Raw genomic sequence first — 144,179 nt, 5'->3', positions numbered from 1 at the left:
TAAAAATGCGGTATACTTTCACGTATGTAAATAAATTAAATTATGTTTTATTTAGTATTTAACCATTAGCATTTTGTATAAAGTTACACTTCTTATCGAAAAAAAAACACAGATATTATACAAATCTTACATATATATGTACTTATATGTATTTATATAGGTATGTACAACGACAATGATGTCATATGCCGTTCCTCTCGTTGGTCTGCCACCTTCCTTTTCCACTTTCATCTTTCTCATCCACTCACAAGCAGCCGAAGGGGAGACCGCGATATGATGAGACGTACAATCCAATTTATTTATGACCCACATTTACGGCGGGATTAATATATATGAAAAGCTTTGCGAAATAAGAAAAAGGGAGTATGTATGAAAAACTTATCCGGTTCAATCTCCTTCGATATGCCTATTCATTTTCGTTTGATGTTTTGATTACGGATGGTTACGGAACGCTTAAACTTGATCATACGAATTTTCTATTCAATATGCAATAATTGAGCGTAAAAGTTTTCAAATAAAGATGACTGATCAATCGATGAAATTCTCTAATGATAAGTTTGTACCGGTGGCGTAGCTGCGAGGGCGTAGACTTCGTAAGCTTTGTACACAACCGAGTAACCATAATTCCATTCCGAACAAGTGGATCTCGGGAATTTCGCAAAGTGCCGAACTATTCGGAATTATTCGCCGGTTTGTTTCCCGACGAGTGCATTCACCACCCCCTGCGCATTTCCAACTGTAAATTTCAACGCTGTTAGGATATTCGTTTATATGTATTACACCTAGAGTAAAATTTATGAAAGTTAAATTAAATATGCATAGTATACGGGGCATTTAACGCGTCATTTCATTGCGTCTCGACCAGACATTTCCGTTCCAGGACGGGGCCTATGTATGTATCTGGAAGGCGGTTGAGGGATGCGTGGTCTAGGATGAGGTCGTTTGGAGTGAGGTACCAAGGGATGAAACTAACCCCATAGCCCCTGGATATTGATGATTGGGTGGATACATCTTATTTCCCCATGCGCACTAGAAAAAGGAAACATTTGATGGCGCAAATCGACAACCATTGATCAACTACATACATATGTACATAATTTATATATAATACCTACTTAAATTTTTCATTGAATCACAATGTAAAAAAAAACATAGACTATCAATTACTATGATATTATGCAATAAACAGACACTTTATTTTCGCTATCTCCATGAAATTGTAATTATATCCATTTAAAAAAAAGTGATTTTAGTGGATAATGAATACTGGAATCAGTTTTTGCAAATACAGTTGAATAATATATATAAAAACGGACGCGATGTATGTATGTACATATATATGTTTGTGAATATGTGGCGGACGCGTCGATCAGTCGTGTCGAGAAGATGCGGGGTAGCGGGGAAGTCGGGGAAATGTGCTCCTGATATTGAGCGATAGGTGACGTCAGATGCGCCTAAGCATGCACTGGAGCGTACACACATATAGACATCCACAAAGACACACGTACCCATTCATCATTTCGAACGCGCGAATGGGTTGGATCGGTAAGCGTGTAATGTGCGCACTCAACTTTTCTATTAATACGTGCGCGCACACGCTTATAAATTACCTTACATTATATTTATATGTAATATATAACTATCGTGTATATATGCGAAATAAACCAGCAGAGGAAGCGAGAAGGAACGAGACTCTACATAATGAGGATGTAGTCGCTGATGACAGAGGCGCAAAGCGTACGTGCGGTCGAACGTGTTTTGTGTACAGCTACAAAGGCTTAATGTAATTCATTCAATTTAACCTCGACACATTTTACGATGAAATTTTAATATTTTTTCATGAATATTCTCATAAAATAATTGAAATATCTAAACAAGTAGGTACATTTACTAGATTTTTTAATTTATTTTTTTTATTTGCGTGTTGCGTATCTTAGTAAAATCTCTTCCATTTCTTGCTCCATATATCCAAATTATCGCATTTAAAAACAATTTTACTAAAGGGTTATTTGTCGGGTTAATGTGAGCGCCCCTGTAAAAGGGACGCGTCCGAAACTCGGTTTCGCGGTACGAGAGAGCTCAGCTTCGGCCGAAAAGGCACGATCAGGGTCAGACTGGGCGGAAAATAAGAAAAAAATGGTCGGTCAGCTGTAACAGAATATGTCCGGTACAAATCGGCTGGAAAGCAATGATGGTCATCATTTATATAAATTGGAGCGAACCGTGGATTGTAGTTTTCTTCTTCGCCCTTTCCATGGGCAAAAAGACGCCGCATAGACCCAATCGCTATTTACGGTACAAACACAAGTATACATCGTAATTTGCAACGCTAACATAACATACATAGTATATTCCGCAAGCTAATAACTATCGTTCAAACATTTCCTTCGGCACATCTATTAGACTTTGACTTGAACGAAATTCCGGCTGTGCTGCATCTAATCAGACCGTCCCGTATATCCAGTGCATTTACTAGGTTAAAGGAAATACATACATATATAATTACGAAGACTTTGGGCGTCGTCTACTAGCAGGTAGTGGAATGAATCTGATTTTCAATTTCAAATTTATATAAATGAGCTTACTTTTTAAAGTTTTAACATTTTTAGTGAAGGAAGTAACTCAAGACTGGATGTGAAACGAAACCATTAAGCCGTAATGGTGTCGTAATGGTGACATCGATTGCTTGGGAAAATTCAATAAGTTCCGCTCAGCTTTTGACATCTTGAAACGTATTCGTTATTCATATGTGGCTCAAACGTGTAATTTAATATATGTACATATGTAAAACATGTTGAATTCCTTTATTTTTCTACATTTACAACTTTAAGCTAAATCTCTTGCGTAGCTTTCCACATTTATGTATGTACATGTTTTCTGTAGATCATAAATTCTTAATTAGTACCTACTCTTTGGCGTTCTTTCACATATAAGCTTCTGCTTAGCGTCGAGAGGCGCCGGGGTTCGATACCTGGCCCGGGCCTCGAATGAAAATGTATTTTTCAGAGTATGCTGTTGGTCAGACCTGGATTTGTGACTCCAGGTTGATCGTTTCCTATCAGAGTTTGCCAATTTTCTCTGATTTCATTGTTGAAACGGTTCCCGGAAAAAAAATTGGCTAAAAATCCTTCCTACATACTATGTCACCACTATTTGATGTATGATTAATGTACAATAAAATTTATGTACAATTCATAGATGTCTCGTTAATTTGCGAGTTTTTCAGTGTCTCGTAATTCAACGACTTGTAATAAAAATGCTGCATTTGTAATTTGTAATTGGCCAGGAAGGCGCATTGGGATTTACCTGTAAGGCCTTCCTGGTATATATGTAAAATAAAAAAAATAAAATATTAGTCACAGCGTAGCTCACTAGCTAAACCATTGCTAACCAGTAGGGAGGTTGTGGATTCAAATCCCGGCCGGTACGCTGCTGGCAAGATCTAAATGGTTATTAACTAGGGTGACCAAACGTCCCCTTTTCCCCCGGGACAGTCTCGATTTTAACGTGCTTTGCGTTCGTCCTATCGTTTTCGTAAAATTGTTTAATTTGCCCAGTTTTGTGCGTCCACTAATAACACTTTTTTTTTGTAAAATGAAAAATATCAAAATGAGTGTATTAAAGATGCTAGTAACATTGCTGCTTTCTTGAGGGGTGTTAATGGATACCTCTGTGGAAGATGACGTAATTATATATGTAAGTTTAATAAAATGCTTTGTTTGGAATTATATTATATTATTTTAGAGTTAATAATTATAGTTTTGTTAATTTTGTTAACTATGTTATATTATAGTTGTTAGTTTTAGTATAAAATTGTTAATTGTGAAATAATTTATTGGCAATTTGCTATTTAATAATAAGTATTATATTACAGCAAGATTTTAATTAAATTTTTTTTTCCATATGTAATAGTGACGTGTGGACGAGTGAATTCAAGTTTACTTGTCAAATGGTTATAAAAATAAATATATACATATGTACATATATACATATATACTATTTTTATGTTCCATTACACACAAACATATGTATGTAGGCATGTAATAGCAAAAGCTGTAAAAATAGTAAAGTGCGCCGAAGCGCAGCCGGAACCGGAAACGCACTCGGCAAACTACGTAGACGGTGAATCCCCACGAAACTGAATTGTACGAGAGCGTAATTGTTTATACGGTCGTGTTTGTATGTACATGGAATTCTTTTACGTGCACTAAATACGTGGAAGCCATCAAACTGGCCACTGGTCGGGGGAATTGGCCGCTACCCTCTCGACGCTTATAAAAACACGACGATGGGCCCCCATAAAACGCGAAAAGCAATTATTAGACCTCGAGACGGGATCCGCCACTAAAACCGGGAGGGAGGCCATTTACATGACCCAAACTAGTATCTGACATGACGCGCACAATAAACCTATCCTCTCCCCCACCCAACAGGCTCTTCCACACTGGGATTAGATGCTGATCTAAATGAAAAATATTATTTTATATTTTTTTTCAAAGTCATTAGTATTATTTATGTACATATGTATGTATATACATACTACGTTAGGTGTCGCCTGTTGGTAATATGTGTTGGTAATTAGAGAATGTTAAATATTCAATAATATTTCGGACAGGCTATAAAAGTACTAAGCAAATATATACGTATGTACATACATATATCTTATACATATGTACATTTTGTATTTATCTATTTAAAATTCTTGAGAGAGGTGGTTTAGACAATCAAATAAGAAAATACAAAGCAATAAATAAAACATATGTACATATGTAGGATATTGTATAAAATACAAAAAAAAAGAAAAAATTAAAATGCAAATATAAATAATAATAATAAATACAATGAAAATAGCAGTAAATTAAAAAGAAGAATCGACAAAAATCATTAATTTTAAAGAAACCATCAAGATTTTTTTAAATGGTTTAGATTATTAGAAGTTACCAATTATAAATCATTAAATTATTACAAATTATAAATTATAAAATTTGTATAATGTATTTTTTTTATAACCAGCAACATATGTAGATCAGTGGTTAACGTGTAATCCTTTCATCAAAGTGGTCACGGGTTCATTCCCTGGCCCGGTGCAGCTGACCAGACCATCCAGTTCGATCGTTTACTATTAGTCAATTTATCTGAATTTATCATTGAAACGGTTCAAAAAAATTGGCAACCTTGTCCTATTTCTTGCAAATTTTGAGTTTTCAGCAATGCTGCAATTTCAAGAAATGCAATGCTGCAATTTCAATTTCAGCAATTTCAAATACTGCAAATAAATATATTTCTCAAATTTATCCATAGATGCCTCTATTGATTCTCCGTAAAATTGCTCTATAAATTGTTTATCGATTTATAATTGACCAGCATTAGGACTACTTGCGCCTTCTACTGTATACATACATATATGTATATATCATCATCATCATCTATAGCCATTCACGATCCATTGCTGGATAAGGCCTCTCCAACACGCTTCTACATACTCGTCTCTGTTTTGCGCAACTCTCATCCATCTCATCCCACACATTTTCTTGTGGGATTAGATGGTACAGAATTCATACATGAAATTCGCCTTCATGAGATACAGCTTATTTAAAATATTTTTTTGTATTCCGTACAAATTACAATATATACATATATTTTTATTTGTTATTTTTTACTAGCCTCTTATTAGTTTGCTTTCAATTTTTACATCTGATTTTTTCATTTTAGCATAAGAATGTAAAATATTACTCCGACGATAATTTCCGACCCGTTTGTTTTTGTTTTTTTATTTCAAATTCATCAATAAATAGTGACTAATTCAATGCATATACTAAGTGCAAAAGCACTAGAAAGGAATACTAATTCACGTACAATATATGTAGTTTAAAAAAATTATAAATAAATAAAATAAAATTGACAAAAGGAAAATAATTTTGTGGATAGGATAAATTATTGCGCGGTTCCATATCGAATAATTTGTTTGTGTATTTTATATGTGTATTTGTACATATATGTTTATAGATATATTCAAAATTGATATACATACTTGTTGAAAGAGTTGCATATTTTATTTTAAAAATTATGTTATCTTATAGTAAAAAAATATTTACTTTGTGAATTCCGTGATGTCCCATTGCGCATTGGGCTCATTTCGGTCTGACTTAATTCGACGGTGAATTTAAGCGCTCGCTCCACTTTTGTGAGTTACTGTGCAATTCCCGAAACGCCCCGAAAAAAAACTAAATTAATAACGAAAAGGAAAAACGCAAGCTTGTATTTTATACGAGTGTAGATGCGTTCTATTCACGCACGCGTCGGCACGAAAAATGCGTTTTCATTAAAAATAGACGGTTAAGTGAAACTTTTTATTTCCCTTTATGTGTGTACACGGTCCTTTACGTTCTAACTAGTCCACTAATTTTCGTGTACTATTTCCATCGTATGCGATAAAATTGTCTAACGCGACCATAGCATCGCATCGTCGTCATAATGTACGAGCCAGAGGCTTAACGACAAATCCACACGGATGGAACAATACAACCTCCCCCCTCATTCAGATGTCCTCAAACTTTTTCAAATCATCCAACTTTTAATTGAAAAAGTTCGTATGGGCAATTTTAAAATGTTCACCAATTTAAACTTGCGTATTGGTGATACGCCTTCGTTCGAACGCGAAGTATAACATTACGTACATATGTACATTTGTACAGATGTATCAGTCTTAACCTTTTTCTTAGTTGCATGTTCGCGAATTAGAATCCTGATTACAAATAATTTGTCTCGAATTGTTTATGGACTCGCCAGAACGAAAAAATACCTATGGTAGAACGAAATGCTCGACTCAATTCAATGTAATTTGTCTTCGGCGTTGGACAGCTGATAATACATGGTTGACAATAGTGTACCATTTTTTGTGTCAAAAGCATCGTCCCAACGCTGATCTTTGGTAACTTATTTATTTACATATATATATATATATATATATATATATATATATATATATATATATATATATATATATATATATATATATATATATATATATATATATATATATATATATACATATGTATATATCAGGAAGGCCAAACAGGTAAACTCCAATTCCACAATATGCCTTCCTGGCCAATTAAAAACAATACGGCATTTTTATTACATAAGTTTCGAAATTAACGAAACATCTACAAATTTTAAACTTGTACATACATACATACATTTTATTTTACATAAATCATACTCAAATAATGGTGATAGGAATAGATAAATCATACTCAAATAGAGTAAGTAGGATGGTTTTTAGCCAATTTAATGAAAGAACCGTTTTAACAATGAAATCAGAAAAATTGGCAAAGTCTGATAGGAAAAGATTGACTTGGAGTCACAAATATCCAAGTCTGACCAGCAGCATTACAGATAATATACTCAGAATAAATTCTTTTCAATCGAACTCAACTCACGGGATCGAACCCGGCGAAATCTCGGTGCTAAGCAAAAACCCAACCAGCAGAGCCATGCTGCTGCTGGTTATGACTCTGTGCGTCTTCCTCTTGTTCATTTCATACTACAAATAGATTTTTTTAGTATCAATTTCTTAATATCCTAAGAGGTGAGTGTCATATTCCAAAGGTTCTAAGTTGGTCTCAAGCTTTATGTACCTAAGAGGCTGAAAGAATTTCGATCCAGAAATCTGTTTCTGCCAATTCTGGCCAAAACTAATGTGCCCGTGGCCTTACCCTTTACAAAGTCCATCTGACTGCTAAACGTCTGAACATCTTTTAAATAGCTCTTAGTTTCAAACACTTTCATTCTGGTATAATTTTACTAAATAAATTAAAAAAATTTGGAAAAGATAGGTGTATTGGTGGTAAATGAAGGTTTTTCATTCCCAAGACACGGGACGAAGCTCGGGATCATTCTCGGGATTCCCGCGATACCGAGACACATAATATAAAAAAAATATGTTTTAAATTTAATTTATTTTCTATTTATATATAATTTATTGATTTATAAAAATAAACAATATATCTATATAATGAAAAAAATGTTATTATAAAAATAACTTTATTTGAAATATCTTCTTGATAACACTAAAATATTTAAATGAGAATCCTAAAGCCTATTTCTAGATTTGGTACCAATATTTCCAGCAATGGAAAAAACTATAAATTTCGGTCGAAGTTGGTTATATCGAAAATATATTTTTTAATTATTTGATGTTTCTCCTGTCGTCATGAATATTTTCATTTCCAATTTTCTTTACGTTATTTTGTAGTTTTGTCTTTGATAACTCCTTATTTAATTCTTCATTTCATAATATTGTCTCATCTTTATCAGAATCTAAAAGAGTGTCTTCCATTGTGGACGAAACGCAATACAAGAAAGTTACACTCGCTTCATAATAGTTTCATCATAGAGTTCACATTCACCTTTATTGAATCATTTAAACAACGTTTTGAATGCATTATTTTTCCCGGGATTCGTGATAAGAATTCCCAGGACACAGAATATCAAAAATTCTGTAATTCCATAAAGTCGACCAAGGCAGAAACCCTAGTGGCAATACGACAGAAGAATGGTTAGAGAAAAGTAAGCCGGATGAAAATTTTAGTGATAAATAATTTTGGTTGATTATGAAATAAAAATTAAATTAGTAGTAGATGTAATAAAATCATAATTTTACTAGCAATATACAGACTTTACCATAATTTTACACCTTTGTTAAAGTTAAATTATAAAAAAATATATCGATATCATGTGTGAATCATATTAATACTATCGATAACATATAATAAATTTCGTACACAGGATGAGCTGTCGTTGTATGTAGCTGTCTGCAAAAATTGTAAAAGCTCAAATGAAATAAAAATAAAAACCTTTAATTAATTACGATGCAATGTTAAAGTTTCACTATGCCGGAGTTGCAACAGCAACGATCCAAAAATGGCCACGTGGTTTTTGCACGCACAGCATCAGATAAATCTACTCTCTACTCCCCCAATCCCTTCTCCCTACCCTCATAGCTTGTAATTACATTACATTTTCTTTAATGCCCTTTATATTACGGTCGTCAGCCTTCTTCTTTACGGCAAGAGAATTAAACAAGTCGCGCGTGCACGCATCACATGTACGTGTACGTGTACGTAACGCTCAATATCGTAAAATGTCGCAACATTCGCAAAGACTCCTTTACGACCGCAAAATGTGAAACACGCCCACTTCTAAATCAATTAAATCGTGGAAAAAATCCAACGTTTATTATCACGAACGTTTCATTTAATTCTCGCAAAGCATTGCCATGTCAAAAATGTATAATATGTATATTATAATATTTATGTACATGCGTGGGGTAAGTCATAACGTATTGATCGGGCACGGTCGCTAAGTCAAAATCATAAATACGTCGAACAAGGCAAAGGGCGACAACTTAAGGCCGCCCGTCCGGCTAACGAGGGTTTTAAGTAATTAATTATTTGAGACTGGAAAGGTATTTTGTTGCTGTGTCCTCTATTTCTCCGCTTCGCCTGCCCTCATCTTCCTCATCCCTCCCTACCTTCCTCTCCGACAGGGTGATCCTTCGACAATGTCGAGTCATTTTGATGTCAATTACCCGTCCGAATATCCCGGGCCCCTCCACATCGCACACCAAATTAATATAACAATAGGGCATCTGTCCTATTTTCTTGAACACGTTGGCCGTCGATCCTTATGCGGGAGTAATCCAAACATGTACATATAATAGAAATACAATATCTGATTAATTAGTGGCATTTTGAAATTATTATACAAATACACACATATGCATACGTTTCAATGCGTGTATTCTAATTTTAGAACCAGGAAATCTCGATTTTCACTGTAAGGGCGAAATCACACACGGCAGGACGTGGTACATGATTTTTTTTAGATACTTTTAAACATCCCTGCATGCGATACCCAGTACAATCATGCGATGCCCGGTGCACAGCGTCAAAAAAAGACCCCCTGAGTGCTTAGTAAAATTGTATTCTTGTATTTATCCTTGCTTGACAGTGATCGGTAACGGTTTTAAGAAATATAGGACGTACTTGTCGACGTACCACATACCACATCCCGCGCTGTGTGATTTCGCGCTATGAAAAATTTTCAAAACCTGTAATACCTACATATGTACATACATATAAATGAGGTGTTTGGGAGAAAAATATTACTCTGTTTCTATATATTTTTTTCTATATATGAGCCGTTATATTTGAAAGTGGCATGAGTGAAATATTTCGCAAAACAATATATTAGATGTTTTGGGCTTAACAATATTTAAAAATACTAGTGGCCTGTAAAAATACGTTTATTCTGCTTTTCCGAAATTCTGGACATCGAATTAAAATAAGTGATAACAATTTGTGAATTAAGTCTAACAGAAATATTGTTTTTGGAACTGAAAATGACTTCCACCACTTTCAAATATAACGTCTCATGTAATACATAATTTTAATCTGACAAAGAACAAAAATTATTATCTTAAAATTGGACTTATTTTAATACGTGAAAATCATATGTTATTAAATTTGTAATAACATTTTTCCAAACATATGTTTTACAGTACATTCATCAGTACATTCAACCATCAACATAGACCAGTGGTTAGCGTTTAATGCATTCGATTATGTACATAGTCAGGGGTTCTATCCCTGACTTTATTGCTGGATATGTGACCCCAACTTTCTTTCAGAGTTCGCGAATTTATCTAATTTCATTGGAAAGGGTTCCACTAAATTGGCAATCCTGCCCTAGTTCTCGCAAAATTTGAGTTGAAAATTGATGCAAAAATTGTCCATAGATGTATCTATGGTGATTTTAATGTTTGATGATTCATATTTGTATTTGGTCTTGAATAATACTTATGTACAATGTTGCTAAAAAATGTCGTTTTTATAAAAATGGGTGTATACCTGTTAAAAATAAAAATAAAATATGTTTCATTTAAAAAAAATCATTTAATAGTTTTATTCATGCACCTATTCTCCATTATGAAATAGTTAACAAATCATAATTTTTATTAAGAGTCAATATGTTTCTGGATATTTGTACATATGTTTGTATGTATGTATATATCTAAATATGTGCACAAATAAGACCTTTCAAGTATCGTAACGTATAAATGTATATACATACATGCACATATGTATGTACATACATACATACGTACATGCATATACATACAAAAATACATACGTACGTATGATTTTAAACGACGAACAATATGTAGGGATGCGGCGCATCCGCTCTAAAATCGCCAGACAAATTGAACGACAGATTAACAGACGGCTGCTTTAAATGCAATTCTCATCTTCTCGAATGATAGATTGCACATCAGATGACGGGTAACCTTTGGATGTGCACAGATGCAATTATTAAAATGGTAATTATTAAAATTGAGTTGGATCTTTCAGGCGAGTTTAATAAGGCAAGATTCGATAAGTTCCGAATTTTGCCTTATTTAACTCGCCAGAAAGATCCAACTCAATTTTAATAATTGCATCTGTGCACATCGAAAGGTTATTCGTCATCTGATGTGCAATCTATCATTCGAGAAAACGAGAATTACGTTTAAAGCTGCCGTTCTGTTAATCTGGCGATTTTAGAGCGGATGCACCAAACCCATATGTAGATACTAGTGTTGTGCTAAATATACATCCTTACAACGCGTCCGTTTTTATGTATAGTATTATCTTGGAACAACTTGGACGAACATATTTATATGCATGTACAAATTCACTTTAATATACATATGTATGTAGATGCGAAAATATTGTTAGATTAAATTTTAAATTTGTGTTTTAAAATCTGGTTAGTTAATACATATGTATGTATGTATGTATGTATGTATGTAGTTATATCTACGAATTTTCATAAAAGTCATATCTCGTCTCTGAACCATTTTTCGAGTCGAACAGTGTAATTAGAAATTTTAGTATTAAGTATTATAAATTTAGAAATTAAGTATTAGAAATCTTATGCGACCAAGGGTAATAATATTCTCATTTTATTCAGGAAAAGCTCATTAATATTAAACATTTTCATAATCAAAACCATTATTGAATGCTTCTCCGTTTTTTTAGCGAACAGAAAAGCCGTTTGATCCTTTATTAAATTTGAATTTGAGGAATTTTCCTTTCTCGCGCTCGTTATATTTCGTCACTTGGCAAGCACAATGCGACAATCTTTTGTGTACGCGTTCGCCTATTACTTTTAATTGCTTTCCATTTTCACTTTTTAATTTCGCACAATGAACATAATAACACTGCTTTATTTGGCTTTTTGATGTCAAAGGACGATTTTTGATTCTCCTTTTGTAGCGCTTTCACAATGAGAAGATTGCAATCCCCGGCTTCCTTCCATTTCATTTCGCGCCAAATTGCGTCATCGTCGGTCGTCACAAAAACGCAAACTTGTGAAATATTTATCGATAAATTTTGACGATCCCACCGCTAATGTTCCATGGCCGAGCCGGCTTAAAATCTAAAATACGCACCGAAGACAAAACAAATCGCAATCGTAGAATGCAAAGAAGGCGACTCACAATCCCCCAAAGAGATTTCGTAAAAAATGCACTTTATATAATGACTTTCAACATGACAACAAAGCTGCGACTGGAAAGATCCGAATATCCCCCAGAGGATGTCTTCGTTCATACTTGTCAATTCCATCGTATCCCGAAAGCAGTTTACAAATGCAATTTATTACTCATCGATAAAAGGTACAGAAAAAATACATATTCGTATAAATACATATCTATTCTTACATATACCTAATCGAATGATGTTAAACACATTTAATACATAAGATATGCACTGCCTTTTTTACAAAATAAATAGCAGAATAAATTCATTTTAAAAATAAAATATGATTTTCAACCATAGCTATATAATATCGATAAATAATTATTCAACTGTCATACTTTGAAATCAGCTTAACTTAATTTTAAATAGCATAATTAATTGATGCAAAATATAACATCAAAAATAACGAATAGAGTTTTCTGACTGCTTCTACATATGTATGTATGTATGTATATTTAATGTTATACATATATGTAGGTAAAATAATATCAAAATATTTTTCACATATGTATGTAATATTCATACCAATATACATATGTACACATGTATGTATGTATGTTCATATGTATTGATTTTCTACAGTTTTCGAACAAATTGAACTAAATAAAATTTAATTGACCAATATATAACAGTTTAGGGCGTTATTACACTCTTGATAACATGATATTATACATACTGAATTTTTTGAAATTTTCTATTCAAATCCCTATCTGAATATTCAACATAAAATAATTGTTGAATGGCTTTGAGATTTTGATAGGCCACAATTAGATTAACATCGCCATACTCCATCGCTCATTCCCTTTGATTTATTCGGTATACGTTGAATTTGCGATGATGGCCTTGTGGGGATGTTCATCCCGATACAACCCAAATAAAATTTTAATCCGTAATAATATTATGGCGAAGAATTTCCAAAAGGAAATCATGCCGGCTTTGCGGGAATACGGCGAACGGCCGTAAACAGAATAAGGAAAACACTTGTTCGTGATTTATAGCCTCGGGGTCTTCAACGGGTGCACCGACTCAAAATCCGAAAGTCGTAGGAGCCAACCGTCTTCTTGTCCCGGGAATTTAAGCCTTCGGCAACACTGTAATAGGATCTGGAATCGTCTACGGGCTCGGCGTAATCGTCAAATCCCGTTAAGTGTGGCTTTAGTTGCATTTTGCACACGTATAAGATTCGGTCCGTTCGTTTTTCCGCGAGGCCGTGTTCGGCGGATCAGCGAGGATTTTCCGCTGGAAAATTGGTATTTGCCATGCGGAAATAATGCTCAGACCATGAAGAGAGAGCCTTTTCTTGCCGGCTCGCAGTTTTGTGGTGAAAATAACAATTACCCGAATTCAAACAATAATTACGAGAAAACGAGGATGAAAAGATAACGGCATATCGTCGGGGTTGCTCCGCTGAGGGTTGTCGAGGTGCTCGGCCTAATTAAAATTACTCATTATAAATGCATGTCAACAATTGTAATGACAATGTTAAACAAAACCCCTTTTTATTTTTGTTTGTCTCTGAAAATCATGACATGACAAAATAAAATAAAATATTTTTAATTTTACAAAGTGTACAAGTATGTTTAAACAATCAAACAACACAATTATATTATGCTAGAACCGTCAATATTATACTAATTGGTTTTATCTATATTCGAAATTAATAATTACTTCTAACGCTATTCTATTTTCCAATTAATTTCATTTAGATCAAAATATAAACGCTGTTTTACATCGAAAAATCCACTTTGTCTGAAGAAAGAGATCTTCGATTCAATATGCTTTGCCAGTGATAACGTACACATATATATGTATGTAAAACTTGGACATTGAACGCCAATTTGTTACACAAAGTGCAATGCACTCAAATAAGTATGGAACGCTGTATGCTCGACATATCGAGAAGAGATAGGAAACGAAATATGTGGGTGAGAACTTCTCACTGAGAAGTATGACAAGGTTAGTGGATATAGTGGATAGAGTTTGAAATGGCGATGAACGAAAGGTCGACAAAATAAGTGCTACATAGAATGAAACTCAAGAGGATTTAAAAGGGGAAAAGGAAGACCACAAGGAAAATATGTAGACGAAATTAGAAAAATGTGAGATTGATAAGAGTAAGCCAGAGACGAATGGAAGCGTGTTGGAAAATTTTTCATCCAGAAGTGGTGAAATACCGTAAATGATATGATGATGATGATAGATAAGTTGAAACATATTTGTAATAGTTAAACAAAAGCATGGGAGCTACTTAAGTATAACATTTAATTTTTAATAACTTATTTTATAATGATATAATAAATAGTAATGATATAAGAAATAATGATATAATAAAATGATGGCCATAATGATAGAATAAAATGATTATAAATAAAATTTGGTCTTTAAATGCTCTTGATAAATAGTAGCATTTATTCCATACAAAATATTAAGAAACAACACAATGTAAAAAATTTCCCTTTCAGTTTTATCTCGGATCATCAAAAGATTTTAAAATATAAAATAAAATTCATAAATTTATTTATGATTTAAAAAAGTATACTTTAGAATAGAGTCCTCATATATATTTGCAAGCGCTATCGAAAATCATGAATTGGGGCAATGCAATTTTTTTTTGTATTTTAATTCGGAGCGTTTGACTTGGGTAGAGTCCCACAGGAAATTAATTGTGTCATCCAAGTACTAAAATATTAAACGAACGAAAAAGTATGAAATGGCTTGAACGAAAGCTGAAAAATCACCCAAAACGCTCGTAAACGTTTCAACTTGATATACGACACAAAGGATTGCCAAACAATACCCAAGTCGGCATAAAAACCTAAAGTAAAAAAGTTTGAAAAATATATAAATATGTATATTTACATAAGACGGAATCACATCGATAGCATCACACTAATTCAAATTAGTGTGGCATCTTTGACGCTAATTTTAATGTAGCTTCCGACATTTTGAGAAACTTTCAGAACATATGAGAGTCACAGCTTCGCGATGCATTTCACGCTGCACCGCAAATGTGCAAATGCGAAATTGCCGGATGCATCGCGGCGACGTGCACTAATTAATTTATTACGTCGTCGACTCAAAAATGAATGTTAACGCAGGTGTCGGCAACCTTTTGGCTAATTACATTTCGCAACAGCGACATGTTCCAATGTGGATGGCGTTACGTGGACTTTTGATGAGATCTCGCATACGGGGTTTATACACATATGTACATATGTAGGTACCTATGTACGTAGACGGACACGTATTATAGGGGTATTTTTGCGAGGGTCGAGCTGATGAGCCGGCGGGGCGGATGTCGGGAGGCTGATAAGCGGACCGGATGTTAGATCGGAAATTGGATAAACCGGAAGCTTCATTCGCACTAAAAGTTTTCCAGCGGCGGGCGGCGAATCGGGCAGTGTTCTTCCATTAGCAGCAACCCAGTTATCGCCATGAGATGTCGTCCAACAAATAACAAACAGAATAAAGAAACTATTAAAAGCCCATATGTTGACCCATCGCGTTGTTTACCTCTTATCTGAAATTTTTTGGTATATAAATAAATGCATAATTTGCATCGAAATAAAATTCCTGTCATCTTTTTACTTGACTTATGTATGTACATACATACATATGTATGTATGTACACGTACTTAATCATATTACATATAAATATAGTTAAATACTAATGCTAATATCATATTGTTAAAATAATATTAAAGTATTTACATACTTGAATACATCCAAAACATTATTTTATTTCGAAAAAAGTCTATCATACTATTTGGCTGAAGAAAAATATTACAATTTTCCTTAAAATTTACTACTGCCATCTATCGAACTCATATAATACTTTTGAGAAAATTTGCTGAAAAATTACAAATAATATTCATCGTTTTTGAGCTATTTAACTTTACTTTACATTAATATTTCAATTTAATTTAAATTGAGTCGAATTTAACGAATACAAAATGAACAAACACTAGCAGATTCAAAATTTAATTAAATGATGTTTTTTTTCATCAAGCCCTTCGTTAAAATTAAATTAAATTATTTTAATTGGAAAATGTATCAGGTTCAATTTTAATTTGTTTCGTGAGCTTTCATTTAAAAATTTTCCTTCATTCATTTTACATATGTTTCAATCCAAGTTCTCGTTCATTCATGAACATACTAATTTGTTCATACAGGTACCAATCTAACCAGTTATACTTAACACAAAAGAAAAAATTGACAAACTATGTAGTTTGTTCACGCACAAACTATTAGGCGTAAGTTTAAGCATTCTCAACCATTTGCTCCATCTTCCATATGCTGGCTTGAAACATTGCAAAAATTAGCAAAAATGAAAATCATAGCAAGGTAGTAAATACGGTAGTAATACGGTTTCCACAGGATTTCCCATTTTACATATTTGGAGCTCTGACATATCAAAAATTTTGACAGTTAAAAGTTTCATCGGCACCTAATGAGAATCTATCTTAAGATGGCTTTTGATTAGCTCTCAAACTAACACATATATATTTCATATACGAACAAACTAGTATGTTCATAAACGAACCGGATTAAACACTTGAACTGTAGCACATGTAGGTATATGTTCATTGCTTAAATGCCGACCAAATACAATATCATAATGCATTTTGCATAAATCGAAACATTCCAACATGTATAAATACTTTTTCATTTGAAGTTTGAAAACTAGTGGATAAACTTAACATAAAAATCATGTTTGAAATCACTATAAAATAAAAATTCCTACATTATTCAACGAAACAATACGTAATAAAAACACATGAACTATGCTTCGATACATTTTTAAATAATCGTCCGTTTATTTAATGAATAAAATAATTTGAAAATTGACTATGCATTATATAACTGGTGTACATATGTAATTTGGCACAACTTAAAATATTGGACTCTTCTATACACGAGAGCCCATCAGTTGTTATCGCATCAGTGAAATCCCGGTGACGCTTTGTGTAAATTTATCCTTGGGATTTTGCGGTAGTACGATACGCTAGCTTGCATCAACATCGGCGATACTCAACATTGGATATCCAGAGTAATATAACTTTTAAATGAAAACGTGTGTAAAATATCGCTTAGCACACTATTGAATTATTGAAACGGAGATGAAAACTCGTTGACCGCCACTGTTCGTGTCCAAATGAAAATATAGCAGCAATAAATGATAAAAGGAAAAGCTGGACGTTGGTGCATGCAAAAGAGAGGACCCTCCCAGGAATGCGCAATAGGTTGACTAATGTAAACAAAGTTCTTTGTCAGCTCCTACCACACCAGCTCACAGCAATTACAGCGAAATGCAGCTCCAGCCGCTTGACATTTATTGGTCGTTTTGATCAAACGTGTTCTTATACAAAACACCCTGAAATTATTCCGGCAATATAAGAAACGAGAAGCTCGCTGGTCATTCGCCTTGTGTACTGAAAATGAAGAGTCGTATGTGTCATATGGGACATATCGAATAAGTACACAGAATAAATTTAAAACATACATGTTTCATTCACTCTTCAATTTTACTCCAACATTTGTATAATTTTTCATAACAATGAAATTTTTAAACATTTTGCATATTACAAGAATTTATTTGAGCTATTCAACGTTTCATTCAATAATGAAACCAGGAGCGACTTGTGACTTTAAAAACAGGTTGGGCACGAGGAGGCTAAATCCCCCTGAACTTAATATTTTTTGACATTTTATGCAAGACATTTTTAAATTATCAATTTCGTTCATTGTGTGTTCTAAAAAAGCAAAAATGTGATTAATAAAAAAATATTTAATGATAAAAATGAATGAATCGATTGACAATGTAAGCATACTTTGCAAAATATAGTTGAAATGTTGAAAAACGTTGACTGTCGTATATTTTTCGAATTTTATACAGAATATAGATGACCGGGGCTGACTTATTCTGCCCCAAAGAGACCTTTACACAACCGACTAAAAGCGACCTTATGTATACGGAACTACAGATCTTTTTTCTTTGCCTCGAATGACTGTCTACACTCCAAATACAGTAATACAATGAATGCGTGAACTGGGCGACGTGCTTGCACTTTTCACGCATTCGGCAATTCTCTTGCCGAATGCGTGTAATAGGCAATTTCACAGAGTCGGCATAACATATTGATATATGTACATAAAAGCCGTTATATTTGAAAGTGGCGGAAGTCCAATTTTCAGTTACAAAAACACTATTTCTGTTAGACTTAATTCACAAATATCCAGAATCTCGGAAAAGCAGAATAAACGTATTACAAGCAACCAGTATTTTTAAATATTGTTAAACGCAAAAAAAATAATATAATGTTTTGCGAAATATTTCTTGAAATTAAGAAAAGACACTTTCAAATATAACGGATCATCCATATGTACATATGTAAATACATGGATCTAGGTTACTACATCGAAAGTGACTTGAATGAATGTCGAAAAACCGAAAAGAAAGTATGCATGGTAAACGGTACTACATATGCTCTTCATATGTATGCATGGTAAACGGACTATTTCACACATCGTCATAAAAATCGCGAAAAAATATCGATGTTTCGCTTTCGTTCAAGTCACTTTCGATGCAGTGACGGCCACCGCTAATTTATGTATGTATGTATGGTAAATATAAATATCATTAATTAATATTATAATACATATATTATATGTATGTGTTTCTCAAACATGCATTGTAATAAATAATAATATTGAAAATAATATGAAGAAACCTTCTACCTATATATTTAAGGCAACTTTTTTCATAGTATTATATTATATTTCAAGATTCGAATATAATATCAAACACATAATACATATTTTCGAAAGCACTGTTATCGTGCTTTTTTTGGTGTAATGTGATTCGCTTTTTATTTAATTTAAAATATTAAATGAAATTCAATATGAATTTAAGAATGATAAAAATAAAATGCTTATTTTCGTGAGTAGACTGCTTATTGTAGAAAATATTTAAAAATTGCCTGCCTTCGCATTGTCGATATTTCAGCCATCGTCTGGTATTCCCGGCATCTCGAATGTTTTGCATTCCACTAGAAAATTGCTCGCAGAAAATTTGGCAACATTCTTCACTATAACCAGGTGCGTCGCTCCATAACCGAATATCACAAAAATCGCTCTCAATATTCACACACACACACACGAGCAAAATAGCATTTCATCATTCAAGAGGGGCGATAATTCATCACTCTTCTATCCATCCATCCACATTATGCATGTGTGAATTTATCCGACTTGGTTTCGTCTCTCAAAAATTAGGTCAAATTGCACAAGACGTAGTAGCCGACGAAACGATCGCGAGTATTACCACATACTAGCGCATGAGTCATTAAAAACTTCAGTGAGTTTTGTTGCAGCGTTCAGCCGGTTAAGATACTCCCCAAGTCAACTCCTGGACAAAGACCTCACGATCGACAACATTCGCTGAGTCATCACCCTTTATTTAGCCAGACAACTCATGTGATAAACCGACGAGATCTCGTAATTACGACGAACTTGCGAACCGTCGATCTGGCACGTTTAATCTCGCAAGGAGTCTCGTATAAGCCGCGTTTATCCACAAACTAACCGTTTCATATCAACTGCTCATCGTTATTAATGTTTGATTAATGTATACTCAATTCCAGAACGTATAAAACGTCACAAAATTTTCTGTACATTCGTATTTTACTTCAATTGCTTGACATAACAGCCACCGTCAAGCAAAGTAACCATAGATATGTCACATTAAGCAAATCTATGGACGTGTTTGACATATGTACATATATATGTATCTTCTTCTTTTTCTTAGTTGCATACTCAAAAAATTATTATGAACGCAATCATTTATCATACCAAATGTTTACATACATATATCACCATTAGGGATCGCAAATCTGAAATAGTCTTAGATATAAATACAATATTTTGATTTTAACTTTATCTTTGATTTTAAATTTATGATACACTTAGCGGCTGCTTTGAATAGCAGGTCAAAAGGGATGTTGTATGTTGACTTATTCTTCGACTAATTCATACAAACTAACCGATAAAACGTTTTCTTTTAAATTTAAAACTATTCAGCTGACATAAAGTTCAAATTATTATATTTCAGTACTACCGGTTGTCTATTTTGTACTACCGGTAGTACCGAATCTCACAATTATGTCTAAAGCCGGTCACCATTCGCCATATAAACCATGTCTTTATAAGTAAAGGTTTTTTCCAATATTTCACCGTTGACTTATAAAGGGAATAGACTATAAACTAGGAAAGAATTCTGATTTTGTATGAGTTATTCAATAGTGCCGAAAATTTGCAATCTAAAATATCATCTTTCGTCACAAGCTGACAATTATTCGATCTCATAAATCCCGACTCTGTAGTCTGTATGCTATCAGTATGACTGACAATTTTTAAAACTTTTTTTTTACTTTTATTTAAAATTTCAAAACTTAAGTTTCTGGATTTCGTTGATAAATTAGTTAGATATTTATATTAAAATATATGGTGAGAATTTGGAGTAATTAGCATTTGAAATTCAAGATATCTTTTTTGATCACCACTTTTGGTGATCAAAAAAGCTATGTACATATGTATGTAGCTGTAGCGAAAAACTCGAATGGATTTTGATCGATGGAAACTTTCGTCGTATCAAGGGAACGTTAAAAAAAATAAAATATCGTTAAATAAAAATAAAATATATAATATAAAATAATAATGTCCTATGCCTCCAACCAATCGATTTTTCTCGACATATTTTTCGAAAAAGTTTGTTTTTTTTTTTTCAAATATCCCTTTATTGAGAATAGCTTCGAGATTATTAATTATACTATTTTTTTTAAATATATACACTCAATTTTCACCTAATGAAGTTTATATGGGTCGATTATGATAAGTTTTGACTGATAAAACGAGAATTCCAAGTCGCCATTTCGCTCAGAAGTCCCCATACAAAGCGCGCCGTGCTCGCAATCGTTGTTTGTATTTGGGAAGCGTTATTTTCAGAAAATCATCAATTTTTTCATGTTGCTTTACATACATACATATGTACCTCTACTGCTCACTATGCAATATATGTAAATAACTAGTTTACAAATGAATTTCAGAAGCTAAAGCTTGAATATTTTAAATAATTCGTTGAATGCTACGGTTTCCTTACTAAAGATAAAAGAAAACAAATCAAAAATCACAAAATATGATGACGCACTGGGAAATTTTTGACTTCCCGAATAGTCAAGACCTGATTGAATCGAATTGCGCAAAAGCACTATAAAACAGTCAACCACTAAAGTATTCTTAAAATAAAACGACCAATAGAATAGCAATCATTCAACGCTGACCTAAATTCGGCAAATCTATGTGTGAGACATATCTAATTCCATAATTCGATCACGTTCAAAATGGTCAACAACAACTCTACGTCCATACTTTTTACCCAGTTTCATTAAAGAATACAAGCGAAACGAGTTGACAAATGTTTTCCAATTCGGTTTAATTTAATTAAGGCGAACTTTGGTCTACTATCTGCGTCGACCGACCCGACGATTTGAATTATGGCCGTGCCCAAAGTTGATAAACACTGTCCACCACTGACTAAATTAATAAACGCCTCAAGTGCCAACCAGGGGGAGGCCAAACGGGGATGGGCAGGAAGAGGGTAGAATGTTAAAAATACGACTCGCCCCAGAAAAAGAAGTCCCGAAAGGGTGAATATTTAATCAGCCGACACTTCTTTGTTTGCTATCACTGCGAAGGGTCAACTGGGGAGAAGCAAGAGGCATAAAAAACTGACTGGAGAGTTGCCGCTCAGTGGACCGACTTTGATTACACAAATGCGCTGAAAAAAATCGCCTGTCGCTTCGATCATTCGAGATCATACGTTTCTTTGACTGTTGTTGTTTCGCCAACATGGTTTTGAAGAATGGCTCAATGAAACAAATTTGTATATATAATATTATATAATATTTTTTTAGTACTTCTGTGCAACTTAAGCAACGAAAAAGTAAATCGCTTTTTACATATATACATACATATATGTATGTATATTGTATTGACCAGTCAACTGAAACTAGAATATCGATACTTTTATGAGTACAGTTAGCGCTCGTTTAACCGATAAGAAAATATAGTAGAAAATGTGAATTTTTCCGTCCAAAAATTTACTCGAGATTTTCCAGGTGATCAAACATAGTGGAAAACTAAAACGATGGACATCTCAAAATTCCTATCTAGCACGAATATTTCTTAATAAATTGACAAACTATTGACCGCAATTTTAAAGGACTTAATTATACATTAAATTCATCAATGCAAATTTATAAATATATTATAAACCTTTTCACGTTTAACAAATTTCATAAGCATACGTATATATTGTTGTCAATTTTATCAACCATTACATAAGTTTTTATTAATAGTTATTACCAGGGCTGTGCAGTCAGATCAAAATTTACCGACATAGACTTTTTGTTATAATTCAACTCGAATGAACAATTTTGTAAGATCGACTTTTCTTGCCAACGTATAAAATTATTAGTAATGAAAAGTCTCCCCCTCTGGATCCGCACTTAATGAAAATAATAGCGATACTCAAAATATAAAAGATTAAAAAATCACTAAAAATGATATGTAACCCAATTAATTTAAATATTGGTAATCAAATAGGTATAAATAAAAAGTACATTCATAGTGTATGTGTATGAATTCGATGACCGTCACCGCATCAAAAGGTCGAAAAAACCGAAAATGTTCGTTTACCATGAATACATGTGAAAAGCAGGTATAATGTATACATATATCAGTGGCGTGCGGTAAAACTCTCTCTCCCCCCGTCGTACTGCCTCACTTAATTTGCGCGATTAGGATACAACAGGAACAAGAGGAACAGGCTTTTCCTCTCGTATCCTGCCCGCGCACATTAAGCAACGCACATTAAGAGAGATAATTTCACCACATGCCACTGATATATATTATATATATGTACATAATACCATTTACCATGCATACATTATTTTTGATTTTTCGATTTTCGATCTTTGCATTCCGATATTTGCTTTTTCGATCTTTCGACCTTCCGATCCGTATGAATTTTATACACAACAAATCAATTTAATAAAAAAATGAGAGTAAAACTTAAAATAAATAAAAATGACCACTGACACGAAAGCCATGTGAAACGTAAAGGAGGTAAGTAAAAATATCATAAGACGAAGCAAACAATCGGTTTCGGGCACAACACATCAAAATACGTGCAATTCGACGATTTTATTTGTAATGCAGTTTAAAGTTATGATTTTATAAAGAAATTATTAAATTTCAATTTATTAGTGGATTTACTTCGATAAAATTGACTAATAAAACTAGTTGACACATACCGTAATAAAGAAAATAATAAAACGGAGTCGGAGTCAGTTAATTTTTAACTCCGACTCTGCTTGAAATGCTCCGATCCCATAGCCCTAGTTATTACTTACATATCAGTTGTTTCCATCAGGCAAAACTAAATCCAATTTATTATTGTACTTGTTTCATACAAAAAGTCGGCAATTTGCAAACCAAATAATTATGAATAAATTATTTTAATTTCAATACATTTGTCTATCTATATATATAAAAAATGAATATATGTGTATGTGTCTCGAATAGGCTCCTAATCCACTGAACCGATTACGATGGAACTTTCAGGATTTGTTGTATGCATAACCGGGAAGATTACTGTGAAAAAAAAACGGGAACGGAAACGGGAAAAACGGGAATGAGCGTCATTGCAACGCTATCATTTCAAATGTTTCGGAACGGGAATTGCATGCGATATTGTGGCATTGCAACGCATGCCGGGTTCAGCTAGTTATTAACATTCCAGGGGGCGCGCTGTCATAAAATTTACGACAAATGCGCTTTATCGCATTTCCTACTTTTACCACTAAGTGATAAGCATCGAGCTTCGAGCTATTCGAAGGTCAGTGTTTCCCGAAACTGCAGGCGAATCAGGTGTGCTTAGAAGTTTTTGTGAGTCATCGATATTTGGTAATTTCCGTTGAGCGTTACGTTGAAACCTTTACATGCCAGAAGCATTCTGTAGTTGAGGTGGTTTGTAATAATTGTAAGGATGAAAATATTAATTCTGACTAATAGGTAATATTGATTCTGATTAATAATTCTGACTAATGATCGAATAGGTCGATAAAATATTTTGTTTTGAAATGTTAGCATATTTAGAGTGTTGTTTTGGTTTTTTGTTTAGAAAGAAAAATATATATTTTTTAAAGTATTGTCATTTATTATTTTTCATAACCTTACAATATTTCCTTAACATTTACATAAATAAAATAGCATTTACATGGAGAAAACTTGATGGCGTAAAATTTACGACAAGCGCCTGCTCAAAGGAAATAACTCGGATAAAGGATAAAATTTATAAATGATTTTAGAATAAATTAATTTAAAACTCAATACCAAAAGTCTACAAATATATATAATACAATACTGTCATACTGTTGATGCAAAAAATTCCACTTAGAAGCAAGTAACACTCCCCTACTGTTATATGAATCCGTTAAGAAGAGGTTTTATTATACACTGAAACAGGATGCAGACGCGAAAGCGTCGAAATTAAAAACAGTCTTTTTCATCGGGTTGGGGGGGTTGATACTGTAGGGGTTAGTTTGTAGGGGGTGTAGGGGATGTGGGGTGTCAGAGCGTCGTGGCAATATATCTGGTCGGTCGAGGGCGATAATTTGTGGCGTCGGTAGCAGATTTGTTGCCGCGCGGCCGAAGATCCACATAAATCAGGTGCGATGTGACGGGGCAGCCGAAGCCCGCATCGGTCACGTCACCCTCTTCCGGTTGACCCGCTATTCATAATGGACCTTATCAATGGCCCGAACTCATCACACCACCGCCGCATTAACAACGGCTCGTCTGATTCTTTGTCCTGAAGTCGGCGAGTATCCGTTACAACTACTGAACACCCCGACCAGCCTTAGTGAATACTGAAATGTGAATTTATTATAATGAGTTACTGGCTATAAACATTCTTTTATCATATGCTTTGCTTCTGTTAACAACTCGATGGTAGTACAACAACTCAAAGGTACATCAATAATAAAAACAATTTCGGTGTAACAATTTAGTACGAATTCCAAAAAAATACAATAGTGTTGTGGCGGCTCGCTTATACGACATGGTCGAGTTTGGTTGCCTTCCTGTGAGTGGGAACCAACTCGGCTGGGTTCGGACAGCCACTACTCACTCTGCCTTTAGCTGTCATATAATAAACACGTGCATTAACATGCCAGTCGTCTCATTCGTTCATCCTCCATACTGGTGACCCCCGACATCGAGCCACGCAGCCTCGATCAATTTCAACATGCCGCTCATCCCTGCCTCGCCGAGCCAGGCGGGAAAAGCTACCCGCCGCGCCCCCATCGCCATCAACACAGCACGTCGCGGCCCGCGGGTGACAATAAACGAGCAGACACGGCTACCTACCTACCGACTGGAGTCCAGCCACAACGTCGATGACAGGTGCTTAAAAAAATGGGGGAGCGAATGAGACGACGATCTTGACAGCTGGATGTGGAGTCATGCGCGATCCACTACACATAGAACGGTCATCCAGCACCACAAGACATACACCACCTCAGCACCATCATCATCATCATCATCAAGGCCCCGTCCGTCCCCACGAGCGTCGTCACGCCGAGACGGGCGGTAGCGCTACAACACCTCCACGAGCCACAACGACTCACGGTCCAGCTCGGAGTATCATCAACCACATCGATGCCCCTGCCGCCCCCGCCGCCCCACCAACCGACATCAGCCTCGGAAAAGCGGCGCCGGCGCAGCATCGCATCGGCGCGACCATCGGACCAGCCACCGTCCTGCTCGCGACGTCACCGCCCTCGAATCTACCGACCATTCAGGGCGGTACACCTATGTACACAGCGGATGACCCACGTCAACAATTTTTTTTCTCCCCACGTAATATTTTTTTCTCTTTGTGTAACAATAATTTTTTTTCTATTGTAAAATTTGTTTCTTTGTAATTTTGGTATCGCTGATGCTGGGGGGGGGAGTGATGTGGTGGCTCGCTTATACGACATGGTCGAGTTTGGTTGCCTTCCTGCGAGTGGGAACCAACTCGGCTGGGTTCGGAGAGCCACTACTCACTCTGCCTTTAGCTGTCATATAATAAACACGTGCATTAACATGCCAGTCGTCTCATTCGTCCATCCTCCATAGTGTGTTACGGGGACGAGTAAGAGATGGTGTAAAAATGTTATAGTCACAGATTTTATTAGATTGTTATATTCTTTAAATAGCAGTAAGTATTCACGAGATTAATGTACAAGTTTGTATTACAAGTTACTAGTCTCAAAGTGCCACCACAAGTTACTAGTTACGCTGTTTAATCGCAAGTGGTCTTCAAAATGTTTAACATGAGCATATATTCAATAAGGGTAACAATTTCGACCAATCACAGTTTGGTAAAACAACTGGTGATTAAGAGGGCTGTACACCCGAAGCCTTAATTTTGTTGCCGTTCCTTTCTTCGATATATATGTATATATTGAGTGAATGCGAAAGTTGCGGTTCGACCAGATAAAACGTATTTTAAATTGACAAAATCAAGGTTTCGTATTATCCTATTTTCTCCTCCGAAACTGTACCAATTTTTAAAAAAATTTCATCATCGGTATGAGAAAGATATTTTCTGTGCAACTATGCGCGTATTTTTTTTTAAATCGACCGTTAAATAAGCACGCTGGATTATTTTCGTGGGTGTAAAAAAGAGGCGATTTTATTGATGTTTGGCGGCTCCTAGCTCCTATAAAAATTAACTAATCAAAAAAATAAAACGTTAGATGCAACCCAATGGTGTATATCCATAGCATATTAAAAAATAATTTCTCTAGTGACATAATTGAGGAAGGGAGAAGTGTAATACGTTTGTATGGACAAGGCGCTGGTGTCCAGCCCTCTTAACAGTGCCATGCATGTGTAAGATAGTTTTAGTATTTGACATATGTATCCCTTGAGTGTATCGAGTAGAGGCCGGAATCTGAAGGGGCCGGAATCGCGCCGCCTATTGTTCCATTGTTGTAAATCCTTTGTAAAAAAGGTTCGGCAAACCTTTAACAATACATTTACAATCTTTGAACAATAAACAGCCCCTTCAGATTCCGGTCTCTAGTATCGAGAAATGGTTTCGTAGATACACACAATTAGTCATGCAGATTTAAGAGGGATAATAATATTTGAGGGAAACACAATTCGTGAGAAAAATGTAGCAAAGCCATAAAATTAATTAAAAACAATATTTTAAGATTTAGTGTTTGCATATGTATCCCTTGAGTGTATCGAGAAATGGTTGGGTAGATACACACAATTCGTTGTGCAGATTAAGAGGAATGATGATATTTGAGGGAAGCACAATTCGTGAGAAAAATTTAGCTAAAGCAATAAAGATTTTGAAAGTCTCATAAATAACTTTAAAAGAAAATATCAATTAAGCGTGCGCTCAAGGAATCAAGATCAAACAATAAGCGGGAATAAAGAGTAATATAAGTACATACATAGGTTGTAAGATATTCACTACATTACAAGTGTTATCAAATTTTGATACTGTGAATTGAATTAAAATTATATAATGATGTTAGCTTCATGTGGAGAAATGTTTATAAAAAAAAAGAAAAGTTTAATGAATGGCTAGAAAGGTTTTAAATTTTCAGAAAAAATGTGATGGATAAATACTATTCAAGCCAACTAGTGCAATATGAAGCAATGCACAAGTTCACTTTGAACAATCGAATGTTCTTCATAGAAGCGATTAGAAATCTACATTTGTATCATACATACATATATGAATAATATTTGAAGTAGCAAAACTAAACTGAAAGATAATGCTAAAATTCTTGAATATATACATATGTAAATACATCTGTGACATGTCAATCATAACAGTTCTAATAAAATCTATCTTTTAAAATTATGTTTTTAATTCATTTTAATGGATTAAAAATATTACAATCTTCTTCATTTCCTACTACCATGGGCAAGCATTATTGTTGAGATTCTGTCCTATTTTAAGCAAACTGATACAAGAGTCAGTATCCCATCCATGATCTGATGTTCCGAGTTTTCCGTTTTCCCTCTACTTTTCTTTCCACTATTGTCTGTAGAAGGCGATATCAAGCTATCAAGCTGTCTCTTTTTGTGAAGCAGCAGGTCAGTTTCGTTCTCCACATATTCCTTCCATGAGATATTTTACATCCTCCGGTAACCAGGGCTGCCGAGAGGGGGAGGGGAGCCGGGGTTAAGTTCCAGCGCCCGGACTACTAAAGGGGTCCCGTGTCGGGACATCCGACTGACCGATATTGATATTTTATATTATTCTACATAAAAATACATGTTTTTATTTAATTCTACATAAATGTTTATTATTTTTTGATCCATGCATTCTTGTGGCCACGTGAAATCGTACCTGTTATACATACATATCATACTTTCTTATTCAATTATTTTTAAAAATAACAACTGACATACAAGGTATTTTTCTTATAGTTTCAATAGATTTTTCATATATAAAAAATATATTTATAAGATCTATTTTTTTAGTTTGTCATAGGCCCTGGAATTATTTTTTCCCAGACCCTGGGATTCCTCTCGGCAGCCCTGCCGGTAACACTCTGTCTTATTCAAGCTTCCCACTAACAGTGTCCATGTTTCGTATTCATAAAGCAACACTGACCATACATAGCAACGCAGAAATCATAAATGTAATTTAATAGACACCCTTCAGAAACACAAAACACTTTTCATGCTACTGAAGGAATTTCTTGCCAATTCTATCCTTCTATTTCCATTTCCGAATGTTGTCTATATTAATCAATGCTCCTGGGTAATTATTCAACCATATATCTGCGCAATCGGTGAAAATTAACGGTAAATAATTATTATGCCAATGGCAAAACATGCCAAACTTATTCCAACATGTTGAATTACAAATTTGAGCCATGCATACCCAAGTCAAAATGTCTCGTTGTGGTTTGAAATATACATATGTACATACATAATTTTTCTCATTCAATTTTTTTTTATATAATGCACTTTCAGATTTAATTATAGTCTGCAGTAGCTTGCTCATGTTGTGCTTTGCCTCGTGCTGTGGCAATCCATTGAAGAATCAACTGAAAGAATGTTTCCATAGCATTCTAAACTTCTTAGTATTATAAATAGGTATTTAACAACAATCAAAATTACAGTAACTTGAATCTTATTAAAATTTTGGAGTTAATTAAAAAAAGTCAATATTGAAAAATATCATTTTAATAAAGACAAATTATAAAATATGTAGTTTTTACAAATCAGAGTATAAAATAAAACTTCGTAAAACTCCTTCAATGCCAAGGAACCTGATTCGAATTTGTTATACTTCCAAGTTTATAATATCGGGCATTCGTCGACGGTACATGAGGCAAAGAGGGTAGACCACCAATAACCTGTGACGCTCCGATACTGTCACCACGCAAAACGCTTACGCAAACCCACTGACGTTGATATTGCACTGTGCGAAAACAAATTGTAAAATTAAAAACAAACATGAAACTAAAAAAAAAGTGTATAGACGTTGAAACCTACTCTTCCATAGTCGTATTGTGGCATCGTCTCCAGATGATGCAAGCAGTGTACCGGTTACATTCCAACAAACTCGCCAGGCGGGTGCTCCGTGTTGATCCATATTAGCAACCACTTCAACTGTATACCGGCCGCCTCCTTCACTAAAGATTATAAGCACTTACATTTGAATATTTCCACTTTTAATTAAAATGTACATACGTACTTTGACATTGTATATTTTACTTACGGTAAAGGTCTTAATGATAAAATTCGCACTTGATTAGATGCAACCGCTAATAAATGATACGAACGTCCAAGATTAGGCGCAAAAGCTATATCATGTATGGGATCGCTCGAAACGGGCCAAGCTCCTGTTGGCTCAATTCGTGCCCACCTTCGAGCGGCTTCACTATATTCCAGTAAAATTACACGGCCTCCATCATCACTACCAGCCGCCACCATAGGTGGGTGAGCCCTTTAATTAAAATTAGAATTAACAAATACAATTGCAATAATTATTTTTACAATATTAATATTTTTCCAAACCTCGATAGAGATGGATTCCATGAAAGGCAACTAAGGGTCACTTTAGTTGGGATTTCATGCTGCAGAGTCCATTGAGCGAGATTCATAACATCCGGTGCTTCGTATATCCTATAAATACATCGAAATGTAAAGGTTCCATTCAAGTTTATAATGTTTTTAAAAACGAATGTATTACCTTATTATTCCATCAGCAGAGCAAGTTGCTAGATATAGGCCAAGAGTTTTAGGGCCAAACTTAATATCGGTAACGGAAGTACGAGAATCTACAAGACTTACACGTCTCAACCACTGTTTTCCACCTTTTTCCCCAGTTCCTCCGATGTCTCCTAAATTTTTTTCAACCAATAGTTAATTTATACTTTAGAATATCATTAATATGACTGGAAAACTTTAGTATGCAAAACAACAAACCGGCTTCTTCCCAAACAGCAGCTGTTCTGTCAAACGAACAAGTGGCTAAAACTTGACCAAACTCTGGATGAGCCCACGTTACTTTCCAAACGGAACCACTGTGAGCTTTCCAACTGGCTGATGGACGCCATTTTCCTTCTAACTCCTTATCCCATACCTACACAAAATACAGAGTTATTAATAATTATTGTGCAAAATTTGTTAAATGAAAAATATAATCATCTAAACTTGGAAAAATGAAAATTGTACAAATTAATCAAATATGGACCTTCACAAACTGATCGCTGGAGCATGTAGCCATGCGTTCTCCATAGAAATCATACGCCACATCGTGCACAAGATCTCGGTGCTCCGCTGCTAACGAGAGAGCCTCCATATCCTTGCGAGGGAGCCCTGAAGGCCCCACACTAAAGGAAACTAGATTACTCACTCACTAAATGAAATAAAGCAATTGCCGCGCTCCTCTTTTACAACCGTAAACCGACCTAACCTATTTGACGTATGTGGCCTAAACAACTTCGGAATCGTCGCGTCATTCGCTGCTGCCAACCTACTTATTTTATATTCATAAGGTGCGTGTCAAAAGGTAAACGACTACTAGTCATATAATTCGACTGATTTTTAACTTTTGGGTGTGACCAGTTTTAGGGTGTGACCAGTTTTCTCGTGACCAGTTATAGTGTGACGGGTGATCACGTGTGACCGATCTAGAGCGACCGGTTGTCCTGTGACCGGTTCATATTTGACTAGTAATCACCGAACCGTTTCAAAATACAGATGTTCAAAATTGGAATATTCTGCATTTTTACAATTCTAAATATTAATATTAATATAACATAACACTTAAATGAAATATAAACTCACGTTTTTAAAACCGAAATAGATGGAAAAAACGCCAAGTTGGCCAGTGTACTTTGCAGTTTATTAATTGCCTAAAAGCAATTGAATTTCAAAAAGACTTATTGTTTTCGTACCACGTTATTATTTACGAATTTTGAACACATTGTGGCGGCTCGCTTATACGACATGGTCGAGTTTGGTTGCCTTCCTGCGAGTGGGAACCAACTCGGCTGGGTTCGGAGAGCCACTACTCACTCTGTCTTCAGCTGTCATATAATAAACACGTGCATTAACATGCCAGTCGTCTCATTCGTTCATCCTCCATACTGGTGACCCCCGACATCGAGCCACGCAGCCTCGATCAATTTCAACATGCCGCTCATCCCTGCCTCGCCGAGCCAGGCGGGAAAAGCTACCCGCCGCGCCCCCATCGCCATCAACACAGCACGTCGCGGCCCGCGGGTGACAATAAACGAGCAGACACGGCTACCTACCTACCGACTGGAGTCCAGCCACAACGTCGATGACAGGTGCTTAAAAAAATGGGGGAGCGAATGAGACGACGATCTTGACAGCTGGATGTGGAGTCATGCGCGATCCACTACACATAGAACGGTCATCCAGCACCACAAGACATACACCACCTCAGCACCATCATCATCATCATCATCAAGGCCCCGTCCGTCCCCACGAGCGTCGTCACGCCGAGACGGGCGGTAGCGCTACAACACCTCCACGAGCCACAACGACTCACGGTCCAGCTCGGAGTATCATCAACCACATCGATGCCCCTGCCGCCCCCGCCGCCCCACCAACCGACATCAGCCTCGGAAAAGCGGCGCCGGCGCAGCATCGCATCGGCGCGACCATCGGACCAGCCACCGTCCTGCTCGCGACGTCACCGCCCTCGAATCTACCGACCATTCAGGGCGGTACACCTATGTACACAGCGGATGACCCACGTCAACAATTTTTTTTCTCCCCACGTAATATTTTTTTCTCTTTGTGTAACAATAATTTTTTTTCTATTGTAAAATTTGTTTCTTTGTAATTTTGGTATCGCTGATGCTGGGGGGGGAGTGATGTGGCGGCTCGCTTATACGACATGGTCGAGTTTGGTTGCCTTCCTGCGAGTGGGAACCAACTCGGCTGGGTTCGGAGAGCCACTACTCACTCTGTCTTCAGCTGTCATATAATAAACACGTGCATTAACATGCCAGTCGTCTCATTCGTTCATCCTCCATAACATTATCATTTATTCCATTGTACAGGTACTGCAACAGACTTGGGCTGTAATCATGAATGTTAGAATAGGTTCAATCATGTTCCGACGGTTTCCTACACCTTTGGATAACATACAAATACCCCTTGATGTTTTTTGATGGAATTCTATTTCGTAAGTTCATCTTGAGCACCTTTGAAAATTAGGATGTCTCGAGAGCACGGCTCTCTTGGGTGCATTTATTTGATCACCATTCTCACAACATTTCCTTCCCGCTCTTCAAATAAATCAGTCTTGCATTAAACCTCCCGTAATTTTACTGTCGTACCCTACATCATTATCTCGCCGATTCAGAATTGAACATGTTTAAACCTTGCGGTACTTAATAATCGCAGTTCATTGCAAATAATATTAGCTAAATCGGCAATACATCACATGTATATTGATATTTCAGTGTATTTGCAATATCAGCAACTTCAAACCTCTTTAATCAACATAAACATTAACTACATTTTTTTGCTAATTCATCAAGATTTTTGCTTTAAATAAAATCCGCACACTTAACTTTGTGCTGTATATATTTTGATATATGTGTATTTCAGTTATTGTTGTAAAAAAATGGCAAAGTTTGAGAACGATCGGTAGAATGTAGGATATCAAACCCAAAATGTTGTCAGACGAAAGAGCTGTAAGAATATAGCACATCGCGTACTATCCCTTATCGTTATCAATACACTCGCATACTCCATACCATACCCCTCTGGAATGCACTTCTATTCAAGCGGAAAATAATCTTAACACACCACGATCACATGTCCAACTGAAACAGATGCACCGGTGGATCAGCAACTAACGCCAGTGAACTTTGGGAGCTTGACCATAGTTCACTCCGACGAAACAACTTCGTTACATATACTTCTACTTCGTTACATATAATGTAATATTGATGAGCCAATAAAGATCACCTTCCAAACAAACACAATCGCGTGTTCCTATAGGCGGTGGGACACGGTCAACATACCACTTATTCCCGCACTGCCTAAAGATCCAAGTGAAGTATAGAAAAGGCTTATAAAAAAACACGTTTAACATCTTATCATCATCCTCTGCTGGATGAAGGCCTCTCCAACACGTCTCTGTTTAGCGCAGCTCTCATCCATCTCACCCAGGGCCGCTCTAAGGGTAGTTGGCGCTCGGGTGCAAATCCAAAATTTGCGCCCCCCCCCCCTTCCTCCAAAAAAAAAAAAAAAACAAACATTGTTGTTCACCCCGCGTATCATCAGATATAAATTTATATGCATATATATATATATATATATATATATATATATATATATATATATATATATATATATATATATTTTAATCGGGATATTTTGTGCGCCTCCTATACGATCTATTTCGAACATTTTACCTTATTATTCAAAATTGAAGCCTTTCGTAGTTATATTCAGGGCTTTTTTTCCCATCTAACGCGTTGGAACGGCGTTCCGGCACCCTTTTGTCTTAGCATTTTTTATGTTTCAAACGAATATTGAACATAATCTTTTTCAATAAAAAACTTGACAAGTGAGTTTCGGCACCTTTTTCTCAAAAAAAAAAGCCCTGGTTTAACCAGGCTGGTTATATTTATATTATATCTTAAAGTAATATACTGTGGCGGCTCGCTTATACGACATGGTCGAGTTTGGTTGCCTTCCTGCGAGTGGGGACCAACCCGGCTGGGTTCGGAGAGCTGCTACTCACTCTGTCTTCAGCTGTCATATAATAAACACGTGCATTAACATGCCAGTCGTCTCATTCGTTCATCCTCCATACTGGTGACCCCCGACATCGAGCCACGCAGCCTCGATCAATTTCAACATGCCGCTCATCCCTGCCTCGCCGAGCCAGGCGGGAAGCTACCCGCCGCGCCCCCATCGCCATCAACAGAGCGCGTCGCGGCCCGCGGGTGACAATAAACGAGCAGACACGGCTACCTACCTACCTACCTACCTACCGACGTCCAGCCAACGTCGATGACAGGTGCTTTAAAAAATGGGGGAGCGAATGAGACGACGATCTTGACAGCTGGATGTGGAGTCATGCGCGATCCACTACACATAGAACGGTCATCCAGCACCACAAGACATACACCACCTCAGCACCATCATCATCATCAAGGCCCCGTCCGTCCCCACGAGCGTCGTCACGCCGAGACGGGCGGTAGCGCTACAACACCTCCACGAGCCACAACGACTCACAGTCCAGCTCGGAGTATCATCAACCACATCGATGCCCCTGCCGCCCCCGCCGCCCCACCAACCGACATCAGCCTCGGAAGAGCGGCACCGCCGCAGCATCGCATCGCGCGACCATCGGACCAGCCACCGTCCTGCTCGCGACGTCACCGCCCTCGAATCTACCGACCATTCAGGGCGGTACACCTATGTACACCGCGGATGACCCACGTCAACAATTTTTTTTCTCCCCACGTAATAATTTTTCTCTTTGTGTAACAATAATTTTTTTCTTTTGTAAAATTTGTTTCTTTGTAATTTTGGTATCGCTGATGCTGGGGGGGGAGTGATGTGGCGGCTCGCTTATACGACATGGTCGAGTTTGGTTGCCTTCCTGCGAGTGGGGACCAACCCGGCTGGGTTCGGAGAGCTGCTACTCACTCTGTCTTCAGCTGTCATATAATAAACACGTGCATTAACATGCCAGTCGTCTCATTCGTTCATCCTCCATAATACCTATTAACTGATGTAACTCAATAGACTTAAATTATTGACAATTTAATTTTACTTTTAATTGTTATCTAATATTAGTTATTGAACGTGTATACAATGTGCATAAAATTTCTGCCATCGCTGCTTTTTTTTCCACACGAAACGTACTTTTGCGACGTTTTTGTTTAACAGAAGCTGTCGATATATTTTTTTTCCTTTAATCACTGTTAGTTTTCTCAAATCACCCCTTAGAGCAGCCCCGATCTCACCCCATACATTTTCCTAATTTCATCTACCGATTTTCCTTGCGGCCTTCTTTTCACCCTTTTACAATTTCTTGGGCATAATTCTAGAACTAATTTCGTCTATTTTTCTAGCTACGTGACCCAACCATTGCAGTTTCAATTTCTTCCTTTTCTCCACAATATCCACTTCCCTCGTCATATTTCTCACCCACGTATTCCGTTCTCTATTTCTCCTCGCTATGCCATGATCACAGTGTTCCATACTTTAAGCGCATTGGACTTGTAGCATCTTGGTATTCAATATCTATGTAGTTTCACATCCATATGCACTATAAAAATGTGTAGTCCATGAAAATTACATTTTAACTTTAATATTTATAAACAATTTATTTAAATAACTTTTATAGTTTAAGAATTTGTAACAGAGTAGAATTCATCCGCATAAAATACATTTTTTTATACACATTCATGTATACTGTCACGAATGCACACTTAGCGGCGACCATGACGTGACCAGTCGCCAGATCATGGTTAAAATAATATTTCCTACGGCCGTAGAAGCCAAGCCGACGTCAAAACTGACAGCTTTTCCCCTTATAGCGGGGGGGGGGGGACTGTCGTCATTTACCTGAAGCACACACCCACGAATCCTATCCGAGAATACGAATAATATCCAACTAGAAAACTGACTTTGTAACTGAAAATACTTACCTCATTCTCAGATTATACTTATCAATTGAAAACAAATTAAATAAGTGATTAAAAAAAAACCAGAAACAGTAATTTTTGATCATTTATTGATTAATTTAAAACTCAAAACTAAATCAATATAAGCCATATGCGGTACCCGAGAAACCTGGAAAAGAATACCTTCCAAGTTGAAAATACACAAACACAGCCTATCCATCAGATTGTATTTCTCAAAGGACAAACCTAGAAATTAAAAAGAAAAACAAAAGAATATACCAAGCAGTATATTATATAATACACCTATGATAAACACAGATAAATCGAAAATACTTGTCATTAGAGGCGTTTGAACTTCAGACAAAAGATAATAAATATCTCTATATTTCTAATTGATTGCAAATTGAATAAAAATTCAAAGATACTGTCTCGAAACTTTTTGCTTCAATGTGACGGTGAAGAGTATACAAATTCTTTTTTAAAGAGGATACATTTTTAAATTTAGATAATGTTAAATTTAAGGCGTGCATTTTCATTTTGAAAACCATAAAAAGCCTTGTAAAAACGATTTTCCACTCTCTCCTTACCAAATAGCCAAATACACAACCTCCCAATCCTGAGAAAGTTATCAAATGGTTAAGTCTACTTTGAAGTATCAAAAATCTTAATTTTGTTGTATAAAAACCAAAAACAAGAATATAGAAATTGAAATAACATTCCAAAAAGAGAAAAGGAATTTCAATACCATCTGGATTATTTAAATTTTAATGCAACATTACCGAAAATTAAGATTTCAGAGGTAATTTGTTTCATATAATGTTAACAGATGCAAGAAACTCTCATCTCCCCATTAAAAAAAATATGATTTCTAAAAATATAATTTGCATTGTCATGCTATTAAATTATTTGATTAAAGTTTTTCAAACATCAAATAAAAAATATTATATCTTCAACCTTTTTTTTGAACGGAAGAAAATCTTTTTTTACCACAAAACGTCCATTTCCAGCAGTATTAATTATTTATAAACATTTAAGAGTGTTAATAGTGTTAAGTGAAAAAAAGGTTGAGAAGAAATGTTACAGAAAATATTTTCTCAAAGCGTAAATCAAATCACTCAATTCTCAATGAACACTTACTCTGATATACTTACGCATAAAGCTAACGAAGACGGAACCAGCACCACTCCAATTACGGGACGATCGACACCTCTTCCTCCTATTCCTTTTCAAGGACTTACCGATCAAACTGTGACTATATTCAAACCACAAGAGCGCCATATATACTTACTGATCACATCACGAACACTTAAAACTTTAAATTCGGCAGACACCGAGATCACAATTCCTTAAGAATGATACATATGTCGGAGAGCACCTCAATGGGAGACTCGAATAACCAGAATTATTATTGACAGCATCAATGAATCACTATAATATTCAACACTGACGTACAATCATTATAGGAAGCGAATCTTAGCACCCCAAAAAAAAACACAAACAAAAACTGATCACTATGATCTAATCACAACCATATTTAATGGACGTTTCATTCGAATTCAAGTACTCGAAGGCATAACTCTGCTGGTATTACTGTTGTCACAGCACGAACACAATGCAATAACTTTGGCAATAAATACACATAAGTTTGAATCTTAAATGTCAACTAATACACAGAGGGGTACATGTTGTCGGAGAACGTCGGGATGTTGAAGGGAAAACAATCGGGTTGGTGCGGACCACTCGGGATCTTAAATAAGAACAAAGTTATTGCATATATAACAACTCTATTTGAGTCACATCAACACTAACACTACACCTCACCTAACCAAAATTACACTAAAGTTACACATTACATATCGAATAGCCACTGTGCACATCTATAATCGGCAAAATAGACACAAACTGATTCGTCACACCGAATTCGAGTCAAGTTCAGCGAAACTTGGCACGGTCAGCATACATGATAGCAGAAGGTGGCCTTTCGACAAATGCCACAGTCAACTTCCAATGAGGAAATTTGCAGCAAAACATATATGCTTCGAATATAGAGTAACACAAGAAAACTTTAAATATTGCACGGGCCATTCCCCACAATGTACATATTGTAAATTTATATGTTATATATATATTAATTTAAATAACATTTTTTTTTTTGTTATATATGAAACTTTCACACGTGGAATCTAAAAAGGAAAAATTAAAATTAGAACCATTCATCACATTGTAAACTTGATTATATAAAAAGCATACTTTAAAAAATGCATATATCGGGATACTTTTAAAACTAGAGAATTAAACTGTTAAAAACCTACAAGTAAAACCACAAAACCATGTTATTATTAATACTCGTAGAGGTGGGGCTTTTTAAGCGGCTCCACCCCTGACGACGACGATCACGAGATGATCGTCTTTGAGGCTCTCTTCGGTCAAATTGTGACACGTCCTTTTCAACAGTTCAGTTGAGAAATCGCACGGAGGGAACGAATACAAAACGCCAGTTGCTTCGGTCTCTTTGTTCAACAGAGATATCACTCCGGCGGCTTCCTTCTGCTTCAGATAAGAGACGAGGTTACGCAGAGGTCTAGTTTGAATGCCCGAGTCGTCTCCCGCTACGGAAGCCGTAGATCCGGCCAGTCCCAAGAAAATAGCGTGAGAGCTACACGTCGAAATGCGTTTTTGCACGTCGTCCAATTTGGGCTGATCCAGCCGCAGCCTTTGCGTGATCCGCAGTTGATGTTTGCCGTCTTCGTCTCGCATCAACCCGTCGACTATATCCGGATCGCCGTCCGTGAGATGGAACTTGGCCGGGAACAGTGAATTCTTTAGAATCAAAGCGCCACACCAACTCGTGTCCGACTTGCGCGCTACTTCGGGAAGAGTGCGAGCGGCGGCCAGAGCGGCTACGCCGGCGGGTGCACCCCCCCGGCGTCCTTCGGCTTCGTCCGAATCGGAGTCGGATCGGCGAGGAGATCCTCCGGACCCGGAGCGTCTCTCTCCACGGCGCCACTCTTCGTCGGGGCCGCGGGGTCTCACACCGCGGGGTCGGGTTCGCCGCAAAGACACGGCATACCCTTCGTCCCACGGCGGCGGATCGTAATCTCGCTCGGGCTCGCCCCCGCCCCTCGGACGGCTGTAAGGATGCGGAGGAGGCGCCCCGGGCCCACCGGGAGCAGCGTCCGCAAAATCGATACGCAATCTCTTATCGGCACCGCCCAAAGGAAATCCCCTCATTTCCTTGACGGCAGCTTGAGCCGCGTCTATAGAATCGTACAGAATATAACCGCTAGTGTCTCCCTTGACGTATTCGATCTTTTTAATGGCCCCGAATCGATCGAACTCCCGTTCCAACTGGGGAACCGAGGTCCACGGCCCGAGTCCGCCGACCCAAATCCGAGTCGTGGGAGTTACCTTTCCGTACCCGATCTTGCACTGAAACTTGCCAATGTATTGGCCGGACAGCTCCACCTTGGCCCGATGGGCCATGTCTAACGTCTGATAGCGCACGAAGGCGAAAGCGTTTCCGGTGCCGGGCGGAGGCCGCTTTATGTCCACGTCTTCGACGACCCCGAAGCGGCCGAAGATGCGTCGCAGTTCCTCGTCGGAAATGTTGATCTCCAGATTGCCGGCGAAGAGCGTGCGCGTGGCCAGAGGGTCGTCTTCCGGCTGCACGTGGTGCAGGTAGTTGGGGAACTTGTCTTTCTTGTTCTCGGGAGTGGGGTGCGGGTGGTGGGGGCGAGGAGCATAGGCGCCCCGGGGAGCCAGGTAGTGCGGGTGCGGGTGGTGGGGATGCGCATGCGGGTGCAGGATCGGGCGGTGGAGGGGGGGGTGCGGGTGCGGAGGCGCGTGCGGGTGCGGCGGCGGCAGCGCGTAGTCGCGCAGCTCGCGGTGGGTGTGGGTGTGCGGGTGCGGGTGCGGGTGCGGGTGGGTGTGAGTGTGCGTGTGGGTGTGGGGGGGAGCGGGGCCGGAGGAGGCGGCGTGCAGGGCGAAGAGCACCTCCTCGGGCGGCAGGCGGCGGCGCTCGGCGGGGGGCGACCACGCGTACCGCTCGTACTCGGGAGTGATGCTGCGAGCGCGGCGATAGTCGGTGCGGGCGCTCTCGTAGACGGGCTCGACGAGGGCCAGCTTGTCGTAGAGCACGACGCGCGGCTTGGCGTGCTTGGCGTCGCGCGCGTCCTCCGAGCTGCGGAAGCAGACGTAGGCGACGCGCTCGTCCAGCTCGTGCGAGACCTTGACGCTGAGCTCGCCGAACTTCTTGTACTCGCGGTAGAGCGCGTCCTTGATGGCGTCGTCGGAGACCTTGGGGTGCAGCGCGCTGACGCAGAGCACCTTGTAGACGTAGTGGCGGTCGGGGGGGTCGCGGGTGCGCAGGCGCTCGGGGGCGTAGTCGTCGCGGCGGGGCGAATAGCGGCGCGGTTGCGGGGGGGGGGATGGCGAACCGCCGCCGCGGCGGGCTCGGCGGGCGCGCTCGGCCGACAGCCGCTCGCCGTCGGAGCTGTCGTCGTAGCGCGGGGCGCTGCTGCGCGCCCTCTTGACGCGCACGACGCTGTCGCGCGACCCGCTGCGCTTCATGTTGCGGATCTTGACGGTGATGCGGTCGCGGTCGCGGTCGCGCTCCCGCTCGCGCTCGCGGTCTCGGTCTCGCTCCCGGTCGCGGTCGCGTTCCCGTTCCCGCTCGCGCTCTCGCTCCCGCTCTCGGTCCCGGTCGGCTCGCCCCAAACTCAGCATGGGGTCGACGACAGCTCCGTCGACGGCCGCTCCTCTCGCCGGAAGCCACGCACTGGCCGCTCCGACGCTCGACCACTCGTGCGGCGGACACTGCGCCTCGAACGCGAGTCTCCGAAGGCCCAAACGCCGCGCAATGCGACCACTGTCCGACGTCCCGTGTGACCACACCCCGACGCCGCAAGCGTTCCATCAACTTGCAATATCTCAAGACTCGTTTTACCAACTATTTCGGTGTATTTTGTCGCCGAGTTTGAATATATTTATTTATTTGGAAAATTTACAGTTTATAAAGTTACATAGATTGATAGTAAAAAAACATAATTATGTTAACCCTTTGACTGCTACAACAACGATAAATCGTTGTTTTGAAATCGGCGAAGATTGCTACGACGATCGTTGTTGACGTCATTAATTGTCGTATTTCGATACTTTCTTTGAGCCACCAGCGCATCAGTGGCACGAAACATTTTTTTTATATACGTATTTATATTTATTTTTCAATCAAGCTTTATAAATATTTATCAATTTTTTAAATAAAAGCTCTTCAATTTCGGGTTCATCATCAAAGTAAATTTCGGGTTCGTTGTCAATGTCATATAAGGAGTTATTACTTGGGAATTGATTATTATCGATAAATTCATTTTCAGAATCAGTAGAGCTGCTGATTTGTCGAGTTCCTCGGCGAGGAGCTATTATTTCGCTTTCATCACTTTCACTGTCCGATATCATTTTGCAGAGTTAAAATAAATGGCAAAAAACAATCAATCAAATGCAACTGAAATGCATACAAAATGTTTATGATACATGTTGAAAAATTATTTGATTATTAGAAACTTCGCATCCTTGTGTGTCTCGCTCATACGTACACAATTAAAACCAAGAAAGAAAGAGAGAGAGACCGCTAACTGTTTCGAATATATCGCATGTTGTAAGGATACATCGATATCTAAAAATAGATTATTGAAAAGAATAAAGCCTCGGAAAACAATCGTCAAAACTTATTTAGTGTATATATGTAGGTATCTCTTTCGCACGCACGCATGTAAAAGCAAGACAGAAAGAGAGAGCACGAGTCCACGACTGCTTCTTAAAAATGTATATAAAGTATTATAAAAATTACGAGTGTTCGGCGAAGTAAGTATGTAAAAAAAAATATTATATTAATTTTTTTCAAAATAATTACAAATGTTAGCATTTTTCGCTTGGACATTGAAAAACCTCGTAGCAGCCAAAGGGTTAAGTAAACCATTAATAATTTTCACATATAGGTAAAAAAAAAGAAAAGCTCAAACATTTAAAATAAGAAACAAAAATGATAATAGAGTAAGATAGTTAGAGAAAACAAAAAGAAAAAAATAGAAATAACAGTATAATAAAAATATATTCAAAACTAAGGTGACCATTTGTGCTACTTTTACCAGTAAAGTACTTGTTTTTTGAGTATTTGTCCTGGTAAGTCAGGAAATAAAATCAGAATATTTTTTTTTATCAAATGGATGAATTTAAATATATAAAGCCTTCGGCGAAAGTGATGTCTCCTACAGAAATATTTGCAAATTATGTAGTCAAATATTGTCTTCGTTTTTCAGGAACGGTTCGGTGATCATTGGTCGCAAAGCGCTCCCCCAAAAGTCACTAAAATCTCTATAACGGAACATCTGGCAGCCAATAAATCCATCATACTAACGAAAACTCGAGTTCAAAATATTCCGCATTTGCGGTTTTCATAGCAAAAATTGTCTTTATAACCATCAATGTAACTAATAATCTATGGAGGATGAACGAATGAGACGACTGGCATGTTAATGCACGTGTTTATTATATGACAGCTGAAGACAGAGTGAGTAGTGGCTCTCCGAACCCAGCCGGGTTGGTCCCCACTCGCAGGAAGGCAACCAAACTCAACCATGTCGTATAAGCGAGCCGCCACAAATCCAATTACCACCAGAAACATATGCATCTTCCAATGAACAATATGTGGTCCGGTGATAAAATGCAATATTAAATTTAAAACTTTAAAATCTTTGCTAGTCGATAAGAATAATTTTAAGCAGTTCTGAGTAGAATTTTATAAGAGCATTAAAGAAAATTATTTTTTTAGTATTAGAAAAAATAATTAAGTATTAAGAAGAAAAAAAATTTTTTTTAGTAAAATCTCCTGGTTTTCAATTTGGAAACTATGGACACCTTATTCAAAACAGAAATACAAAAATGTTTTACATACTGAAATACTTATTTTACAAGATAAACATTGACTATTAAAAAAAATTGTTGAATTGATTTTTAAACTTTTTTATATTTTATAGTTATATATACGTTAATAGCTTAAAAATCTATGAATTATCAAAATATGTATCGTTTATTAAAGATGGTTCGGTGGTTATTCCGCAAAAAGCGATTTCACACACATCACTAAAATCTCGATCACGAAACATTTGGCACCCAAAATTATTGTATTAACGAGAACTCAACAAAATGTATTTAGTATAGGTTTAAACAAACACACCTAGGTATTTAGGTGTGTTTGTTTAAATGTGTTTATTAAATAATTGTGACTGTTTTTACCTAAATAAATAAATAAATAAATAATAACTCGAGTACCAGATATTCCGTGATCGAGATTTTAGTGACGTGCGCGAAATCGCTTTTTGCGGAATAATCCGTTTACCACTATAGATATTACATACATGCTTCTTCACCTTTAGATATTACATACATTGTCATTCATTGTTTTTTTTTAATTTTGATATATTTTTGTTATTTTTTCCTTTTTTGTTTTCTCTTATTACCATGTGGTGCTCATTGTACATGGAATATTATATTTTTATTTGTATTTATAATTTTTTTGTCTCACTATACTGCTTTATTTTTTATATTATATGTTATTCTGTATGTGTGCCAATTTAAATAAATACATGCATAACAAAAAACATTAAAATTAGCTTGATAGCTAAGATAATATATAAATAAATAACAATATACAAATTCCTATTTAGCGAATGGGGCCGTCCACACACAAGATATCAACTAACGATATTTACTGAATCTAGTAAATACTGTGCGTTCGAACGCAATGCTCTCATACTTTCGATTCACGGTATTAACTAGACCTAGTAATATCGTTAGTTGATATCTTGTGTGTGGACGGCGCCAATGAAAAGCTGAAAAACGCGTCTTGAGATATTGCAAGTTGGTAGAACAGAGCGCACTGACCGCAAGCTGCACTCGGTCACAGTTCGGATCGAACAATATCAGACTTCTGCAGGTGGGGGCCCGATTTGGACCTGAAAATGTCCGAATAATATAACGGATTGTAAAAAACCATGACTGCAATTTTAATTCTTACGTACCTACATATATTGTGTAATTCTCTCTAATCACCGTCAGAAATACTCCACAAATATTGCGCAAAATATAATCGCGCAACATAATCGTTGCAACAAAAATCGCAAATACGGAATATCTAGCACTCGAGTTCTCGTTATGTAGCTTTTGTTTGATGAAGATCGAGGAGTTCCAAATATTCCGTATTCGCAATTTTCTAAATAATATATTTGCAAAGCCGGAGCCGAAATCAAAATATAAGGCTCGGAGATTAAATCTACATTACCCATTTGAAAATAAAGTAATCTAGATTCCACTTTTCAAGATTTCAATAAAACGTTTCATCGACATTTTGATCTCACCAGCGAAGTACGATTGCCATAGAAGTAGAATGCATAGAATCGCTCTCAGCCTCCAAAATTGTACTCGAGTTCTCGTTATGTAGCTTTTGATTGATGAAGATCGAGGAGTTCCAAATATTCCGTATTCGCAATTTTCTAAATAATATATTTGCAAAGCCGGAGCCGAAATCAAAATATAAGGCACGGAGATTAAATTTACATTACCCATTTGAAAATAAAGTAACGTAAATCTAGATTCCACTTTTCAAGATTTCAATAAAATGTTTCATCGACATTTTGAACTCGCCAACGAAGTACGATTACCATAGAAGTAGAATGCATAGAATCGCTCTCAGCCTCCAAAAATGTTGCTACAAAAACTCTGCACGGCAGAGTTTGTTCATTGTTTGCCAAACTTCGTCTCTCTCTTCGATGGCTCACTTTCAGACGGTACTTTGGTTAACAATGACCATTCTATGCATTCTACTTCTATGACGATTACATTTCAAATGCTAACGATGACTACGATGACTAGCGTGTTTCGGTGAGAGAGCATGGCCGGCATATACGGTGCTAGGCCGTCGCCAGTTGACGTTTGTCAGCAACCGGCTCCGCTCTCGTCGCTGCCAAGATGCTGGGTGTGATTCCTCAACAGCAAGAGCATGTGGATTTGGCCGCGCAACGGGGCTTCAGCCCGTACGCGGACAACGGCGGAAGCGTGGTGGCCGTGTCGGGGGAAGACTTCGCCATCCTGGCGGCAGACACGCGCCTCAGCCAGTCCGGCAGCTACCTGGTGATGACGCGCACGCAAGACCGGCTGGTGCGGCTGACGTCATGCTCGGTGCTGGCCACCGCCGGCTGCTGGTGCGACGCGCTCACTCTGCAGCGCCTGGTGGGAGCGAGGCTCACGCACTATCGCCACGAGCACCGCAAGCCCATGCCCACCACTGCAGCCGCGCAGATGCTCTCCACGATGCTCTACCACAAGCGCTTCTTCCCCTACTACGTGTCGCCGGTGCTCGCCGGCCTGGACGCCGACGGCCGGGGCTGCGTCTTCAGTTACGACCCCGTCGGCAACTTCGAGCGCTCTTCGTTCCGGGCCGCCGGCTCGGCCGGGGCTTTGCTTCAGCCGCTGCTCGACAATCAACTGGAATTCAAGAACGCCGCCACTATTCGCCGCACCGTTACTTGCGACGAGGCTCTGGCCATTGTCAAAGATGCGTTTATCTCGGCGGCTGAGCGCGATATTTACACCGGCGACAGCATTTGCATCAACATCATAACCAAGGATGGAGTTCGGGTAGAATCCTTCGACCTGAGAAGGGATTAATCATTACATTTAAATAAATTGCCTTCTATGTGCTGAATTGTAAGTTAGTTTTTAAGGGCATCTCAAGTGAAAATTATTTTTTACAATTCCATCTCGTGCTGATTTTTTTTCCATTTATGTATTCTATGTTAATCTTGCAAAAAATTTTCAATAAAATTTAATACAAATTCAACCCTGTTTTAATGTGACAAGAAAAAAAGAAAAGTATCTCAATTAATAAAAATAATATTTTACATATTTATTTATTGATAATTCAAAAATAATACAGTAGATTCATTAAACGTATGTACATCTGTGACAAGAATTAATCGAGCTAGAAAAATTTACTGGATTTATTTAATTCAAATAATTACATTTACTTCACATACTAGGTTGAAACGTCAATTTAAGGCACAATTATTTTTTGGGCATCTTAAAATATGTACTTATTGTCGAATGGAATAAAAAATGTCATCTATTTATGGAATAATTACAATACAAAAATCTTAATCTAAACAGATTGCTTCATTAAAAATTGCAACTATGTTTTGGAATAAAAATCGATGTTAAATATACAAATACCATTGTGTAATACAAAAATATAAATAATAAAACTTATTACAAATACCGCATGTGGCATAACAAATAAAACAATAATGTATGCAAAACTTAAGCAGGAGTTAGTTTGGCTATCGGTTTCAGCAAAGCTATCAGGGCAGCTATTGAAGAAATTGTTCCCAAAAGACCCACAGCTGACGGCCGCAGTTTGACTTTCTGCAAACCTGCTAGGGGTATCCAAAAGTCACAAAAATTTTTGAGTGTATCGATGAAAACATCCTGACGCATTTGAATCACGTCTATTATCTTCTTAATAGTTATTAAATATAACTGAATATTCAGGGGCTTCCGCAGAAATTCAGTTTTAAAATAAGCAATCACTTTTTCGTTCGACAATATATTCTTGATTTCGTAAAAATCTCTGACAAGATTCATGACAACATTCAGCAACCAATATTTGTTTGAAATTTGAACCCACTTAGTGGAGTCCACATTCTTTAACAAACCGGTGCGGCTCAACCATACAACATGATCGGCAAATAAGAATAAGGAATTTGATATTTTTCCTAGAGTTAATGTAATTCTTATAACCAAATCTGGGTAGTTCAAATGTGCGAGCGCTGAATGCAAAGAATCTGCACACCTTCCAAACCGGAGTACTGTAACAATTTAAAAAAAATTAAAGATAATCATCAAAACAAAAAAACGAACAAGTTTAATAACTTACGCTTTCTAAATGAGCTGCACGTAGACTCTAAAATTTGAAGCTTCTCGATCAACAGATTATTGGATTGCTTATTTTGAAGTTGGTTCCACAAAAATTTGCTAGCGTACTGTACAGTTCTAAAAAAATAATAGGTAAAAGATAAGAACAGGATTATAGATAAATTTAGTATTAGATACAAAACGAAATTTGTAGCAAAAATAATGTATGAAAAATTATATCAAAATCACCTAGCTATTTTATCCCGACCTCCTGTTTGCCCATTAAGTCGCACTAATTGATCCATAGTTTAATAATTTAGCAAGATGAATCCACTGGTTACTAATTTGCAAGATAATGTATAGGAACAAATGTGTATGAATGCGACAGTTTGCAAATCGGCCACCAAATGCTAAAATTAATCTACCAATTCAGCAGTTAATTAACGGACTAATTGATCGTCTTGAGCACGGTTCCAATTGACACAGACTCGACGATGTACTATGGAGTGTGAACTGAACCGAAAATTCACCACTGCTGCCAATCAATTCTTCTGTCATATCAATAGCTGTTGCTGATGATCAAAATATTTCGAATCAACCAAAGCTTAAAAATACACCTCTGCTTCCTAATAAATAATTAAAACTTTTAGAATAAATTCCTTTATCAAAAATCCTAATTTAATCCAAAAGTTATAAAATTTATTTATTGTCAATGGCAACATTATCCGCATATGTCAAACTGAATGTGTGAGCTGAATTTTTCCGGCGATGACTTCGTTTCGTCGAGTTCAGGTATTGTTTTCAACAGTATCGTTAGTTTTTGTTCATAATCCCTAAAGCTATCTATGCAATGTTTCAAAATCCACGTACTTTCCCCATGCAAATAAATAAATGAATCTAATAATATACATAACCTCTACTTGGTAGGTACATATATGAACTATGTATTAGCTCAAATTCATTGAATGAATGAATTTTAAAATTAATTACAGAAATAGACTAAACTTTAGAAACACCCCGCACTAAAACGACATCTATCAAAAATTCATATTGGCGTTGTGGAACCAGGATTTTTTTTAAATCGGTTTCGTTCTGTCATGTGGACCCTTTTTTTACACACCGATACTCCAAATACTGTCAATCGCTTCGGATGCGAAGTCGCATTTCTTCGTTACATATTAGACAAGTTGAAATATCACCGGCTAATCTTTTTTAGATCAGCCCCGATATCATGTCTTCGCGATTATCTAATATTATTAAAGTTGAGAATGTAATGAATATGAGATGCTTGCGAAAAAAATAACCAGAAATATACATCCGATTGTTTTATTTGTGAAACGTAGATTAATTTCACTTACTATTAGAGCTTGTATTGTACACACACTCGGCGTTTTGAACTGAGGGGCTTAGAACCGCTCGGTAATAAAAATAAACTTTAACCGTTTGCCCGCGGCCGTCTTCTATGGAAGCTTTGGGCGACAGTTCTGTAGCGCGGCTGCCTTCCATAGAATTTCTGAACTTTGCACGGGTTTTTGAGCCTTATATGCGCCTATTTCAACTGTTTTAAGGTTCAAAATTGGTTGAATATATTACTGAGAGTTGAATGCCATCTATTCAATTTGCTTAAAATGAATATATACCAGTCAAAATAGGTTTTTTGTGGTACCATACTGAAACCTCGTTTATGTGACGTCACGTCTGATGAAGAATGGCGACGATATGTACGTCTCAATTGTATGAAGAATGATTATTTGACAATTAAGCCAAAACTACGAGATATATTATGTATTTTATTGTTTAAAATAATACTTTTGTGTTAATTAACAAATCTGTGAAAAAGGTGCTGCGTACAGGGCTTGTTCGCTATATTTATTGCCGCGAACAAAGGGTTAATGAACGTTGAGCAGTTTTTTTTGTTAACAGAACAATTCCGGTAATTTTCTTATAAGTTCAAAAAACAGGATGTGTGATCAATCTGTTAAACGGATTATTGCGCAAATTGCGATCACGCGCACAAGCGTTGCCACAAAAATCTGGAATACGGAATATCTGGCACTCGAGTTTTCGTTAGATTGATGAAGTTTTAGGGTGCCAGATGTTCCGCGATCGAGATTTCGGTGACGTATTTTGCGGAATAATCACCGAACCGATCAATCTATCTGCAGCCTGTTCATAAATAATATCGATGGAACGTAATAGCTCCACATATGCATTACTATCATGCTGTTTGGTAATCATATCTATAATATTCTTAGAAGATCAGTGATATAAAACTTTAAATAGAAACTAAAACTTGGATTATTTTACACATTCCTAAAAAAACTGAAAAAATCTTGAACAAGAGAAACTTTGGACTTCGATTTTTTTTCATTTCTGTTTTATATTTTCATTTAATCTGTGTTTTATTAAATTTTAGCAATGTGCTACATTTGCTCGTGTTTGGCATCTATTTGACTGTAAATGGCAAGATCCTTACCTCTCTGCTGAAAGAATCATATCATATTTAAAAGGAATTTATAAGCCTATTTATCATCCCATGGCTGACTGTGGAGATGTCGTAGTAGCTATCAATACTAAGAAAATCGCCTTAAGAGGAGATGATTGGCGCAAAAAAGCATACTTTCATCACACGGGTTACCCTGGTGGGGCATCTTGGACACTAGCTTGGGAACTTCATGACAAAGATCCGACTTTGGTGAGTGATTCTCAGATATATGTAGGTATTGTACATGTTATAATATAAGACACGTTAATATCAATTTTTTTTTTATTCCAGATTGTAAAAAAGGCGGTTTATCGACAAATGCGAGGAAATTTACAAAGACGTCACGTAATGCAAAGACTGCTCCTTTATTCAAATGATAAGGTTCCATTAGATATAATGGGAAATATTACACATACTATTCCAACTTTAAAACCAGTTCCAGAACGATTAGATCATATACCCCAAGAGGTAATTGATAGTTTCCCAAAAGTTATGGAATATCCAGAAAATTATATTCTAAAATAAACAAATTTGAAAGCATGATGTTTTATTTAATAACAGTAGATTATAAAAATTGTAATATTAGGTAAAATAAAAATTTGATCATTTATGTATTTTTAATTATCAATTGTCCAAATGCAAATCTTTCTTTATCGTATGTGACGTCAAATACATCATAAAACTTTTATGGTTATTAAAGTTGTCCAACGTTTCACTGCGTGCTTCATCCCATGCATACAAGTCCCGATAGATGGGACGGACGAACTTCATACGTCCTTGTTCATTTGCAAATTGCAAGGCATCTTTGATTTTATCTGACCACCGGGCTTTAATGCACAAACGCAGCCATCTGAACTTAATTTCGGAATTGTTTGAAGAATTTATCTTGTACACATCTTGCAAAGCCTTAACCATATCTAAAGAAACATTTTCTTTTAACAGCTCTGATAAAAATTGCCTCTGCTGCATACTTGTCAACGTTTGATAATCTGATAAATTGAAAGTTGTGTAATTGGCATCGGGCGACAGCCAGCGCTTGGCCAATTCTGTACAAGCTTCAACCATTGTAGTATCATATCTGTGAAATGCAAAAAATTTCAATGATTATTTAAAAAATTCTATGGATATCATCGTTATTTACATGATATAGATTATGTTATATAGTATTATAATCATTAAAACAATAATTACTTTGGAATAATAAGTGGCATTCCAGGCGTTTTCAGCCATTCGTCCCATTGAATTTCATCCAAAGCTTTATTATCCTTGAAATATTCCAAGAGTAAATTCTTGAAATCGTCTGTATCAATAGATTTTTTTGCAAACGTCTTTAAATAATGACGCAGAAATGGTTCAAATTTTTCTGAAAGTATTTTAAATTTACATGTAATTGAATGATAGTTAAAATATATATATATATATATATATATATATATATATATATATATATATATATTCGATATTACATATGTAAATATGTACCTGGGCCGCCCAAAAGGTTTTCCAAATATCTCAAAAATGTTGAACCTTTTTCATATGGCACCGTAGAGAAAGCATCATCAGGACTCAAACCTTTCAAATCAACAATGAGATTTGTAAGTGGGTTTTCTGTTCCCAAATGACCGAATATCTGCAATTTAAATTTAAGGAGTAAATTTTATTCATATGTAAATATTTCAATGTAACAATATTATTATATAACATGTATTTCATCATTACCGCATCTCGTAGTTCTTCCAAACCTAATATTGTTGAAAAATCTCTGAATCTCGTGTCGTTTAAAGCTTCTCCATAAAGTCTAGAAGATATTTTTCGCTCGATAAAAACTGTAAATCCTTCATTTAACCAAAAGTGCTCGAAATTTCGATTTGTAACCAAATTTCCAGTCCAACTATGGGTAATTTCGTGAACTACAACATCAGCTAAAGAACGATCACCTGCCTGTAAAAATATGTTTATTTAAGAAACAAACAAAAAATGTTTCATAGACCACCAGTGAAAATGATTCTACAATTTATATTATTCATTGATAATACCAAAACATGTCTCACTGAACATATATTGCTTAGTTACATTTTCAGAAATAAGAAAATACAAACCAATACTGTCGGTGTTACAAATGTTAAGCAAGGATTCTCCATGCCTCCATATGGAAAAGATGGTGGCAGAACTAGAAGGTCGTAGATACCCCAAACATATGGTCCACAAACTTCTTCTGCAATTTTCAACATCTTATCAGTCTCTGCAAATTCCCACGCACTTTTATCGATAATTTCTTTTTCTGCCCAGATAGTCGATCTGTTAAAAACATTATATCTTAATATTCAGTACAAACACAACATGCATTTACAATATATTACGCTTTTATTGACCTAGGTCCCAACTCTCTCGATTCGAGGGCACCTATGGCAATAGCGATAAGATATGCAGGTATTGGAACAGGTTGATTGAAGCTAAAAACATTATGTGTGTCATCTACGCTTTTCTTTTTTCCAGTACGTAAAGCGCTCATCAATACGGTAAATTCGTTGGATGCTGTAACTTCAGCACTGTATGTGAATTTAACAGCAGGTGTGTCCTGACACGGAACGATAGATCTCGCATGTATTGGCTATAAATAACAAACCAATTCGATTAATACACATCAATACAGTGATATATGTGAAGGTTTGACATATGTAATTACTTGAAATTGCGAAAACATGTAAGGGTGTTTCCGCCCAGCTGTTTGCAAAGGATCTAACCATTGTAAACCAGTAGCATCTGGCGAAGATTCATATTGGATAATAATGTCCAAGCTGAAATAAGTTTCAATGAATCAAGACTTGCAAAGATAATCACTAACAAATCAAATTGTACAGTTTTATATCAATATATCAACGATTTTATATCTAAAATCATTGTACATATATCTAATTGTACAATCTTTATTAAACTCAAACAAAGACTTATCGCAACAGAGCAAATGAATTTATCAATTTTGATTACCATCCATGATCACTTTCAGACAGGTCAATTGTCAACTTGGATCCAATATTTTTCACTTCACTATCTACTTTAAAATTGAGCACCTCTCCATTTATGAGACTTATGTTCAAAATTGTAAGCAAGCTAACGTCGAGAACCTAAAAAATGTAAATCAAAAATAATATAATATATCGAATTTTTATGTAGTTTTAAATTTATATAGAAGTAATAAAAAAAATACCAGTTGTTTGTTGGTGTCGTTTAATTTTTCCACTTTCAATTGAGCTTTTCCACTGATGATTTTACGTGAAAAATCCACATTCCACACCAGATGAATATGCTTAATAACATGTTGATCTAAAAACAAAATAAAAAAGTCAATCAGTTAAATTATTCAAATCTACCTATCGATCTATTAAAGTGCACAGATTATGATCAACATCAATTTAGTTGCTATGTGAGTTTACGGTTTATTATTGAAATAATCTTATCTAACAACTTGTAAATTGTATACGAATGCTAAATTAGATCTTTGGCACACAAATGAAGAAACGCAGAGAAAGTGAACGGAAGAGTTTCCAATTTTAGAAGCACAATAAAACCAAACCTGGCAATGAAAAAGAAGTTGGATCAGCAGGTGAGAGTGCCATGGCGATGATGAACCGGCAACGGCAACAAACAACAGACAACTGAACAGTGAACTGACAACTCACGGCTCAGTGCTCAGTGCTCGGTGCTAAACCACCACCAGCGCTTTTCCTCAATTTCACTCGAAATATTAAATATATTACGACCATGTCTATTTTGACATTTTTAGTTTCCTAAAAGTTTTTTTCAACCAATATTAAATTCGATACCGTTCTCACTGCAAATCTTTATATTGTTGAGTTTTGCAAAAATAAAATAAACAATAATGTGTAATGACGAAGTGTAATGACGAAATAATGAATAATGTGTAATGATGCACATTTAATTGGATTAAATATGTACAGACGGTAACGAGAGCAAAAGAATTGCCCTGGTTTATAATATTTTCTTAGGTAAAGAATGTGACCAGTTTTCTCGTGACCAGTTTTCTCGTGACCAGTTTTAGTGTGACGGGTGATCACGTGTGACCGATCTAGAGCGACCGGTTGTCCTGTGACCGGTTCACATTTGACTAGTAATCACCGAACCATTTTATTAAACCTGGTTTATAATATTTTTTTAAACCTAGTTTATAATATTTTTTTATATTTATAATATATAATTTAAAAGAATTTTAATTGATCATTTGAATTTAAAAGTTAAAACTCAGTATTAATTATTTATTTATTATTTAATTTTTAATATGGTGCTATTAGCCCATCACAGGTTGTCCTATAGAACAGAGTCACGCAACCTCTTGATATTCGTGGAAAGCGTTGTTTACGACTCGTAAAGTTTGTCACCTACGTAAATACATACATATGTACTGTATTGGCAGTCTTACCAGGTCTTACCAGTCTGCAGTTTATATATCAGGTAATTTGTTGTGATATTAGAGTGTAAATTCGTGCATTATATCAAAAATATAGAAACAGCTTGACGTGACAAATGACGTATTTGTTTCGTTGACTTTATTATATTTAAGTGACCATGATATTTTTCTGACTTATTGGATTATAATTGGTAGACTGATTGAATGATACTATTTGACGAATAATATCATTCAATGGCTACGTCCGCACTACCGATATCTACACCCGATATTTACGAATTTTTCCATAACCAGTTCCTAAATAGCAACCACAGGTTGCAATATGGGAACTGGATATGGAAATTCGAAAATATCGGGTGTAGATATCGGTAGTGTGGACGTAGCCAATCACATCTACAATTTGAAGAAAAACGCTCTCCAAAAATTATTATATTACCCAATTATAACTCTCGTGTTTTATAAAAGTACATATTTAAATTCATTATAATACATTGTAGGCGGGGTACGATGTGTTGACCGTATCCCGGCCTAACGAAACACTGTTGTGTGGTTCAAAGATGGGGTCACCAATGTAGGCGGGGTAGCGATGTGTTGACAGCGCTGTTGGATGATCAGAAGGTTGCGTAGATCACGTCGGAGTAGTACCAATGTAGGCGGGTTACATGTGTGTTGACCGTATCCCGGCCTAACGAAACACTGTTGTGCTAGTTTTATAAAGTTTTATTGTTTGCCTATGGTTGTACAAAGGTATGGTATTTGTGGGCAAAAGTATGTCGTTCAGCGGTCTCTGGATATGGTAGAGTGTCGCTGGCTCGGCATTCAGCTATGTTCAGAAGGTCTCTGGATGCGGCAGTGTGTTGCTGGCTCGTTGTTCGGCTATGTTCGGAAGGTCTCTGGATACGGCAGTGTGTTGCTGGCTCGTCCAGCTGGTTGATCTTCCAAGTCCGCGTAGTGTAGTGGTGGCTGGTCAGGAGCTGTATGTTGACTGGTCTGCTGTTGTGTGTCGACGCTTGCTGCTGTGGGTCGACTGGTCTGGTGCTGTGTGTCGACGCTTGCTGTTGTGGGTCGACTGGTCTGGTGCTGTGTGTCGACGCTTGCTGTTGTGGGTCGACTGGTCTGGTGCTGTGTGTCAACGCTTGCTGTTGTGGGTCGACTGATCTGGTGCTGTGTGTCGACGCTTGCTGTTGTGGGTCGACTGGTCTGGTGCTGTGTGTCGGCGCTTGCTGTTGTGGGTCGACTGGCGTTGTTTGCGTTGTACCTCCTTTTATATGGTTTCTGGAATGCTTGGTGGAAGTGGTTATTGACGCGTACGAAAGGAATTTTGTTTTCGTCGAGGCGTCGAATTTTCTGGAATGCTTGATGGAAGTGGTTATTGACGCGTACGAGAGGAATTTTGTTTTCGTCGAGGCGTCGAATTTTCTGGAATGCTTGGCGCCTTTCCGCTCGATGTATTTTAATGGTGGCGGCGTGTTTCGACCGTTTTGGTTCCACTCGACTGGTAGGGGCGTTCCGCTTGAGTTTAATATAACGACTGCAGGTGCATGTCGTCTGGGTTTCGGGAATGTAGTTTGTTGTTGCGGAATATTCTCGAATGTTTCGATGACGATGACGACGACGAGATTCCTACAACATATTAATCTGCATCCAATCAGTTGGTATTTTTATTATTAAGCTTCCTGAACGAACATCTAAAATAATTTCATCCGATTAATAGATGACTCAATGTAAATAATATATATATAACAGCTTATTAATATAAATTTAGCGGTATTAATAAGAGTAAAGTAATATTTGTACAGCATAAAATCTATAATACGATATAAAGCAATCGTAGGCGTGACAGTTATGTGACAGAGTAGGTTGCAGAGTAGGCAGATGAGAAACGAGCGTGAAGAGTGCAGGTGCGACCGTGTAGTCGTAGTGTGTGGTGCACTAGACGTGGTTGCGGCTCAAGTTTAGCGAGTTTTTCGTTGTCGGGTGTCAGCGATGGAGCACTACGACGTGCTGATCAATCAGCCGGTCGTCATCGACAACGTGAGTCACCTTTCTATGCCAAATCAGTTCGCCGGTCGGCCGACCTGTTGACTGACTTTTCGACGATGACTCACATTGCCCAAACCTCACTTTCCCAAATGTCAAAACACTTGTAACTGAAAACTCCCGTTTCAAACGCTTTCAACCATAGTGAATGTTGTCACTTTTACGGTATTCGATCACTGACTAGTGTTTTGTTTCCATACAGGGATCTGGAGTCATCAAAGCTGGTTTTGCTGGTGATCAAATTCCGAAATGTCGATTTCCCAACTAGTGAGTGTTGCGCAATTTTTAAAGAATTTAATTGATTTTACCACTTGGCTATTTGAAAAATGTTTTAAGTTTTATCGTGCAGTAATGCATCGCTTAGCACATTGATTATTTTATTATATTTATACGTCATTATTGAAAATGTTCGTATAAATAAAATATCGTGAATATAGTGTTTATGTAATTTCCAGATATTGCACAAAAGTTACGTACATCATATAGGCCGTATATTTGAGTCCGAATTTTAGAATGATTCCATTCAAGTCAGGCTTATTATACCTTTATAATTTTTTATATGAATGCCATGCAGTTTTTCAAATTTAATGGAAACTTTGTTTTTCTAAATGAATGCATTTTATTCACACATTCAATTTTACAATCAAATCGTCTTAAAATTATCACATTTAGTAAGGGGGCGATTTCGTTTTCAACACGTTGATTTCTTTTTTCAGTCAATATTCATCAATTTAATATGATTTTTTATCATTATTTTCTTTTTGTATGATATTGTTGCGTAGGGGTGGGTGGAAGATCCAAGTAAAAGGCCAAAGTCGTGTCACAGCATTTATTGGTGATTAAGGAGATACACGTACTGGCAGTGCTCCGTCCAGAATGTCTTGATATCGCCTAAGTACCGCCTTATAAGGGGCAGGTCTCTCAGGGCATCTTCGACGTCCGATTTGTTTACCTATTGTTATGGTCACGTACTAGATGTGCCACGGAAGTGTCCCACGCTACCGCTGTGGTTTCTGAGAACTCTAAGGGAATGCGACCGAGTTACCGCTACCCCCGCTAAGTGCATTCGGGGGAGATAATCCTCGAAACCAATTATAATGGTCACACAGTCAATGGGATGCTACTCGGCCTAATCCGATTGCACTTACTCGGCCTAATCCGAGTGTTCGTAACAATATTTATTATATTCTTTAGTATTGGTCGACCGAAGCATGTTCGTGTGATGGCCGGTGCTTTAGAAGGCGACGTTTTTGTCGGTCCTAGAGCTGAAGAACATCGTGGTCTTCTTGCATTGAGGTATCCTATGGAACATGGAATAGTTACCGATTGGAATGACATGGAACGGATTTGGAACTACATATATAACAAAGTCAGTTTTACTCTTACATTAGTAAATTGTAAAATATTCCATTACATTGGACACATTGATAATCTCATTTTAGGATCAACTTTCAATGTTTTCTGAAGAACATCCTGTACTGTTGACCGAAGCTCCGTTGAATCCCCGAAGGAATCGAGAGAAATCTGCTGAAATTTTCTTCGAAACCTTCAATGTTCCCGCATTATTTGTTTCGATGCAGGCAGTGCTTAGTTTGTTAGTTATTTTTTTATATTTATTTTCAACATCCTTGAGTTTATTGTTACTTATGTGTATTTTTGTAATAGATATGCCACTGGAAGAACTACTGGTGTAGTTCTGGATTCAGGGGATGGCGTAACTCATGCTGTACCTATTTACGAAGGTTTTGCTATGCCACATTCCATTATGCGGGTGGATATTGCTGGACGAGATGTCACAAGATATTTAAGGTTTATAAATACACATAATATGTCTATAAATTATTTTATTTGTTTCTTGTCTGATGATTATTTTTGAAAAAAATTCTATATTGGATTATAAAAGGGCTAAGATTTTGATTTTATATTTTAGATTACTTTTAAGAAAAGAGGGCGTCTTATTAAGAACTTCGGCAGAATTAGAGGTAGCTAGGGCAATCAAAGAAAAGGCTTGTTATCTTGCAGCTAGTCCTTTGAAAGAAGAAGCATTAGATGCTGAACGTCTTCAATATACTTTACCAGATGGAAATGTTTTAGAGGTATTAATATCAATTCATACAGATTATAAGGCTCATTTTATAATTGCAATCAATATATCAAATGTTTTACTTTAAGATTGGTCCGGCAAGATTCCGTGCTCCTGAAGTGCTTTTTAGGCCAGATTTATTAGGAGAGGAATGTGAAGGTAACCCTCAATATACATATGCTGAATTTTCGATTAGTTGGTTGTATTTTTACGTTTTAAATTTATTCATCAAGGTATTCACGAGGTTCTCATGTTTGCAATACAAAAGTCCGATATGGACTTACGGAAAGTTTTACATCAAAATATTGTTTTATCTGGTGGATCAACCCTATTTCGTGGATTTGGTGATAGACTTCTTGCAGAAATCAAACGTCTTGCGCCTAAAGATATGAAAATCAGAGTGAGCACTATTTTATTAAATGGATGAAATCAACTAATAACTAAATTTAATTTACTTCTCTTCTATGTATTTTTGTTAAACCTTTTCTTTTAGATATCCGCACCCCAAGAGCGGCTTTATTCTACTTGGATCGGTGGGTCTATTTTGGCATCTCTTGATGCTTTCCGTAAAATGTGGGTTTCTAAGAAAGAATATGACGAAGAAGGTCAAAGAGCAGTACATCGTAAAACATTTTAAGCATAAAGACCAAAAATATATATATATTTCTTATTTATAACATTGAAACCTTGAATTATCCTTTGTGAGAGGACTGGTTATATATCAAACAATGAATCTAAGGAAAATTATTTCTAATAAAAGTTTTTAACTTGAAGATACATGTATGCAAAAACATTGATTGAAGTTTCATTGTATATCATATTCCAGTTATTGAAATACAGCTCTAAGTATCTCGTATAGCATTAAAATATAAATAATTTATTCTTTAAATTATTATTTTATAATACAATTTTAAATATTAAGAATTAATTATGAGTTAATTTTATTGTTTAAATGTTATTTGCGCTCACATAATATATAAAAAAGCTTTTAAATATCATTTGGGAATAAATACTAAAATGTATCGGTAAACGCGAAATAAAATTAGAAATTGCTTACATAAATACATATAAATATATAATTTAGATATTTCAAAATAATTATGCTTCAAATAACCGGCTTATGCACCATATTGATCATAATGGTGTTGGAACTCTAATTTAAAGCTTTATATTGGATAATAAATTATAAAACATTTAAGCATTATTATATTTTGTTCTATTCATTATTTTGTTCCCTGACTTTCACAATTCAATTATTTGAGAAAATCTTTAATAATACGTGAACGAGAATAGACAAATTTAAATGGGATCACAATATGTGTCGATTTGTGCTCAATGTGATGCTTTTTATTATGAAGTTAACGCACAAATATTAAATATGTATATTGACAACTCCAGTCTGACATTTTGTATTGCAGTCATTCGAAAATATATTTTCCTCTAAGACGTCTATTTATGAGAACTCTATTTATTCGCTTGAGATACACCTCGATTAATTCTTTACTTCTTTAGCAGCTGCTTAATTTATTATGTGCTTCAAATATTATATGTGTGTATATTATTTTTGAAATTAACTTATAGGTCGGCTAATACATACGCAAAATTATCGTTTTGTTTGAACTTAAAATTTTCTTAAAACTTCTAATCATATGCAAATAATGCCTTAGTTTATACTTTTTTATGTGATATTTTTATGTAATTTACACAAAATAGCTTTTTATAATAAACTTTTTAAAAACAGTTCTTTTTATTTAACCAATCATTGTCGGATATTAAATTTCCTCGTGCTTATTGATTAGAAATTTGAAAAATTGAAATATTAGGACTAGGTTACCTTGAAAACTTGGTTATACTGAAATAATAAAAAAAAAAACTACAATAAATATCAACATCTCATATTATGTATCTACTTGCATACTATATTGAATGATTAAATTTTCATAACGAATTCTCAATTTATTTAATGTAGAACTACATATATAACCATATTAATATACTTGTCCGATATAAAATGATTGAATATCTGTTTATAGCAGTAGCGTGCGGTGAAATTATCCCTATTTTATCGCACAGCCTTACTTACGTGTGTGCGAGTAGGATGCAAGGGGACTCGGAATGATTATTTATTCACCTACATAGTCTCAGGTGCGTAACTACTATGCCTCATGGGCATACGATGCATGCGGGATTTTAGGTTTTTAAATAAAAATACTAGACATTTTCTAAATGAAAGTCCTGGAAGTCAAGTTATAACTTTGTCTTAATGCAATAATGTCTAGTAAACAGTTTTCAGATTTGTTGATTTCAAAATATAATTCTATGAAAAGTGAATTCTTTTTGTTATTTTTCACTTTGCGATCACTCGCTAGTGAACAAACTTTTAGTAAATAAAAATTAATTAAAGACTAAAACGAATTCGAAGAATCAACTCAGGCTCAGTAAATTAGCAATATTTTCGAAACAACATGAAGAAACTTCTAAATTGTCTGAAAGATGTAATTGCAGAATTTGCGACTTCGAAAGTGAGGAAAAAGAACATCAAAAGAATCAATTTAATTTTAAGAAAAAAACAACTACTAAAGGGAGGGCCTTTTGCTAACATTTGCATGCCGGCCCAATTTTTCTGGTTACGCCCCTGCCTAGTCCCCTTGTATCCTGATCACACGTTCACGTAAGTAATACTGCGACACAAACAGGGAGAATTTCACGGCACGCCACTGGTTTATAGCTAGACAAAGTTATGAGGAAATATCCGTTTATAGGAAAAACATATTTGTAGGAAGTTTTCGCCTCGCTCTTGGTAATTTTGTTCGTGAAATTTCAGAGAGGTACATAATACAGAACACAAAAATTTACAAGTATTTCATAGTTCCCACATACTTTTTTGTAGTTTCACAAGAAATACTTCCATTTACATAGTGGAATCAAAGTGGCGGTCATATTTTAGAAGATTGCCATTAAAATCAATCGGGCTATAATTTTCACTTTGCTGATTACTTAAACTTTACAATACATTAACCATGTCGATGGAATAAATATGTTCAAAAACTTTTATTTTACATTCCATTGAAACCATAATGAATAGTGTACGCAGATACTATTTAAAACATAAATCGTGAGACTTATGTCCTAATTGGGTCGTCGGTCACTTGAATTTCGATCGATCTGATTTGATCAATTGGTGTTAATGCATTATTTAATCCGAATGGTGTGTGATTGTAGTGTCTATCTACTACTTACTAGCCGAAACATAAAATTTTTAGAGATGAAATTAAAAAATGAGGAATGGTAAATGGTCGAATTTAGAGGTGTTGAGAGTGAGCCGGGTACAAGGTGGTAGTTGGCAGTCCGCTGTCACATTTTGTTGATGTGTCAAGATGTCCGCGTGGGAGGTGTTGCGCGCTCTATCGGTGTCCCTGGGGGCGCAAGCGACGGGCGGGGAAGTAGTGCCCGAGGGCGCAGCCGCCAGCCCTGAGCCTCCGCCCCCCACCAATGCCACGGAGCGTGCGCCCTCCACGCCCGAGGGAATGGCCGTGGCGTACGGAAGCCTCGTGCTCATGGCTCTGCTGCCCATATTCTTCGGCTCGTTCCGCTCCGTCGTGCGACACCGAGAACAAAAGGTTAGCCCTCCGTGCTTCGAAAAACCCATTTTTTCTCCTCTGACGTGGCCATTTTGGCCGATTTTGTTTTGGCCACGTCAGATCAATATGTTTACGGTAAAATCTAGGTGTTCGACTTTTCTCGGGAAATTTTACTTTAAATGATTGGTGTATCGTTGGAAACTTCCAATTGGTCATTTATTTTGATATTTTTACTAAATTTTCGCTCGCCGAAATTTGCGCGGGGTAGGTTATGTTCAGTACGGTCGTTTTATATTGTTACTTTATCTATGTTTAATGAGGGGTCATAATCAATGTTTTGCAATTGTTTAATTGTATTAAAAAGTGCAATACACTAAATCGAAAATGATGGCAAATTTTAGGGCAAAAGGAATTTGAAGCAGTCCTACTTTCATAAGGGCATAAAGAAATCTTTACCGAGGTTTTTCTTCGAATTTACGTATGTTATGCATAATAATAAATTGATGTTTTTCTTACTAAAAGAAAAATATTGAGATAAAAAACCAATCCTTGTAAACGTGGTGAAATAAAAAATTTGCCAAATAAATGAAAAATAGCACGGGGAAAAAAATCCGTAAAAAATATATATTTTTGACTTAAAATTCGCTAGACAATAATTAATAATTATGAGTATTTTAAAGCAATGAAATATCACAATAAATAGGAAAAACATCCGTCTATTGATTCTAATACTCACTTTGAGCACAGCAATACTAGATTTTGAGTTAAAGACCGCAAAAGCCAAAAAACTGTAAAAATCGCGCATTTTTTTAAACGCTTATATCTCGTAAACGATCACCAACCAACAAAAATCATTATCATATCTGAATTCAGTGGGTCAAAGTTAGTAAAGATTGGTTAGTCTCCGCTCTGGTAACTCAAAAACGTGATTTTTTTGTTGCTCAGTGTTATTTATATAAATAATCTCTTTAATTCATAAAAGATTTTTTTGACGAAGAAAAAAGAGTAATGCTGCCATTTTAATTGCTCCGTCATGATATGCTTCGGAGAAAATGTCAAGAAATAAATATGAAGAATGCTTCATTCTAAAATTCTTTAATTTTAAGACCATTATAGACTTCATTCATTTATATTTTACATTGTAAAATGCTTATTTAGATTTTAAAAATCGCTTGCAGCAGATCATAGAGCGATATACTCATATGAATAATATATTGTAAAAATTCACTTGCATTGTATTTACATATCGATAAACGACTGTTTCAAATCTTGAACTCTTATGATAAAATTTCTGAATTTGATTAGATGTAAAAGTCTTTAGAAATTAAAAGTGAGAAGAACCGCTTTATATAATTGACCCGGTAGTAAATTCATAGACGCCATATATTTTTATGTGAACTAATGCCAAAATTATTTTTCAGGAATCTGGTGAGAAGCCAGAAATAATGACAAATAAAGATGCAATGTTATTTCCACTAATTGCATCCAGTGCTCTCATCGGCTTGTATGTATTCTTCCAAGTGTTTTCAAAGGAGTATATCAATCTTCTATTGACTGGATATTTCTTCTTTTTGGGAGTTTTAGCTCTTAGTCACCTGTTGAGGTAAATTTTCTTTAATTAATTCATAATCTCCATTTTTTTTTGACACCCATTATTGGCATTTATAATAAGACTAAAATAACTTCAATTTATGTAGCCCTGTAGTCAGTGGTGCCGTTAGAGCTAGCGGTTGGATTGCTCAGACACCATTCCATCTCGAATTTAAACGAGGCAATGAAGAATTACTCAGTTATCATTTCCAAACACATGATCTGATTTGTTTAATCACGGCATCGTTTGTAGGAATATGGTATATCTTTGATAAGGTTATTATTTTTAAAATACTTTCTCATTCAGTATTCTTTTTATGTCGAATACCTCAACTTTAACTATAATGAGGTATAATTTGTTTTTGTCCACAGCATTGGATTGCGAATAATTTGTTTGGAATGGCATTCGCCATCAATGGAGTAGAACTACTTCATTTAAACAATGTGGTTACAGGTTGCATCTTACTTTGTGGACTTTTTGTTTATGACATATTTTGGGTATTTGGTACCAATGTAATGGTGACGGTTGCGAAGACTTTTGAAGCTCCTATTAAATGTAAAAAAATCTCTTACACATACTTCTTAATGATATGTTTCTATGAGCGAAAACTTAATATAATGATACATTTTTATTACAGTGGTATTTCCCCAAGATTTATTGACGAATGGACTGAGTGGAACTAACTTTGCAATGCTGGGTCTTGGAGATATAGTCGTTCCTGGAATTTTCATTGCGTTGTTGTTGCGTTTTGATACTAGTCTGAAGCGAGGTACGAATACGTACTTCTATGCAACTCTTGGAGCGTACTTATTAGGATTACTAGCGACAATTTGCGTGATGCACATCTTCAGGCATGCACAACCAGCTCTACTCTATTTGGTACCGGCTTGTATCATAACACCACTTTTGTTAGCATTACTTAAAGGAGACATTAATGCACTATTCAAGTGAGTGTATTCTTATTTTTATGGCGTATCATAAAAGTGTTCAAAAATTAATCTCTTTTTACATACCTCCTTTACGTTTCACATGGCTTTCGTGTCAGTGGTCATTTTTATCTCTTATCCGATCGTTTTTTTGTTTTTTTATTTGCAGTTACGAAGATAATCCAAAATCGGAAACAGAAAATGCTGAAAGTACCGCAACTGAAAGTTCTAAAAAGAAGTAGCTCTTTAATATACACAAATATCATTAAAATGTCTCCCATTTGGCGAAATATCCCTAGTTCCGTTTACATCTACAGTGGATTATGCTACGCTCAAGTATTATATTTTCGTTGGTGACTGGTGGATATCGCTTATGTGTTCCATTGAAGTTTTGTTGTTTCAATGATTGTTTTAACCGCACAACTTTTTATTCAACCTGACATTGTGAAGTATTTATGTTAGGGAGGAAATACTTTAGGTATAATTGCATTCCATATAAACAACTTCATATATCAATTGTCTTCTTTATAATAATAGATGCATTTACATGTGATCACTTAAAATATTTTATTGAAATTATTTTTTTTTGTAAATATACCAAGTAATATATATACAGTTTTTTTAAAAATTTGTAATATCCTTAATAAATGTACTTTTTTTTACATGATTTTGATTAAAAGCTACCAATCTTTAATTTATTTTTATAATTTAAGATCTAGTTATAAAATAAGAAAACTAATATGTATTGACACATTATCTGTATTTGGTATTTAAGATAGGAAAAATATATATTGCATTTGTTCCCTTAAATATTAAATAAATGAACTTCTATGAAATTATCAATATTTTAAATCGAGAGAAGAACGTATACACAAATCATTTATGCAAAAGAAGTCAATGGCTTAAAACTATAAAATAATAAATGTTCCACCTATACATATATAATATATCATGCAAATAAAAAATAAATGTTTCTTAACATACACATATTTGGTATAAATTATAATCATTAATTTTGACTTAACGATCTCATTTGCTTTTTCCCCAACACCGGACTGCCACCCATTTGCCGAATCAGTCCACGTAAACCTTTCGCTTCTCGTATTGCACCCTCGGTGTTCTCCGTTGGAATTATATAGAAATCGTCTATCAGTGGCGTGGGAGCATTCGATTTTTCGGTGTGTTGTGTCAATCGAGATTGATGACCTTGATTATTACTGCTTTCTAAAGTAACTATCCTCTCTTTTAATTTGAAATTCTCCTCTTGCAATTTCTTTACTAAAACAGCTTCTGTTTCATAACTCGAAAGCGTTGGTTGAGGTATACATTGAAAAATTGTCGCTAAGAAGTTATGCAACGACACTAGGTAAGTATCTTGCCACTGTCGAGTGAAGTAGACGCTGTATATTGGATTTTCATCGGGTTTGCAAACATAAGGCAACACTGGAAAAAATGTCGATTTATTTATAATAATAATAACAGTATAATATTAAAATATCGATATAATATTACTCACTGAACCAATCGCGCCATTCTGATTGAAGTTGCAATTCTGGAGCCATTTTTGTCAGGAATTCGCTTACTTTTTCCATTTTGCCAGCGTTGACTGCAGTCACAAGGTAGTATTTCAATAGACCATTTTCAAATTTCTTTATAACTGCGAATTGAATGAAAGACATTTACATACATTTTTAAACAGATGCGTGTATTTATTTCGAATGTAGAAATGAAAAAGATTTTTAACGAATTTGTAGCTTACAATAAAAAGAAAATTATTCAGTTATTTCATACATACATGGATAACTTATGTCTTATTTTAAAATAGTCTTTTTAATTTTTTTTTTAGAAAAATATGTAACAAGAATATACACATTCTCATGATAGGTGATTTAATTAAAAATTTCATGATTTACTTCATCAAAAGGGATATCAACGATGATATTATTTCCATAATAATAATTGGAATACAGAAAAGAAATACTATCCGGTTTTTTACGAGATTACATCTGTCAAACAATCATGAGATATTTTAAATTGGAAATCTATTATTTCCCCATAGTATAAGGTGACCATTCATACTGATTTTATAGATATCTGTTAAGTAAGTCGTGAGATAAAACCAGTACATATTTTTCATCTTTATCAAATAGATGGATTGAAGCATTCAAAGCCATTAGCGAAAATGATGCCTTTTTCAAAAATATTGAAAAATAAGTCGAATATTGTTTCTGTTTACAAAGAACGAATGCACATACTGAATGAATTCTTTATTTGATTAACAATATGTGGTCCCGTGATAAAACGCAGTTGAATGTTTAAACTTTAGGATGTTTGCTTATTATAAATGTAACCAGTGTTGCGTAGAATGTTCAAGAAAATATTTCATAAATGTGTATCGATTATTCTCTTATAATCATAGAAGTAGAATGCATAGAAACCAGTACATTTTTTTCATCTTTATCTAATAGATGGATTGAAGCATTCAAAGCCATTAGCAAAAATGATGCCTTTTACAAAAATATTGACAAATAAGTCGAATATTGTTTCTGTTTACAAAGAACAAATGCACGTACTGAATGACTTCTTTCTTTGATCAACAAAATGTGGTCCAGTGATAAAACGCAGTTGAATGTGGAAACTTTAGGATGTTTGCTTAGTATAAATGTAACCAGTATTGCGTAGAATGTTCAAGAAAATATATTCAATATTTCATAAATGTGTTTATTATTCTCATAGAATCGCTATCAGCCTCCAAAAATGTTGCTACAAAAACTCTGCGCGGCAGATTTTGTTCATTGTTTGCTAAACTTCGTCTCTCTTCGATGGCTCGCTTTTAGGCGATACCTTTGTTAACAATGACCATTCTATGCATTCTATTTCTATGATTATTCTCTTATATGTTTGTTGACGTTTCTAATGTTATAAGTAATTACAAATATTTTTTGAATAAAATGTTTTTGAATTTGAAAAAATGGTCATCTTATCATAATGATTCCACTAATATTTAAAAAAGTGAAATATGTTATCAGAATTCAATATTCAGTTTTGAGGTTAGGTTGTAATTTGACAGATGGATAGATAGATGTATACTGACCAGGCGCGAAGTGGTTCTCCAATTTGTTGAAGATATAAGAGTCGAGGTGCGACCAGAGATCTCGCAGGCCCGCCAGGTCGTGGGCCGCCACCGTGGCGTTGAGCTGCTCCAGGAGACGATCCACTCGCAATCCACGGTCTCTGTCCATCCGCAGCTCCGTCTCCAGCGAGCGGGCGGTCGTCGAGAGGCCTCGGAACATCAGGAATTCGCGCACCAGCTCTTCCACAGCCTGGGTGTGAGCCATGGCTTCGGTGTTGCTCTTGGCCGAGGAGGAGACCGCTCGAAGATACGCCGACAAACTGGAGCCTATGCAGTTGAGAGTGGAATCGGCGCGTCCGCTGCAGATTCGGCAAATACCGGAAGCCGTACAGCAGTTGGCGGGAGATTTGAATTCGAGCCGATTCGCGGGATTGATCGTAACGAGCGCTCGCGCTGCCGCTGCGGTTAAAAAGGCTGTCGACCAACTGAAAGCTCGCGTACCGGAAATCGTATACGCAGTCGGCGTCAGCAGCGCCAAGTCCCTACCGGAAGTGGCTCGGTCGAGATGTGTAGGCTTCGAGGCGGGCAACGCAAACGCTCTGGCCAATTTGATAATGGCGGAAGCTCCTGGGCCTCTCCTCTTTCCGTGCGGCAATCTCGCCTCTGATACTCTCCCTCGTAAATTGGAGGAGGTCGGATGTAGTGTGAAGTGCCTCACAGTCTACACTACCGGTCCTAACCCTGACCTGAGTGATGATTTACTCCGGCTACAACAGACCTGTGGGATTCCCCCGACGGTGGTCTTCTTTAGTCCATCCGGTGTCGAGTATTCTATTCCTATATTGAAAACGTTGGGTTTTGATTTTGATTGTGCTAAATTGCTAGCGATCGGTCCATCGACTGAAGAGCAGATTAAAAAATTTGGGCTGAAATGCTGGGCTACAGCTTGCGAACCCACTCCTCAAGGGGTGGCTACTTTATTTGAAAATAAGTCATAGAATTCCAAAAAATAAATGTATCTTAAAAAAAATGTGATCAAATCGAAATTCCTAATGAAAAATGTATTTATATTTGTCTGTCAACGAGGCACTAAATTACAAAACTCAATATGCTTAATTACATCTATTGGTTGAGTTCTAAAATTTAGTTGTACTCGCCTAATGAATTGGCCCGATGTAGGTTATATGTATTAATATAAATATTAATACATATGTACGAACAATACAAACTTCATTGCTCTCATTTTTATTGTTATTTACTTAAGGTCTTTATCCATTGCTAATTTTGTAAATTGTTATTGTTTTATATTTATTATATCATCAATTATACCTTATAGAAAAATTTATCATTCTTTTATTTCTCATTTGTACTTAAATCAAATTATGAATTTAGAACAGGCTTGAATTATTAATTATGCATGTTCCATGTGAATTTTAAGTCCAAAGTAGAATGAAGTAAATTAATATTAGGGACATATTTGTTCATCAAAATGTATATTTAGCACTAATATATATGGTTGGTCATGTGAGGGTTAATTTCGTTTTGAATGGCAACAATAATATGTGAAGGAAAATAAAATATTTTGATTTTGTAACATTTCTATGTTTATATGTACAAATTTAAAAACGAATTACACGAAATACGTTAATATAACATTTGATGAAATATTTTAGGAACCGAAAAATATAATGATCAAGGTCTCTCCAAATGAGCAGAGCTGAAGCTTTTGAAGAGATGAGCTCTTTCTTGTGTAATGAATTGTGTTACAAGATTTATGATGGGCTCATTGCATCTGGCAACCTGCGCCCGCATAGCATGCTTTATATCTTCTTTAACGCCTTTGTCTGCTCCACGAGTTCCAATTCTCCGTTGTCCTAAATGTTGTTGGGTATTCGGCAGAATGTCCAGAACTATGCTTCCTGCCTGTTCACTCGACAAGTACATCAATTCTTCCAAAATATCAATATTAATAATGTATGATTGAAACAACGAATAACGAAACACTCCATGTTGTCGAATAGCATCTAAAAGTCTAACGAAAAGAGTTTGTTCCTGAGGCCAATCTAGTTGTAAAAGCACTATCATATTACCGGCTGCTAGATCAGTTATGTTCCCAACTGCTTTCATCGAATGTAGAATAAGTTTCGTACAATAGTGTACGGCGGCTGATTTTGTCAATGGCAAAAAATGCACATGTCTGTGCGACCCTCCGACTATTAGAGAAGTTTCCAACTGTCCTTCGACCATTGGTAATTGTGAAAATGCAGTCAACGCCCTTTCTAAGCAAATCGAATACTGAGCTCTGAAGAAACTAATTGAAGCTCTCATGAGTCGGGCTGCGAGCGTAGAATCGCCTTGGGGAGGCATTGCTTCCTCAAAATTTCCTTTATACAAAGATATTTCTTCTAGAAATGTTCCAATCCATGGTTTACTGTGTAATATAATTGCCAGTTTAGTAAATTCCCTTTTCAAAATTTCATTTGAATGCAACAACTCCCAACAGTTGGCAGCTACCAGAAACACGTTGGCAGCAGCACCAGTAATTTCAATGTCTCCTTTATGCCTCTTCGAAACAGGTTTATCGGGATCAGTAAATGCTTCCAGTAATATTTGATTCCCCCTTTTAGCATTATGCTCGTGTAATGCACGAAGTAAGTGTATCGCTCCACAATATATAAGTTGTCTACAATCTTCAGCGTTTCGAAGCGATAACAACTTTTGAAAGTATGTATCTTTATTTAAGCTGTTAGAATATGTTATCAAATAGCTATCCCATCCTAATTGTCGTCCGGTGAGTTCCAATACACTGAAAAGTCTCTGCCACGGGTCTGATATATCGTTTTCATTTTTTTCACACAAATACGTATTGTAGAAGTCAATGGCCCTTATAAGTAATCGGATTAATAATCGAGGCGACTGTGGAAGTTCCAACAAAGGCAACGTTTCTACAACTAATAAACGAGCATAGCAGTCTTCAGAACTGTGTTTTTCTGCGCTTAACAACGTTTCTACGAGGGGACCACCGTGTGTGGCGACAGCTTTAGGAAATCTTTGCAAAAGCAGCAGTAGAAGACGACAGTGTTCCATTGTATCGTCACTGTGTTCGGCACTGGAGAGTAACATTTTATGCTGAACGTCGGCTGGTATCCTCTCGAACATTTCTGACAGAAAGTTGGAATTGGAGTCTTTGAGTGATGTAGTAATGGCTTCAATTTCTGGCCATAGTTGGTTGGGTATTTGAGGTGAATTAATCAGCACGCTAAAGCAGTCTGCAGCCTCTTGAACGTGTCCAGCCGCTTTCTCCATGAGATATGCCTCGAACTGCACGGTAAAGTTAGTAGGATAAAGTGTCTTCGCGGTTAACATCCATGCTTTTGCGGTATACGGATCGCCAGCTTGAGCTTCTTTGGCCTTCATTATTATATACTCCTCATCGCAGAGATCTTGACTATTAAGAGACGGCATGCCGAAGAATTGTTTATGACCGGCCGGTTAACGTCAAATGCTTAGTTTGACAGTCAGTTTTTCCAACTGAATATATTTATTCTCAGTTTGACCAACATAATCATAATTGATATGTGTAAATGGGGTTCGGTGATTACTAGTCAAATGTGAACCGGTCGCTCTAGATCGGTCACACGTGATCACCCGTCACACTAAAACTGGTCACACCCTAAAATTGGTCACGAAAAAACGGGTCACACCTAAAAATTCGACCAATTTTAAATTTTTGGGTGTGACCAGTTTTCTCGTGACGGGTGACGAGTGACCAGTTTTAGTGTGACGGGTGATCACATGTGACCGATCTAGAGTGACCGGTTGTCCTGTGACTGGTTTACATATGACTAATAATCACCGAACCCCATTTACACATATCAATTATGATTATGTTGGTCAAGCTAGTTGGATATAATACATTATGTACGTGTGAATATTGCTTCACCTAATTGCTTTTGAAACATTAAAATACCGTGAAAAAAGGTGCCGGTACATGACAAAAACCCCCAAGTTTAAGTGGAGAATCAAGTTTTTTACACCTTTACCAAGTAGTAAATAATGAAACGACGGATATTGCTAATTTATTATTTATAGCTTCATGTTGGATAACTTTTTATTGATCGTTTTTGAGGCCATGCCCCCACACCTATCTATCGACGAGTTAGGTTTGATCTTGTTCGCGATGTTGAGATGGTTCATGTTGTTTAAGTTTATTGCACGCTGAATAATCCTGTAATTTTCACTAGCGTGCTATACTTTTAATTCCTTCCTATATATTCTTCGAAAGCAGTTCCTTTGGCAATGACCACTCCTCTATTATTCTCAATATATAAAAACGGACGGGATGTATGTGAGTATGTTTGTGACGGACCGTGAAGACACAGCCAATCACAGAGGAGACGCGGGGAAATGGGGGGGGGGGGGTGGAGCATTATGTGACGTCAGGCCAAGCGACGACAGGTATTTGCGACGACAGGCCTAGTGACGGGTGACACATACACATGTCCACGAAGACACACACATTCATTCATCATTTCGAACGGGTTGGATCGGCGAGCGTGTAATGCGCGCACTCAACTTTATAAGCGGGCTCTACACTCGCGCGCGAAAAACGGCGTGAACTCGCGCCGCGAACGCACAAACTCACATTTCGACTCATACGCACAGTGTTCGCGACCGTTTACATTAATATTACGTGCGCGCGCGCGTCTATAAATTACCATCCATTATATTTATATATAACATGTAGGAATCTAGCATGACTTGTGCTATTACGAATAAAAATCAGTGATCTCATCATCGATCCTGTACAAGCATGCACAACTCAAGGGCAACGACCCCTTCGACCATTCCAAAAGAAAGAGTTCATCGCTCGATCGTATAACGAACGAAACCCAACAGTGATGTCATCAGGCAACCGCGACACATGTCCTGAAAAGTCGTTTACGCGTGGCACGCTGACCCCACAGCTATAAAGCACGCGCCTCGAAAATAGGTCAACACGTGTCCCCAACACACGTGTCCTGGAAACGAAGACAAAGCGTGTGAACACGGCACGCTACATGCCAGAAAGTATATAAAGCGACGCAGCAGCTCCCAACACCAGAGTGAACTTCTGGAGTTCAACCAGATCACTTCTCCGAAGCTCAACCTCTTCGTACAGACAATAACCATTGTAACAATTGAACAAAAATGAACGATCCTCTTACAAACACAAACGGTGTTTTCTTAAACCGGGACACGGTCAACACATCTGTCCCGCGTACTAAAAACATATAACTTTGTAGGAATCTCGTCACCGCAATCGAAACATCTATTGCGACGGAGGATACATTTCTCACGCTCAACCATTGACGTTATGGAGGATGAACGAATGAGACGACTGGCATGTTGATGCACGTGTTTATTATATGACAGCTGAAGACGGAGTGAGTAGCGGCTCTCCGAACCCAGCCGGGTTGGTCCCCACTCGCAGGAAGGCAACCAAACTCGACCATGTCGTATAAGCGAGCCGCCACATCGTCATCTCGAGTCGAGAAACTTCCACCCCAACAAATCAAGCGGAACGACGCGAAGTCGAAGAGCACCTGCATCCATTAAAGTGCAGCTGTACAAACAACAACAATATTGTAACCCATTGAACAAACATCCAGACTCACTGGAACAAAGGGCGATAAAAACTAAATCGAGTGGAACGACGCCACATATTCGAGAATATTCCACCCTAACAAATCAAACGGAACGAACCACATTCCTCGCATCTCTTGCACACGAACCGCATACAGCGGACTACTATATAAACCCGCACAGCGGGCTCAATAGTCAGTCAACAGCCAGCAGCAGACCATGCTATACCAACAACCAGTCAGCTAGAAGCAGCCGACCAGCAACAGAGCCAGACACTCAACCTGCAACAACAACATGGAAGAACCGCTCCAGAACTCAGCCGATTCCAGTCACTTAGAGAACTTTCAGAACATACCCGCTTCAACAACATATTTATACACTTGTATACCCAAACTAAATAATAAAAATAAATTATTCAAACAAATACAACAGTGTTTCGTTAGGCTGGGATATGGTCAACACTTCCTACAACTTTATTTTAATTCGTGTATCAATTCATTTCCGAAACCAATGGTCACAACACTAGTTCTCAATATTGGACAAATAACTAAATTTGCATAGTGCAACTATCGCTTTGTGCTCCACTTTGGGGTGAGTTTTTTTTTTAATTTTTCGAAAGTCCGTAATAGAATAATCGTAAGTGAAAGTTCTAAGAAGAGGTATGTAAAAAGTGGTCGGATGTCAGATCGAAGCTTATCAAATATTTACCACCCGTCATAAACACGGCGTGAAGATCGGAAAGGTGAATGTAGAAAGCGGCGTGTTTAATTTGAGTGGTAATCATAATAAATTTAGGGGATCGATTATTGGCGACGTCAGAGTGTGTGGTGGGGGGGCGGTGGCCGCAAACGCAAAGTGGATTAGTAAGTTGCGGGCCGTCGCGCGTGCGGTCGTGTGTCGGTCGCGGCTCGAGTGGCACTCCTGTTCCCGGTTCCTTTCGGTGCTCGGTCTCTGTCGGTGTCTCGGTTTCTCGGTTTCTCGGTTTCTCGGTCTCTCGGTCTCTCGGTCTCCCGGTTTCCCGGTCTCTCGGTCGTCCCGAACCGATGCGGCCCTGACGACTCCTCACTCTGACGGCCTCTTCGCCAGCCGCCTCCACCCTTCCAGGATATTATTACGCATTTTTTTCAGCGCTTTTCCTCCTTTCAGGTTAGACGTCAAGTGACCCTTTTCCCAAATGGTTTCATAATACCCTTACTCAGATTTGCGATTCTATTCACATGCCTGTTTGCTGTTGATGAATCCTTTCCGATCCAGATATCTATTTATTATTTTTTTATGATTGGAAATATATATTTGTAGGTTTTGCGAGGCAAGGCCGTATTTTTTTATTCGCTTTTGTAGGCCTTCATAATATATTTATTTGGTAGCTTTGTATACAAATTTTAAAAATTAGTGTATTCTAAAGGTTTTGCTCATCAAACTAAAGTTGATTGCCAATTCTAAGAAAATATGTAATCAGAAATTATTGAGCAATTATGTTGTATCCATTTAACGGTTAATTGTTGAATGACTGTGAAATGTGGAATATAGATAGGGTTTCACTCATTGTGTCAAAAAAATTCAGTAAGTATATTTTTGGAAAATGAATAATTTATGTTTTAAAAATTAAATATTTGTTCTTTGATTGGAATATTTTTTATAAAGAATAATTAATAGTGAAAAAAAAAATTATAATATTTATTAATATAAATACGTAATCATCACCAACAAATAAATTAAAATCAACTTGGACTAATTTGCTTGGACTGATTATTTATTCTTAAGTTGTACAATTTTTTTCAAATTACATTTTTATCTGATAGGTGTCAAAGGTTTGACACATTACTTTGCTATAAACATTGATATGCTATAAAAAGTAGAAAAAAAGTCATTTCAATTCCATATACTTATTTAAAAATGTATTTTGTATAAAATCGTGTCATTTTTATAGAACAATTTATTTGTCTGTTCAATTTAGTTATAATGTCTACTTTAGAATCTACAAGTAGATCCCAAATGAGAACTGCAATCACAACAAGATAACAAACCATTATTCAATCTCCAATCTTAAGAATGTCTCCTAATAATAAAAGAACGGCGATTTTTAATATGAAACACGTTCTATACAGATTTTTTTTCTACCAACCCGTGTTCTAATCTTCTTTATCTTAACTTTTCTCATATTGCGTTTTTGTTTTTCTTTTATTCTCATAGTAGTGTCGACCAGGATTATGCATATCGTTAAAAAATAACGTATTCCATTGTTTTTGCAAGACTTGCTAACGCAACAATGAATTATTCATTGGTTATACATAGTTCTACTTATTTTAAGCATGATAAATAATGCAAATCGTTATTCTGTAATGACCAGAAGGTATGGCACTTTCAGCTTACAGTCAACTTGAATTTAGCAGAATAAACACTAGCTCTCTAACCGTGTTAGATTTAATCGACTTAAGAAATAGCACTCCAATTTAGATTCCTTTTCTGCTTAACAGTTTCAAATTGAAACTGGTATATTCTACTTTGACATTTTATTTATTTTTCAGATCCATCGCAATGTTTGAATGGGCGTATGGTGGGGTCAATAGATCAGTTCCTCGGAACGTAGGACCAGAATGTGCATATTTTTTGACTCCAACACGTCAAATAACAGAAACCATAATTGTAGTCAGTATATGCCTCGCCTTGGCTGTAAGATCAATATTTAATTAAGATCAATTACGTTCGAGTAATTTATTTTGTATATAATAATTTATATATTTTATATTTTTAGATAAAATCGTACAAATATTTACGTATACCAGAAGTTCAACCCTTCGTTCGTAAAGATCGAGTCGGAAAGCGGTTATTATTGGTGATAATGACTTTACTATGGGGGATGGAAATTGGTTTCAAATTTTCATCTCGGACTGTTATTTATGTGTTGAATCCTTGCCATGTTACTACAGCAATCCAAGTAATGTATATTTTAATTTTTCAATTGATTATACATTTAATATTTAATTTGCACAATTTTATATATTTTAATATCATATGAAATTATGAATTATTATTTATTTTCAAAAGATTTATTACATGTTTCTTGATTTTTATTTTCAGATATTTCTTTTAGCTGCTCCTCCGAGTAAACTCGCTACTGCTTTATTTCGTGTACATATAAATTTGTTCAATGGACCTCTTTTAGCCTTTATGTTTCCAGAGACTGATTCTAGATTGGTAAATTATCACAACATTTTTACTGTTTATGAATTGAAATATGCTTACATACATATCATGATACCATTTTCATAAAATCTTGTTTTACGTATTATTAGATAGGTGCGGAAGCGGCTTTATACTGGATTCAACATGGTATGATGTTAGTTATACCGTATTACTTACTTCGTCTTGGTGGTAATTTTTTTTAATTATTTCTATTTAACGTTTTAATGTTTTCAAATATGTTTACGATTTTTGTTTTTTTGTTTTCAGGAGTTTATAATGTAGCTCCACTTACTGATTTTTCGTGGGAGATTTTTAGCTACAGTATCAATTTGTTATATCATTTTATTGTTCTTCAAGGATTTGCTATTGTAAGGGATAGTTTAATTATTTTTGTATATTATACATGGGTCTCCGTCACGGGCCCGAATGTGAAACGCCCGAAAACGCAAATATCGGAAGGCAAAGATCTTAAGTCGAAAGATAAAAAAAAGGGTGCATGGTAAACGGTATATACTCACTTAATTTGCGCGAGCAGGAACAGGCTTTTCCTCCCGTATTCTACGCGCGCACATTAATACGGGAGGAAAAGCCTGTTCCTCTTGTTCCTGTTGTATCCTGCTCGCGCAAATTAAGTGAGTATGTACCGTTTACCATGCACCCTTTTTTTTTTGATCTTTCGACTTAAGATCTTTCGATTTTCGATCTTTGCCTTCCGATATTTGCGTTTTCGGGCGTTTCACATTCGGGCCCGTGACGGAGACCGATTATACATATATAAATGTATTGTATTATAAAAGTATTCGTTTGATTTCAGCCCGCTCAGGTGAATCTCAACCATATGTTATGCCCCGCTATCAAAGATCCATTCGATGGACAGTGGTATAGAGTGGCTTCATGCTTTCATCAAGGAATACTTTGCCCTCTGCTTTGCAAAATATTTTGTGTTCTAGCTACTTTCTTTTTGACTAAATTTAGTCTTACCAAAGTGAAGCATTCACTAGAAGCTGATATGTCTCTCATAAAGAATCCTATATTGGGAGACGAGAGCATTTGCCTATCATGTAAAAAATCAATTGGAATACATTCTAATGATAATAATTTATCTTCGAAAAAACTTGAGCATGCGGAATAGTTATGCAGATATTTGAAACGTCTTTGCACTTACAAAATCACATTTTTCGAAATTGACATTGTTAATGTACATTTAGTGTTAAGAAAAAAGTTTATTCAATGAAATTGTTAACGATTTTTTAATGTATAAAAAGAAAAATAGCACTGAGACCAAGTATTTTAGTGTAAAAAATTGTTTACGTGTAATAAGATTACTTTAAAACTTAAAATTGTGGCCATTTGTAAATTTTATTCCACGTTTACATGTAATAAAATTACTTTAAATCTTTTATATGTGACTATTTGTAAATTTTATTCTAGCAAAGCGACCAAATTTATTTTATATACTACATGTATATTCATATAAATGTGTGTATAAAAATTCATTATGTTTTCAGATTTATAATCCTAATTTTTTTTTATTTATTTACAGTTAGCTAGTTATTTTAATGTTTGATGCTATACGATATTATATCAAACTAAAGTGCATGATAAATAAACTTTAACATAAAGTGTATTATATAGTCTCACTGCTTAACGATTAAATTAATAATTCATGAATAATTGTTGACCTTCGATTGAGTGTTAGTCTGAGTGTACATATGTTCTGAGGGAAAACATTTATTTTATGTCGTTGCATGTGTAATTTTTTTCAATATACACTTTTTTATACGTTATTCTATTTAATCAAGCCATTTAAAACTCAGTTAAATGAGAATCACCTAATTCACAATAATCGTAATAAATATTGTTTTTGTATATTATTATAATTTAAATATATTTAAATGAGAATCACCTAGTTCACAATAATCGTAATAAATATTGTTTTTGTATATTATTATAATTAAAATATATTTATCATGTAGTTTAATAGTCAAATGACTTTGAGAGCACTTTCTATTACCATTAGAGTAGTAATGTTATTAAATCAATTGATTGTGTAATTTTTTTTCGTGAAATAGCACTCATTGTACTTACCATCTTTACAGTCTAGAAATAGTGGTTTTTGTGTGGTTTTGTTTAATCACGTTTACTAAATTAGATTTATAATGATTCTGCAGTGATAAGCAGAAAGTTTAATATTGAAATTGTGATAATAATATCTTGAGATATCTATGTACGTATATTAGGATTTTCATTCACATTGTATTATAATCAGTTTAATACGTGTATTTATAGAGTCTGTTTCAAACATAAATTGCCCAACATACTCTGAGATTTGGCTTCAAATGATGAAAAGCTATTGATTAATGTGTATGGAACCGCTAAGATGTCTCATTACAGTTTATCTTTTGATCTGAAATTGCAATCGCCTCGGAAGAACCAGTTGACAAGGCATTAAACAGTTTATATATGTATATGTACGTAATATGTTTACATCTTATCTTTTATTCAATATGAATAATGACAGTAGTGATTTTGGACATATAAACTGAAATGATTTCATTAATATTATATTTATCTATCTCGTCCTATAACTATAATGGAGGTTGTGTTTTTGATGACATTGAATTTTACTTGTAAAACTTTATTGGCAGCTCTGCCATCAGCGAAATATCATTGTCAAATACATATGCGTGTTAAATATAAAAAAATATTTTGGTATAAATTCAGAGGTGTTTTGCTCTTAAATATATGTATATATATAATTTAATAGCAGTATTCAATTAAAAATTGTCAATTAAGTTAATTTTTGAGCATAATTAATATCTATATCTGTATAAAAGTTATGTAATATATCATTGAATTCATTTAGAAATATGATTATACATATGTAGATGCTGCATAAATTTTTATTTTAAATTATCAAGAAAAAATTTATGCCGAGAAGTTAAGTTGCGAGACATTTGAATATGTATGAAATTAATTTTAATGATTTTTAATTTAAAACTCCATATTAATTTAATTATATAAACCTGAGCAACGATGAAAGCACTAGTCGAGAAAAGTTAGAATATCTCTATTAAGACTATGTATGTATTATTTTTAATTAAAACAATAGTTAATTCAAAAATATAAACCGGATATGATAAATCCTTATTTCTATCCTTATATTTTTGGTAAATTATGGGTAGGTATATCATTAAAAATATACTAACCTCGTTTTTCTACATTTTTAAGATTTGCTGAAATTAATTATAAATTAATACAGACTAATTACTAACTATATTTTCTGGAAGTCAACAAATTCATTTTTGTCTCATTGATTTACTCCTGTTGTTTGTAATCAAAGTCGGCGGGTAGCATGTGCAAAGTTTGAAGACAACTAGATTTTCAAGAAAAAAATAAAATTGGTTGAGGGGAGGCGGGGTAAACATTCATCGAACACACTAGCAAAACAAAAAAAGGTCGTGTTTATTGTGGACAATGGTTTATTTATGATCCTTTCTGATTTTTTATAACAGCCAATATTTTAATTTATATATTAAATGAGATTAATTTATTTCTGAAAGTATAGATTAAGTAAAATGACATTCCTCGTTGGTTATTCAAGCTGTTATACAATATGTCTATAGAATAATCGATAAGAATCATATTAGAAAAGGATAATTAAAAATTTAGTAGATTGAAAATAATGCAGCTTGAAAGATCATTAAAAGTATAGCATTCCAGCATATATTTTATAATGATAAATAGCAAAAGTTCAACATACATACATATAAACAATACACTTAATAATTTTAACATTTCGATATATCTTAAAATTTTAACTATGCTACATATGTATGTACATATATCATGATTGCATTGTATGAAGTAAACAACACCAAGCACCATTGTATAATATATATATATAACATAAATTATTTGCAACTGATATTGTTTAATGCTCTTGCCACATGGGGTAATCTCACATAATAGTGAAAAATATTTGTATTTATTGGGTTCAATTATTATTTTTTGATGCATCAATATTGCTCATGACACTATATTAAAATATTGTTTAATTTTAAATTTGTAATTAGTTCAAGCCCATATTCTATCCAAAGAATGTCTTTATAGAGTATTTTATAAATAAATTCTTTGTATTTATTCCTTCAAATTACAATGATTAATCATAGGAAACTGTCATTGAGGTGATACAATGTTTGATCCTTCGCTTTAGTGGTATTTAACCACGTTTGTATAAATGATTTCAATAGGTTGATGTTTCAACCGCTAAATTAAATCGTCATTTATTATAAATTCAAATTTAACTATTTAATAAATATATAGTAGTAATAAGCCCGATCTGTGGGCATAATGATTGAAAATAAATTGCAAAACTCAAACAAAAAAAAAATAGGCAAATGTAGTTTGAATATACAATAATGTAGCCTTATGCTGTTTTTCACTTATTGAGAATAATTTAAAAAAATTAAATAAAAGAAATTCACTTAATTTATTTACGTGCTTTGTAAGTTATAATGATCGTCATTAGTTAAGATCAAGGATTGATAACAAAAGCGACATTATGTCTTTTTGTTATCAATTCCTAATGACAGATCACTTTATTAATCTTGTAAATCATATCAACAGCTGTTAATGATTGTTATCCATATGGTAGTAATGACATGATATTAATATTTACCTGAATCAATTTTCACTAAACATATAAGATTGTTTTTTTATATGAAAAAAAATTAAACGGTTGAAAATCTATTTTGTTTTTGTATATATTTTACTACTCCCAATACAATATAACGTCACTTTCAATTTTAGAAATTTGGCCTTACCATACTTTTATTTTATTATTATATCTTATAAGCCATTGCGTAATTCAATTCAGCACCAGTTAGGAGGTTTGTGTACAAATCCTGACCTAATTCTAAATTATTTTTCATACAAAAATTTACACCACCAAAAATGTATCCTACTTCAATTTTACATTCTGTCCTTTTCACAAAACGGTGAGAAACCATTGGAGAAAAACGTGAATATATGGCATATATGTATGTAGTAAAAAAATTCGGATGTGACTTTATCCATGTATTTGAGGAATATAAGGTCACAAAACAAAATTCGATATTGAACCGTACAGACACATTCACACATACCGGTAGCTTTATGAAATACTAATAGCTATGACAGCATTTTCGATACAAATTGAGCGCAAATGGATGGAAACTTGCACAAAACAAAATTTCTACTTTCGGTTGTCGGATTTTGTTCAATTTTTTTTTTATTACTTAAAATCACTATCAGTATTATACACAATAAATATCAAACAGATTAAAATAATTTAAAAGGTAAAAATAAAATAATGAAACATTGTTTTAAAAAAAAATACTACTTCCGGTTAACGAATCCAGACCAAAACCTTAACCAGCTCTAAGTTATATTTATTTTATTTATTTATTTATTTATTTATTTATATATATTTTAGCTATCAAGCTAATTTAAAAATACATCTTAATTATTATACTTCACTCTAAAATTTATAATTAACTTATATGTACTGTCCCTCACAGAGGTGTCTCTTCGCACCTCGCAGGAATGCATCCATGTTTTTAGCAGACCTGACGCACTCAGGGAGGGCATTATACATGAGCACACCCCTGTGAAAAACACCCCCAGCCGTCTTATTCTTTCTTACTCTACTTACAACTAGTTTGTCCTTATTTCTAGTATAAAAACTATGTTTATCTCTATTCCTTATTATATAATCATCAAAATACTTAGGTAATAACTTATGATCTAACTTATAAACAAAAGACAATGTACTAATATTTAGACTAATTCTAATACTCATCCATCCTAATTCATCTAACATACTTCCAATACTCTTAAATCTACTCACATTCAAAATAGCTCTCATAGCTTTATTCTGTATTTTTTGCATTTTTTCTAAATCTTGGCCACTAAACAAATTAAGCACAGTGGCACAATAAACCACATGTGGCAAGACAATTGAATTAAACACTAAAATTTTACTTTTTTTACTTAAAATATTTCTTAATCTACATAATACACCAACTTTTCTAGCCATTTTTTTTATTATAAAGTCAGCGTGCATTTTAAAATTTAGTCCTGAATCTATGTATACACATAAGTATTTTATATTTTCAACTTTTTCAATTAACTTATCATCAATTCTAATTTCATTCAATATATTTTTATTTTTACCATTCAACCACATCATTTTTGTTTTATTCACATTCAACTTTAATTTATTTTCACACAACCAGTCATTCACATAATTTAATTCTATATTTAAAATCTCAGACATTACATCAACATTCTTTCCAATTATATATATCAATGTATCATCTGCAAACAAATGTATTTTACACATCTTAATTACCTTAACAATATCGTTTATATATAATATAAATAATAAGGGTCCCAATTTGGACCCTTGCGGCACTCCATGAGGTGTCACAAATTCAGAGGATAACACCTTATCAATTTTTACTCTTTGCCTTCTATTATTTAAGTATGATTGAAGCCACTTTAATACTATACCATTTATTCCTAACTTATATAATTTTTGTAATAAAATATTCCTATCTACTGTCTCGAACGCTCGCTTAAAATCTAGAAAAACTGCTCCAACAACCATGCTAGATTCATCCATCGTCTCCATCCAATCAGAAACCACCAATTGGATAGCGGTTTCTGTTGAATGTTTCACTCTAAATCCAGACTGTTCCACAACCAAACAATCATTTATACTAATGAACTCTTTCAATTGAATCATAACGATTTCCTCCAGCATCTTCTCAACAATTGGTAACATATTGATGGGCCTCATTTCACTGGCTTTATGTGTGCCAGTAACCTTTGGTACCGGTACAATAGTAGACACCTTCCATGCATCCGGGACGGATCCCACTTCTAACGATTCATTTATTAATTTCAGTAACTGAGGTCCAACCATGTCCCAAGTGTTGATTAAAATATCTAGAGTCAATCCATCCATACTAGAAACTGATTTCATGCCCTTCAATACACCATTTAATCCCCCCATTTCCACTAATTTAAACCTTTCAAACTTATTTAAACCCAAATTAATATCATCATTCACACTATTATGCCTTGTTTGTATTGAATTAACTATATCATTCACACTATTGATGTAAAACTCATTCAATCTTTCAACCATATCCTCTTTATCATTATATACTACTCCCTCGACTTCTAATTCATTCAAAGAAACATTTTTTCCCCCGGAAATCAAAGTTTTAATTATTCGCCACATTTTTGTGGGATCTTTTTTTGCACCATCAATATTTCTTTCATGCCAATCCCTCTTCGCATTACGTAAAACATTCACACATTTATTCCTCTTTCTTTTATACTCTAACCAAGCCTTTTCTAATTGGATTCCATCCATAGCCTTAATAATTTTATATCTTTTATAACTAACATTCTTATCAACTAAGCTTTCCTTTACTTCCTTGGTAAACCAAGGTTTCAGCTTATGCTTATGCATGATTCTTGTGGTTTTTACGCATTTACTTTTAGAATATGTTATATTACGATACATTATCTCCCACATTTCATTCACACTATCACCATCCTTTCCCCATACACACTCCTTTAACAATTCATTCATCAATTGATAATCAATGTTTTCTCTTTCAGTCACCTGCATATTTTTAAGTCCTCCGTTACTAAACCGCTGTCCCAAAAACATGTTGACAATAGAATGGTCTCCTATTTTCGGTACATCTTTCACCTCACACCGCAAATCCATTATATTTGTTATAACCAAATCAATGAGAGAGCTTGATAAATTATTCACTCTCGTTGCTTCCGTCACTTTTTGTTTAAAACCCAATTCATTTACCCAATTTCTCAACTTTTTTACATAAAATTCTTCTGTCTGTAACCAATTAAAATTCCAGTCCCCAAACATAATTATATTTTTACTCACATCTATACTTCTTTCACTCAATTCTTCTAAAAATTTAAGAAATCTTCCACTGCTACCATTCGGAGAGCGGTAAATTACTAGCAAAAACACAGTAACTCCATTCACAAGCAGATCCACACCAATTGTCCAAAACTCACCATCAACTTTATTAACTATTACATTACCGTAACTTAAATCATCCCTTAAATACAATAGTACCCCACCCGTATGTCTAGAATTAGAGTCACATCTCAAAACACAATATCCATCTATATTCAGCTCAAAATCTTCAAAATCACTAGTTACATGCGTTTCACTTAAACCTATAAATAATGGTTTTTGATTTACAATTAAACTCCAAACCTCATCCTTGTGAGCAAAAAAACTTTGTACATTTATACCGATACCTTTTGGTGGTTGCTATATATTATTATACTTAATTCTATTTCTCATTAATTCTATATTTCTTTTATATACACTGCACTTAGTGTCCAACGGTCCGTGATTCGTGTTAAAATTTAATTTTAATTTATTATTACTCTTAAAGCAATTAATACATTTTATTATTTTATTGTTACATCCCTCGCTTTTGTGCCCTTCTTCTCCACATTTCGCACATGTCACCTTGTTTCTACAATCCACCGCTTTGTGATTAAATCCGTAACAATTTAGACATCTTAGAATATTAATTTCTTCAAAAACCCTACATCTATCCCAATTTATATTTACTTTTCCATCTTCAATTAATCTTTTAAATGTATTGCAATCTACTTCCACTATCGCATTATATTTATTATTTTTTCTACTTTTCCATATTTTTAACACCTTCAATTCACCATCATTTATAGCTTCTTGATTTTGATTCATCAAACACTCAGCCAACTGTTCACTTGTAAGTTCCTCCGACATATCTACAATTTTAATTTTGGGATTTTTTAATCCCCCTCTTTTAACATTGTAATTCTCCCCTAATTTATTTTCTACTTCTTTTATTAATTTAATACTATCCTGTGCACTGTTACACGTTACAACGATACCCCCTTTACCGATTTTTTTAATCCCTTGTATTCCTATTTTTAGTTCCTTGGGTTTTATTACATTTTTGCACTCTTCTTTTGTTTTGTCCGTTTCTTGAATTTTTTTTGGAACTATTATTGTTACATCTTTATTATTATTTTTAAGTGCATTTGCATAACTTAAATTATTTTCATTCTTATTTACACCCCTTTTTAAAATGTTTAATTCACTGTTGCTTTTTAATATATTTATGTCTTTTTGTATATTGTTTTTCAAATTTTTAAATTCACTTCTTAATTCACATATTACATCCAAAAATTGTTCCTTATCATTATTTTCATTTTCACAAATATATTCAACTAATTTTTTTACTGATGTAATTAAAAATGTTTTATTGTCATTTGATATACTGTTAGTTTTTGTGGTCAAAATGTCCATAATTTTTTTTTCAATTGTTATTACTTCACTTATGCGTTCTGATGCCATTATTATACACTTAGAACGTACACATAATTATATATTACAAATTTATTTTTATTTTTTAATTGTTACAATTTCGTTGCCCAAATCGCCACACACGTAATCAACATCTGTACACGATCACGACAAGAACACAACTTATATATTTTTAACTTATTATATTTATATTTGTATTTTTTATATACAACAAAGTTAGTCTATAAAAAATACAAATATAAATTTTCAGCTTGGTATGTTCATTTGTGTGGACAGAATAGTGACCACAACATTTTTGACCTTTCTAAGAGGATAAAATCGCACTTCCGTTTTATTAAATTTAGTGATTTATTTTTATTTTCATCACATTGATACAAGAATTATACTTGAATTTTTTTGTGAAGAGCACACATGTTTAAGGGGTCGAATTACGATTTACGTTGTGTCGATAAGAATTTCAGTAACCGATACTAAGTTTCAGTTCGATAGGACTAACGATGTTCAAAAAATCCCCAAAATACACAGACACACATTTTTTCTACATCATGAAAACGTATTCAGTGATCGATTCCGAGTTCGAATCAGTCAAAATCTCGAATTCGAATTTTCACAAAACTTCATCTATTGTTACTACGTACATAGATAAAGTAAAAATTTGAAATGTAAATAAATACAACGAAATATTGGTGTATAAATATTTATTATTATTCACCAGCCCTTCAATGGCTACAAAGTCAAAAAACATTTTCAGTCAATTGGTAAATAAAAATGAGATCAATAAATTAATGTATGAGTAAATACATTTTTTTTTTTTTTGTATTTTATGTAACCTAGAAGTAAAAATAATATCTAAAAAGTATTGGAATAAATAATATTAAAATGAACACATACACGGAATGCACATTGTTTACATAATGACTAGATTATAATATTTGGTTCTAATCTAATTAATATCATGTGAAAAAAACGACTGATTGTTTGTTTTACACACTATTATATGAATTGAGTATACAGATAGAGAAAAGTTACGACAAAAAGCTTATATAATAATGTATATGCATCGACACGCAATATATAAATTCTAGAGAGCCATTGTGATTTAAATAAACACAATATCAGTTGTATAGTGTGATTGAAAATCTTAATTTATCCTTATCCATCCATAGGAGGTCCTATATATACCATTGATACTTCTGTATTCCCATAAACTGCAGATACAGATGGATAAAATTTCTTATTCGGGAGACCTGTAAAATAATTTCCAACAAATTAGCTACGGAAATGAACATTAGGCAATTTTAACAAATTAAATATGAGCATACCTTTAAATGCAATGCCAAGAAATTCGTATCCCCTTTCAAAAGAAAGAGTTTTATTTTCACAGTCAAGGATTACTCTGATTGTTTCCCCGACCTAACGGAAAAAAAAGTACAAATATGTAAAATTGTAAAATTAAATTTTGGGTGTGCTTTCTAAAATTTACCTGATAACTTTTTGAATTGTGTAAAGTGGGATAGTTTCCCCGTACTTCGCCATTGTGAAGCAGGTGGTTTTCGACTAGATTCCAGCCCCAACTGTGTTGGTTTGAACCTAACAGAGCCACATATCCGGGGCATTGAAGAGAAGCGTCCTTTGTAGTGATACCGACAACTGCTACTGTACCCAATGGACCTTCCCACATTACTTCCCATGCATGTCTACCCCTTCTATATCCAAGTTTTCCTCTACAAGCATCAGTGCTCTGAGCGACAGGATTTCTATTAAGATAAGTCGGCAACTTAGTATCTTACATCAATAAAATTTTATTTTCACCACTGAGAAGTTCAATGAAATATAAATTACCTATGTAGAGTGAAACCGTTAGATTTTATGTAAACATTTCTGGAACAATCGTTGGGGTTCCAAGAATTGTAATAAGCTCTCAATTTAGCTTTATGTGATGTTGCAGCTTTAAGGAGGTTTGAATTGAGAGCTTCTGGTGCTAAAGTACGTAGACACAATAGTCTCCATACTTCAGAGCCACCGTCACGCAAACAATGGCACCATGGTCGACACACTAAGGCGCAACTTCTCAGGTCTGCTAGGTCGAGGAATGTAAATATCAGCTCCAGAATACGTTCATCCAAAAACGCGGGCAGCGGCCCTCTACGGCGCCGCTGCCCCATTGATAGTGCATGACCCCACACTGTGTTGGAATTTCTTCCGACAGTGTAAAATCTGAAATTAAACAAGATTTTAATGAATGCACACTGTTTATTTGTCGACAGTTATAGTCGTAGACTTGGAATAAATTCCTAAATGATCGGGTATCAATTATCTGGGTCTACCTCACGGGCCGGAATGTGAAATGCCGGAAAACGCAAATATCGGAAGGCAAAGATCGAAAATCGAAAGATCAAAAAAAAAGGGTACATGGTAAACGGTACATACTCACTTAATTTGTGCGAGCAGGATACAACAGGAACAAGAGGAACAGGCTTTTCCTCCCATATTAATGTGCGCGCGCAGAATACGGGAGGAAAAGCCTGTTCCTCTTGTTCCTGTTGTATCCTGCTCGCGCAAATTAAGTGAGTATGTACCGTTTACCATGCACCATTTTTTTTTGATCTTTCGACTTAAGATCTTTCAATTTTCGATATTTGCCTTCCGATATTTGCATTTTCCGTCATTTCCCATTCCGGCCCGTCAAGGAGACCGCAATTATCTAGTATATACTAAATTGCCGAGATGAAATTATTAGTAAAACGAAATGTCAAATCTAAATTTGTAGAGGAGGTTACCAACACAGTATCGATTATTTAAAAGTAAAGATTATTGCGACTGATGATATTCGATTATTTTTACGATAAAATTAGAAGGAAAATTGGTTTTCTTTTAAAATAAAACTATTAAATATAAAGTAGCCTCACGGGTAAGGGCGTAAGGCACCAACAGTCATCTTGGAGACCGTAGCACTAATAATACTCACCATACTCATTTCCATTGTTTCGTTGACCTACATACTTCGCAGTCAATAATTGTAGTCTGTAGAACATGGAAAACAAAATTGATAATTTTTTAGTAGTGCGGCTTACGCATCACTCTCAAAAATGAATTACTACGCTGTGACATAACGTTTTGCACAGGGACGTCATTTGGGGGGGGCATGGCATGGCAGTTGCCATGCCTTAGTTTTGGAATAGTGTGAATTTAGTAAACAGTAAGAATTTAACGATTAACCCTTTGTATCCCAGTGGTGCCGTGGAAGAACCACAACTTCATTATTTTTTTTCTAGTGTCCCAATGGTTGCATTTCAGCATTTCGATACCACTTAGATTTTAGCGTTACTAGAGACATTTAGCGTTCGTGGGAAATATTTATTCTTTCGTTCAAGAAAAGACTTGTCGTTAGTTGACTTTTGACTTTCGGCAAGAGCGTAAGTGAATATCGCGGTTAAGAAAAACACCAATAATAACTTTATTATCAAAGATGGCAGGTATGTTACTGTGTGTTTTTATACTTCTATATTAGTGTCAAATAAATACATATACCTCGCATATTTTATAACTATTTCATAGCTTCAAGATGGGGGTCCCACAGTGGGACCACTAGTACACTTGTCATTGTTTTACTTTTTGTTTTTTTACAATTATCTCTATTTTGACGGCATGTTTATCAAATATTCATATCAGTTAAACTGCAATGGTCATTTATTGAATTTGAGAATCTTTGTGTGAATGATTTTTTGGCAGAAATACGTCTGATTGTGAATTTTTGACATCTGATGGACTTAGATAGGTGAGATAGGTGATCCCACTATTTTGGAGAACAGGGGTGATGACACGAGAATCATGATGAAGATGATGAAATTTGAGAAAACGAAGATGAACTTCCACTAAAGTCGATAAGTGGTGAGCAACGAATTATATGGGGAAGAGGTGCTCGGAATAATATCCAAAATAAATTTGTTGTCATTGTGGCCAAAAAATGAGGCAATAATATCGAATCACCCACTGATGTGTTTCTTCATTTTTTTCCCGAAGAGTTGATTCAAAATATTGTTTTTGAAACAAATTTGTATGATATACAAAAAAAAATTGGTAACCAGAACACTCTGCAAACGAATATGGCAGAAATGAAGCAATTAAAAGGGATTAATATATTAATGGGACTATGTCTTAGTGATAAAAATATTTTTTTTAAGCTATTCCACAAATAATTTAAAGTGGCCAGTGGCCCAGTGGTTCTACTGTGGAACCACCATTTTTCTATGTTTTTATAAATAAATAATTTTTTTAATTCATATTTTTATCTTTATTTTATTCCTATGAACCCATAAATCCCAGAAAATATGTTAAAATACGTCAAAAAAAGAGGTTGGGCCACAAAGGGTTAATGCAATAATATGATTGTTATGTTATGTTACTTTTGAGTAGCATAGACTAGGCCAGAAATAGAATCGCTGCAATAAAGTTATGTAAAAAAAGGTATTCCTTGGGTAAAATTCTTAGAAATTGTTCGACCTGTGGAGCGAATTGCTAGAAAGGTCCACCTCATTTTATTTACAACTCAAACGGTAGTTTGTTCATGACTTCCCTTCGTAGAATTAACGGAACCGAAAATACAATTGTAAGAAGATTTACTTTAAGTCAACGATGGTATTCCCACTGTTAATCTGCACGTGCAATTTTTTCAGGGACGTCATTTGGGGGGGGGGCATGGGGGGGCACTCGCCCCCCCCCCTAAATTTAGGAATAGTGTGAATTTAGAAAATATTATGAATTTAATGATTAATGAGATACTATGGATCTATGAATGCTACGTTTATTTCTTATGTTACTTTTGGGTAGCTTAGTAACTAATAAAATAATCGCTGCTACGTGCTTTGAAAAAAAAAGATTTTATTATTTCGAAGCAAGTATATTTTGGTTTTTAAGTGGTATGCCTTGGGAAATTTTAGAAATTGTTCATCTTATGGAGTGAATCGTTAGAAAGGTCTCCTTTACTTTATTTTGTCCCAAAAACAGATGTGTAACGTTTATTTTTCCGAAAGTTCGTATTTATTTTTTGTTTTCATGAAAGGTTTTAAATTAATATTTTACTGAATCTGTTCAATCAAAAATGATTTTATTTCTCGTATTTTTATTTGCAGACGCCCATCCTCACACAAAACAACGAATGAGATGGATTTAATCTTCATGTGTAACGAATTCGGTCCAAAAAAAGTTTTAGTTATTTAATGAAATTGCTTTCTGACCAAAACTATCAGTGTTAGTACATAAAGAATACAAATATAAATTTTCAGCTTGATACGTTCAGGGTTGTGGTAAATAAAACTGTGTGTTCACAACATTTTTGACCTTTCTAAGAGGAAAAAATCCCACTTCTGGTTAATTAAATTTAATGATTTTTTAAATTATATTTTCATCACATTGATACAAAGAATTATACCTGAAATCGTGAAGAGCACAGATATTTAAAGGGTCGATTAAAATAGTGGAAGAAAAATCCGGTAAACTGCCACTGTCAGTTAACGGGTGTTCACGAAATTTTATATATAGCTTGGCATTAAGTTTATAATTCTAGATATGAAATATCAGTTTAATACGCCAAAAAGCTTCCGAGAAAAACATAAAAACACCTCGATCTTATAGGGTAAAAGTACTACTTCCAGTTGAGATAAAAATAATTTTATATATACATATGTACATACATATATAAAATTATAAAAATAATAAAAAGACAATTAGAAACACACACAGACACAATTTTCTAGATTATGAAAACGTGATCAGTGATCGATTCTGAGTTCGAATTTTTGCATGATCTCAAAACTTCATCTATTGTTATTACGTACATATGTACATAGATAAAGTAAAGACAGTCGGTATAAATTAAGTTAATTGATAGTTTTTTAGTGACACAGTTTGATGGACGATTTTTGCTGACCATGTGAAGATTTTTGGAAAAAATTTTTAGCTTGGGGCGTTTTTTTTACTTTTTACATAATATTTTTAGAATTATTTTTTCAAAAATAAGCTTATTTTTTATATTTTAAAACTCAATGAGGTGTATGCAAAGAATATTTTCCATTAGGAAGGGGGGGCAGGGATAGGTATTTGCCCCCCCCCCCAGATTTGGACAAGGAAGGAACTTTTTGAAATACTATGAATTTTAATCAAATCGATTATTCGTTACTAAATATTTAAACCAGCAGAAACTGTAACAAATTGAGAATGGAACAGGTTGATCCAATGTCAAGAAAAGCCATTACGAGATATGATTTTTATTGTCAATGGAATATGAAATGAATTATCCTTAAATATTTTAATTGACTCAAGCATTGGTGATGTTTAAAATGCTATTAAGTCTTTAATTTGCTTATATCTAAAATTATTTTTAGTGATCTTCACTTATTGTTACACGGTAGAAACTATTTAGAAGCATTTTTGCGATATAAAGCAAGATTGGCGACCATAAACCGGACAGGTGTTGTTGACGTTTCTGACAGTGCGTTAGTTGATTTTTCGTCTACAAAATGAAGCCCACAATCGCAGCCGATGAAATGTTCCCTGAAGGAGTAGGGCCGTACATGGATTTAGAAGAGGTTCTTATATTCGTTCGCTATATATAAATATGTCAACATTTTGATAAAAATGAAATATTTTTAGAAAATGTGCATTTTGCAGCCGGTATTCCAGTTCTTCAGTTTTCATATTTCTATAATTTTGTCTGAATGCTTATATCTGGCGAACGAACTTTAATTAGTGAAATTAGTACTAATTTCAATATATATTTTATTATTGATACATTTCGCGAAGAAATTCGAAGGTCAATTTGTAAATGCATATGCGTATACATATAATTAATTATATTCTATAAGTGGATATATGTACGTTCACCAATATGTATGTATTACTGTACTCCTTATATCAATATATGTATATATATATAGTGGTGTAGTACTAAATAAAAATTACACGAAAACCATGTGAAACGTATAAGAGGTTAGTAAAAAAATAACAAGGGTGGTGTTAAATTTTTACAACCCCCCTTCCCCCGCTTTTTTTGTTACTTAAAAAATATGTATCCTTATATGTACAGTATTCTCTTCTACATCTTTGATTTTGCAAACCTGTGTGTGAATTTAGAGATGACTATTTAATAAGCCGAATTCTCTTACTTTATCTATCCTCAAGTGTGTATGGTCAATAGTTCAAAAAATCTTTTCTTTCAAAGTTTTGGGTAGTTTTAGATAAAAAAAAGCCCTTAAATTTCATGAAAACGTCTTTTTAAGTTTTAAATATTTTAATTACTATTCGGTTGTAGTCACCAAATATTAGAACAAGTCTGCTCACAATATTTGGTATACAAAAATTTAATTGTACCCGAATAACAATTTTCCTATCAAAGTGCCAGGGCGGTAACCTGGCCCGACTACACCACTGTATATATATATATAATTTATTTTTGTTTTTTAGGCAGGTGGCTCTTCAGGACTGTTAATGGATTTAGCTGCAAATGAAAAGGCTGTTCATGCCGATTTTTTTAACGGTTTTTATATCATTTTTATAATAAAAAAAATAATGTACATAAACTGAGTTTAAGGCACAATACACAAGTAGTGCACGAAATTCAAACCCATTTTTGTTTCTAGATTTCGATGACCTTTTTGATGATGATGATTTGCAATGAAGGATCTCAGGAGTCTCAATTGAAAAACATTGTGATGGACATTTTGTTTATTCAGGGCTCATTTTGATTAAAACACATTTAAAACATCCCTAAAAAAATTAACCAGTATGTGCAACCCTGAAATCTGGATTAAATGAAATAATTGTAAAAACTTATTAGTGATATTTATTATTCGTGCAGTGTTTATATTATAGTTTTCACATGAGAATATAAAAATAATTATTTTTTATAGTCGTTTTCTTTTGTAATAAAAAATACCATAAGTAAAATCTTTATTATATATAAAATACTTTGAAGCCCTTAAAAGTAGCTCCAAAAATTTAGCAAAGAAATATAATAATATTTTATGCAAAACACATAAACTAAAGAATTTTTAATTGGCAAAATGTCAATTATTCATGGTTAACTACATGCTTTATTTCTGTATTAAAGAAATAATACACTAAAATATTTATTCCACTTGGAATAATTTTATAAAAATGACAAAACTTTACACATTAATTTCATCATTCTTTTAAACTTTTATATACACTATAATTCAGCAGGTTTTTAATGAGCAAAATATTATCAATAAAAAATATATATATACGTAGCAAATAACAAAGTGGAGTTTGTAAAGTTACTTTTCACACTTAAATCAACGATTTGCTGTAATGGCACAACAATAGCTGATTTAGACGATTAGGCGACAATCAGCTGTGCTTGCAGGTGACATGTTCATGGTGGTGACACCGATATGGCAAAAGTGCAATGTAACTTAAATGATTGTTTCAGTTAAAATCCAAATCACTAGCTTCATCCTGGTCATCATCACCTTCACCAGAATACTGCAATGATGATTCATCGAAGTCATCTACATCCACGTCATCGTTTAAACTACTTTCACCGACATCTTCATTTTCGCATTTGATATTTATCCAGTTTTCAACGTCAACTTGATTACCTTGTGCTAATTCTAAAACATAAATTATCTGTTTACTCGGGATTTGCCAAATTGTATATATGTAATTATTAAAAGATGACTTACGGTCAACATAGTTTTCTAATGATTTTGGAACCATGCTTTTAGCTTTTTTCAAGTTTTCTGCAGTGCAATTTCCAGTGTCCAGACCTGAAGCAAACATGATGTATAAACATATAATAAGAACTAAAATACAATTCACTCTTAATCACAGTACTTACCTAGCACAAGCCCCATGCGCTTCAAGATATCAATGTCATCTTGAATTTGAAACTTTTCGTTGAAATTAAACACATACTCCATTCTGAAATAAACGATTCAATATAATACTGTAATGTTGTTAGTAAAGATTTTTAATTATTCAATAAATTAGCATGAGATAACTCACTTGTCATTTGAAATACTGCAGTTAATTAACGTTTTTTCATTTGTATTAACTACTATAAAAGGCAATTGAATAGTTGATTTTGAGGAAGGCATAAGTCCTTGGGTTTCTGCTTCTTTATTACGTTCAACCAAGCACTTAAATGATATTTGCTGGAATTAAAGTATAATTACATTGAGTAAAAAACTTCAACAAAAATTAAACTAAAATACAATTTATTTTATACATATAATTAATTAAAATCAGAGTCAATACACGATTTACCACATGTAAATATTTACGTAAATGTCATATTTCTTCTTAGTAAGCAAAGTCGACTTGTTAATAGTAGGTGCAAGCCAAAACCCAATTTTTTGGTTTTTTTGAAAATTACTTAATGTATTTTCCCACAATTTTGACTATTTCTATCCCAAAACCAAACAGTGTTCTCCCATAATCAATGTACAACAAATAATAATTAACCTTTAATATGAGATCCTGGAGTTGTTGTGTCTTCTTTTGGATTCGTTCTAATTTAATTTGTTTCTCAGCTTCTAAAGATGAACATTCTTGTGCTGAATTTGTAGGTAATCCGATCCAACGGATTTCTTTTTTCTCTTTTGATATTATATTCATGGCCATAAGTACATTGAGGGCGTCATAAACACGTCTTCTTATATTTTTGTGGTCATATTGCTGTAGAAAACAATATATATTTTAGTGTGTTTAGTGCATGAAAAACATTGAAGGTGAATGTTATCTAAAATACCTGATTATCTGGACAAGCTTTTAGACCAGCAGTGAATTCAGCAACTAATTCATCTGCTACTTCATTATACGACGTAAAACCCTTTCTTCTAACCTTTTCACAAACTTTCATCGAAAAGTGTCGCAAACCTTTGCCCACTTTTTCAACCATTTTTCGTCTTTTCGAAGAACTACAAATAATACACAAATTAAAGTGAAATTTTCATATTATACGTGCATATTCGCATAAGTAAAAAAGATCATACTAGTCTACAATAATATCGTTTTCTGAATCGTGCCTTTTCTTATGGGTGTAACCCAAAATGGTATTTGTTAAATAACTCTTATCATCAGTTTGTGAGCTTTGTTTTGGTATATGTGTAACTAAAGTAGGTACTGTGCGAATTACTTTCGACACTTCGGATACATTACTGGTTTGTACCTTAAACAGAAAAATAAGTTAGAAATGGATACATGCGATGGTAATAAAACATGAGGTTAAATATAGTATTACTTTTTTTAAAGTCGAATATTGCGAAGTTGTACTGTCTTGTGTATTTTTATGAAATTGATTGATTTGTTCTAGAGGTACTTGAACATATTCTGAAATAAAAACACTAGGTCAGGAAAAACATTACAAAATAATTAACAATAATTGGTACTTTGACTCATAAAAGAAATTTGGACATGGAATCGTATAAACAAAAATATATACTGGACCCATTCTGGAACATATTTACATAACTAAACAATAAAAACTCTGGGTACTCTCAATTTTGTTTTAAACGTTTTCCATCGAATTTAATTTTATAGGTAGTTAAAATGCATCTGTATTACGTACTTGGTTTGACTCCATAAACTACACCACCCTGAAAAATATAATGTTCTCAGTTAAAAATAATTTGAATAAGTTTGTCTTGTATCGAAGAATACTAGAAAAAATTTTATGATACCTCTGATGTGCTGGGAATTTTAAATATCGGCTTCATGGAACCAGCTTGTAATTGTATGGGCACTGATGTCTTGGATGATGGGATAACTTTGACCATTTGCGGTTGACCTGTGAAAATACGATATTTTACTGAAGTAAACTGACTTTATTATTACCATGACGTAAATAGGAACATTCATTACAAAACGATGTAATGAATGTCGAACAAATGTATTAATATATAGAAAAATTTGTTTGTTTTCTTTATTGGCTGAATTGTTTTTCAAATCGAATACCATTTCAGTGACCAAAACTTAAGCATCCCAACATTATATGCAATTTGAAGTTGAAAAATTTAAACTAACTATGTAATATAATACCAGTTTCAATGGTGGCTTTGGAATATTCAGTAGTCGTGTGCCTCATTCTTGAGGATCGTGATCAAGAGGTTTCCTGCTTGATTAGCTGTTTCTATTTATTTCTAGATTCGGCCACACAGAGGACTTTCACTATAAAAGAGCCCGTCACTGCTCATATTTGGTCGGTACAGCATGTCGGAGTTCTCCTCTTTGTGCTATGTGACTGAAGAATTGGAGAATCCATCTCAGAGAGATCGTGGACAGTTCAACCTTAATCTTGATTTGCTCAAGAATGGAGATATTCGTACGCATATCGGTACATTCTTAGCATTCGCCTCCAACACCACGTCTTAAAAGCTTATATTCTTTTTCTATCTGCTGCCTTCTTTAGCCATGTATTGGCTCCATATAGACAGAAATAAATATCCCTATGAGACGGATTTTGGTGACATTTGTAGTAGTTCTGCTCTTTCAAAGCTCTGATAGCTGTTTTGGAATATAGTTAACAACAATAGTTCAATTTCTTGTACCATTTGGCTAATCCAAGCTGTGCTGTGTGCTATTAATATATCGGATAATTCATTATTGAACATAAAATACATTCAATAGCACTATGTACTATGAGACCTATGTAGTTTTATACAAGGAAAGCTACATTTGAAACTCAATACAACTATGTGATATGGCAGTATTATATATTATTTACCGATGAATGTTCCGATTCATCAGTGTTGATATTGGATGTTTTATTTATGCAGTGTTTTCTTTACATACATGAAATTAACATAAGAAAGGACTTATTAGGATAAGTCATAGCACAACCATATTGATGTTCCAAATATGGGCGCGAGGGAAAAGGTAATGAAAATGAATATAAAGAGTGACGGATTGAACTCATCGAATATGAATTGCAAGACCAGCATCGTGGCGTACCAGGGTATAAAGAACCATGTGGACCACGATTTTTTCTTCTATAGTTACTACATTGGAAGATGTTAAACAAATATGTGGAGTATAAAATTTACCAATTATTTTTTTAGAGTATGACCACATAAAGGAATAAGAATAGTAGATTGTTTGATCACTTGAAATTAAACATAACTAATTGCGAAGTTTGTTCTTAAACAAGTGACTTTTTAAATCAAGATTGAATAAAGAAAACAAAAATCGAAAACGGGACTCGAGATATTTGAAAATATATGGTTTTAGTAATTTGGTAAATTGGCGGTAAAAACCTGTGTTATAATAATGCAAAGAAAAAAAAGTCTAAGATTGAAAAAAATAGCAAATTTTCTAGTGGTTTCTTATCAATCGCCATTGACATTATTTCAAGCACTGCTTGCAAAATTACCTGAAGTATTATATAGATATATTTATCGATTTATAAATCGTAAGCGCACGCACGATTTAGTATACCATACCACAATTTTTTGTTCCCTGTTAGTTTTCTCGTCAAAAACTTGAATTTATGTTCGAGGAGGTGGACTTTTAAAGAATCGGATCCTAAGCAAAACGAATCGAATCGTATTGGGCATAATGTACAACGCAATTCCTAAGGAAAGTGGCTTCGACCTGTATCGAATAAAATCAACAGTGAAGTTTGCTCATCGTCAAGTTAGAAGTATGGAACGAAAAGGGCATCCTCGTGTTCTGATCTCGGCTGGAAATAATAAATAAAAAAAAAACGAAGCGACATTTTGACGTAGATTGATGCGTTGTATGGCGGAGAGCGCGTGCGGAAAACGCAGAGACTCGGTCGAGTCGAGGGGCGTAGGCTCCGGTGCAGGGCTCCCGAGGCGACACGCGCTCGTTTGTATTGGCGCGGTTGAGCGGTTGAGCGGTCAGGTGATCGGCAATCAGGTGATCGCAGGGCGTGGGGTGGGGAGAGGGGAGGCGTCGGAGGGGGAGAAAAGGGCGCGCGCGCGTCAGCCGGTCACCTGTCAGTTGGCGCGGAACGTGACGCGACGCAGGGGCGAGGCGGGGGGAGGGGAGAGGCTCACCGTTGGCATCCTTGATGTAGAACTTGAAGTCCTGTGTGGGCAGCGCCATGTCGCGTCAGCTGGCGATGCGGGGCGCGAGGCGGGTCACGACGAGGAAGTGAGGTGGCGGGGCGGAGGGGCTCGGCAGGCGGCGGCCGACGAGCGCCGAGTGGCGGACAGCGGAAGGCGGGCGGCGGGTCGCGGGTCGCGGGTGGCGGGTGGCGGGTGGCGACCGCCCGGAAAAGGCGCGAAACAGTGGCGCCGCCTAGCGACTATCGGCCGCGGCCCCGAAGCTATCATCGCCGGCGTTCGGTCAGCTGCCTTCGCTGTCTATCCATCTTCGATATCTACATTATATTTACACTAGTGTTGTACCCGATAAAATATCATCGCATGGGTGTTGGCATATTAAGTTATTAAATAAAATCAAGTAGTGTGTCGGTCTTGTGTTCGATTCACACGCGGTCGATTTTTTTCAAATACCTTTTGAATATATTTAATTTCATATTTATATTTAATTGCTTAAGAGGGCTGTACACCCGAAACCTTAAATTTATTGCCGTTCCTTTCTTTGATATATATATATTGAGTGAATGCGACAGTTGCGCTTCGACCAGATAAAACGTATTTTAAATTGATAAAATCGAGGTTTAGTATTCTCCTATTTTCTCCTCCGAAACTGGACCAATTTTTAAAAAAATTTCATCGGTATGAGAAAGATATTTTCTGTGCAACTATGTGCGTATTTTTTTTAAAATCGACCGTTAAATAAGCACGCTGGACTCTTTTCGTGGGTGTAAAAAAGAGGCTATTTTGTTGATGTTTGGCGGCTCCTAGCTCCTATAAAAAATAATTAATCAAAAAAATAAAAGCATATATGCATGCCAATGTTGGATATCCATAGTATATTAAAAAATAATTTCTCTAGTGCCATAATTGATGAAGGGAGAAGTGTAATACGTTTGTATGGACAAGGCGCTGGTGTTCAGCCCTCTTAATATAAAAAAAAGTTAAAACTATCTGCCCACCTATATATTAATTTTTAAATTTTTATTTAAAACCAAGAAGGCTTGACAGGAAGACTCCAATGCGCCTTCCTAGACAATTAATTACAAACAATGCAGCAATTAAGTATTACATAAATCACTGTATTTCCAGAAGCTGAAGAACACGAAATAACAATTAATTAATTAATTACAGAAGTTATCCGTTGGCTACGTCCACACTACCGATATCTACACCCGATATTTTCGAATTTTCCATATCCAGTTCCCATATTGCAACCTGTGGTTGCTATTTATGAACTGGTTTTGGAAAACTTCGTAAATATCGGGTGTAGATATCGGTAGTGTGGATGTAGCCACTGAGATATCTATGGATTTAGATTTTTGTACATAATTTTTACAAATTATTCACACAATAAATACAGAAGACTTGTGACAACAGGAGTGAATTTTTTTGCCAATTTGAGTGAATTTTTAAAAAAGTACAATTCTGCAACGAAATCAAAGTGCACACTCCACATCAGATATTACAATGCAACTTACCAATATTGTGGTCTAATATCAAAAAGATACGCAGTTCAAGGACTCAAAATCATCAAAGTCAAGTGCTTTATTTATTCCTATTTTTATGTTTTTAGTTTTATATTTAAAAATAATTACTAAAATGTGTTTTAATAACATTTTTTTTTAAATTTTTACTAGCAGGAATTACCCAACTTAAAAAGTAAGCCAAGTGTACCGTTAAAATTTCTGGGTTTGCGAAGTGTGCCATTGCAGAAAAAGTTTGGGAAACCCTGGCCTAGAACCTATTTAAAATAAGCTCATGCTTATTTTTAATATATGATAAACCGCCGCTGTGTACAGTATACAAGTTTATTACAAATATAATATATTCGCCGGCAAGTGGGTTAGCTGCCCACTTCAGCAGAAGGCGAAGGGAAGGGAGCCCTCTGTTCTGGATTATATATGTACTCGTTGAATGATGTCATCCTGATTTATGGTGCTCGAGGTTATCCTTTGTCTCCGGGTAACGAGAAAGTTTATTCAAAACCAATTATAATGCTTCGTTAACACTTTCAATGCTGAGCTAGAATCCGTGCTATGCTGATATTTTATAAAATAGCTCTGTCTCACAAATGTTTTGACAGTGTGGAGGTCTAGACATTTCTTGGAAGGCGCGTCTACCTGAATCTTGCATAAAGCACGCTATACAATACCTATATTTATTCATTATTTTCGCTAGTATCATCTTCTTCATTATTATTAAAATGCAAAGCCCTCTGAATCAAATCTATCACGAGACATAAATTGGGAGAATGTGGTGAAGTTGAATAAATAATGTTTTTTCCAATAATCACTTTGACGATTCAATCGCATGGTCCCCATGTGCAGCAAAAGTCCTAGCCAAATTTCAAATTCGTCGACTGTTATATCTTACTTTTCAATTTCGTCGATTGTTAAATCTATGGGTTCGTTTCCCTGAATAGCAACTTTAATCCCTGGCCTCCCCGTAAAAGGAATCTACTGACGCTGCATAGCTGTATTCGACCATGTTCTTGTAGATACGTAAGTCAAGTCGTGAAGTCTCAAACGACAGTTGAGCTAAGACTGAATGTACTTTTCATATGATATCCCGTAAAAAAGGAACTTGTGGTTTTTCCCTTAATTAGTTCCTTTAAAAGATAGTGTAAAAGTCCACAATTGCTAAAAGGTATTACATGATGTTTTCCAGGAATCGACTCACCATTATCGTGTAAGCAGGTAAATCGAAAAAAAATTGGCATTTTTACATATAAAGTGATAGCATCATATTTGGATCAACCATTAGACATTTTAGTATATTCACTTACATTTACTAAGAGTAATATTTACTAAGCTTTTTGTATAAAAATATAATCGCCAAAACGTCTATATTTTTTGAATAAGTTAAAAAATAAACAGTAAATAACATTATATAAAATTTAAAATAGAGAGTGTATAGAGACCTTTAGGCGAAAAAATTGAATGCTTCTCGCGTTACTACAGCAAGTGCGTATTTTTTTTTGAACCTTTCTGTTGGAAAGGGACAAAGCGCGTTCGGTGAGTCGCGCGCGGCTACGGAAATTTTGTGAACACGACAGGCGTGTCGTTAGCACCCAACGGGTTAAACTTATATTTATCAAAAACCAATTATTAGGCTTCGCTGTGACATCAAGTTTCGACTATGTCAACAAGCAGGCGCGAGTAGAGGAGGGTACCAGCGATTTTCTCTTGACGGCTCTGAATATATTCCAATATTTACCTTCATTTTATAATTTTGACGTTTTAGTTAATGGTCGCTATTAGGTTGTTCTACGGCGGATGAAGCACATGTTGATGGTTGTCATGCTGACAGTTAGCGTCCGCGTTGGTTATGTCTGTTGTATTTTTTTTCGCAATCGACAAACCTGTTAGTTTACAATAAAACGAAAGCTAAATATATATCATGAGTAAATTGAAAATGTATATACTCAACAGCTATATTTATATTTGCTTTGTTTTGACAATACCTCGTCTTTCGTCATTAAATATTTCGTCAATCAATTTTCCTGAAGAGCATTTACCGCAGTATTTTACCGCATTTCCCAATGTGGCTGAAGAATGCGCGAAAGATGACAATTGTGTGTATAAACAATACTTAAACAGTCGCAAGTGTTGGGGCTATGAAAGTTATTGTACAATGGAGAATGGTTATAAAGCTCCAAGCTGTCCAGGGGATCATAAAGGTTGGGTTAAATCAAAGCAAGCGCAGTTCGATACATTTTTTTCACAAGCTGATTTTGGTTCGTATTTTTATTTATACAATATGTCTTCTATTTCACATAATATTAACTTATCTATACTTTACTGTGTCTATACATATTTTTTAAATTTAATTTTACAGGTTACGTCAAAGAACAATTGAAAGAATTGAAAGTAATGTGTGAACCTCTCTTCATTGATGATTCATCTTTAGAATGTTCTCAATATATGAGGTGATGATTTTTTATGATTATGTACATACCTCAATTAAATTGCAATTGTCATCTTAATATAGACAATATATTTTTAAGATTTTGCCGTGGTCGCAATTTGATGCTGAATTTTACGAATTTGATTAAACGTGAAGACAATTTGAGATATAAAATGGATATATTAGGCCCTGGTCAAATTGGTTTGTGAAAAATTATTTTATTTGTATCTTTATAATATAATGTTTATATATTCAATATTTTATTATTTATATTTTTCAATTTTGATTTAAAAAAAATATATTTTAGGTGGTTATTGCAAGGTGTTTGCAGATCGTTTAGTTAAGGAAGCTGAACATATAAGTCCTTTACAATCTTGGGGTCCCGAAATGAGACATTTTGTTTCGCTTAATAATAAGCCTATAAACGATAACTTGTGTGACGTTGTGATTGAAAAACCTACATATATTATGAAAATTGACGCAAGTTTGTATACAAAAATATTTAAATTAATTTTGTATTTGTAACTAATACTGGTAGAAATTTTAATACCTTATTTTTACTTGCATTGTTTCAGCTGTAAATATGTATCATCATTTTTGTGATTTTTTCAATTTGTATACGTCTTTGCATGTTAATTTATCGCATCCACATGGTTTTTCAAAAGATAATCATATACTAATATGGGAAACATATACATATGAATCTGCTTTCAAAGAAACATGGAATGCATTTACTAACAATCCAATATGGGACCTCAAAACGTTTAGAGGCGAAGTTGTATGCTTTAAGAATGTTGTCTTTCCTCTTTTACCACGGATGATTTTTGGTCTTTACTATAACACTCCAATAGTAGGTGTTTCAAATTTGTAGTTTTCTTAATAAAACTTTAATTTGTATTTGTTTGTTGAAAGTAAAGCATGTTTATCAAAATTTGCTCATCAAATGTGTCGTTTTGTTTTCAGATATATGGTTGTGAAAAAAGTGGACTATTTCATGCATTTTCAAAACACGTTTTAAATGGATTGAACATAAAATTAGATAACAGAAATAGTGATAAAATCAGAATTACTTTGCTGTCGCGTGAAACTAAATACAGAACAATACTCAATGAAGTCGAACTTATTGACAAGTTGAATGAAAATGATAATTTTATTGTAAACAGAGTAGTTTATAATAGATCTATTCCATTTTCAAATCAACTTACAACAACCCATAATACTGATATATTTATTGGAATGCATGGAGCTGGATTGACTCATCTTTTATTTTTACCGGACTGGGCTGTTGTTTTTGAATTGTAAGTAAAATACATACATATACATATGTATATAAAAAAAGTTAATTGACGCATTCCAAAATTATTTTTGATATATTATGTTCAATTTACAGGTACAATTGTGAAGATTCTGCCTGTTATTCTGATCTGGCAAGGCTGCGAGGTGTCAAATACGTAACTTGGGAAAATGAAGATAAGATTATTCAACAGGATGAGGTGATTATATGTTTTCAATCATTCTTTTTTTACTTGCATAATATATTCGTATATTTAATAGTTGTCGCAATATTTACTTATATGCTTAGGGTCATCATCCTGAAGGCGGTTCCCATCCTAAATTCACCAACTATGCATTTGACGTCGATGAATTCATACGTTTAGTCAATATTGGAGTGGAGCATGTTAGATCGCAATCGTCATTTTTGGAATTCGTCAAATTAGAACAAAATATTTCACATGAAGAACTTTAATTTTATATGAATACGATGAAAGTACAATATTATAATTTGATCTAATAAAAGTAAAGACTCTAATATACTTACTAGTATTACATGTATCACATACATGCTAAGAATAATATATACATATATGTATAAATGAATAACTAATGATTTTTACTGATTTGTATTCAAATTGATTGATTTAATAATATATTATTATATAATATGACACTAAATAGAATTTTGGCTAATGATTTAAATTTAAAAGGCTTTCTTTTTTTACTCATAAGAACTAAATGGTTCCTAAAAACTGTACATTCTTCTAATTATTTTGGATGTGAAGGATTGGCTTTTATTTATTTTTTGATTTATTATTTAATGTTTTATGACTTGAATCGAAATTGCGATTCATATAAATATAATATTTTATGTTTACAGTGATAATATACCAAATTTATTTGTTGTTGTATGATGATTTATATAGTTGTATTTATTTGTGTATTTTTATCATTCCAATATTGATATTATATTTTACATTAATAGGTAAACTAATATGTAGAATTCGAAATGTGTATTTAAAAGTTTTGAAACAGTGTCCATTACAACTTATATTATACATACATTTGCTCTTGCCAATCTCGAATATTGAATAATTATTTAATTATAATGTTAACACATTGTAAACATTATTTTCTTAACCATGTTTCATAAATAAATGTATAATATGTACATACATTTACATAATAATACTCATTAATGAAATCTCACTATACATACACAATATGTACATACATATTTTTATACATTTTTTTAAATAAAAAGTAATGTAATAATTACGAGCGCCTGCGTATGATTTATAAATATCCTTCACTGTCCAATTGTACATACAGATAGTCTTAATTGACATAAGGGATAAAATGTATAGTATACATAATTGTTTCTTGGCAGGTTGTCCCCTGTGTTTCGCACCGTTGATTTCCTTTGCGTAATTACACTGTGTATACGTTTTTCAGCAGGTGCAAGGTTCACCTAAATCTATTAAAACGGAAATAAAAACCGGAAATAAAATATGAATATTTGTCAGTATGGTAATATTTAATTTTCCAATTCAGTGACTTTCGTTTGTAAAAACTGTTTTTCTTATTTTGTTGCACTCAACAGTACCACTAATTAAGCCAAAGTTCTGACGTTTACTTTTAGAATCCAACTTAGAAATTTATACAGGTATTTAATAATTTAATGAAATAATAAGTAGTTTAATTAGAAACAATGCTGTATACATATTGTATATGTATATATGTATGTAATAGTTAAAATAGAAAGAAGAAATCCCTGTAGACCTTGCAGTGACAAAACTATTATGTTTTTATCGAATACAATTAAATGAAAAAAAGTGAAAAAATAAATAACATTTCAAATGTTTGTGCATTTGAACTTAATAAATTCAATTCAGTTGTTTGTTTTTATTCAATTTCAGTGTACGAAAAACAGACGAGCTTCTCACTAGGCGAAAATTGTTAGCGAATATTTAACGTTTTAATTGATTTTTAAAAGTATCAATCAATACAATTATATGATTCGTGAAAGAATCTGAAAGTTTTTAGGAAAATAAATCGAAATGCAAGTGTCGACTATACATAGTTTTATTGAATATCATCATCACTTCGTACGCAACATACGCGTATTTTGTTCAGATAAATTATCATTCGTATCAGTTATTAGTAACTAATAGCTACATCGGTTATTAGTAACTAATAGCTAGCTAAAAATATTGTGATGAATGGTGATATAAGTGCGTGTTTTTCATAATAATTTTAATTATTTAGTTGTGTTGAAATTTTCTTTCGCATGTGAAAAATAAATTCATTTGTTTTTTTTTTGTATAAAGTGAATTCAAATTTTAAAAATAATTACTATAATTCTAAATGGTATTACAAGTAAATATCAGTGTTTGTTAAATGATGTGCTTTAAATAAATATCGAAGAAGATGATTGGCAAAGGGGCCTAAACTATTGCTATGGAGATAACACATATATGGTGAATTTTCAATTTTTTTTGTATTGTACAACTTTATTTAATAATTCCTGTATTAATTTTTAATATTATATTTAATTTTTTAGGTTTCAGTGAAGGTAAGAGATTTAATTTCACTGGTGGACATAATTTATCTGTAAGCATATTTTTTATTTATTTTTACACATTTTTACATATATATGTATATACCAGGAAGGCCTAACAGGTAAACCCCAATGCACCTTCCTAGGCAATTAATTAAAAAAACATAGCAGCATTTTTTATTACATAAATCACTGTATTTTGAGAGGGTGAAGAACACGAAATTAACAATTAATTAATGAATGAATTATCCCATAGAGACATCTATGGATTTAGACTTGTACATACATTTTTACATATTGTACATAAATCAAATTCAGATATTTGTGACATCGATGGGAAGGAATCCTTTCAACAATGAATTCAGATAAATTGGCAAACTCTGATAGGGAACGATCGACTTGGAGTCACAAATATCCAAGTTTGACCAGCAGCAGCAGACTCGGTACTAAACATAAACGCAACCACTGAGTCATACTGCTGACTGATAAACATAAACAATTTAAATCCTCTTTCAATACTGCTTATATTTTGATTTGGAAGTACAATATTTCATTCATGGAACAATAAATTCATATTTATTCAAATAAAATCAAAAAAATTATTAAAATCTTATATATATATATATATATATATATATATATATTTTTTTTTTTATTGAGTTATTATTATATGAATTCTTCTTATGATTAATTTATCGGCAAAAATTGTGATATATTCTGGGATATTGGGTTAAATAAGCTCAATCGTATGATTTCAAGATATAAGATATGTGATACATACATGTACTTCTTCTATGTATATTACTATATATGAAGAAGTACATATGTATATGAAACATACTATACTAAGAAGTACATGAAATATACCATACTAAGAAGTACATGAAATATACTAGTGAAATATTCGCTCTATTAATAAAGTTTTTATAATGGTTCACTGAACTTGTTCGTAGTATTAGAACAAGTGAATAAAATGTAACAGCTGTCTACATATATAAGGACAGGTTCAATGATGACAAATATGCATTACCTCACATACGAATAGTCACAGACCGTTGACCTGGTCAGCTGCTTACTACCCTTCAGTTCACCACCACTGAACACGGTATATTTCTTATTTCGTCGTGTATGATAATTTGTCTATCATTAGGTGCTATTTTATTTTTATTTTCAATACGTGGTCATTGGCATGAAAAATACCGAAATCATTTGCGGTTTAAATCTTTAAAAATAGAGCACTGCAATTCTGTTTTAGAATTAATTGTTTTATTTTAAAAATTACTGTTCATATTGTATATTTATTCGAATGACCATTACTTACATACATACATATCATATGTGTTAAATTTGATTTACTTAATTTCAGTTGTCTTAGCCGTAGGAGAATTTTATATTTGCGATTTTAAAATTTTTGTTCCCACATATCGTACTAAGGGAAGAAAATATTTAAATTATATTCCATTAAGTCATATAAATAATTGTTTATGTAACGATTATTTAAATATTTTTTATAATGAATTTAATTTCCGACTAAAATTAATATTGTATGTATTATATGTAGTTTATCTCAGAGAGAAAACTGCTACTTTCTGGCTTTGAAACCCCATAATCCAACTTCCGTCAAACGTCTTCTTACGATTCGCGAATATTAATTTTCATTTCTGCAACTAGCTCAGAAGGTCCGTTTTTGGGAGTTTGAAAGACACGGTAGTTAAAATGAGTTTTTGACACAGTGTTCTCTTCCTTATTCTTCTCGTTTTCGATCGATTTATTACAGAACCAATCTCACTTTATTCTTTTATTGTCGCTTGGACCGCAGATTGGGATAATTTAATTTGTTTAGAAATTTTTATCTTTCCCAACCCTTGAAAATATATTAAAATAACCTGAGCCCTGTTCCGTTCACTCAATTTCCGTATTTTTGGTATTTTTCAATAAAAGATGCTCTTCATTAAAAAAAAAAACAAAAAAGATAAGAAAACGAAAGCGGAAACAGTAAAAACAACGCGACGAAACCACAACTCTTGAAACGTTGATTTGCGTAAAAAGGACAATTTCGTATGTTTTTTAAATAACAAACAACCCAAAAAAAGAAAGTAGGGTTAAGTAATAGATGAATTCCTAGTAAGATATGTACAATACAGGTAGTGGTTCTTTCGAATACCCTAGTATTTTCGGTCAAAAGTATTTTTTACAAGTGGCCTAATACATTTGTCCACAAGTGTATGTGCCATGATGGTCCAGATGTTATATTAGATGTTCTGAAGTCAATACCTTTTTTTATTAGTTAACTACTTGTAATGATATTACATATATACAATAAATATTGAACGTATGAAGATTAATTTCACTAGGTATACCTAAATGATGACATCTTTCCATTTTTCGTTGCCACCTCCCAAATCGAGACTTTTCTGCTATGTCAGGTATCCTCACTGGAACGAATCAGAGACTGGAATATAAAGAAAACGTAGAGGTAAATATAGGATTTTCCAAAATTTATTCTCGTACATTGGGAAGGAGATTGCTCCTATCAACCCCCCCCCCCCCCTTCGGATTTGTCCTTATATTGATTACGCTTTTGGTTAGCTCGACGTTTTGAGTAATCGTGTATGCTTGAGGTACATAATAAAATTCGTCGATCAATCGGAATCTAAAATTTGCTCATTGCCTTCGTTAAAATTTTGTCGAATTATTTTCAATCCTAATTTCTTTTTATATTGTGAAATAGCTTATAGGGGGATTTTGGCTAACCCTCCTTTTATTTATGTAATTTTCCAAATATAATCATTATAGGAGAATATTGCTAGCAATAATCGCTTTGGATTTTGACGTACTGCTCATGTATGTCTAATTAGCTTACTCTCTATATATACGAGGAAGATGTGGATTTAAATACTTAAATTTTTGGTTAGTTTAATATCCTACCACCCACACGCCCATACAGTTAAATTAATAAAAAAAGCTCAATCTCTCGCGTCTATTGATAAAAAACTTTTGAATGTATTATAACGGTTATGTCGTTATGTGTAGTTTTAACGAAACATTCTATAGATTTGGAATGCATACAATCACTCAATGAAGATTGTTTGATCTTATATGTAGTACTAAAATACCAAACAATCCAACACCCACAACTGCTACCTGCATTGTATTTCAGTGTACAACGGCTCGTGTTTCACCTTGTAGGGCACATTTTTTAACGTGTAAAGTGCAATTGAACCATAACGTAGCACAAGGGTGCGATAAGGTACACCCAACGACTTTTCACGGATGTGGTGCCGGAGGGCGCGTGCCGGAACCGTTGCCGGCACGCGCCTCAAAAGTTATCCCCCTTGCCTTACCAAATACAGTCCACCAAAGAGACCTGATGAATCTTAAATCTAGTTTCTAGAAAACATAGGCTGCTCGTATTTCAGACGGACTTAGAGTCTGTGCAATAGTTAACTATAATCTAAATTTGGATTTAATATCGTTGGTATTTTGAAGTGTGTACACCGGATCTGTTAGGCAGCAGTTGGGTCGCTTCCGTTTTGGTTGTCGATGGGTTGTTATGGTTGGTTGGTGTAACGGTGGCCCGCATGAGGTGGTGTCCCGCAAGAGCAGTCAACCCGACCAGCGACAGGTGGCTGCCACTTGCCACTTGCCACTTGTCACCTGCCACTCACCCATTGCATACTAGATGGACCAGATCGCCAATTCTAAGCGCCAAAGAGTCATCGATATGTCTCACACGCGATACACAAGTGTTCTCAAGACAACAACAGAGATTGTAAAACAATAATGAGGCCGAAGTGGATTCGTCTGCTATGGAACTACGTATGTATGTACATACTCGTACGTCCAAGTTTAAGGTTTCCTTTCGAAAATAATTATAAAAAAATAACCGAGTTTATTTATTTTATTATTATTTTGTTTGTACATTTGTTTGGAAACATCTTTGAAATCAACGAGAGTTTCCTTTAATACGGCCATTTAGGGACTTTTTTGCATAGCTTTGGCATGATATTACGGATTCACTTTAAGCCACCGGGTCACTTAATTATTTCTATTATAAGTTTATCAACAACTTGGATTTATAAACATATCTAGTTCTACTTAAAAAAATCATTGGAAACTAAAGACGACCATTTAAATACCTGACTATCACGTCATAAGCTAGGGCTGTTGTGTAATTAAGCGGTTAACGTGATATGTTGCTATCATATGAATGTTAATTGTATGCAAGTTTGAACAAAAGATTTCGTTAGTGGCGTCAGCAGATACCATCTTGATTTCACCAATATGTTAATCTCATCGGTTGTTTTTTATTTATTTATTAACGACAGCTCATAATTGTACGCATTTGAATAGGATGGTAAATTTGGGTATCGACGTGTGCGCTTTTGTCCACACAATGAGCAAAAGTTTTCTCTACGGTGATAATGATCATCGGATTATGCCAATATGTTAATCGGTATTATAATCATCTGGCTCGGTGTTTGTTTTTTGCTAGAACTTTTTATTTATGCCATCGCCGTCCGAGATAAGCATCTGAATTTTTGGGTAGACAGTTTGTGTGAGATCTGTGTGGGTAATTCTATATGTCGTATGAGGTCGACGACGAACACGACATAACTGACAAAATATTTACCATCGGTTCCCACGAACATACCTGTCGGTTTTTCTCAAAAGATCTTACACTGAGTGTTGTAAGCTACCTTCTGGCGTTCTTTTAGTCCATTTTTTTACCATTCTTATCAGTGATGTAATTTTTATATGCTGAATTTGTTGCAGAAAATCGCATTAGCATACCTTAGTTTTCGTTGCTCAATTCTAAAAGGAGGATGATTAGTAAATTACAAATATGTCTCGCATTCGATTTGCAATATGCATACATACATTCGTACCGATTTATTGTTTTATTACAAACTTTTTATTAATTTGTTACATCCTGAAATAAAACTCTTACATCATTCACGGTTTTCTATTGTTTTTTTTATGAAATGTCAAATTGATTGTTCTCTTTTCCTCCTTTGCAGTCTAATTCAAACATTATTATATTTTTGTACATACATATATAATATTACTAAGCCTATTTAAAAAAAACCCCTTTCAAATTATAACTGGAAAAAAAATTTCTTCGTTTACATAGGTTTCATAGAAAGGTAATATTTTAATTTTGTAGATATTTCGATATTGCTACGCTTTAGGGCTTTTAGGAATTGAATTATATGTTCTATGATTATATTATGATGTAGAAAAATATTGAAGGGGATTTAAGTTTTCCAAATATCCAATATATTGTAGTTACATACGTATGTATAATAACTATTAATAGATTTGTCAAAATGCTAAATATGAGATGGCAAAGTTCGATGAATTATATTTATAATAACGTCTACATACTTCACTTCCATATTCAGTATCGAGTTGACTTATTGAACGATTGAGTATAAACGTAGAACAATGTTGAATGTTAATATTATATGTATATTTTAAAATTGATGATTGAATGATTGGCGTGAAAAATATATATGTATGTATGCATTTTTGAATAGGTATGGACAAATAAAAATCTATATAAATGATAATTTTAATCAATATTTTGTATTATATGTATGTATGAGCAAAGGTCGACATAGGTAATGTGAGGTGTTCATATTGTACTAAATCCCTTGAATTCCATTGAAGTGTCTTCCGATATTAATTGGCGATCGTAGCTTTTGAATTTGTCGACATTTATCACATCGGATTTCGGCACTCGAGCGAACAGCACCCGAGCCATCGTCGTGTCGGTACATATGTACATACATATGTATATGTACACACACTCAAATTTTAATCGAACCGTTTTAAAAAATATTTAAATCGAACGGCGCGCATTAATACATTAGTCGCTTTAAAAGCTCGGTTTCGAGATGTTTTCCGATAAGTATAATTTCGGATAAACGTTATGAGGCACTTTGTTGTCGGCTTTTTTGAGACCCCGACGACGTAATGGCCAAGTAATGCGCAAAATTCAAAGTCGCTGAATATATTTAAGGGTTCGCAGTTCGAAGGCTGTGTTTTTATTTTGAGATCGTTATGTCGACGGGCCACGTATTGGATATTAATAATGTAACGCACACAAATGCGCGTGTAATATATTGATAAAAACCTCTGGGAAAGTCGTGATGGTTTCACCTGACCGACCCGCCCTCAAAGTGGTAATTATGGGCTTCGTTCGCTGATCGCGTCAATGCGTCGATCAGATTTGCATTTGTAATTTGGCGCACTTTTCTGTTCTGCGCAATCCGAAATTAACATTAACTCAATCGACACACTTTTACCGAAGACTTGTGTCGACCGAAAATCCAATACTTTAATACGGTTTCGATAATATTACTTGCCAATAGAAAGTTGTCAGTCTTATAGGAAAGCTTGACGAATTATGTGTGTACTTTAGCAATCTGCTTATGCATGTTTTGTAAATTAAGTGTTATGGGGGATACCTACTTGAGTTGACGTTGGAGAGAAAATTATTTAATGTTTGTAGTTTGAGGTAGGCAAGGATCTCAGTGTGAGCAGGTTTCAGAAGCAGCTGAAGATAAATTGGTTCCATTCGAAGAACTTTATTAAGATACTGGAAAACTGTCCAAACCAGCGAGAGAAAAAAATATAAAGGAACATTCTAATCGAATACAGTTAATCGTTTTCAACGGTTTAATGCATATGTATTTTAAGCATTATTTTTTACTATTTATAAATATTGCACAAGTTGAATTAAGAACTAATAAGAGTGTTTGATACTACATACATGCGTCTGCTGGGACTGCATCCGAATTTACTATGCTTACTGCAGAGCTACTTGTCGGATAGGAAATTGGTTTTCGAACTCGGAGGACAGGTTGGTTTCAGGGATCTCTCTATTGGATGTCCACAGGGCACCGTTTTGGGATCTATACTTGAAAAATTCTCGTAAATGATCTCTTTACAATCAATTTGCCGGAGGGTTGCAGGTTGGTTGCGTACGCTGATGACATCGTGCTGTTAACGCACGCAAAGTCCCGTGTTGAGCTGGAATGTAGAGCTACTGCGGCACTTCACCTTCTAGACGATTGGGCCATAATTAAAAAACTTTCTTTCTCGCCCTCTAAGTCCAAGTGCTTACTAATAAAGGCCTTATCTTGTTAGAGCCCCTAATATCAAACTCAGAGACTCAAAGATCAAATTTGTCAACGAGTCCACTTATTTGGGTGTTGTTCTCGATGTCAGGCTTACATTCAATGGTCATATTTGGCGAGCATTAGATAAAGCTAAGGTTTCCTTTGGTCGTATTGGTCGCCTTTGTGGTCGCTCGTGGGGTTTGGGTTTCCATGAAAAACGCTTGGTATACGATGCTGTGTTTGTGAACTCTTTGAAGTATGCATCTAGCATTTGGGGTCATCGTGTCGAATTAAAGACGGTCCGTCGTACATTAAAAAGTGGTCAGCGTTTTCCTCTGTTCACTCTTACCCAGGCCTATCGCACTGCGTCTACAGACTCACTACAGATTCTTGCGGGTACATTGCTACTTGACTTGATCGTCCAAATAAGGGCTGCTCGGGAAAAACTTCGCGGTGGGTTAGATGCTGCCGTCTCGGGCGTCCTTTTCCGTGCTCCTAATCAGTCACAGTGCGATGATCCTCGATTCTGGCGAAGTTTGAAGTCTTTTATTTTTTTTAATTGTGCTATTTCGGCTTGGCAACTTAGATGAGATTGTTCCTCCAAAGGTAGACACATCTATTTGTTTTTTTCGAGGGTCACTTCGCGCCTTGAGCATGATTGGCTATCGCCCAGTTTTTGAACCAGTCAATTTTTGACTGGTCATGGCCACTTTAACGGCAAGCTCGCATCTATGGGCTTGGTATCTGAGTCCTTTTGTCCTTTTATTCTTTTCCGGAGCAGGATGCAGATCACATTCTGTGGTCCTGTCCTGGAATGGAGACTGAGAGGAGGGTTCTGCTGGACAGCGTCAGGGGTTCTCTCATTGGCCTCCTGCATCATGGGGATCTAATAATGATTAAAGCATCGTTTACAGCTTTCGAAAAGTTTGCGGAATGCTATGATAAGCTGTGTTCCCCTAGATGCTACTACTCCACTTAATTGCAAAAGCATTTATGAGTTCATTTTTATTATATATTTTTTTATTCTGTGAATGTGTGTGTGTGTGAGTGTGCGTTTTCTGTTTAGATGTGTGTATGTATTTGTGTTGTGTGTGTGTGTGTGTTTGCGTGTGTGTGTGTGTGTGTGCGTGCTTATGCACGCATAAACATACATACATGTATGTTTACTTGAGGTGTGCGTGCATTCGCACGGCACATTTCAGCTATTATTTCCGAACGCATGCGCGCTTTATGTGTTCATGCGTTGTTGTTTATTTTGTACTTGGTTATGTACAGTGTGGTTTTTTTATTAGAACAGTGATGTGCGGTTGTTCTAGTGCTATATTCATGAACAACCGTCTCGTTCTTCGACGAAAAGGTCTCTTAGACTGTATTCGTTGGGGTGGTGGTGGCCTCATGTTGAGGGCTTTAAGGGTCAAATTCCTTGACCTTTAAAGCGGGCTTAGTACTACATACATAAGTATGTATGTATATACAGTCATATATATCTATATAATATTTTTTTTATCGATAGTTAATAGGACTTCCAAAAGAATTATGGAACGTTTTATGTATGTTAAGCACAATGCAGCCAGACAGGATACGGAATACATTGGTCAGAAGTATCACAAGGGTGGTTGGAGTTACTGAACTGGCAATGAGCAGGTTGCGTAAGTAGTAGAAGAATGGACAAAATAAGTGCTCGAATGATACCTAGAAAATGTTAACAATTGCAAGGAAGGCCGCGAATGAGATGGGTGGATGAAATAAGAAAAATGTGTGGGGTTAGGTGGATGTGTGCTGCCCAGAACAGAGACGAACGGAAGCGTATTGAAAAGGCATTTTCATTCAGCATGACGAAAGATGATGAGATAATTAATATTTACGTGGAGTCTTTGAGAAGCGTTCGATAAATATAGGTAACTAGTTGTTTTTATTTGTAATATAAAAAGCTTAAATATGGCGAATCGAATGTTCCCAACCAAAAATACTTACATACAAACATACTTATGTGTATGTATGTATATACAAAGTCTCTTTCAAAATTATATATTAGATTTAAAACTCCGTCTAATATATGTACATATACGAACAATATATTAAATTAATAGTACCTACACAAACAATTACCATTCGTTGTTTATCGTTTTAAAAATATTTTCGCGAGTCATTTTGTGCAATAGAAACATTCGCAACGCTAAAATGCTGCTTCTGCCCACACGCGATATCAATTTTATGGCGAATTTGGAAAATCCGAATTTTTTTTATTATTAATAAGTTGTCGCTTTTAAATAATCGTCGAAAAAAATAAACGAAAAATAAATACGGAGGAATTTACGACAAAGCGAAATAATATAAAGAGGAAAAAAACGGTATAGTTAATTGCTGGAAAACGATAATGAAGCATTAAAAACGTGATCCGTGGCGCTACAAGCGCCTAACGTTTTATTTAAGCGTGGATATAAATCATTGAAATATTAATCAAATCGACAGATTTTATTGAAACGTTGATTTTATAATTAGGAATTAACATTTACGATACGGCGCTAACTCTTAGCTTGTGTGGCCGGGTAATTTTTCACCGAGCTTACGACATCGAGCACAGTTTAATTTTATCGACGGACATTATCATGAAACGGCGTTAGAAAATTTATACAATTTTTACTGTGCGGCTTATTATTATTATTATTTTAACATTAAGAAGCGCCCAATGATTATTGTTTATAAATAGAGAGCTTCGAGGGACAAGGCAACAATGTCGTATTATGACGACAACGAATTATTAAACATCCCGAAGACCGATTTTGAAAATATTGTTAGGGCGATACAATGCAAATTGTTGATCGCAGATTGCATTTTGCCAAAGCTCACGCGTACTTTATGCAAGTGTTCGGCGTTGAAAGAATTGCCTTTTGATATGATCTTCATGAATAATGCGAATGCGAGAAAGCGTTGTTTATATATTTTCAGTTATTGTACAATATTACGGATGGCGAGAGAGTCAACTTAGGCGCTGCAGCTCGAATTGGAGAAAGTCTTTTAGTTCGCGTGTTGCACAATTTTTTAATGCAAAATTCATTCGTCTCATCGGTAAATGTAATATGTATCTCCCTGCGCATAATAAATTTTAATATATTTTAGTGCTGTCATGATGAGATATCCTATTCACGATCTCATGACAGCTATCTGTCTATCTGGATATGTTAAAAATGTTAATGTCTTGCGGCGAATAAACCAGTAGTGATTTTCAATTAATTAAAATAAGCGCCGTTTCGGCGAACGGTCTCATCCTCATTATAATATTAAATCAATTTAGATAGGACATTTTAATTGTTAAATGTGAATTTTTTAAATTTTCATCAAAGGGTATGGTTACCGGTAGATAAAGGCGAATGCGCTTTGCAGCACGCGGCGCATATTCGGACGGTTATAAAATTTCAATAAAATAATTATTAATACATTATTAGTTAATAAGATTCCTTTATTCAACTTGTATCTGAATAAACATTTTTTATGAATCGTATATTTTTTGCCTCGCTCTGTGTATTTTACATATTTTTTTTGTGTGACTTTCACTGTTTGTTCCGACAACAGGAGTAAAATGAAAAACAATACGAGGGATTCGTTAGCATAAGGCAGTGTCTAAGGTTTAAAAAAATAGGTATGGTACGAGATGTGATTAAAAGATATGCCGAATTTGTATCATATTTGAAATATTCGTAATATAATCGGATGTTACTTTAAACCGCAAACTGTATTTATTTATATAATTTATATTAATATGCAAATTAATTATAATACAATTATTGTATATTTATATATGTATAATATAATTATTGTATATTTATATATGTATACTATAATTATATTATAATGTGTGGTGGATCCTTTTTGCAAAACGATGTTAAATTTCGAAATATTCTGAACTATTTTAATCATTTGTTGGCATTTGAAGATTAAACATTTTTACAATTAGACTTACAGCAACGTCTTTACAAAGTTTTACAACCATTTCGTGTATTTATACTCGAATTTGAAAGAAGACAACATCTGCTTGATGTTGGTCTTTATTGGAATTAGAACAATCACGAAGTGTTTCAAGGACTTAAATAACTTTTCTATATTTCCTCCACGACAATGCGCGAGTATTTCAAGAGTTATATTTTCAAATTTTAAATGTAGATTGTAGAATATTCACTGTGCTTTATGATCGCACCTCGTATTCCACTATCAAATTCACATTAGACAGATAGTCGCGATCTGACACGAGAAACACGAACTCGATGTATCAATCCATCATGCGTAAAGATATCACAGTCGACAGTAAAATACTGAATACATACAAAAATACACATGCGAATTTATCGACTAATTCAATTAAATCAATGACTTGACTAATGGACAGACGGTGTCGTAAAACTCCGCGTTGTACAATGCAAAAAAGGACGTGTAATTTTATTATGGCGTGCCGTTGAATCGTCAATTCCGAGTGATTATACGGATATGTTTGTATGGAAGTATTTTTTGGTTTAAAATTGATCATTTTCCGGCGATGATCAGGTGGATGCGACACGTCAAAGCCGAGGTCGTGTATTGAAATATTGGCGTTCTCTGTTCATGTTTCTTCCTTCGCAAGAATGTGGTTTCCCATCGACCACGAGATCATTGTCTTCCGGTTAACGGATGCTGGGCGAAAAGAAAACGCGTCTCCGCCAAAAATAGTGGAGATAAATCACATCAATTAAAAATGAATTAACGTCGTGAGCGCATGCGCGTGAGCATACATACATTTAAATTTGACGCAAGCGCCAAAGATGCCATAATTGATAAGGCCGATTCTCAAAACATCTGTAAGCGTTTTGTTTTACTAAAATTTATCGACCGCAGATATTGTCAACGTTTCTATTTTGAATTAATTAGTGTGACGGATTGACATTTTATTTTTATTACACGGGTATTACTTACTTTGTCTAAATTCAAATTAAATACGAATGATGTTTCAATGTAAAATAGTTTCAATGTTAAATAATGAATGATGTTTCAATGTAAAATAGTTTCAACAGGTCTGTAGTTTCATAACTTATTACTAACATATTTTTTTGAACATCCTTGACAAAAAGCTCATAACTCTCTAATTTTATCATTATTCCGCTTTCTTACTGTGTAGCCACTTAAATGCTACGACGTTTTTTTGTTTTGTCGCAGAAGAGGAAGGATTAGTTGCTCGCAATACATACGCATACATAACCTAATTAAAGTATATGTTTGATTGAATGGTGATATTATTTTTTTAAGATTATTTTAAAACGGTTAAGGCTTAAAGCAATTTTGATTGAATAGTTGATTCGAATTAAATTATACATATAGATACTTCCTAGAAGCCTTTTTCTTTTATGTATTATTATAACATTTTATGTACATCTATCTGGCTTACTGTAAAATTGCAGATGGTACAAATTCTTAAATCGATTAGGTATTAAAATGAAGAATAACTCATTTTATCTTCAAACTACTATCTATTTAGAAATTATTTAACTCAATTGTTTTTATTTTAATTCTAAATAATTTTAAATGTATCATATTGTATATATATATTTACATATACATATATTCTAAGTCTAGATTGCATCTCTATTTATAATTATTTATTTAGGTATATATGTAGATATCTATGTACCTAAGGCTTCCAAGCTGGTTTAAACCGAAACCGAAAAGCCGGCTTATTGACAAATTTTCAAAAAACCGAAAACTGGCTTTTTAAGGTTATCTTTAATTCATTTTTTTTCCTCAAAACTAACAATTATGAGCTTCAAATTTCTATGAAAGATCAAAAGCCACAGCACTTAGCGGTGGCTTTAGGATTTAGTAATGAACGAAGACCAGGTCTTAATAAAATATTATTGAAAGTAGTTCCAATAACCTACACAAGGCCTTTCAGAATTTCGGCAAATTGGGTTTTCCATAATTTGTAGTTTTTTTGTGTTCAGGTATAAAAGTATAGAAAACGTAATCGTAATTTGTTAAGAATTCCTTGCTGTTTTAAGCTAAAACAGATGTGTAAAATAAATTTCAAAGTTCATAGTTTATGAAACTACGTTTTCGTACACAAATTCATCTCAATAGTGTATTCACAATTCCACGATCACAGTTTTTGTACGAGGTAAGACATTATGTTTTTAATATATTCTTGATAGTAGATTATTTAAATCATTTAATTATTTGTGCGTATTCAGGATCTACCATTTTACGGCTTTGATATATCTATGTATAATACAAATTTTATTATTTATAATATTTGTAATAATAATATATAATAATGATCTTATGAAAATTCATAATGTTTATAACTCAATTTAATATATAAGTAATTATTTTTTTGCATAATATAATATGTATATTTACAATTTCATTTCGATATAAAAATTTAAAACTAAAAATAAAAAATCTTAATTTTCTAAAACCGGTGAAAGCCGGTCAACCGGATTTTTATTTGAAAATAACCAAAAATTGGTTTTTTCTTTCGGGCGGTTTTTTGGAACCCCTGCTATGTACCTACTTATGTACATATGTGTTTATATGGATAATAATAATTGCAGCTCCCTCCGTTCCGTTTGGAATAAATGATATTGCATATTGCACTTTTTTTCAGTAGAGAGTGAATGTCTGCGACGTTGAAATTTATTGAACAGTTTCATATGAAAAAGCATAAATTTTCAATCGTTCACCTTCGTCACATTTTAAAGTTTTGCAATGTGATAATAAATTGCCGTTTAAAACACATCGTAAAATGTAGCCCATTGAGAATATAAATCAATGCGATGTGTGTAGTACAAATACGTTGAATTTATTGTTGATACATACATATATAAATTCTAAATGTGTAGCGCGAGTATATCACGCGCTCGTACTAACACATACATATGTACATATGTATTCCAACTAGGATTCGGCTAATTTTTCATTTACATATTTTTTAAATATTATTATTTTATTTTTGAAAGGAAAAGAAAGTTTTAGTGTGCGCGCAAGTCGAAGACACGACACGTCGCGTTATTGAACATTAATGAAACACATGAACAACACGTCCATCTCTCAAACGGTCCGAATCGTAAATCACAAATTAACACTGTGAGAAAAATTAAACTTTAACCGCGCATTATCGTTGTTTTATGCAAATTGTTGTTTTGGGCGAGTGTGGGTGGCGGGAGAAATGTTTAACGGGTAATAGAAACATTAAAAAGATTTATGGATAGCTGAGTATCCGACGCCGGAACTCAGGTGCCAAGCTGCTCGTCATTTTTTACGTCTCCGGCTAAGCGCCCGGTAAAAAATCACACGGATCGTTTAAAGTGTGGAGATGATTTTGGAGATAATTCGGCGAAATTGTGTCGGCGAAGGTCATGACCAGTCGAGAGGGTGAGGGGAATTTTTGAATTTCGCTAAGGTTGCATAATAATATATTTATTATGCGCGTTCGGGTGAGAAAATTACCGCCCCGGCGTCTTCCGGTGCATCTTGATACTCTCGTTGCTCTCGAATAAGTGCTTTTTATCCAGTTGGCTATGGCCATTTTGCGATTAAGTAATTTCTTATAAATATGGCGCGGCATGTCGAATTTTTACCCTTTGCGTGGCAATTACCAGGGAAAAATGTACACGGGTACGGTACGAAAAATTTTCGACGCGCTTTACGCATATACACTGTTTATTATTTGCATTAAATTTTGCCGATTGTTAGTTTTAAAAGTGGCTCAATTTCGATCGCTGGATGTTCGCTCAGGCGATCTCGGTGGTATAAAAGCAATGGACGTTAATTGAATGTAAACGCAAATAATAACAATAATAATACACGATCTAATTCTGAGTTATGTTTTGTTTGACCTTGCTCCAGTGTTCTGTATGAAATTAATGGTGCCCGTGAGGATGAGACGAGGCATATCGCACACGAAGCTTTCGATGTTGCAAAGCTCCAACACGTGGGAAAAGCCACATGTGGAGCAGAGATCTACCACAGAGTCGGATTCGACAATTGAAACTTTTTTGTATCTAATATATAATTTCGAAAGAGACTTTGTATGGATGTATGTACCTAGTATGTAAGTTTTGGTTCGTAGAATCCGTGACTTTCAATTTAATAAAAAAAAAACAAATGAATATTCAAATAAATTTAAATAAAATAAAACTATTCAAATTAATTTAATAAAATGTAAGCCATGTTTCAACAGTTTATATTACAAATACCGAGCGAAGACGGGTAAAACCACCAGTTTTATATAAAAACTAGTGTTGGGCCCGTTGATTTCAACGGGTGGTTTCGAAAAGAAATTGAAACTCGACTAAAAATAAAGTTAAAGATATTGAATCGACTGGTTTCGGAAAGAAATTGATGCACGAATTAGAAATTACGAATGACAAATACGAAAAAAGTGAATACGAATTACGAATTACGTTTTGTGCATCGCCGACGCCCCGACGCCCTCGCCTCCAGCGCCCCCGATGCCTTCGGCACCCCGGGGCCTTCGCCCCCAGCACCGCCAACGCCTCCGGCGCACCCAGCGCCCCCGATACCTTCGGCACCCCGGGGGCTTCGCCCCCGGAGCCCCCAGCGTCCCTGATGCCTCCGGCACCTTCGACACCTTCGCCCCCAGCAGCGCCGACGCCTCCGGCGCCCCCAGCGCCCCCGATGCCTTTGGCACCCCGGGGCCTTCGCCCCCAGCACCACCAACGCCTCCGGCGTACTCAGCGACCCCGATGCCCTCGGCACCTTCGACGCCTTCGCCCCCAGCGGCGCCGATGCTTTCGGCACCTCGGGGGCTTCGCCCCCGGAGCCCCCAACGTCCCCGGCGCCCCAGGGCCTTCGCCGCCGGCGCCCCCGGCACTCCAGGCGCCCCTGGCGCCCCGGGGCCTTCGCCCCCGCTTCATTTTGTGCTCCGGACGCCTCCGGCGCCCGTAGCACAAAATGAAAAATATAAAAAATATGAAAAAAATGAAAAATATAAAAAAATGAAAGAAATGAAAAATATGAAAAAACTGAAAAAATGAAAAACTGAAAAAAAATTAAAAACAGAAAAAAATTAAAATACTGAAAAAATGAAAAAATAAAAAAATTAAAAAAATGAAAAAAACGAAAAAACTGAAGAAAAAAAAATTGGTTCCCCATACTGCGCCCGTTGTCCGTCACATATTTATATACATATTTACCGACACATTGTTTTTATATATAGTATGCTTTAAACTAGTGTATGTTAATATGTATTTACTTAATATCAAAATTCCAATAATGTTTGATGGGAAAAATCGAAAAATTTTGGGATTGATTGGAAATATATGTATAAAAAAAAATTATGACACAGTAACTTACTATGTATGTACGTACGTAAATTTTTGCAATTAAGACGAAAATCTTAATAACTCTGTCTTTGAAAATCTTCCAAATCCAAGTATCTGGGAAAAGTTAGATTGTGAAACAACAATGGATTTTGTCCAATTCTAATTAGACTCATTATTCAGAAGAATGTAAATTTAACATTAAAATAATTTTATTAAAAATGCAAATGCTGTTGGGTCCAATTTCGACACTGGCCGTCGCGCGATCGACCTGTTTCGATACAATAAAAGATTTATACGCGGGCTATTTAAGACAACAAAACGGTACGTTTTGTGCGAGGCATCATCTAATGTTCGATATATTATTTAATGATGATTTCGCAATCGTTCGTCTTTTAAAAGTCGTGATCGCAGTGGTGCGCTCTCGTACGGAACAACAACATGCGTCTCGGGCGTTTGCTCGCTCTTGAACCGATACATCTCGAGTTCAAGGAATCGATGTGAAAATTTGAGAATTGAGATTTATCGAACATCTTCGCGGTCGTGAACACTGAATTTTTGTATAACGGCGAATGAGAACTCTATATCTGTACGTATTACGATTATGCGAGATTTCCTCATTCATATTTTTAGACGTTAAATTGAAAATAATTTTCCCGTTCGAATTTCTCCATTTGCATACAAATAATAGTAAATTACTATTGTTTTCGACAATGACGCCACGTTTTATCTATTTGTCGCGCGCTTGTCATTTCACACTAGGATATGTTTATTCAAACGTAAATATTCAAATAAAACGTAATATAAAATTTTCCAAAAGACTTCAACGCTAGGGTGAGATTGAAACCTGCAGATTTGCGTTAAAACAATTTTTATTAAATTAAATTAAAAATATTTTTAAAAGCGTACCTATCATTTATTGGCCCGGCAAATAAAAAGAATGCCCCTCTCTAAAATAGCTCACACGACAGATTCGGGTTTCGCCCGGCAAATCAAACGTCAAATGGGTTTGCCAGTAACAAAAATAAATACCGACCCTAACAACCTAATCATAAATGAATAGGGCCAACCCTAACTTAACCTAACCTAACCTAACCCTTCAATAAATGTTGGCTGCTAAGATATTATGATAACCCAGTGAAAATGTAACTGGTTACGATTTTCCTGAAACGTCTAATTTTATTTTTGTTTTTGATTTGTCGGGTGAATGGCGATTTTGTCGTGGGAGCTATTTTAGATATGTTAATTTGACATTAAATGTCGTTTTGACATTTGTCGTGTAATTTATTTTACAGCCGTGCCAAAAATATTATCCCTTTTTAAAATATCAATTTAAAAAAAGTGCGATGATATGGTATTAAAATGTATTAATATTATTAAGTATTTTGCGTATAAAAACCATTGCAAAATTACATTGTTCTATATCATCATCTAATTTTCAATTCAATCATATACATATGTATGTATGTAGTAGATTCAAATGAAGTTGTCCAAATCATCAATTGCCAATTTATAAACAGTCTCTTAAATTTGATATCTCCGTACTGTTATTGTAACGTCTTTCGGATGATAATATTGTACAAAAAAATTTTTGGATCCAGCATAATAAGTACATACATATGTATGCATGTATAATATATGTAAATAGTACGAGTCTAGTACAAATAAAGTAAAAATCAATAATTTCGGTTCATCGCTGCATATATGTACATATGTATGTATGTATATGTAATATGACGCGGGTTTTTTCGTTAATCCTATTAGAGTGCCAATAAAAATTAGAATCGCCGTTACCTGTTTGAATGTTTATCGTCCGTGTTTAACAACAGTGACAACATCGTAATTAAGAATATTGTCAACATCGGGTTCTTATTGAAATATTAATTCGCCAGAGTGGACATCGCGCCGTCATTGTGCCGTCGATATTTACTATCTTTTCACAATAGGAAAGTTGCGTTATTTACAATCGGTTTCCATATTCATGATTTAATTAGGCGCCAGAAGTCATTTCGACGCTCAATAAATTTATCGACATAATTGAAATTTTTCTCACTGATTTAAAAGGTTTATGCGTTTATTAATTTGACTTTTAAATATGCATAAAACCGTGCGAAAATACTTTTTATTTCGTCGCAGGATAGGCGACGGTCGCGACGCGTCGTAAATATAACGACGAGAAGAACTCAATTATTAGTATTTAGCACCGGTATTTTGTATGTAATACTATAAATTCGAAAAATACCTGCAAGAATTCACGGAACAGACCGTAAAGTCCGGGTCTCCAGCTGTGTCCGCTTAAATTATGCGAAGACTCATCCCGGTGTGACGCCTTGAGAGACGCGTGTCGTTTAAACTTATCTTCGTACGAATATAAATCTTTATTTTAATCATCCAGTGTATTTTAATATATCTACGATCGAATAAACCAAATAGGCGTTACCTAAAAACTCAATTTCAAACCGGCCGTAGTAGGAGATAGATTTGATATTCAGCTTCTTGCTTAACCTTTGATCGAACGCACATACATCACGGGTCACTTAGTGATCTCGTTTTATTCAAACATGACATAGGGGCGTAGATTTTAGCGTTCGAATTAGTATTTCAATGGGCGATCAATCTTACAGATAGGTTATTAAGATGAATCATGTATTAAGCATGTTCTAGTTTGAATTATCTATGCATTCTTAGTACAAAATATACAACATGTTGAATTTTGTATTCGGATTATATTAATATCTTCCACTTTTTTTTTTTTTACATATATACCAGGAAGGAAGGCCTTACAGGTAAATCCCAATGCGCCTTCCTGGCCAATTACAAAATAATTACATAAAATTTGACAAAAAAAACTCAGTAAGATGAAATATTGATTGGCAAACTACACATTGTTAAATGAAAAAAGGCAAATTTCACAATGGATCACAAAACTAAAAAAAAAGGCAAATAAACAATAAAATTATAAATGTTGAAATTATTAAGAAATTTATTGAGTAAATTCTGCATAATATTACAATTGAACGTGTATGGGATTCGAATTTCTTTTAATATATTTTTTTAAATATTAGCATTAATTATTACAAAAGATGGACGCCATGGTCAACGAATTCTAAAAGTTGCGTAAGTGGTTAATTTTAATTTGATTTCAAATATTAAATATGGCAAAGGACGTTTGACGGTAAGAATTAAATTTTAGTGCAATTTTCAAATGTATGTATACCGTTAATTTTGAGTCGTGACGATGTTTGCCAATGTTCGCAGATTTTATATTTCCATTTCGAAAATACACATGTGGGATGATGACGTACGCTCGTGTCGTCCATTGTTGCAGTACCGTTGCCTAGATCTTGTAATACATACGCTAGATCTCATTAAGGCTTAGGTGCCTTCATATTTAACATTCGGTTAATTTTTTTCAATATCGACTATCAGTTGAAACTGATTGTCGGTATTGATTGGACAAAATAATTTTATAGCGTGTTATACATATTTACATAAATGCATTTTTATACCCCAATATTGTTATCAAAAGATCTCGGAGGTTAATTGACTTCGTTATATCTGAAAATGATGCGAATTGTTTTTATGGGATGTAGCGGGATCTTAATGACACCAATTTAAAATCCTATTTATTTAAACTCATTTAATTCAGGACATGAGATTTTGTTAACTCGACTATAAATATATATTGTAAGATTAATTTAAGTGACCAAATATGTCAATGAATACCTGAAATATTTTTATTTTTGTTAATATAATATTGTTAATTTACTTTTTGTTATTTTTTTTAAACATCTAAATATTTATATAATTTTTCGAATATATTCGAATACTCGGATATTTCAAGATTTTAATATCCAATATTCGAATAATTCATTTGACGAATATTTGGAATCCCTAATATGTACATACATACATATATAAGTTGGCTGACGAAGATGTTGATACTCTTTATAATCTGTCATTAGCCCAGTTTTTTCAAATCGTCGCAGTATGTATGGAATACATTATTTTTGTAATGACGTTTACGTGTTGCTTGATGGAAAATGACTCGGTGGTTAAGATTGCCATAGATCATAAAATATTCACTGTGCTTACGTTTTACGCCAAATAATTACAAACAACATCTGCGAGAGCTATGTATTTGATTACATATTGGATCGTATTTAGATATTTGAACGAATTTAATATTACTACATATAGTGGAATATACATATGTATGTATGGATGTAGTTTAATTTTGTAAATGTATTTATATGTTTTTAAAATTTTGATATTATACATATGCATAACCATAGATATATGTTTTCTGATAGAAATAGTATGATCGAAACATGAAAATGTATATCGGCAATAAAACTGAAAGCGTCTCGAGCAATTTTCCTAATGGGATTTTCATCAGTAGGTACAATATGAATGAGAATGATGACCCGTTTTATCTATCGGTCGTTGTCTGTGTGTTATTATAATGCGTATTGTAAGCGGTCATCATATAGCACGTTCGATGGTCGATTCAAAGCCAAATCAGATGCTATCTTGCACATGGTTTGAATTCTCCGTCTGTGCCATTTGCCCACAGAGCCATCCGGCCGTTTTATCTGTGAATATATGTACACTTGCTCATTGTTACAATTCGGTGGATGGATATGTCGTGGCTATGGCTCGATATTGCTATTATCGCGAGAAAACGGCCGGTCAAGTGGCGTTATACCTAATGGTGTCGTTTTCTTTTTCAAAGTCGTGAAAATTGTCACAATGTTCAAATTGCTGCGCGAGAGAAAAAGTTTGAGAAGCTGTGTATTGCAGCGTCGCTTTATGTGTTTTATGGCGTCGCCAAGAACCGGCTCCGACGAACACCTATCTCGTCGGCACGAGCCCGCTGTCCAACATTTATAAAACTGTACCACACAAATTGTCCAACAATAAAATACGATTATTTTACCGTTCAATAAAAGTGTTCTTTTCATACATAGGTTTACATATGTATGTATTTATTTATTTGCGTGAATTTAAGTCAGTAGAAAGCTTAAAGCTCGAAATTTAATGACAACATATGAATTCAGTACGGTAGTAAAATCTCCTATATTCACATATGAAGAAAATTATGAAGCATATAAGAAATTATAATTTTTGAAGAAGACGTTGTAGGTATATAAAAGTTGCTAATGTCAAATTACCTACGTAGGATGATCTAATTATCAAAATTCTATTGCCATTGAATAATTTAATTCATAGAGAGATAAATATGAAAAATTGTTTTAAAACTTAAAAATGAAGAAATAATTTTGAAAACATATAAAACTGTAAATCTTATTGATAGTACAAGGTGATGCGGGGTATATCCTCAATATACTCAATATTTAATCGCCATAGTTCTTTATCAATTCAAAATAAAATAAAATTATATCGCTCGCTCATATTACCATTATTAACCTTACAGGCTGTTCCTCTTTTATCCCGTTCGTGCACATTAAGTAAGGCTGTACGACAAACAGAGAGAGAATTTCAGCGCACGCCACTGCAGTTCACCTGTATGGAATAGCGCCTCCAACACTAACCTTTCCAAGCTCCAAATAATACAAAATAAAGCCCTAAAAATAATTTATAACACACTAACTTGAAAAAACTGCATGCCATAAATAATATTCCATTAGTCACATACATTACTAACAAACTAACCAGAGTCTATGACAGAATCAATAATAACCATACTAACACACTTGTGAAGAGTCTCGGTGATAACAACAAAATGTCTATACCCTTCAGGTATAAACACAGATTACCTAAACACAATCTGCTGTAGATCGTCAACTTTAGAGAGTCTTTAATTAATCTTATGTATTAGACGTATTATGAGCATTTATAAGAATTGTACATAAATAGGTTTTTGAGCTCTTTTTCCCATTATGTTGAACATTGGAATAATATAATACTATGATTACTAACAAAATTTAATTAAAATTTTAAAATAGAAAATGATCAGTAGATCAGTAGCTATTAAAATAGATATAAGATGTATTGTGAACATAATTTAGTAATAATAAAAAGCATTTAAAAATCAAAATCAAAATTGATAGTACAGAAATTTAAATATCTGTTTCTTGCTTAACAATAATCAGAGCTTCAGTAATAATTTATTTGAGTACTTTTAGAGATATGGTCATTTTCGAGAAGTTTCTTTTTGAAATATGTACCTATGTATAACTAAATGGAAATCGTTAGCGGCGACTTGAGCTTTTTCCTCTTCTTTGTTTGCAAGCAACTAAAAGCAAGAAATAAAAAAAATAATTAAATTTTGAATGCTAATAAGGGAAATGTCTCTCCACGATAATAACTATTTCATTGACTTTATATTTATAGACTTATTTATGACTAGAAGCCGCAGCTAATTTTATTTGAAAAATTATTTATTACCGCCGTTTGCTTGATTGGTAAAAATATATTTTATTTAGTGTTGCTAACAATAATTTACTAACTAGGCAGATATACTACATACATATATGCATAAATGGACTGTAAAATAATTATGATTAACTTAATGCGATAGTTTAACACCCCTTTCGAGTTAAGCATATGCAACACGAAACTCGATCAATGTTAAAGGCGCCTACCATCAAATATTCAAATTACAAAATTTACATACACAGTGTTGTAAAAATACCGCAATATTACAAATGAAGGTCAACATTCGACAACAATATAAAACGCACGACATGATGTTCGGTCAAATTCTAGTGCAGGCGTATAAATCAAATGGGTCCGCCATAAGCGTCCTATTAGGTCACCTTTCTCCAACACTTATCCCAACAACAACAAACATTATATTTATATATGTACCGTGTGTATCGTCAATTTGACCGCGGGCTAAACGAACTCTTTCTTGAAGTCTCCCATCTCCACCGAGCCGGCAGATTATTGGGAAAATCGTGATCTTCACCCGACTTCACCGCTTTGAGCGCAGAAAATAAACGGGTATATCAAATAGATAAAACAACGCACACGTGAACAATGTCGGACGCTTCATTTTGCATCGGCGCTCAACGCGTGGCTACATTTGAATAATACACATTACGTCTTCTCTCCGTTCGAACAAATATTTATTATCATTATCACTTCCGTGATTCCGGTATGCCGATGCGTGTTGTTATGCTATAAACTGTATGTGCTCTCTGTACCAAGACGTAAGCAATTGGCATAAGCGATAGAAACTACAACTTGTATGTATGTATATGAATTGAAAAATCACACGTACCTATAGGATGTTTTTTTAATATAAAATATTCTTCATTTATCATATATTATTATACATATGTATGATAAATTTCAGTGTGGATATGATGACTTTATATTGGCAAACAGGTGGTGATCCGCTCCTTATATGTACGAGCGGTAAATCTAAACTTGGCATACACTTGCCAACATGAATGTCTAAATAAACTCGATAAATTAAAAAAAAAAAACTGTACCATAAATGGATATTTTATGCCAAAATATTACTGTCATATACATATGTAGTATAAAGATGAACAAACCAGTGGGTGAGTGAGTTTATTTCGCGCGAGTGAGCCGTTTATCCGTTGAAATTTACGTGTCGGAATTAAATAGTAATCATTAGATATTGAAGAAATCTTTGTAAACGTTGTTACTGAAAATTAAATTTCAAAGGCGAAATTATATTTAAAGACAATTCACATTTGGTGGAAGCTTTTCCTATAAGCCTGCTGTTGAAGCCCACCACTCTTGATGAAGATTCATAAATGAAAATTAAATTTTTCTTCTGTTAGTTTATAAAACAAAAATTTGTTTATAAATTTATTACGTTGTATTGATCGTATGCTGTCAAAAAAATTATCATTTTTACACGATTACACAAGAAAAGGATAACGGTGCATTATGTACATATATGTACATCAGTGGCGTGCGCTGAAATTCTCTTTCTTTTTGTCGTACAGCCTTACTTAATGTGCTCGAACGGGATACAAGAGGAACAGGCTGTTCCTCTTGTATCCTGCTCGTGCACAAGGCTGTACGACAAAAAGAGAGAGAATTTCAGCGTACGCCACTGATGTACATATGCAGTAGTGGCGTGCCGTGGTAATATCCCTATTTCTATTTAAAAAAAAATTAATGCAATTACGGGTTGCCTCTGAGTGAAGTCATATTCAAATTATCTAATAATAATTAAGTCCAGGGAGATGTCCACAGCACGCCACTGATATGAATAATACATACATACCTATGTACATATGTGTATGGGTTTTCCCCATTTATAAATTCATATTGTTTTTATTTATAATCAATAGGAATGACACTTTTCGTGTGATAGATTTGAGAATTTATTTTCGAACCATGCACTCCATCGACCGAAAAAGCGTGAGACACAGATTTCAGTCGGAACGATAGACTATTTTTCCAAATAGTCTATCGTCTATTTATCGAAAATCATATCGAATTCCTATATAATATACGACCGTGAAAAAACACGCACTTGACCCATTACTAGTTTTTTATTGATCATTTTCTTTGTTTCGATTTAAACAAAATAAAAAAAATAACAGACTAAAGTATCGGTGCGAAATCGAAAATTTTTCGATACGATTCCAAACGTTGGATATCTTATCGATCATTAACTCTAAATTACGGAGATGTGCCACGAAAAGAGTTCGATTCCCACGCTGGCATCTTCCCTCGAGTGTCATACACGCGTTCACTCTCGTATAATCGTCGATCTGGAAAAATTTAAGTACCTAGTGGCGAAAGAGTGTACTCTGCGAGCATCTTAAGATCTCGAATGTTTTATTTAATAACAGTGTAATTAGCGGGATCGAACCGAAGATCTACAAAGAACACGCGAAACTGCGAACGTATCTATTTAACCACAGGGTGAACACATTGTGATCCTCATCTTTCTACACTTCGATAGAGATCGTAAGCGTGAGCAAAAAAAATGAAAAATACGACTTAAAAATCGACCATTAATAGCCTTCTTTGTGTGTGGAGGAAATTATATTCATAAAATTTTCATTCAGATTCCAATACAATTTTATGAATCTTAATTAACGACTCGAGTACGCAATTAGAATATGTAAAGCACATTGCAATGATTTATTTATTTTTTTAATTTTAATTGGAAGTAAGAAATCGATATGCAGTACTGCTAGTTACGTTCACTTTCATTTAACAAGCATATTATTTTCTATGTTAAGTCGTTGGATGTTCACAAAAGGGCAATTAGCTAATTGAGCAATATTGAACGATACGGTAGCGAACCACTTTCACGTTTTTACCATCGTACAACCACAACCACATACCAATACCTACATGTATACAAATTCGAAGAAATAAAATAAAAAAAATCATAGTAGGTAATGTGGAAGCTTGTAAAGTGTAGTTCATTTGACGGACATTTCCTCCAGGTCGTGATGAAATTGTAAAAAGCGATTTTTAGTGCTCACAAATCGGCCGTTCAACTCGTGACATTCCGTTCTTTGTGGATCTCTCTCTCACACAAAAACAGGTACACTACCAAACGTTCGTTTGTTTACGAGTTCAAAATCCTTCGACAGGTTCCTACGTTGCACACGACTTTTGCCCGACGATTCTGCATCTGATCGAAAGAAAAAAATCTGGTTCAAATTGACTGGTTCACAATGTTAAGTTAAAACGCCGTTTAAATTGCTATTATAGAAGAACTATGGTTTGAAGGATAAGACAGTTATCAGCTATGTAATTTAATAGTTTTTCTTTTATAATATTACAATACACACTTTAAAGTATTTAGAAATGATCCTACATACACACATATTGATTATTTTTTAAATCAAACATTCAAATTTGGAAGGAGTACTTACATATTATATTGCATTTTTATAATTTTTTCTTATATTAAATGAAGGCTGAACAAAAAATAAGATACTTTAAGGGTATTGGTACGATTTTATTTTAAAAATGTAATGTGTATACATGCGGATACATTTAACAAGGCAGGAAAATGATGTGGTCAATAAAGATCATTTTTTCAAAAGCGAAACATCGTCTGTGAGGGAGCGAAAATGGAAAAAGAAATTTGTTGGAATTTATATTATTTTTTTGTTTTATGAGTAGGTTTTGCTTTAGGGTTTTGTTAACTTTCAGAAAGTACATTATTTACTATGTATATCGACAGATTGGCAACTGCACACTGCAAAAGTTCCTCAGGCCAATTTTATTGTTTTTCGTACAAGGTAGCAATAAAATCGGGGAAAATTCACCTTGCATACAAGTCGAACAGGGACCTTATTTAAAACACGTCGTGAAATATGGAAAACGTGAACGCGCGCTGTAACTTATTCACCAGTAGTTGAGCTCGCGATGAACAATACAATATGTACGTTTTAATAAGGAGGTACACATTTATGATTTAACCATACCGCTCGGTCTAGGTCATATCGACGTAAGACAATAACGGTGGTGTGATCCCGAAAGGACGGTGAGCTTTATATAAACCGATTTTTTCGTTTTTTGAAAATCGATCGAGTTAGCGACTCTCGGGAATGGCTTTATCGGTCCCCCTAGAGCGAGGGGTCACCCTACAGCGGGTCCACTTGACCCGGGCAGCACGCTCGGTATCTCACGATTGCATCGGGTGACTCGAGTGCCCCGTTTCCATTCTGCTGATGGATTGACCTTAGCAGACTTGCAGGTGGAGTGGTGCCGTTGAACTGCCACCTACATATAGTATAGCCTTTGTGTGTGTGTGTAATTTTATTTGCGACCATTTTATAGTTCGCATTAAATTACCAGTCGACGAATGGGTTTGCGCGCTTCAAATAAGACAATTTTCAAGAAAGGAATTTTATGTGTTGTGAATCAATTTCTCATGTACAGTGCAGTAGTTGTCAACTTGTTTTCCTTATTGAAGTATGTGAAGTATATGGTGTGAAATATTTTGGTTTCATCAGTGCGAAGTTGATTGTAGACTTTTAACACTGTTTCACAAATGCGACTTTTTTTTGGTTCAGAGATATGACGAGATATGACTTTTCTTATAGATCTATATATATTTATGTATATGTTTGTTTAGTATTTTTTTAGTACATACGTGAAACTGTTCATAAATAATTTCTAAGAAAATTCTCTACCAAATGAAGTATGTGTCTACAATTGATTCAGTCTTAAAAATTCATTAGTATAAACTTGAATTCATTGAACACATTCAATAGAAAAATTCTCAAGATTTCACAACATGAGAATTCTTCGAATCAAAATCGATATGACAATCTGCACTTCAGAACATCTCAATATTTAAGATTGAAGTACATAGTGTATAAAAATAGATGCGAAATGAAAATAATATTTGACCTTTACTAAGGGGGGGTTAAAATGAACATTTTATGCAAGACTGAATGTATTTTTTTTCGTAAATAATTAAAATACTTTCATTATTGTTTCATTGTTTGAGTGCATCGCAAAGAGTGATTTGACGTTTTCGCTTCTTATCTCCGTTATTTTGTTAAATTTAATTTTATAAATCGCCTTCCGAAGATGACCTCCGAGGCGCGAGACTGTCTACCTGTCAGAGTTTCTGACGTGAATCTGCCATCTTATGAAAAGTGAAGCCGCGCGTCCTTTCAAATATCACATTCGGCGTTAAAAGCCGACATAATCGAAAAAACAAAATAAAATTCAGCTTTGAGCACTGAAAGAGTCAATATTGAGAATGTGCGCGCAATAAATTAAAGATTCGAATATGTGTAAGTATACACAATAAACGAAGGTGTGTCGTGAATTATGGTAAACTTTAACACCAATTAATTCTTGGCGACGTTGAGATTTTCATCCGATTAAAATACAAGCGCAATCGACGTTAAATTGGTTGTTCTCGAACAAGAATCCCTTATGTACTTTCACTGATTATGTGCTTAATTTTTTCTTTAGCCTTTATGACCCTCACATATTTATTGCGGGTCGCTCTTGTAAATCACTCATAGTGACGGCAATAATCTTTGCGGTAGGTTCGAAACACCATATTTTTAACTTCAATATTCTCCGTTCGAAATATATTTATCGCGAATATTTGCCTTTTTTATTCATTAAACATTATTTTCAACCGTAAATCTTCTTCAGGACTGCAATGCAGGTTTTCCAACTTGCTAGCTGGTATGAGGAAATACTTTTTCGTACTTTTTGCCGAATCGGTGAGTGCGTTATCCGATTCTTTCGGTAGCTGGAATCCATTCGCCTCTCGAATACAATCCGGTGAAGCGTATTTTATGGTCATTTTTATTGGCAACAATTATTGTTTTATATGCCTATGTTTCCTACATCCAAGCTCGTCACACCTGTGCCTGCTCGGCCGAAGAATTCGCGTGGGCGAAGACGGCGTCCAGTGGAAAAATTGAGTTATTGTTATCATTAAAGCTTTGACGAGGCTATTGATCGCCATTTGTAAACGTTGAAAAACTTCGATACACGAAATAAAATTAAAAAGGCTGCCCGTAAACAATGTCGAAAAGATGAGTAGGTGGATGCATCGTGGACCGAGATGTATTTATACATGGAATAGTCGCACATATGTGCGATTTCCGGCTGGGCACATTGTATCATATTACGGAAAATCCCCCGTCGTATTTTTGCTTTATTTTTATATTTAAAATTATAACCGCTATTTGTTTGATATATAGATAATTATTATATTATGCACGGTGCCAAGAATCTTGCGTCACGATATGCATCGCATGAGCCTTTATACATATACATACGTATATGTACATTTATTTATGTATATACATATATGTGGATTTTTGATCATGATCATAACAGGTGGAAATTATGATTTTTCAGAGCGCGTTTGTCTTGAAATTCACGAGTTTTTTGTAAACGCGGATATGACAAAATATATTTGAATACATATTATTATAATAGTGGTTTGGATGTTTGAAATTTGATGATTCAATTTGGTTGAAATTTGATCATTCAACTCCTCAATATAGGGTTTCGAAGCATCTTGGAGTGTTCAAATCTACATACATATGTATATAGCAGTGCCCGACAGAATTAAGTGGACACTTCAGAAAAAAAACTTTAAGACAGAATATTTTTGTTATGATACATTTTACACAAGAGAAATAAATCAGTAATATTCATGATACTTAGGTTTAAAAAATTATATAAAAATATTTTGAAAAAACAATACCGTTTATTAAAAAAAAAAAAAATGAGCAAAATACGGAAAAATGAGCAGGACAGACAAAATTAAGTGAACAGAGAGAAATTGAGATATATATATTTTTTAAAACTTGTATGAGATCCTTTGGAATTAATTACAGCCTGCAGTCTATTGGGTGTGCTTTCAACTAATTTTTGGTGTGTCAGCATCTAAATTTTTTCAAATAGTGGACAATTCATCAAAAAACATTTTTTATTTATTTTTTTAATTTTTAAAATTTTTTGGTCCATTATAGACCACTAATTTTCTATGGGATTAATATCTGGTGATTGGGGAGGCCACTCAATTAATTAAATTGTATCTTCTTCGAAAAATTTCATTGTTTTCTTCGATTTGTGTTTTAGGTCGTTGTCCTGTTGAAAGATGAAAGTACTCCCCAGACCCATTTTTTTCGACTGATTCTTCCAAATTGTCTTTGATTATATCGATGTATATATCGGAGTCCATTATTCCGTCTATTTTGGCTGGACTCCGACGCCCTTCCAGGAATAACAGCCCCATATCATAATTGAGCCACCACCATATTTCACCGTTTTCTCAACACACTTGTTTTTGAGGGCTTCACTGAATTTCTTCCATACTTTTCTTGTACTTTTTGTGCCGAACAGCTCAAATTTACGTTCGTCACACCACACAATTCGTTTCCAAAACGATAAAGGCATTGCAATATATTTTTTGGCGAATTTTAATCTCTTCGCTTGGTTTACCTTGCTGGTTAAAGGTTTGCGCCGCATTCTAAATTTTTTTAAGCCAGCTTCTTTTAATCTATGCGACTCTGTCTTCTCCAAGATATTCAACGACAGGTCTTCTTTAATTTACCGACAAGTTTTCGTCGGTTCTTGCTTTACTTTCTTAAAAATCAGACGATCACCCCGTCAATTTGTTCATTTTTTTCTTCCTCTTCCAGGTAAATTCTCAACAGTGTCATGGTTTTTGAATTTAATCCAAATCTTTTCGGCAGCACTTTGAAATACGATATTTACTCGCGATATCACAAAAACTCACACAAATTTTATCATCCTCTACCACAAATTTTCGAACTTAAACATGAAATTCAGATTTTTTTCGACATTTTATTTTTACAACACTACACGGGAACAATATTAACGAAACAACTGTCTCCTACCAATTAAAAGGATAGAATGATAAAACACAAAAAAAATTGAAGAAATCGTATCAGTAATAACTGAAATACAGGGTCCCGAACACTTTCGTTCCACATGAACGCACGACCCAATTTTTGAATTGTGACGAATGCGGCAATGTCAACGAAACAGCTATAAAGCGAAAAAAACGAAATGTCTAAATTAGGATCATAAAATAACACCCTTTTAATTTTTGAAAACTATAAAGCTCTATGTTAAATACTTTTTGAGAAAACCGCGTTCTTGTGTACACATAAAAAGTGTCCACTTAATTCTGTCGGGCACTGTAGATATGTGCTATATTTCATATTCATGTTTAAGTTATTTTCTCTTATGATACAAACATCAAAACTAAAATAGAAGAATTCATTATCAGTACTATAGAAAATTATATAAAATTAATTAATTTTACTTAAAAGACTAATACCTTAATCATCAAACACTTAATATTTAAATTGATATTTCAGTTTGATAATGTAAAATTTTGACAAGTTTACATGCGATTATGGCGACGCATAAAAATAATTTTATATTCAATTATCGTAAATTGGACTCTGCACGATGTCCGACGTACATTTTGCACCGTATCGGATTATGTGAGAATAATTTAATTTTTATTTCGCACAGTGGCGACCGTCGCGTAATTCAGGCACAGCATCTCGCACGCCACTGGCTGCTGGTGGACAGGTTGAGATTTTTCGACGAAACGGGGCTGGGAAGTGGTCGAGAGGACTAAAACGAACGGATATAAAATGAAAAGGAGCGCTCAGCAAATCGAGAACAACGACGGGAAGGCCGCGGTCGGATAATGTTCGGTAGCGGCTGTTATACGAGAGTTATTGGCGCATTAAGGGACGTTCGAGAGAAGGGCCCCACAAGGGCCCCGGGGGCCCCATCGGTGACCCCAGGAGGTGCGCGTGGCCACACGATTCAACTGCCAATCATGCCGGGGTAAATCCTCAGTAGCCCAATCGTGTAAATGCCTCCGAGAATTATCAATATTGCTCCTTCATTCACTTTCCGATTCCGTTTCTTCAACTTTCAATTATCCACCAAATACCAATTTTGCTATATGAATATGATTTCTTATTTGGCTGTTATGGAAATCTACCGTTTTCAATATTGGATCATTTAGTAGAGTAAGACGTTGAAAATTTCTACAGGCAGTGCAGGAAATGCTGAAATAAACTGGAAAGATAAACTAATAGTTCCACAATCATCAGTCATGAGGAAATGACAAGGGAAAATCATACCACAATACTATGTATGTAGGTCATCTGAACAGCTGGTTGAAAATTGGAGTAAGATTTCAATGAAGAGTAGTTTAAAATGTTTCAAATTAAAGTATTTTTGTAATGATTTTCGGTAAGGTATTCTATACTTATTAGCTAGATTGAAAAACACATATTTATATATTACACATGTATATTTGAGATATATGTATGTATATATCATCATCATTTACAGCCACTCGCCATCCACTGCTGGATGAAGGCCTCTCTAACACGCTTCCACCCGTCTCTGTTTTGCGCAACACTCATCCATCTCACCCCGCACATTTTCCTAATTTCGTTCACCCATCTTCATTGCGGTCTTCCTTTTACCCTTTTGCATTCTCTCGGGTACCATTCAAGTACTTCTTTTGTCCACCTTTCGTCCATCCTCCTAGCTACGTGACCCGCCCATTGCCATTTCAATCTCTTCACTCTATCCACTATGTCCACTACTCTTGTCATACTTCTCACCCACGTGTTCCGCTTTCTGTCTTTCCTCGTTATGCCAAGCATACAGCGCTCCATACTTCTTTGAGTGTATTGGATTTTATGTAGCATCTTGGTGTTCAGTGTCCAAGTTTCACATCCATACGTCATCACTGGCAAAACGCATTGATCAAAGATCTTTTTCTTCAGGCAGAGTGGCATTTTTGATTTAAAAACAGCATTCATCCGTCCAAATGCACTCCATCCTAATTTCATACGTCTCTTTATCTCTTCCTTTTTACTACCAGACATGTCAATTATTTGACCTAAATATAAATAATTATTTACTACTTCTAATGGGATGCTATCAGGCATGCAATAACTATTGAACATTAGTTTGGTCTTATCTACGTTAATTTTTAATCCTACTTTTCTACTTTCCCTGTCCAGCTGTGTTAGTCTGTTAAGTAGGTCAGCTGAATCACGAGCTATTAAAACTATATCGTCTGCGAACCGAAGGTGACTCAAGAAGCGACCGTTGATGCTTACTCCGGCTTTGTCCCATTCCAAGTTCCTGAAAACTCCCTCAAGCACCGCATTGAATAACTTGGGCGAGATTGTATCTCCTTGTCTTACTCCTTTTCCTATGCTAAATCTATCTGTACCTGAAAAAATTTTAACCGAAGCTGTGGCATTCTTATATATTGCAGCTAACAGCCCCACATAGGGTTCCGGTACTCCCTGTGTTTGTAGAGCGTTAAGTACTGCATTGTGGCTCACTGTATCGAAGGCTTTCTCATAATCGACGAAACCTAGGCACAATGGCCGTTGATATTCGTTGGCGCGTTCGATTAGTTCGCCAACTACTTGGAGGTGGTCCATTGTGCTGAAATTTGCCCTAAATCCTGCCTGTACTATAGGTTGGTTCTCGTCGAGGATATTCTTCAGCCCTTCTGTAATAACCTTCGTGAAGAGCTTGTAGACCGCTGAAAGTAAACTAATGGGTCGGTAGTTCTTGATATCGCTTTTATCACCTTTTTTGTGTATTAAGATGATAGTTGCGTTATTCCATCCTTCTGGTATAGCTTGGTGATGATGATGATGATATTTATATTTGAAAACCAAACTAGAGTGATTGTTGCGAATTTGTTTTTTGATTTTTAGCATTGTTGTTAATTGATAATTGGGATTGTGAATTTTTTTAATATTATTATTTTTATTATTTTATTATTTTTGTGTTTTTTTCTAATTATCTTACTTAATTTATTGCTTCTTTGTTTAAGTATTTTTATTAGTTTATTGTTGTTATAACTAGATATAATCTAGGTTATCATTTTTATTATTAATAATATTATTATCTTACTACTATAATTGGTACTATTTTATTGTTATTTTTTTTTTTAATGTTTAAATTTTATACTCGATGTACGTTCATTGGAGAATATTTTAGACATTGAAAACTTTCCACTACTTGTAACCAAACCACACAATAAAAACGAATAAACATTCAAATTTAGGAATAAAAAATGTAATATTATAACAAGATACACAATAAATAATAAAAAAATATTCACATAAAATGTCATCACAACTTCCCATACATAAATAAGTAATTCGATACGCAGTCATCGAAACAACAATTTGCGTGGTATAAAAGCTACCCAATAGAAGTAGGTATAATCTATCGCTATTGATGTTATCATTGGACGCAATTTTACAACATTTCATCGCGATTATATACTTATAGATGTGTAAAATTTGTACCCGAATACATATATTGCATATAGAGCAGACAGATGTAAATTCAATTTTATATATAGATTGTCTCGTATGAAACATATCCGACGATCAATTGTTGGAAAATAAAGGATGCGCGCAATCAAGCGACGGCCACTTCAAGACGCATCGCCCTAGGATCGAATCGATCAATTTTGGACCGGTTTTCTGTGTCTCGTAAACATTCAATAGCAAAACAATAAAAGATGGTAGGTATGCCTGAAGATTTATTCCGGCCGGGCAGCGTAATTTGAACGGTAGGTCCATTAAATTAGCAGTGCTGCAGTTGTAATAAAATTACTAATTAAATCCAAAGTTGATTCGGGTTTCAATTAATTGATTTCTAACATATTTCTTAATAATACCTTAATAGACGGATCTGTCGGCTTTATTGATATTAACTGTTTGATATTCGAGTAGGTATAAAATCCATTGAATTTCATGCTTAGTTAATAGAGAAATTATTGATATTTAATGTCCTTTTAGCCAAACATAAAATACTTTTAGCCAAACTAAAAATACACAATGTAGAAATGTACAAACTCACTTACTATCTATACGAATCTTTTTGTTTTATTTAAATTTTCACAACAAAATCAACGCTTCGAGTGGGGTTTCTGGACTCGACTCGACCCGGCCGGGTAATGACTTAAAACCCGGATTCGGGATCCGGGATTCAAGACCCGCCGGATCCGGGTATTTAAAATTTCGAGTATTAACGTAAAAATTCAAAATGATTTTCAGTCGATACATTGAAAATATCCAAATATGTATGTGTTATTTATAGATTCTGCGTGTACATGATTCATATATGACCTTATTTGTTCGAAAACTTGATTTGACGATTTGTGAGTTGCGTGAAAACTGTTAACAATGGAACGGATTGCAAATACTGAAAATAAATTTAGAATTTCTAAATTTAGAATTTCACCCATGCAGTGTACATATCAAACCAATTTCATAGACGATTTTTAAGAATCTGTATTAATCGATGATACAGCAATGACAATGGAGGAGGAATTAAATTTAATTCCGAAAAACGCAGAAAATCCCAAATAAAAATAAAACTAATCATTTCGGAAGTTTAAATTAAGAGTTTTCTCTTTTTAAAAACAAACAAAAGCGTACCCTCAATCTTGATAAACTTTATAATTCTCTTTGCACCGTTAAACCTATATCTACGGATAACGAGAGAACATTTTCGGTATCGAAAAATTTTTGCACTAAACTGAGATCGGCTTTAGGGGATAAGTCTCTCAATGCTTTAGTGTTTCTAAAGTAAAATTTAATGTTAAAATTAGGAAAACAAAATAAAATTTTAATTTAATTGTAATTTTGCTTATATTTTTGCATTATGATATACTGTATTATATTTGTATTTGTATTTGTTTATTATATGTTTTTTATCACCTTCTATAATATTTTTCCAGAATTGTATAATGAAATAAAATAAATAAAATTTGGATTTAAAATCTAGAAGGCTTTGATTTTGATTTTGGACCCAGATCGGTCGGGTTTCCAAAATATTGGAGCCGAATCCGTCGGGTTTTGAAAACGCCGGTTTTCAGAAACCCTAGCTTAGAGTATGTATTAAAATAGGCACCTAACTATGTATATCCAAAAACAATGTAGTTGCAGCCCTTATATCTACCTTATGTCTACCTCAGGGTACCGAAAGTGAAATGGTCGAAGAAGCAAATATCGGAAGGCAAAGATCGAAAATCGAAAGATCTTAAGTCGAAAGATCAAAAAAAAAGGGTGCATGGTAAATGGTACTATGTATATATATAATATATGTATATCAGTGGCATGCGGTGAAATTATCTCTCTTTTTGTCGCACAGCCTTGTTTAATGTGCGCGCGCAGGATACGGGAGGAAAAGCCTGTTCCTCTTGTTCCTGTTGTATCCTGCTCGCGCAAATTAAGTGAGGATGTACGACGCGGGAAGAGAGACTTATACCGCACGCCAATGATATATATATACTAACCGTTTTTCATATGTATGCATGATAAACGAATATTTTCGACTTTTTCACTTCGACTTTTTCACGGTCAACCCCCTTATATAAGTAACGTAACTACAATAACCAAGGTAGCATCCCCATACATATATGTAAATGTAAAACAAAATAGCTCTCAATGTATGTACAATTGAACTGATTAAAATAAATGAAAATATCAGATATAACTGTTTTAGAAAACCAGCATGGGGTAGAAAGTGAAGAAGACGAGTAGAGAGTAGATTGTAGGCGCACCCCCGCCCGCCATGTCGACAAATGTTCCCTAGCGCTCTCATTTGTCGGTGAGACAGGTCCTCGGGTCCTGGACTTGTATCCACCTAACGAGCCACATCACTTACTCAAATCACAATACAATACAGACGAGCACGGTTTTGTAACAACAAACCTTCAAAGGGAAGGTGAAATACTTCTCAGAACGCATATACATATATGAATGTATAAATTGAAAGTGAATAATATTTTCTTTGGTGGCCATTTGCCACCTGTTGTTTTTCTTTCGAAGCAGTGTTGATAGTTGTGATTTTTGATGAATTTTATTGGTGCAAAATCGTTTTGTGTTTCGGGTCGCTTTCTCTTCTTAAAACGCGCAGGTCGGCGTTCATACATGATTTCCCTTTAGAAAGGACACCAATCGTGTCTTTGTTAAAATAAACAAGACGTTAATATTTTTATTGTACAATCGTAATGGACGGCATTAATTTGACATGTGGTAAACCACTTTGTTAATTCGCCGATGTTAATCGGGCGCCCATTCGAATTGATTAGTGAAGTTCAACCTTATTTAACAGCTATAAAATCCCATAACGACGCA

The 144,179-nt window shown here is 34.8% G+C and overlaps 16 protein-coding genes across 18 annotated transcripts; 8 read left to right on the top strand and 8 right to left on the bottom strand.

Annotated features, from left to right (window-relative positions):
• Positions 1-29,893: 29,893 nt before the first annotated feature.
• Positions 29,894-32,212, bottom strand: Nup44A (nuclear pore complex protein Nup44A). Its single transcript, XM_077437098.1, has 7 exons — positions 31,429-32,212; positions 31,161-31,317; positions 30,925-31,075; positions 30,750-30,857; positions 30,451-30,678; positions 30,225-30,364; positions 29,894-30,150 (listed from the first exon to the last, which is right to left on the bottom strand). The coding sequence occupies exons 1-7, from the start codon at positions 31,534-31,536 to the stop codon at positions 29,984-29,986; spliced, it is 1,059 nt and encodes a 352-aa protein (XP_077293224.1). The 5' UTR covers positions 31,537-32,212; the 3' UTR covers positions 29,894-29,983.
• Positions 32,213-38,341: 6,129 nt separating this feature from the next.
• Positions 38,342-41,694, bottom strand: nito (RNA-binding protein spenito). Its single transcript, XM_077436053.1, has one exon. It carries the CDS (start codon positions 41,588-41,590, stop codon positions 39,230-39,232), a length of 2,361 nt encoding a protein of 786 aa, XP_077292179.1. The 5' UTR covers positions 41,591-41,694; the 3' UTR covers positions 38,342-39,229.
• Positions 41,695-45,781: 4,087 nt separating this feature from the next.
• Positions 45,782-46,768, top strand: Prosbeta6 (proteasome beta6 subunit). The gene has a single exon (XM_077436218.1). It carries the CDS (start codon positions 45,887-45,889, stop codon positions 46,583-46,585), a length of 699 nt encoding a protein of 232 aa, XP_077292344.1. The 5' UTR covers positions 45,782-45,886; the 3' UTR covers positions 46,586-46,768.
• Positions 46,769-46,800: 32 nt separating this feature from the next.
• Pex11ab (peroxisomal biogenesis factor 11ab) lies at positions 46,801-48,364 on the bottom strand. The gene is made up of 3 exons (XM_077436217.1): positions 48,077-48,364; positions 47,850-47,965; positions 46,801-47,781 (listed from the first exon to the last, which is right to left on the bottom strand). Exons 1-3 carry the CDS (start codon positions 48,130-48,132, stop codon positions 47,234-47,236), a joined length of 720 nt encoding a protein of 239 aa, XP_077292343.1. The 5' UTR covers positions 48,133-48,364; the 3' UTR covers positions 46,801-47,233.
• A 168-nt stretch (positions 48,365-48,532) lies between these two features.
• mRpL13 (mitochondrial ribosomal protein L13) lies at positions 48,533-51,384 on the top strand. Its single transcript, XM_077437144.1, has 3 exons — positions 48,533-48,619; positions 50,244-50,522; positions 50,604-51,384. The coding sequence occupies exons 1-3, from the start codon at positions 48,596-48,598 to the stop codon at positions 50,835-50,837; spliced, it is 537 nt and encodes a 178-aa protein (XP_077293270.1). The 5' UTR covers positions 48,533-48,595; the 3' UTR covers positions 50,838-51,384.
• LOC143916178 (leukotriene A-4 hydrolase) lies at positions 50,660-54,059 on the bottom strand. The gene is made up of 10 exons (XM_077437143.1): positions 53,887-54,059; positions 53,521-53,636; positions 53,301-53,437; positions 52,999-53,110; positions 52,685-52,923; positions 52,412-52,610; positions 52,032-52,253; positions 51,795-51,942; positions 51,504-51,675; positions 50,660-51,390 (listed from the first exon to the last, which is right to left on the bottom strand). The coding sequence occupies exons 1-10, from the start codon at positions 53,927-53,929 to the stop codon at positions 50,937-50,939; spliced, it is 1,842 nt and encodes a 613-aa protein (XP_077293269.1). The 5' UTR covers positions 53,930-54,059; the 3' UTR covers positions 50,660-50,936.
• Positions 54,060-56,605: 2,546 nt separating this feature from the next.
• On the top strand, positions 56,606-60,056 carry Arp1 (Actin-related protein 1). The gene is made up of 9 exons (XM_077436332.1): positions 56,606-56,772; positions 56,981-57,045; positions 57,973-58,147; positions 58,221-58,372; positions 58,444-58,587; positions 58,709-58,874; positions 58,951-59,020; positions 59,095-59,261; positions 59,355-60,056. The coding sequence occupies exons 1-9, from the start codon at positions 56,725-56,727 to the stop codon at positions 59,496-59,498; spliced, it is 1,131 nt and encodes a 376-aa protein (XP_077292458.1). The 5' UTR covers positions 56,606-56,724; the 3' UTR covers positions 59,499-60,056.
• Positions 60,057-62,165: 2,109 nt separating this feature from the next.
• Positions 62,166-65,981, top strand: LOC143915621 (signal peptide peptidase). The gene is made up of 6 exons (XM_077436331.1): positions 62,166-62,481; positions 63,864-64,045; positions 64,140-64,308; positions 64,405-64,588; positions 64,671-64,980; positions 65,129-65,981. The coding sequence occupies exons 1-6, from the start codon at positions 62,239-62,241 to the stop codon at positions 65,199-65,201; spliced, it is 1,161 nt and encodes a 386-aa protein (XP_077292457.1). The 5' UTR covers positions 62,166-62,238; the 3' UTR covers positions 65,202-65,981.
• LOC143915623 (WD repeat-containing protein 91) lies at positions 65,473-68,627 on the bottom strand. The gene is made up of 3 exons (XM_077436334.1): positions 68,054-68,627; positions 66,476-66,616; positions 65,473-66,402 (listed from the first exon to the last, which is right to left on the bottom strand). The coding sequence occupies exons 1-3, from the start codon at positions 68,295-68,297 to the stop codon at positions 65,969-65,971; spliced, it is 819 nt and encodes a 272-aa protein (XP_077292460.1). The 5' UTR covers positions 68,298-68,627; the 3' UTR covers positions 65,473-65,968.
• Positions 68,296-69,030, top strand: Uros1 (Uroporphyrinogen III synthase 1). The gene has a single exon (XM_077436335.1). The coding sequence runs from the start codon at positions 68,296-68,298 to the stop codon at positions 69,028-69,030; it is 735 nt and encodes a 244-aa protein (XP_077292461.1).
• Positions 69,031-69,622: 592 nt separating this feature from the next.
• IntS10 (integrator complex subunit 10) lies at positions 69,623-71,690 on the bottom strand. Its single transcript, XM_077436330.1, has one exon. It carries the CDS (start codon positions 71,495-71,497, stop codon positions 69,725-69,727), a length of 1,773 nt encoding a protein of 590 aa, XP_077292456.1. The 5' UTR covers positions 71,498-71,690; the 3' UTR covers positions 69,623-69,724.
• Positions 71,691-74,525: 2,835 nt separating this feature from the next.
• LOC143915606 (transmembrane protein 164) lies at positions 74,526-78,469 on the top strand. The gene is made up of 7 exons (XM_077436314.1): positions 74,526-74,803; positions 76,186-76,330; positions 76,413-76,595; positions 76,739-76,855; positions 76,954-77,032; positions 77,111-77,211; positions 77,658-78,469. The coding sequence occupies exons 2-7, from the start codon at positions 76,196-76,198 to the stop codon at positions 77,973-77,975; spliced, it is 933 nt and encodes a 310-aa protein (XP_077292440.1). The 5' UTR covers positions 74,526-74,803; positions 76,186-76,195; the 3' UTR covers positions 77,976-78,469.
• An 8,475-nt stretch (positions 78,470-86,944) lies between these two features.
• On the bottom strand, positions 86,945-89,235 carry Fsn (F-box synaptic protein). Of its 3 annotated transcripts, none has more exons than XM_077435638.1 (5): positions 89,174-89,235; positions 88,107-88,481; positions 87,748-88,021; positions 87,587-87,677; positions 86,945-87,511 (listed from the first exon to the last, which is right to left on the bottom strand). In XM_077435638.1, the coding sequence occupies exons 1-5, from the start codon at positions 89,233-89,235 to the stop codon at positions 87,417-87,419; spliced, it is 897 nt and encodes a 298-aa protein (XP_077291764.1). In that variant the 3' UTR covers positions 86,945-87,416. The 3 variants fall into 3 exon arrangements, with proteins under 3 accessions (XP_077291764.1, XP_077291766.1, XP_077291765.1); XM_077435640.1 differs by having other exon boundaries at positions 86,946-87,511; positions 89,109-89,211; XM_077435639.1 differs by having other exon boundaries at positions 86,946-87,511; positions 89,049-89,177.
• A 3,481-nt stretch (positions 89,236-92,716) lies between these two features.
• Positions 92,717-94,038, top strand: LOC143915266 (COP9 signalosome complex subunit 9). Its single transcript, XM_077435825.1, has 3 exons — positions 92,717-92,851; positions 93,726-93,798; positions 93,902-94,038. Exons 1-3 carry the CDS (start codon positions 92,783-92,785, stop codon positions 93,937-93,939), a joined length of 180 nt encoding a protein of 59 aa, XP_077291951.1. The 5' UTR covers positions 92,717-92,782; the 3' UTR covers positions 93,940-94,038.
• On the bottom strand, positions 93,973-99,645 carry Dp (transcription factor Dp). Its single transcript, XM_077435824.1, has 11 exons — positions 99,302-99,645; positions 96,965-97,071; positions 96,853-96,880; positions 96,526-96,614; positions 96,278-96,453; positions 96,034-96,202; positions 95,748-95,960; positions 95,289-95,437; positions 95,122-95,204; positions 94,967-95,050; positions 93,973-94,894 (listed from the first exon to the last, which is right to left on the bottom strand). The coding sequence occupies exons 1-11, from the start codon at positions 99,348-99,350 to the stop codon at positions 94,710-94,712; spliced, it is 1,332 nt and encodes a 443-aa protein (XP_077291950.1). The 5' UTR covers positions 99,351-99,645; the 3' UTR covers positions 93,973-94,709.
• Positions 99,646-102,633: 2,988 nt separating this feature from the next.
• Eogt (EGF-domain O-GlcNAc transferase) lies at positions 102,634-105,809 on the top strand. Its single transcript, XM_077436255.1, has 8 exons — positions 102,634-103,085; positions 103,187-103,277; positions 103,356-103,456; positions 103,563-103,739; positions 103,831-104,105; positions 104,219-104,553; positions 104,646-104,748; positions 104,838-105,809. The coding sequence occupies exons 1-8, from the start codon at positions 102,749-102,751 to the stop codon at positions 105,000-105,002; spliced, it is 1,584 nt and encodes a 527-aa protein (XP_077292381.1). The 5' UTR covers positions 102,634-102,748; the 3' UTR covers positions 105,003-105,809.
• The last annotated feature ends 38,370 nt before the right edge of the window (positions 105,810-144,179 follow it).

The sequence above is a fragment of the Arctopsyche grandis genome, chromosome 8, assembly GCF_051622035.1.
Source record: "Arctopsyche grandis isolate Sample6627 chromosome 8, ASM5162203v2, whole genome shotgun sequence".
Taxonomy (NCBI): domain Eukaryota; kingdom Metazoa; phylum Arthropoda; class Insecta; order Trichoptera; family Hydropsychidae; genus Arctopsyche; species Arctopsyche grandis.
This window is presented reverse-complemented; position numbering and strand designations above follow the sequence as displayed.

Bases quoted from the DNA above. Each gene is read 5' to 3' on its own strand.
- Nup44A (XM_077437098.1), bottom strand. From the start codon at position 31,536: ATGGAGGCTCTCTCGTTAGCAGCGGAGCACCGAGATCTTGTGCACGAT. The intron at 31,076-31,160 runs GTTTGTTGTTTT...AAAAAAATTTAG, and splicing joins TGCTGTTTGGGAAGAAGCCG to GAGACATCGGAGGAACTGGG. The intron at 30,858-30,924 runs GTAATACATTCG...ATGTATTTATAG, and splicing joins TCTGCTGATGGAATAATAAG to GATATACGAAGCACCGGATG.
- nito (XM_077436053.1), bottom strand. From the start codon at position 41,590: ATGCTGAGTTTGGGGCGAGCCGACCGGGACCGAGAGCGGGAGCGAGAG.
- Prosbeta6 (XM_077436218.1), top strand. From the start codon at position 45,887: ATGCTGGGTGTGATTCCTCAACAGCAAGAGCATGTGGATTTGGCCGCG.
- Pex11ab (XM_077436217.1), bottom strand. From the start codon at position 48,132: ATGGATCAATTAGTGCGACTTAATGGGCAAACAGGAGGTCGGGATAAA. The intron at 47,966-48,076 runs GTGATTTTGATA...TTATTTTTTTAG, and splicing joins GGTCGGGATAAAATAGCTAG to AACTGTACAGTACGCTAGCA. The intron at 47,782-47,849 runs GTAAGTTATTAA...AAATTGTTACAG, and splicing joins GTGCAGCTCATTTAGAAAGC to TACTCCGGTTTGGAAGGTGT.
- mRpL13 (XM_077437144.1), top strand. From the start codon at position 48,596: ATGACTTCGTTTCGTCGAGTTCAG. The intron at 48,620-50,243 runs GTATTGTTTTCA...ATTAAATTTTAG, and splicing joins CTTCGTTTCGTCGAGTTCAG to CAATGTGCTACATTTGCTCG. The intron at 50,523-50,603 runs GTGAGTGATTCT...TTTTTATTCCAG, and splicing joins ATGACAAAGATCCGACTTTG to ATTGTAAAAAAGGCGGTTTA.
- LOC143916178 (XM_077437143.1), bottom strand. From the start codon at position 53,929: ATGGCACTCTCACCTGCTGATCCAACTTCTTTTTCATTGCCAG. The intron at 52,254-52,411 runs GTTTGTATTTTC...ATATTTTTACAG, and splicing joins TTGTAACACCGACAGTATTG to GCAGGTGATCGTTCTTTAGC. The intron at 51,391-51,503 runs GTAATTATTGTT...TGCATTTCACAG, and splicing joins ATGCCACTTATTATTCCAAA to ATATGATACTACAATGGTTG.
- Arp1 (XM_077436332.1), top strand. From the start codon at position 56,725: ATGGAGCACTACGACGTGCTGATCAATCAGCCGGTCGTCATCGACAAC. The intron at 58,588-58,708 runs GTTTATAAATAC...TTTATATTTTAG, and splicing joins GATGTCACAAGATATTTAAG to ATTACTTTTAAGAAAAGAGG. The intron at 59,262-59,354 runs GTGAGCACTATT...CTTTTCTTTTAG, and splicing joins CTAAAGATATGAAAATCAGA to ATATCCGCACCCCAAGAGCG.
- LOC143915621 (XM_077436331.1), top strand. From the start codon at position 62,239: ATGTCCGCGTGGGAGGTGTTGCGCGCTCTATCGGTGTCCCTGGGGGCG. The intron at 62,482-63,863 runs GTTAGCCCTCCG...ATTATTTTTCAG, and splicing joins TGCGACACCGAGAACAAAAG to GAATCTGGTGAGAAGCCAGA. The intron at 64,309-64,404 runs GTTATTATTTTT...TTTTGTCCACAG, and splicing joins TATGGTATATCTTTGATAAG to CATTGGATTGCGAATAATTT.
- Uros1 (XM_077436335.1), top strand. From the start codon at position 68,296: ATGGCTTCGGTGTTGCTCTTGGCCGAGGAGGAGACCGCTCGAAGATAC.
- LOC143915623 (XM_077436334.1), bottom strand. From the start codon at position 68,297: ATGGCTCACACCCAGGCTGTGGAAGAGCTGGTGCGCGAATTCCTGATG. The intron at 66,617-68,053 runs GTCAGTATACAT...TTCAATTCGCAG, and splicing joins GGAGAACCACTTCGCGCCTG to TTATAAAGAAATTTGAAAAT. The intron at 66,403-66,475 runs GTGAGTAATATT...CATTTTTTCCAG, and splicing joins AGAATGGCGCGATTGGTTCA to TGTTGCCTTATGTTTGCAAA.
- IntS10 (XM_077436330.1), bottom strand. From the start codon at position 71,497: ATGCCGTCTCTTAATAGTCAAGATCTCTGCGATGAGGAGTATATAATA.
- LOC143915606 (XM_077436314.1), top strand. From the start codon at position 76,196: ATGTTTGAATGGGCGTATGGTGGGGTCAATAGATCAGTTCCTCGGAAC. The intron at 76,331-76,412 runs GTAAGATCAATA...TTATATTTTTAG, and splicing joins GTATATGCCTCGCCTTGGCT to ATAAAATCGTACAAATATTT. The intron at 77,212-77,657 runs GTAAGGGATAGT...GTTTGATTTCAG, and splicing joins TTCTTCAAGGATTTGCTATT to CCCGCTCAGGTGAATCTCAA.
- Fsn (XM_077435638.1), bottom strand. From the start codon at position 89,235: ATGGTGAGTATTATTAGTGCTACGGTCTCCAAGATGACTGTTGGTGCC. The intron at 88,022-88,106 runs GTAATTTATATT...TTATCTTAATAG, and splicing joins AACGGTTTCACTCTACATAG to AAATCCTGTCGCTCAGAGCA. The intron at 87,512-87,586 runs GTATGCTCATAT...ATTATTTTACAG, and splicing joins TCTTGGCATTGCATTTAAAG to GTCTCCCGAATAAGAAATTT.
- LOC143915266 (XM_077435825.1), top strand. From the start codon at position 92,783: ATGAAGCCCACAATCGCAGCCGATGAAATGTTCCCTGAAGGAGTAGGG. The intron at 92,852-93,725 runs GTTCTTATATTC...TTTGTTTTTTAG, and splicing joins CGTACATGGATTTAGAAGAG to GCAGGTGGCTCTTCAGGACT. The intron at 93,799-93,901 runs GTTTTTATATCA...TTTTGTTTCTAG, and splicing joins TCATGCCGATTTTTTTAACG to ATTTCGATGACCTTTTTGAT.
- Dp (XM_077435824.1), bottom strand. From the start codon at position 99,350: ATGGCGCTGCCCACACAGGACTTCAAGTTCTACATCAAGGATGCCAAC. The intron at 97,072-99,301 runs GTGAGCCTCTCC...GTATTTTCACAG, and splicing joins CTACATCAAGGATGCCAACG to GTCAACCGCAAATGGTCAAA. The intron at 95,051-95,121 runs GTAAGTACTGTG...TGTTTGCTTCAG, and splicing joins GCGCATGGGGCTTGTGCTAG to GTCTGGACACTGGAAATTGC.
- Eogt (XM_077436255.1), top strand. From the start codon at position 102,749: ATGAGTAAATTGAAAATGTATATACTCAACAGCTATATTTATATTTGC. The intron at 103,278-103,355 runs GTGATGATTTTT...TATATTTTTAAG, and splicing joins GAATGTTCTCAATATATGAG to ATTTTGCCGTGGTCGCAATT. The intron at 104,554-104,645 runs GTAAGTAAAATA...TTCAATTTACAG, and splicing joins TGGGCTGTTGTTTTTGAATT to GTACAATTGTGAAGATTCTG.